The 144,179-nt window shown below is 39.5% G+C and overlaps 6 protein-coding genes and 1 non-coding gene across 12 annotated transcripts in view; 4 read left to right on the forward strand and 3 right to left on the reverse strand.

Moving 5' to 3' along the window:
• The window catches only part of LOC134221629 (uncharacterized), a 1,212-nt gene extending 810 nt beyond the window's left edge, over window positions 1-402 (reverse strand). Inside the window, exon 1 of the mRNA XM_062700818.1 lies at window positions 1-402. This exon is cut by the window's left edge and continues 188 nt beyond it. Coding sequence (XP_062556802.1) covers window positions 1-232 — 232 coding nt within the window. The 5' untranslated portion in view covers window positions 233-402.
• A 2,188-nt stretch (window positions 403-2,590) lies between these two features.
• LOC134223831 (uncharacterized) lies at window positions 2,591-4,244 on the forward strand. Of its 2 annotated transcripts, none has more exons than XM_062703053.1 (3): window positions 2,591-2,966; window positions 3,212-3,762; window positions 3,854-4,244. In XM_062703053.1, exons 1-3 carry the CDS (start codon window positions 2,636-2,638, stop codon window positions 4,214-4,216), a joined length of 1,245 nt encoding a protein of 414 aa, XP_062559037.1. In that variant the 5' UTR covers window positions 2,591-2,635; the 3' UTR covers window positions 4,217-4,244. The 2 variants fall into 2 exon arrangements, with proteins under 2 accessions (XP_062559037.1, XP_062559038.1); XM_062703054.1 differs by having other exon boundaries at window positions 3,617-3,762.
• A 9,928-nt stretch (window positions 4,245-14,172) lies between these two features.
• LOC134224719 (serine/arginine repetitive matrix protein 1-like) lies at window positions 14,173-58,376 on the forward strand. Of its 3 annotated transcripts, none has more exons than XM_062704246.1 (8): window positions 14,173-14,282; window positions 15,111-15,368; window positions 35,910-36,499; window positions 56,526-56,602; window positions 56,768-56,951; window positions 57,060-57,299; window positions 57,357-57,770; window positions 57,839-58,376. In XM_062704246.1, the coding sequence occupies exons 2-8, from the start codon at window positions 15,248-15,250 to the stop codon at window positions 57,971-57,973; spliced, it is 1,761 nt and encodes a 586-aa protein (XP_062560230.1). In that variant the 5' UTR covers window positions 14,173-14,282; window positions 15,111-15,247; the 3' UTR covers window positions 57,974-58,376. The 3 variants fall into 3 exon arrangements, with proteins under 3 accessions (XP_062560230.1, XP_062560232.1, XP_062560231.1); XM_062704248.1 differs by having other exon boundaries at window positions 14,174-14,282; window positions 15,248-15,368; XM_062704247.1 differs by having other exon boundaries at window positions 14,184-14,282; window positions 15,241-15,368.
• Window positions 58,377-58,466: 90 nt separating this feature from the next.
• Window positions 58,467-59,111, reverse strand: LOC134224721 (NADH dehydrogenase [ubiquinone] 1 alpha subcomplex subunit 2). Its single transcript, XM_062704249.1, has 3 exons — window positions 58,931-59,111; window positions 58,705-58,811; window positions 58,467-58,642 (listed from the first exon to the last, which is right to left on the reverse strand). Exons 1-3 carry the CDS (start codon window positions 59,026-59,028, stop codon window positions 58,560-58,562), a joined length of 288 nt encoding a protein of 95 aa, XP_062560233.1. The 5' UTR covers window positions 59,029-59,111; the 3' UTR covers window positions 58,467-58,559.
• A 3,368-nt stretch (window positions 59,112-62,479) lies between these two features.
• Window positions 62,480-85,841, forward strand: LOC134225620 (dual specificity mitogen-activated protein kinase kinase 4-like). Of its 3 annotated transcripts, none has more exons than XM_062705829.1 (6): window positions 62,480-62,966; window positions 63,606-64,327; window positions 64,394-64,534; window positions 83,280-83,365; window positions 83,430-83,649; window positions 84,370-85,841. In XM_062705829.1, exons 1-5 carry the CDS (start codon window positions 62,933-62,935, stop codon window positions 83,620-83,622), a joined length of 1,176 nt encoding a protein of 391 aa, XP_062561813.1. In that variant the 5' UTR covers window positions 62,480-62,932; the 3' UTR covers window positions 83,623-83,649; window positions 84,370-85,841. The 3 variants fall into 3 exon arrangements, 2 of the variants coding, with proteins under 2 accessions (XP_062561813.1, XP_062561812.1); XR_009983283.1 differs by having other exon boundaries at window positions 62,481-62,966; window positions 83,430-83,745; XM_062705828.1 differs by having other exon boundaries at window positions 62,481-62,966; window positions 83,430-85,841.
• Window positions 85,842-97,200: 11,359 nt separating this feature from the next.
• Window positions 97,201-97,287, reverse strand: Trnastop-uca (transfer RNA opal suppressor (anticodon UCA)). The gene has a single exon. It is a non-coding gene; the product is annotated as a tRNA-Sec (tRNA).
• Window positions 97,288-102,306: 5,019 nt separating this feature from the next.
• The window catches only part of LOC134227705 (uncharacterized), a 96,180-nt gene continuing 54,307 nt past the window's right edge, over window positions 102,307-144,179 (forward strand). The window contains exons 1-4 of the mRNA XM_062709357.1: window positions 102,307-103,059; window positions 114,257-114,429; window positions 124,097-124,201; window positions 125,387-125,527. Of these exons, the coding sequence (XP_062565341.1) occupies window positions 102,530-103,059; window positions 114,257-114,429; window positions 124,097-124,201; window positions 125,387-125,527 (949 nt within the window). The 5' untranslated portion in view covers window positions 102,307-102,529. The remainder of the gene's footprint in view (window positions 103,060-114,256; window positions 114,430-124,096; window positions 124,202-125,386; window positions 125,528-144,179) is intronic.

Here is a 144,179-nt window from a genome sequence, read left to right on the forward strand (position 1 = left end):
TGTTTATGGTGTGCCACCGGCTTTTGATGCCACTCGGTGCCCGTAGTTCCGAATTCGGTACGCCATCCATCGTACATATCTCGACGAATTTTTCAAATATACGGGCGTATAGTTTTTCTGTCTTTTGATACGTTCCGACGGCTGGATCCTGAGACACTTCTAGCCATGCTTTACATAGCACTTCATCCTCCAGCTGTGTCCAGTTTTTCCCTCTTGGCTTTGAGGCACTCATCTCGAGAACAACCGAAAAAACACGGATCCACACGCAAGCAAACAAAAGAGAATTCGAATTTATTTAATTAATTTCGCCACACTTGTCCTACCGTAGTCGCTGATGTTTTTGTTTACACGGCACTGACACTATCGATGCTTTCGTCAGGGCCAATTGAACATTCAAAACGGTTATATTATGTGTGCAGCTCGAAACCGAATTTTTGAACTGACGGCAATCATTTTTTTCCTATTAGTCGCAAGTTCAATTACTGCGCATCTGGTGCGCTGTATAGCGCATCTAGTTGCGAACAATGTACACTAGTTGCGCAATGATGCGCTATAAGTTGAACGCGAATAAAATTGATTTTCGCGAGTTCGAAATTCGATTTTCAACTCGAAGCATAATATTTTCGCACCGGTTGTTGCTGTTTTGATTTCAAGACAAAATTTTCAAAACGACTTATCTGCTTTTGTAAACAAAGATTCGAACGTCGATTTAACGAACCTGATAGCACTCCCGCGCAAACCAACGCTATCAATAGGTACACTGAAAACCAAAACTACCCAAAAGTGGGTTGTTTGCACTCAAAACCGTGCACACTTAAATAGATGTTATGAGTTCGGTAATTTTTTTCACGGATTTCTACGGTAATTAAAAAAATTACAGATTTTTCGGTAAAATCGGAGTGACGTATTTATATCTGTAATTTAAATTACCGATTTTCTGTGAATTAGTTCTGATTCACCGAGTTCAGCAAATATTTCTACCGAAAATTTTGTGAATCAGCTTCAGTACCGAAGTCGGTAACATATTTTGCTGGAGTTTCGGTAATTGGAGCTGCAGATCGTCGCACCAAAGCATCAAGTGTCAAAATGGCTGCTTCACACGATGTTCACAGTTATTTTTCAAGTGCCGCAAAGAATAATTATTTCATATTTAAACATGTCTCGAAAGTATTTAGAGGAGTTGGCGTTGGAAATCGGGTAGCTGGTTTGGTTTAGATACAGGTAAAATATAAATTTCGTTGTTTGGAGGCACTCTGAGTGAATGATTTCATTTGTTACAGCCCGAAGAAGACTCCCCGCAGGCTTTAGAAAGCAGCTCAATGATGGTTTGTTGTCAATTTCCCGGTGTGTCAGAAGGATGTGCGGATTGCTGTTGGATGTGGGATGTTGGAGAGGCAGATCATGTCGATGCTTCCTCGTATTCTCCAAGTTCCTAAACCTGCCGATAAGAACTTCCTCCTTTTCATGGATGGATAATCAACCGCTATCAAATTTCTGCATTGTTTTCAATGACTGATTATGAACGAACTTATTTATATAAATATTATTGTAAGGAAAACAAAATATAATAAATTGGTAAAATATCGCCATTATTTGAAATGCAAATAATAATTTTCCAGTAAATGCGATTTTTTTTACTATTTTTTTTTTTTGGCAAAATGTTCCGATCTGTCAGGCGACGGATTGCCGCCTGATGCAATTTACAGATCTGGTTCAGTTTTTCGGTAGACATTACCGAACAGTCAGTAAATTTGACAGCTTTCCTCTCAATGGCAACTTACAGATGTTTCGGTGGTTTTTTATTTTACCGAAACCATTACCGACCGTTCAGCTGTTGAGAATTCGGTAATCGAATTACCGAAGTCGGTAACTTTTTCTAAGTGTGTGGTTTGGGCCAATAACCCAAATTTGAGTAAAATGACTTTTCTGGCACTAGGTAGTTTGCCTTTAATCCCATGTAAATAATTTACCCAAAGCTGAGTTTAATTCATCCAAAGCGGACCTTAATCAACCCAAAATAGAGAATATTGAATTTACTCAAATTTGGGTTATTGGGCTGAGCAACCTCGGTGAGGTGTTTGCATCTTGCTCTAGTTTTGATAGCAATCATGGGAAAGAAAGGGAAAACTACCCAATTTTGAGTAAATTTTTTCTGCGATATTCTCATCAGTGCGTATATTGAACTCAAAGTTTGGGTTGATTTATCTGTCCGTGTAGGTGAAGGTTTTCGCTACCTGTTTATGGTGTTGGTTTGCGTGGGTGAGCTATCAGATTCGTCAAATCAAAAACAAATTTTCAAAACGACTTATCTGCTTTTGTAAACAAAGATTCAAACGTCGATTTGACGAATCTGATAGCACTCCCACGCAAATCAGCACCATCAACACGTAGGTGAAGGTTTCGACCTGTTGATGGTGTTGGTTTGCAAGGGAGTGCTATCAGATTCGTCAAATCGACGTTTGAATCTTTGTTTACAAAAGCAGATAAGTCGTTTTGAAAATTTGGTACTGAAATCGTCGTTTGAATCTTTGTTTACAAAAGAAGATAAGTAGTTTTGAAAATTTTGTCTTGATTTGTTACCGCACCGGAATGTTTATGAAATAAATACATGAAAGTTAAATATTGAGACCTAAACATGAATTTAGAAAATGTAGTGGAATATTTTGAATCTAGTGATGAAGAACTTGAACTCGTACATCAAGTGCTATCATATGCGCAGGCACTTGCAATGGATGAAGCTGAATCCACGCCGCGATTTGGAGGATCTCTTCCTGGGAAGCGCCCAAACATCGATCGAAAGGCAGAGGAAGGAGCTCAACGTTTGTACGACGATTATTTCTCGGAATCGCCTGTTTACACAGACGAGCAGTTCGAAAGGCGTTTTCGTATGTCCAGGCGCTTGTTTCTCAGAATTGCGAAGGCTTTGGAGCAAAACGAATATTTTCTTCAAAAACCTGATGCAACTGGTAAGCTAGGCTAAAAGATATTTTAGTTACTAGATAAAGATTGTCGCTGTCGTCGCTGTCCGGAACATCTTTTGCTGGTGAGGATAGGGGAGCTAAATGTCAAAGAAGGAAAATCCATACGATTTGACAGGTATGTACCACACATGTTTCGGACAGCAGAACAAAGGGAACCGAAGCGGCAATCTTTATCTAGTAACTAAAATATCTTTTGCTAGGCTTGACAAATATTCAAAAGTGTACAGCAGCTATCCGGCAATTAGCCTACGGGTCTCCTTCCGATGCAATCGATGAATATGTCCGGATGGGAGAGTCTACTGCACGTAAATGTTTGCAAGAATTCTGCAAGACTGTGAACCACTTGTTTGGAAAAACTTACTTGCGCTCCCCAACGCGTAGTGATTTACAGCGACTCTTGCAAATAGGTGCAAAACGAGGTTTTCCAGGAATGCTCGGTTCGTTGGACTGTACCCATTGGCAATGGAAAAATTGTCCTATGGCTTGGGCAGGCCAATATAAAGGCAAAGAAAAGAAACCTTCCATAATTCTTGAAGTTATAGCATCATACGATCTTTGGATTTGGCACGCATTTTTTGGAATGCCAGGATCCAATAACGACATAAACGTACTGGATAGATCTCCTCTTTTCTCAGATTTGTACAACGGAACTCTACCGGAAATCACGTATGTAATCAACAATCATACATACAATACCGGGTACTACCTCGCCGATGGTATTTACCCACCGCTGGCTACTTTAGTGCAAACGATTTCGTCACCCGTTGGCCAAAAACGTAAAGTAAGTTAAACCAGCTCGAAAAATGAGTTTGTATATGTCTGTATTCCTATAATGTATTTTATGTTAAAATCAATCTTTTTTATGTTTATAGCACTTCGCTACAATGCAAGAGTCCGCAAGAAAAGACGTGGAGCGTGCGTTCGGTGCTATGACTGAGAAATTTGCCATCATCAAACAACCCGCCAGGTTGTGGAACAATGAAGACCTCAACATGGTCATGCGCTGCTGCATAATACTTCACAATATGATAATAGAAGACCAACGTAATGAGCCTACACATTTTCCGCACAGTTCGTTTCATGGCAACATCTTTGAATCTCCCAAGAATAATTCAGAATTCGGAGAATTTCTGTCAAGATATGAAAAAGTGCACGATACTACGCTTCATTACCAAATTCAGAACGATTTAATTGAGCATTTGTGGCAAATCAAGGGAGAAACGGAAGAGGAATGATGGTACACAAATGCTAATGCGAAAACTTTATAAAATCAGTACTTTTTTAAATAACTGCTGTTTTCTGCTTTAAACGATAACCTACCGATTTTAATGGTAACTTTAACAATTTGAATATCTATTTTTCATTTAAACTCCAATGGAATTTTCAGTTTTGTATGTCTAAGTTAAGTATGTTTGATATTTAATGTAAATATTCTTATATGTTTTTAATATGTTTATATTCCAGTAAATATGTTTTTATTATAATCCTACAGTTTAACTTTTTTTCCATGCGGACTTTTTATAAGCAATTGACTTGATGAGAAAATTTTATGTTTTATTTTCTACTAGCAGACCCGACGAACTTTGTTTCGCCTAAAACTGATTAATTCTCGAGTTGTGAAGAAATTTATGTTTCATTTGTATGGGAGCACCCCTTTCCAAAGGGGTCTTGAACCATCTTCAGAACCTTCACCGGCCCCAAAAACCTCTGCATACAAATTTTCACGCCGATCGGTTCAGTAGTTTCGGAGTCTATAAGGTTCAGACAGACAGAAATTCATTTTTATGTATACAGATTTGAATTTACTCTCCGTTGAATGATATGGACTACTATGAATCAATAGGACCACAGCATCATCATGTGGTCCAGTCCTGGCTTGTAGAATAATGCTTATGAAACGCGTTTCCAAAAAGATACCCAATTCATATGGTACAATTTGATGTGAAGCAAACGTTGTCGCTGTCGAGCTTACACACTTTAGGTCCACACCAGAATTTGTAATCCTATTAACCAAGGCATGTAACAAGTCCTGTCTAGTAACAACATCCGTTGCAAAAATCCATGCGAAGTTTTGGGCTTTTGTACAGTAAAACGTATTCCATAAATTTCAGTTGGTATAAGAAAATTAAATAATGTATATAACAGCTAACAATACGCAATCTATGAAACAATTCCGTTACAAAGCAAGCATAGCGCATTTTCCAAATTTGTCAAACATAGAGGAAATATTCGTATTTAAGACACCTCGAGCTGATTAGAAATCCTAAATAAAGGAGTAGGTATACAAGTTCATTTTTTTTAAATTCGAGTGGTGCTGCATAAACGCATCACCATAAAATAAATTCATTTAAGACAAATTTGTGCCAAAACATTAAAATAAAACTTCAAACTAATGAAATCGTGTATTCGATTTTAGGCCGTCCAATCAGATTAATCTACCCTTGGTGTGCCTGGGTGTTCAAAATGCCCTTATTTCCCCTACCCAACAACAAGGGAATGATATCAAAAGGAACCACAGTAGCAATCTTTCACTTTAGTGCATTGTTTTCGATCATAATCTAGTTAAATAAAAGATATTTTAGTTACCAGATAAAGATTGTCGCTTCGGTTCCCTTTGTTCTGCTGTCCAAAACATGTGTGGTACCTAACTGTCAAATCGTATGTATTTTTCCTTCATTGACATGTAGATCCCCTATCCTCGCCGGACAGAGACGACAGCGACAATCTTTATCTGGTAGCTAAAATATCTTTTAGTTAAATCAATTAAAACAAATATTTTTTGTGGCCATTTCTCTCAATTAAATAATTTGCACGAAAAAAAACTGCGTGTTTTCAGGAACACATCCGGTGTTCTCTGGTCTCCAGAACCAATAGCAATAATCTATTAATTATTAATTTCTCGGTGAACCCGAACATTCATAGCTTTTTAAATACCTTAATCTTCGATTTTTTGTGATTTTTTTCGTGGAGTTTATTCATTGTTACATTAATGGTGAAGGTCTTAAACGACTAAAACCAAACCGTGTAAAAAACCTGGGTGTACTACGATCTGACGATCCCGGCGGATAGGAAAACATTCGTCTCAGGCATTCACTTTAACTAAACATCTTTATCAGCATTGTTATAAATAGACCGTCGACCGATCCGTAGCGCAGGTACCACTCGCCAGTTGGTCTGTAATAGAATATTTGACAACGGCGATCGTTCTGCATTCGGACATCGAACTTTCCATATATTCTTCATCGTAGTTTAACTGCTTCACTTCCTTTCCATTATGTTGCTTCTTGTAGTCATTGTCCAATCAAAAACACACATTCTTTTTAGATATACTTCGACAAATTTTACTAGCGAATTCGTTGCAAAATGTTCTGGTGATGTAAACCTTTTTCAAGATGAAAAAGAAATAAGATAGAAACGAATATTTTGAGATTATTGTTTAAATATATTTACCTACCTATCCAATGAGAATATTCTGTTATTTAAATTAATTAATTTTTAACACTTGCGTTTCGTTTAGAAAAACATTTTTTGTTCGCTGTTTTTGTTTTGACAGATTTGTTGTTGTTGTTTTATAGGCCAAACGCTGGGTGGTGCGAATAGAATCGATTTGGTTGTCAAACTGAAGCCAAACTTTTCTATTGTGCCGGAGCCAAACATTGAAGATTGTGGTTATGTTTGTTTCTGATCTTTTATTGAGAAGTATTGTTATTATTTGGGGAAAAAGTTAAAATAAACTTTGTTTGAGTTTTGTATTTTTAGTAACAAATATTTTCACATTATATTTCGAGTGGAAAATTAGTAGGAATGCAGATAAAAAGCACTCGTTACGAAATTTCACGAGATTCAGCAGCTGATTGGAGCAGGAATGTATGTAAACAATGGTAAAGTCATGTAGAGTCTAGAGCATTTGTGCGACCTCATGCAGCATGGAAAGAGAAATTCGAAAAGCGGGAAATGTTTGACAACCAAGAACTTGCAATATAATTTTGTTTATGGTAGTGATTTCAAAATATTCCTCTACTCGCTTGAGCGCAGAAAAACGGCTCTATCCGCAGCACCCAGGCCAAACGTATATGACCTTTGTTTATGTATTGGATACACTGAAAATCGAAACTATCCAAAATTGAGAGTGAAACTACTCAAAATTGAGTGTTTTCTCAACACTCCCATTTTGGATATATTTTTGTTTATGTAGATGGGTGATTTTTGCGTTGCTTTGAAGTCTAGTCCAAAGACTCACCTATGAGTTATCTAGTTTATATGAAACTATCCAAAGTTAAGTTATGGCATGCCACACAGTTTTGGATGAAAATTTACTTGTCGACATTTTGGTTGAACGCTATTTTTGCTGATAAGTTTAATTCAAGTCAATTTCAAATATAATATAAGATTTCTTGATGATCTCTATTGAAAATGATTCTCAACGGGTAAGTTATTGATTTAAAATAATTAAAAACATCTATAATTTGTATAAGTCAAATTTCAGGATGATACGTAGCGGAAACCCTGAAATCGAAAACGACTGAAACGCCGAGCTTACGGCGCAGGAGCAGCTGAAATCAGTGGGCCACGTTGAAGCCGGAACTTTTCCCGTTGTCAGGACAAAGATAGGACTCCATGTCAAGATCATGCATGAAAGTAAGCCATCAGTAGAGTGCAGTGAAGATCTCGGTGAAGATGGTATGCATTTTTTTATCTATATTGTAGATTCCTTTTGTGAATAACATTATTTAGAAATTAAAATAAAAACATGTGCGTGGACCTTGGCGTGGGCGTTTGAATTTTTGTACTATATTTAATTAAAACGAAAGTCACGGTTTAAAATCACCCAAAATCAACTCTTCTAGAAGAAGTAAAATTCATCCAAAACAAAGTGTTCTCAAATAACTCAAAATTAAGTATTATGCAAATAACTCAATTTTGAGTGGTTGCACTTTGCTGTCAAGTTGAGTGAAAACGACCTAATTTTGGATTGTTTCGGTTCTCCGTGTAGCAACGGTTGGATAGCGTTGCCAAATATACCAACCCAATGTTTGCGGAAGGGTGGGTTGTCGTTTTCCAACTCTGTTTGACAACGACCGGTGCGGTGAATAGCGGTGAATCATTATGATAGAGGTTGCCAATTTGCCTTTATTCACGCACTGGTGGGGATCGTCTTATAGAAAAATCAGATAATAATTGAATAAGATTATAAAGCAAAATCGACGGAGAACATCATTAGTTTATTTTTGAATATAAGTATCAATAACAATATAAATAACATAATATAATACAATGATGATTAAGAAAAATCCTGCAGGCCATCGGTTCAAACATGTTGGAGCAATCCGCGCCACAATCCGTGAATTCAGATCCGGGCTCGGATCCGGGGCTCGGCCAGTTTATGCTCGATACCAGTCGTATGTCTCATTAGCTTTCTATTGGTATTCTCGTTAAAGTTCAATCTGCGAAAAAGAAAATAATAATTTGAAATTAATTTTCCAAAAAAAATTAACGAAAAACTGAAAATATGTAAATTTAACTTACCTCAAAAGTAAAATGTTACCTCCCGATACTCGCCGGAGCCTACTTGTTGATTATTTGAAATTTTCTTGATTTAAATTAAACGAAGTCGTTTTGAAAATAAAATTTTCTTCTGCCGGTCTGAACTGAATTTAAAAAAAAAACTTATAAGGTACCCCGGGGCAAGTGGGACCTAAAAAAACGCTAGTTTAGCAAAATTGTTAACGCATACTTAGAAAACAATATATTTCAGGACATTAACCACGGATACATCATTATATGCTTCCGTTGTTGAAGTGTAGACGTGTTGTAAGCCATTTATTCAGTTACAAAAAATATTGGTAGTGACAGAAATTAATTTACCGGTAGGACCCACTTACCCCTTCAAACGGGGCAAGTGGGACCTATTCTGCTTTATACTGTCGAACGAAACTAATTTGAAGAATGTAGAAATAATGTTCATCTTATTTCTGAGTCATAGTACTTCAGATCAGCAGAAAGAAAGGGATTACAATGTTAGCAGATATAAAAACAAGACAACAGTCGGTTTACTGCTTAATTGGCTGTTACCTGGCTTTCCATTAGCTTACTTTCTTACCAAATGTGTTAGATGGAGAGGATAAGCAAATCTTTGTTCACTTTCCGAATGAATGTTTCTCTGTTTAGAACACAAATTATTACATAAATTAGAACTTCAAAAGGATTGTTTTTAAATATTCAGGCGATGCGCAGTGTTGTAAATTTGTAATAGAACGAAATGGTTAATTTAGGTCTTAAGCACATTATTTATCTGAAAATATGTAAATCTGATGTGAAGTTTGAAAATAACAAAACACAAGACAAAACCCGTTGATCTATTGTAGAATAAATAGATTTTTTGCACTGGAAACGGAAAGTTTCGCATAGTTATTGCCCGTTGCATAAATTGTTAGACTCTGGCGCAATTTCGTTTTGCTATAAATTTTCAGCGTGCACACTAATACATTCAAACTATCTTTGTAATTGTTTTTTTGTTGTTGTTATTGATTGGGCACACGTGTTTTTGTTTACTCAAACAAACAGCAAATAGTGTTAATTCACTTGTTTGTGTGACACGGGGAAAATATTCACGCAAATAATTTTCGCGCAGGAGTCTAATACGGCGCAATCTGCGCAATATAACCATTGCTATTTTCCATGCGGGAGATAATTCTCAGAAAGTAAAATACACATTTGCTAAATCAACTGTACACTACTTCTTAACAACGAAATTAACGATATCAAATGCATTTGATTCAGATCCATATGATATATAAGTGTCGAAGTTATTTTTCACTAGACAACCATCTAAAAACAGGTTAAATGGCTTTATCGAAAATGTTGTTCAAATATGCCCCACTTACCCCATGTATGTTAAAACTCAAGGGCAAGTGAAAACTGCAGATTTTGGCTTTATTCGAAATTTTTAAATCGTTTTCGATGTCACACAATGATTTAATTGCTCAATATATTCACTTTGCACATCAATGATGAATTTAGAAACGACTATTTTGTTGGAAATCCATTGAATTAAAATAAAAGTAATAGCTTTTGCCGATAGTTTAAAGTCATGACCAAGCAATATCAGTAGTATGGTGCCGCAAATGGTTTTGATTCCAAATATTTTTGTGTCAGGTGAATTCGTTGATAGTTCTGCTTCATCTTTCTAGAACATTGTTACCATTAAAAACGTTCACCAATTAATCGGCAGCCAAAGTACCCACTTACCCCGTATTTTCACTTGCCCCGGGGTACCTTAACTAAATTTTCATCCATAATGGAGTGAAAAATACCCACATTCATTACTACTGTTATCAATTTCAAGGTGGGTGATTTTAAAGCATTTTGCATAAATTCATACTACCCACCTTTTTGACAGCTCCATACTGCATCTCAAGGTGGGTGATTTTTATACATGAAATGTGTATTTTCAAATCTCCGTGTTGTCAAAATTATTTCAACATCAAGCATAATTTTTCATAACGACGTATGTAACAAAAGTAAACAAAACGGGGTTTTTAATACAACGTGACAATCACACGCGGCTTTATATAATACGCGTCGATTTTACTGATTTCAGATCTTAAAATTCTTTAATTCAATCTTTTTGCGAATCGACGTATGTGAAAATTTCTATTTTTGAAGTCTAACTGTTACATACGTCGCTTTAACATATGAGAACTAAGAGCGACCTATGTAACAAAAAAAGCAAAACAAAACAAAACTGCAGATGCGTCAATCGTGCACTATGGAAAACCGACCAATGTACACCGACGTATCGCATTTTCTCCCATTTCTGGCTGTCGCAACTGCATCGCGAGTAATGCGCATCTATGCCATAGCCGTGCGCCATTCTGCGCACCACCCGCGATGCAGTTGCGACACTTGAAAATGGGAGAAAATGCGATTGTCGCGAGAGCTCAGTTCGGTTTTCAACTGGATCTACAATATAATTTTATCGTTTTTCACAGTGAATTTGAATGAACTGAGCTTTGCTGTGAAGCACGCTTATTACGTGTCATGTAATGATGATGCCAGCGGAAAAAAGTATTGAAAAAAGATTTAGTTTTAAAACAGTTTTAGAAAAAGTTTTGCCAACTTTCTGCAAAGGATTTCTCAAATCCTCATAATTGTTACATACGTCGTTATGAAAAATTATGCTTGATTTTATTTCTGATGCATAAGCAGGGATGCCACACGGAGAAACACGTTTACTCATTAATGGGTACTTTTTCTTTGCTATCTCTGTCTCTCTGCTGAAAAATTTACCCATTTTGGGAGAATAAGTGGATCTACTCATTTAAATGAGTAAATCCACTTATTCTTCCAAAATGGGTGAATTTTTCAGCAGAGAGAAAGAGATAGCAGAGAAAAAGTACCCATTAATGAGTAAACGATTTTTACCGGGCAGAAGATATTTTCATATGTCTTCACAGTCGTTTAAAAATGTCTTCAAATGTCTTCAATATTAAAATAACGATTATTAGCGAGAAATTTCAAAATCCAATAGGTTTGTAAATTCTAATCTCCTTGTTTCAATGACAGTAATCCGGTGAAAATGGTTCTCGACAACGATCCGACGGAAACAAGAAGGCGAGGTGCACAGCGGGCAATGTGGATCGATCAGGTGGAGGACGATTTGCGGTAAATAATAAATAAATAAATTGTTTTACTGATGTGGAATAGTATTTATTTTTTTAACATACAAATTGTTAGAATTCAAGAGAACATTCTTTAAATTTTTTTAATTTTTTTATGACGAGTTTCCCCTGGATTTTGTACTGAGGCGGATTTTTAACTGAATTTTCACGTGAAATTCTTCCAAATTTCTTTTTATAAAATAGCTTGTTGGAATTCAAAATTTATTGTGAAATACTTGAAGAAACATCCAGAAAATTTTCTGAAGGAACTTCCGGTAAAATTTCTACACTGCCAAAAATATCTGTATAAGATATATGCGTCGCCGTTATAATTTTTTGCAATAGCTCCACCCTAATATAATCGATATAAACCACACATAAATTAAATAATTGCTAATTCGAGACCACACATAAAGTTTATTTGGATATATATTTTATTAGTAGTTCGCGTGGAGAATGGTTATGTGTGCGCTGATATACATCATGAGTTGAATCCATGGATTTTTGCCAATAAATATGTGTGGATTTTTAGTAGTGTAAATCAACTTCCGGATAAATTCCTGATGGAGCTTCGTATAACTTCTTTTGGATGGAGCTTCTAATTACTTCTGGAAGTCTCCTGAAGAAGTTTCCCGAGGAATTCCTGTTGGAACATCCAAAGGATTTACTGAAGAAACCTTCGGAAAAAGTTCAGAAGGAAGTTCCGGAGGAATTCTTGGAGGAACTTAAGAAGGAATTCCTGTAGAAACTTCAGGATGAATTCCAGATGTTTTTTTCTGGAGGAATTGCTGAAGGATTTTCCTGATTATCTTTTGAAGGATATTCCTGAGGAATTACTGAAGCAATTTCCGGTGGAATTCCTGAAGAAACTTCTGGAGAAATTCTTGGAGGTAGTTCTGGACGAATTCTTGGAGGAGCTTCCTGATGTATTGCTGCAGAAATTTCTGAAAGCAATTCTGGAGGAAATACCAGATAAATTTCATAGTATACTTCCGAAGGCATTCTTGGAGAGTCATTCGGCAACTTTCTTAAAAGATCTACCAGAGGAACAACTTCCGGAGGGATCCCTTGTGGAGCTTCCGCCGCAATCCCGGGAAAACTTTCGGAAAAAATCCTGGAAGAACTACTGGAGGAATTCGTTAAGGAGCTACTGAAGGAGTTCTGGAGAAACTTCTGGAACTTCTTCCAAATGAAGTCCTATAGGATTGAAACTTCCGGACAATTTCCTGGAGGGATTACAGAAAGAACACCAGGACGATTTTTTGAAGAAATTCATGAGAAATACCCATTTAACACCAGCATAATTTAAATTTCTTATTGACATTCGTAAGAATTTTTAATGAAAATTAATTGAGACAATTTTCTTGTGAAAATTAAAAGGGATTTATTGTTGGAATTGTGGGAATCAAGATGAATTTTCCGTTTAAATTTTAGAGAATTTCTCTATATCTTTTTTACGGAAATTATTAAATATAAATTTTGTACAGAATTTACAATTTCAATTCTCTTGAATATAAACAAGAAATTCCTCATAATATTCATCGGAAATTCTTTTAAAAATTCACAGTAAATTCAAGGTGTTTCCCGTCGAATATTTAGCCGAAAGTCACATGGGCATACCGAAAAGATCAAATGAATTCGTAAGGAATTTAGAAAAAGATCAGGTTCTAGCTTAACGATTGAATAGATTAAATCAAATCATAGAAGAGTTCAATATATTTTTGCCGTAAAATAAAACGGCAATTGTTTTCCAATGTAATGATCGATATTCCTTTTTACATACACGCCATCGGGAATTTGACTAACTTGGGATATTTAGTTCGCAAAAGACAAACGGAAAGTATTTCATGTTAAGTCATGGGTACATTTGTTGTAAGGGATCCTCAGCTATGGCGTAGAATGATGTCCGATGCGATTTTTGACCAAGCGAATCTATTACATGAAAACCTTGGCAATTGGCGCTTGGTGTGATTTGGCTGAACCCCGACCATATATAGAAGTCGCAGAATTTATAACTAAGAAATACAATTATATTTTCTCTCGCTGGCTTATTGATTGTCTTCAAGTGTCTTCAAATAAGTAGATAAGTCTTCAAAATGTCTTCACGAAATAAATGTCTTCACACACGGACAAAAATCCAATCATATCCATTATGTGTGGCACACATAAATTTTGACTATAGCATTTCCCACATAACGGCTATGTGAATTTGCATAGCATATATGTGGAAACACACATAGCCCTTATTAACTAATAACCTTCATATGGATTCTCCTATAGCGGGTGGTTATTAACGCACACATAAAATTTATTTGTAAATTTCTTTAGATTTTTGCCATTAAAAATGTGTGGATTTTTATTAGTGCAGAGATTCAAATGTCTTCAAATTGAAGACATGTCTTCAAATCTGGCATCTCTGTAGCATAAGTGCAGATTTTGAATCATCAATGATGGTTCATCATCAAAACGGTGGATGTCGACTTCGGTTATGTCGATTAGGTCAACAATACGTTAATGATTAAACTGGAAGGGACGACGGTCAAATTGAAAATGGCGACTGATTGAGCTGGAAGTGTTTACCGTTGCAATATTTTCGATCGGTTTTTGTTCTCAAAAAACGGTGATTTCCGCGTCCAAAAAGGTACACAATCGTTCATAACTGTTTTCCCCGTGTTCCGTGGATGTTGTTTTCCGGCTTCGAAGCGGATTCAGCTTGTGTCGCGAATGTTCGATCTTTGTTCCGTGGATCGCGAAAAAGGGGCTACGCAATGGCTGCTCTTGTCGAAATCGCCACAGCAAGTTTCGGTCAGTGGGGTGTTGCACTGCAGTCAGCTGGATGGCGTTCACCTCGAAGCGCTGGTTGGATACAACCTTGGTTGATGTGGCGAATCCGTTCCCTTCCCGACGACTGCAATTTTGAGGAAGGGACCGGATGTGGTGATCGAAAATTAAGCTAGAGAAAGGAAACAATTATCGATCCCAGGATGGAAGAATTGCAAAATTCGAAGTTTCTTTCTCTTTGCTTCGTGGTGCCGTGTTGCGTTCGGGGCTTCTGTGATCGGGGAAGCATCGCGAAAATCGAGGTCGGCATGATCGTCGTCGGAATGCTTCAGAGAATGGAAGTTTCTCGCGTCGCGGATCTATCGAGCGGAAACGTCGGTTTTTCGTAATCGAAGTAAAACCGCGTATGTCGGAATCGTCATGGATGGATTCGAATCCTTCGTCGGTTTCGGTAACGTGATTCTCCGGGTGGAATCATATTCGGTCGTTTTTCGCTGACACGTCGTCCTTTTCGTCTATTCGGCAGCGCGAGACAATCGCTTGAAGACGGTCGCTAACCGGCAGAAAAGAAACTTCCACCTCTTCGGTTTCGTTCGATGTTTATTCACAAGACAATTCAAATGGACATAATCATTTCAACAATCTGATGTTTTCGTATTCCGTTTCTCTCATTCCTCCGCTTTTGCAGAACGAGCATTGCGGACCCTTTGTTGGTTCCGTGCAATTGTGGTGCTTGTGCCCTGAACCAGCAATAATTTGATTTTCGTTTCATATCGGATCCTGATTCAAAACTGCTGCGGCACGTGAATTGTTCCAAGTGTTCAGATGAATCGTAATATGTCCGCCATTGGCAGGCTCAGGCGGAGTCCATCCCCGTCCAGGGGTGGACCAGGCGGTTCTAGCAAGCTGCGTATGGATCGGAATCCTACACATGCCAGGATTAATGGTAAGCCTTTTAGATAAGCTATGGTTTTACTTTGCTATTACAGTACCTAATTTTAAAATCTTGTAGGTATACTAGGTATAACTCGCAGAATATAAAAACGTAGTTGTAACGTTTAAATTAGGTTTTATTCGAAGATATATTTTATGCTTGATTGAGAATAAGACTATTATATAGGCCACGGTATACAGACAACAAAGTAGGCTCGTAAGAAAAATGACACTTCAAGATTGACGCATATTTTATCGCCACATGTTAGAGTACAAAAGTAAGCATGCTTAGACCGTAGAGCATCGTTTCGGTTCAGCTGGTTCAAAGATAGTATAAATATTGTGGTTCTCGAGATTTTTTAGCATTTTGCTCAGTCACCTCTGCCTCACTTAGTTGTGCGCTGCTAAGGTATTTAAGTATATTGTGGTACTTATACAATTTTCATCAATTTTCTATGTAAAATATTACATCGCACATAACACTGTTTACACTACCAAGATCCACCACAATAATATACAGACCTCAACACAGACTTAATGAAGTCAAAACCCGTTTAAAACTCAAACAATTCCACCAAAGAATATCTTTTGTAAAGGGACGACAAAATGCTGCATACCTTAGAAGCGAATGTGGAAAAGCTCACCGAAAGCTCACATTTTTATGACATTGGTTTATTTACTTTTTGCATGGCGCACAACTCGGCGCGTGGGACCCGGCGCGTAACTGGAAAGCCAGTATGCTAATTTTAGAAGAGAATCGCAATACTATATTGTCGATCCGGAACAACGTTAGAACGCTTTTTATACCCTAGGATAGGATGTGACAATTCAAATGTGACTGCCTTGTTGTTTTTCTTGTTGGTTGCTCTGACGAGGTGGTCGCCAGGGCTTCCAAATTTATTTGGTGAGAAATCTTCCAAATATTGTGTATCTAAACTTGATATTTTCTCCTCCGTTTATGCATTATTTATGATTCTTTTATCGAAACGCTAATAGAGATAAGTTTTTGCCAAACGAACCATGACATCTAGATCAAAAATTACCATAAAAAGATTAACCATGCTCACAATCAACAGTTATTAATATTCATAACTCTTGAACATAATTTATATGACGTCTTTAGTTCAATATAAATTGATTTTGTACCAATAAACTTGAATACGAACATTTAGATTTGTTGGAAAATATCAATTTATTAAACCAGCAACACGGCCAAACTACCAACAAACTGCCCTATGGAAAACGCGCCGCCGCCGATCGAAGTAATCGATTGTCATTTTCATCCAATCAGCAACCGGTACGATTGTGACAGAAAATCGGTACGATTTTTAATGACTACTTGTCACATCCTATCCTAGTTTATACCGAAGTTGGATTTTTCTCCAGATACAGGCAACTTTTCCAACTTCGGAAGTAGTGCCCTGGATTCGCCTAAAGATGCGCTAAACAACGCATCAGTTAGTTTGACAGATAAAACTTCGGAAGAAAGTTCGGTTCGGAAGTCCCAACTTCCGAATTCTAAGTTGGCGCTGCGCCGATAATACTGACGACACATGTTTACATTCAAAATGAGTATATAAGTACGTGCTGAGCCTGCCTTGTTTTTTGTATGTCGTGATAATAGGCTTTGGATAAAAAAGTCTAAAGTTTGTTTATCGGTAACCATGGATGTAGCGTCCACGATGACGGTTAGGGTGAATCGCTTTGGAATCCAATTTCAAAGCTACAAAGTGCATTCAGAAGCACATAACTCACTTGAGCTGCAGCTTACACGAAAAAATTGTTTTCAGATTTACATTTGTGCTAGCAAAAATGCGAGGTGAGGGCTAGCAGCCATTTTTGGACTCGGCCGTAATTCACTTAAACGACAAACATGACGGCTACGCGACTTTGCTATACTTTCACACCCCTCTTCAGCTCTTTATGAAACATTCCTAATGTTGTCGCTAGGTGTCAGGCAGATAAAGACGCAAACTTCTGGATATCTCGTTAAAAAAACTTTCAATTGGGCTCAATTGTTAATGGCTTCAATGTTCAATGTATTTGCTTGCTCAGACGAAGGTCGGGTTTACCTCTGTAGTACATAAAAGTTATCTCAATGCAGCTCGGTCCATGGCTGTTCGTCGACAATCACGTAGTCTACGTAGGGTCCGCATATCGTCTTCCACCTCGTCGATCAATTTTGCTCGCTGCGCTCCTCGTCTTCTTATGCTCGTCGACCATTTTCACTGAATTATTGTCCGACATTCTGACTACGAACCCGACCAACCACAATCGTCCAAGTTTCGTAATGTAAACGATGGAAGGTCAATATTACATGTATCTCTTTCGATTAGGTCTTGGATAAAGTGATGTTCGACATCAATATGTTTAGTCCTTTCGTTTTCCAGAAGCAACCTTTATCACTGCACTCAGGTGGTAAAATTTGACAATACCATTCCTATACAATGATCATGCCTCAGTGCCTTGATCTTCTGCGCCTGCATCCGGATAGAGGCGAATAACAAACAAAATAACATACCGACATGCGGGGCTTCTTTTGACAAATCAAGGGCTACTTTAGACATTTTAAAACAAGAATTACAACGGAAATTACTATAAGGTACACTGGGGGAAGTGGAAAAGGAAAAATCGATAGTGCATGTTTGAATTAGTGTAAAACCAGTTTAAATGATTTAAATGCGTTCAATCAAAATGGGCTATCAAAAACAGTCAATTTTGCATCAACTGTGCGGTAATTCATACCATTGTGGTCGCTTGAAATTTATGGAAATAGATTTTAAAATTAGGAGTTGTTTTTCCACTTTCCCTAGTGGGATGGGGTAAGTGGAAAACCCATGTTGCTTTGACCTTCAATAGTGATGAGTAGTTGCATATAACTAAAATCAATACGATAATTACTCTGAGTATCTTTTGTGGAATAATTTCATTACCTTAACGGAATAGATCCTCAAGGAATTCTCGTAATAGATAGGGAAGGGTTGGTTTTGCCTTCTCGGACACTAAGTGTACGTAAAGTCTATATGTTCGCCCCAAAGATGAACATTTCAAAGGAAAAATGGGACTTACAGGGTTATAAACTAATCAAATTAGTTTAACGAATTGAGATGATGTCTGTATGTGCGTATTTGTATGTATGTGTGTTCGCAAAGCACGTACAAAATTATCAGCTATTCTTAAGCACTTGTCCTTAACCGATTTGTTCGCAAAAAATTGCATTCAACGGCGAAACTTGTTAGGAATAAAAATTAATGTGACTTATACAATACATTTACCTACCAGTGCTATTTTTATCTTTCTTATATATTTTTTTCATATGGAAAACATGTGAAAGGCATCAGTACCGATAGGTGGATTAATCAAGCATTTTCTCATTTATATGAGTCCAATCACCACTGGAATCACCATGATGACAAAGAAGGAACATATTAAGATTCACAGCTATCGAAATAAACCCTGGAAGGAAGAAAAAAAATGCGTAATTAGAGCATTATCCACTTCCCCCGCAGTGTTTGATACCTGGGGTAAGTGTAAAATCTTTGAATTATTTGCTTTCTTGGTACAAACCACTACCAATTGAATGGGATTAGTTTAATTGTATTGTAATGGTCACCTGTGATATAAATTCACTTGAAAAAAGAACAATTGGTGCAAATAAGAATTATTTTAAGAATGCAATTATCAATTTTTCGCGAAATCTAAAATTACAGTTCAAGCGTTAACCGTGTTAGTGTATGTGTTATACAAATTTCAACATAGTATTAGTGTGAGCATCAAAGTATAACATTGCATGATGCTATGATGTGGTAAAAACTGTAAAGTATGTACAATTCCAATTTTTCGAGTCGATTTTTACACTTACCCCCTTTTTCCACTTCCCCCAGTGTACCTTAAAACTGTCATTATCACTAATTGGGTGTCTTGTTGATAGTTGAATGACAACTTTCTGTTTCAAATTTGGTATTTTTTCCGTTTAATTTTTGACGTAGGATTACGTCTTTCCGGAACATAGAAGGCTCATTCTGCAGTTTCAAATCTGAGACCGTCACAAAAAGTGGTCAGGAAGTATGCGTTGCGTTGTAACGGAGTATTTCGTAGATTGCATACTGATAGTTGTCATGTATATTCTTTACCTTTCTTACCCCAATTGCTTATGGATTTCCATTTGGGATTCAATGGAAATCCAATTGGGGGTCCAAAATGATAAAACATGAAAGCTATCATTGCCGGCCACGCCCATCTTCTCCGTTACTAGGAAAGGGAAGGAAGTGATGATATGACATCTACTTAACGAGAGGCCAGCGACTCACCGACGCCCTCATAGATGTCAAGGAATTGGATGGTGGGTAGGGTATGTGGTTTAGGAGTATCATTATAAGCAAATGATAGAATATTTCTAGACCAACATTTGAAAAGGGCGTAACAGACAAAATTTATTCCTGCTGATTCCTCGTCTACATATATAGCTATATATGTGGACAAAGAATCAGAAGGAATAATTTTTGGCTGTTACGCCCTTTTCAAATGTTGGTCTAGATTTGTGGAAATACGTTGGGAGTGACTTTGCTAAGAAATTTATGTCACTCCATTATCCTTGCCGATGATTTTCCTCGGATGGGGCGAAGGTATTAGCCTTGCCCTGGCTAATAGCCTAGGTTTAAGCGCCTTTGCTCGCTCTCTGAAACGAAAAAAGAGCAAAAAGAAATTAAATTCCCCTCCCCCCCCTGATATGATAATGATTTTGATCAACAAATGAATTCTAAGTGGATGAATACATGATCAAACGGCTGCAAACAAGCCTCTATTGTCGTAGCAGAAGCAAACCCGCCTCAATACGACAGGCAGAAGCACATGTTTGTGATTCAAACGAGATCGACTGTTGTTCAATTTCGATACACATAGTTGGGTGAAGTGATGAACTTTGTACCATCTTAAAAATCACTTTAATAAAGATTAAAAAAAAAAAAAAAAAGAAAAAACATAGTTGGGTAGAGAGAAACGATGTGTTTGTTAAAAAGGTCTATTGTTGACCAAAATCGAAGTTTTTCGTTCGGACAAGACTTCTTTCCTTGACTTTGAGCCAAAATGGAGAATCAACCGTAGTTAACATGTGTAGAAGGAATACGATAAATATAACAAATAGTTTATCCAAATTTCTTTCCAGCATTGTCAATCAGGAGTTTATGCGTCCGTTCTCAATATAGTCCAGGATATGTTCAGCTAACTGATAATACAAATATCATGAAGAGAAAGATAATAAAACTGCGTATGCATATACAAATGTCAAATCACGGTGAACACGAAGATAAATGATTTAAATGTAGAGGGAGGTCTCATTGCAGAATAATACAGATTTTCTTTGTATATTAAACAACAAACAACAAAAATATCGCTGATTGATTGACTGGCAGTGCAGTTCACACTGGAATAAATAAAAAAATCAACGAACAAATAAAGGGGGAATTTTGTATTATATTTAAATTTTTAGAATGAATAATCATGACTTAATTTACTTTATAGCTCCTGAGCGATCATACTATAAAATGGCTCACTGTATGAATCAATACAAGCTGTTCAGCACATATAGCTCAGTGATCTTACCTTGAATGGAGCCATACTTATCCTTTACCCGGGGCACTCACTCAGCGAGCATCTCTTGATCACTCCCTTACAATTGAAATCGCCAGAGCACTAGCTCCAGATTGAAGTCCAAATGAATAGTAGTTCCCGTAGTCCACTCTAGCTCGACCATGAATTTGACGTTAAGGGCGTTGGTGCCTTCACCTACGACGGATGCTTAATAAATTCTTGTTCCAACCACCGTTGAGCCTTTTTTGAGGAAATTGTCACTATAGAGATAATCTTATGGAACCGGAACGACAATAAAAAAATGGAAATCACAACTTGTGGAAAAAAAGCTGTAAAATTTTGACAAGAGGTGAAAAACGACCGTTCCAAAAAGTGGTCAGGAAGTATGGGCTAATAACTCAGCCGTCTTTCAACCGATTTTAAAGATTTTGGTATTAATCGATCGACAAACTCTTTAAGATTTTGCTCAACTATCGAAAAAATGCATTCAATGTGCTAAACTATTGAAAAATTGAATTTTACTAGGCAACCAACCAATCGCGTATGCGCATCGCAAGCACAGACATCAAAGTCGTGCAACTTACGGGCTCGACTCGAATCCTCAGTTCAATTAAATTTTCTCGGAGAGCGGGCACAACGATGACGCCTGTAGCAGCAGTCTTAGCAGAAAGCGAAACATCGAGAGGCCATCGCCAAAAGCAACAATCTTCGGACTATCGTTTAGTTACTTACTATGTCTGAAACTGGGGTCGTGGGATCAAACCCCACCGAAGGGGCGGTTACCCTCCAATACCTTTTCCGAACTAAATCTATCACATGTTGTACATATGCATAATCAAGTTTCAGACATAGTAATTAATTTCCACACCGGGTGGCTTAATACCCGGCATATAGGCAATTAACTTTGAATGTGCTGTTTAGTTACTGTTAGTGGCGCATTTTGGACAGAAAATCGGTTCTTCTCAGGACCAAAATTTTATGAGAAGAGTTGATTGCAAAAATGGCATCGATTACGGTCCCCGAATACCAGTGGCGCCATTGAATATGTTTTCTTAATAGTGGCTATTTAGCAGAAAAGTGAAATTTTTACGCAATATACGGACTATCGTTTGTTTGCTATGAATGATTAGAAAGGCGCATTGTGGATCAAAATCGATTCTTGTCAAATCTACTATTGTACACAAGAGAAGGTAGAGCCGAAATATTTTCTTCAAAGTGCACATCATAACCGCTTGGCGACGGTAGAAAGTTGGAATAGATAGCAGTAAAAGTGCGGGAAGTAAACAATGATGACGTCTCACATCATTGACTTGCGTTAGCAGTCAAATGAGATTTTCCCAAGATTCTGATTTTGGTATACTTGCTGTTTATTATTGTAAAGGCGCGTCATTGGTAACAAAATCACGATAGAAATTTGAGCCGAGACAAAAACCTGCAAAAAATGCAAATCATAATCACTTGGTGATGGACAAAATTCTTTGCTACTTCCTCGTTCATTCACTAGGAGCTTACTTACTTGGTGACGACTTTGGAACCCTCCGAAACGGCGGCCTTGGCCAGCTCGACACGCACGAGATGTCATTTACGATGCTGTTTATAATGCTCCACGCCTTCGATGAGACGTCCTTGATGATGTTTCTCTGAGCCTTGCTGCCGCCGCTCGTAGCAATTATCGTTGCTGCCACCGCCCGTAGCAACCATCATTGCTGTTGCCTTCTCCGCAGCCTTTCCACCGCCAGTGATGTCTGGTTGGCGCTGCGATGCAATTGTCCTGCCGATTTTCCGAGAAAACCAGACTTCGGCTGGTCAGAATACGTTTGCATGGAGTCCGAGGCCCCGCCCCTTTGGGAGCCGTATCATTGGCATCGGCTTGCTTGCTCCACCTTTCATTCGTTCGATGCCACTGCTTTCGTACATAACCAGGGCCTCTTCTTCTTCTTCTTCTTTTATTTCTTCAAAGGGCAAATTATAATCGCTTGGCATCGGCTTGCTTGCTCTGTCTTTCTTTTGTTCGATGCCAGTGCATTCGTATACATAACCAGGGACTCTTCTTCTTCTTCTTCTTCTTCTTCTTCTTGTTTTACTTCTTCAAAGGGTAAATTATAATCGCCTGGCGTCGGCAGCAGCGCAAGCGCTCTTCGGAGGGGGATGCTGCGAAAATTGATTCGCATGGATGGTGTCTATCGCGTTTTAGCGGTAACTTATCGAGTGACTGACATTGGGGTCAGTAGCAATGAAATGAAATTTTCTCTAGATTCTGCTTCGGGTTTGTCGCTGCTTGTGATTGGGAAGGTGCATTACTGGAATCAGATGGGTTCTTCTCAGAATCATAATTTCACACGAGAGAAGATTGAGCCGAGACAAATATTTTTCAAAGTACAAATCATAAGCTGTGTTCAGTGTTCGGATTTCTCACTCACTCACGCTACAACTGATCACTCCACCATGCATTTTATCCGGATAAATTACAGTGCGATAAACTCCGGCACAAGCGATGGTGCGAAAAATTGTTATCCTTCTTCCCATGTTTCGCGAAAATCAAATGCTGCTTACTTTGCCTCTCCAAATTGATTGAATCTGACGATGCGCCACGATAAGCAATAGGTTCAATAAAGCAGTTTTTCCCTTTGCTTTCAATCAATTCATGTGGTGGTGTGGTTTTAGTGGGCGTTCTAAACATTTTATAATTGTTTTGGGTTCGAATCCCGTTGCGGTCCTAAATTTTTGTAAATATGTTTGTAAAATTTAACTGATGAGGCGACGAGAAGGAAAATTTGTGGTTTAAAATTATCCGGCGATCCATCGCTCACGAATTTATCACCCGCCATTCTATCCGGATAAAAATGTTGTGTGAGAATACTTCCTCACAGGGAACATGAAAAATCACACTCCGCTTAATGGATTAATCGCAGGTTTTTATTCATATAAGTGAGAATTCCGAAGCCTGGCTGTGTTGCCGCTTGTGATTGGATATGCGTATTGTGGAAAACAAATTGGTTTTTATCATTTCATTTCATTTATTTAGTTAACATCTAAACAGATAACACTGAATCAACAATTTGACGCCACAATGCACGGTTAGAGGCCGCATCTCTCCATCCTCGGATACGCCCCACGCTCGCCAAGTCGTTCTGCACCTGGTCTGCCCATCTCGCTCGCTGCGCTCCACGCCGTCTCGTACCTGCCGGATCGGAAGCGAACACCATCTTTGCAGGGTTGCTGTCCGGCATTCTTGCAACATGTCCTGCCCATCGTACCCTTCCGGCTTTAGCTACCTTCTGGATACTGGGTTCGCCGTAGAGTTGGGCGAGCTCATGGTTCATTCTTCGCCGCCACACACCGTCTTCTTGCACACCGCCAAAGATGGTCCTAAGCACCCGTCTCTCGAATACTCCGAGTGCTTGCAAGTCCTCCTCGAGCATTGTCCATGTTTCATGTCCGTAGAGGACAACCGGTCGTATTAACGTCTTGTACATGACACATTTGGTGCGGTGGCGAATCTTTTTCGACCGCAGTTTCTTCTGGAGCCCGTAGTAGGCCCGACTTCCACAGATGATGCGCCTTCGTATTTCACGACTAACGTTGTTGTCAGCCGTTAGCAAGGATCCGAGGTAGACGAATTCCTCGACCACCTCGATGGTATCCCCGTCTATCGTAACACTGCTTCCCAGGCGGGCCCTGTCGCGCTCGGTTCCGCCCACAAGCATGTACTTTGTCTTTGACGCATTCACCACCAGTCCAACTTTTGTTGCTTCACGTTTCAGGCGGGTGTACAGTTCTGCCACCTTTGCAAATGTTCGGCCGACAATGTCCATGTCATCCGCGAAGCAAATAAATTGACTGGATCTGTTGAAAATCGTACCCCGGCTGTTACACCCGGCTCTCCGCATGACACCTTCTAGCGCAATGTTGAACAACAGGCACGAAAGTCCATCACCTTGTCTTAGTCCCCGGCGCGATTCGAACGAACTGGAGTGTTCGCCCGAAATCTTCACACAGTTTTGCACACCATCCACCGTTGCTTTGATCAGTCTGGTAAGCTTCCCAGGAAGCTGTTCTCGTCCATAATTTTCCATAGCTCTACGCGGTCTATACTGTCGTATGCCGCCTTGAAATCAACGAACAGATGGTGCGTTGGGACCTGGTATTCACGGCATTTTTGAAGGATTTGCCGTACAGTAAAGATCTGGTCCGTTGTCGAGCGGCCGTCAACGAAGCCGGCTTGATAACTTCCCACAAACTCGTTCACTAATGGTGACAGACGACGGAAGATGATCTGGGATATCACTTTGTAGGCGGCATTAAGGATGGTGATCGCTCGAAAGTTCTCACACTCCAGTTTGTCGCCTTTCTTGTAGATGGGGCATATAACCCCTTCCTTCCACTCCTCCGGTAGCTGTTCGGTTTCCCAGATTCTGACTATCAGTTTGTGCAGGCAAGTGGCCAGCTTTTCCGGGCCCATCTTGATGAGCTCAGCTCCGATACCATCCTTACCAGCGGCTTTGTTGGTCTTTAGCTGTTGGATGGCATCCTTAACTTCCCTCAAGGTGGGGGCTGGTTGGCTTCCATCGTTCGCTGAACTGACGTAGTCATCTCCTCCGCTGCCTTGACTTTCACTGCCTGTACTCTCAGCGCCATTCAGATGTTCCTCGTAGTGCTGCTTCCACCTTTCGATCACCCCACGTTCGTCCGTCAAGATGCTCCCATCCTTATCCCGGCACATTTCGGCTCGCGGCACGAAGCCTTTGCGGGATGCGTTGAGCTTCTGATAGAACTTGCGTGTTTCTTGAGAACAGCACAGCTGTTCCATCTCCTCGCACTCCGCTTCTTCCAGGCGGCGTTTCTTCTCCTGAAAAAGGCGGGTCTGCTGTCTCCGCTTCCGTCTATAACGTTCCACGTTCTGCCGGGTACCTTGCTGCAGCGCGACCGCCCGCGCTGCGTCCTTCTCCTCCAGAATCTGTCTGCACTCTTCGTCGAACCAATCGTTCCGTCGACCTCGACCCATAAACCCGACGTTGTTCTCCGCTGCGTCGTTAATGGCTGCTTTGACTGTATTCCAGCAGTCCTCAAGAGGGGCCCCATCGAGCTCACCCTCTTCCGGCAACGCTGCCTCGAGATGCTGCGCGTATGCAGTGGCGACATCAGGTTGCTTCAGTCGCTCTAGGTCGTACCGCGGCGGTCGTCGGTACCGAACATTGTTGATGACGGATAGTTTTGGGCGCAGTTTAACCATCACCAGATAGTGGTCAGAGTCGATGTTAGCGCCACGATATGTCCTGACGTCGATAATGTCGGAGAAGTGCCGTCCATCAATCATAACGTGGTCGATTTGTGATTCTGTCTGCAGTGGTGATCTCCAGGTGTACCGATACGGGAGGCTGTGTTGAAAGTAGGTGCTGCGAATGGCCATATTCTTGGAGGCGGCGAAATCAATTAGTCGTAGGCCGTTTTCGTTCGTCAGCCGGTGAGCGCTGAACTTTCCAATAGTCGGTCTAAACTCCTCCTCTTGGCCAACCTGAGCGTTCAAATCTCCTATGATGATTTTGACGTCGTGGCTTGGGCAGCTGTCGTACTCACGTTCCAGCTGCGCGTAGAATGCGTCCTTATCATCATCAGTGCTTCCGGAGTGTGGGCTATGGACGTTGATTATGCTGAAGTTGAAGAACCGGCCTTTGATCCTCAACCTGCACATTCTTTCATTGATCGGCCACCCAGTGTTACTGTGCACGTGCTTCAGTTGGTGGTGCATGAGATGCGTATTAGCTGTCTCGTATGAGCGAAGTAGGTGATGCGCTTCTAAATCGTGCGCCTCTTGCTAGTTGCTATGTACCTCATGGGCAGCACATGCGATCCGTCTCATGCGCTCGTCGCATGAGTTGATATCCTAGGAGCTGATTACCTAGTGACCCAAGTGACGAAGCGCTAAGAAAAATAAACAAAGGCAAGAAAAAATGCATAATGCGTTTTGACAACCACACAGGCATGGGATGGGATGAAGCTCCTAATAAATTATAGGATGATTGCAGCTGATTTAATGGCGAAATATCTTTAGCTGGCGAGGACAGACTAGACGCTGAATGTCAACGAAAAATTAATAATTAATTAATCGTTTTGACCGCAGCGAAATTTTTTCATTGATGAAATAGTCAAACTAGGTATATGCATGTGAAATAAGTGCACATATACTGTGAAGGTTTTATAGATAGAGTTGTGGGATTGTAGAAGTATTTTCTTTAAAAGTAGTTGTTTTAATCCTGATAATCCTTTAGCTGAATTGATATGTGACCGTGACGGTAATATATGCTTTCCAACGTTAAATTACTTGAATATCTTGCTAATTTTCTTGATCGCATTCCGTCTACTGTCAAACAAATGGTTGACTCCGAAATTATCGCGATTAAAAGATGAAACACCTGGAGCCTGAATATGCATGGATCACACCACAAATTCGCTTTGTTCCTGTTCCGCTTGCGCTCAGTCAAGCTCATTATATTTGTCGATTTGAGGATCCACGATATGGCCATCTAGAGAGCATGTGATTCTTCGTAAAAATTATTTTTCAGAAACTTATAAGAAACTTATAACTTGGCGTTCAAGCTATTAAAATTTGTTAGCTTGAGCCTCATTTGAAACAAGCATCATGCACTTTTTGTTGGTGGATGCATCAAAAAACCATGGATACGAACTAGCATTATCATCCAAAAACATTTCGTTATTTCGAGGGGGCGCATGGGACAGCGCCCGGCGACGAGCGCGGGGCACGCGCGCATGATTTTTCTAAGGTGTCACATTTCCTGCTGGCTCAAAATTTTTATTCATGCGTCCCTTTACTGCTCAGCACACTTTGATTCTAATGTTCTATGAGCTAAATTGGTAAGAGTCTCAGTAGCACATATTTGTACGCATGAGAAAAAAGTAACTCTGGCCACCACCCGATCACGCGCCTTTGCATATCGCCCATCACTATGAAAGCTGTTCCCAGCTCGTGTGTGTTGCCGCAGCTCTGGTAGATGGTATGATTACCTCTAAACGTTCGCACCATTGATCCCTTCCAACAAACCTCCTGCAGCGCTACGATGCCGAATCCACGGTCCTTGAGCACATCGGCGAGTATGCGTGTGCTCCCGATGAAGTTGAGAGATTTGCAGTTCCACGAACCGAGTTTCCAATCGCTAGTCCTTTTTCGTCGCAGTGGTCTTCGCCGATGGTTCCGGTCCGTACTCTCTTGTTGATTGTTCGTTGCTTATGATTTTTAAAGGCTGGCTTGCAGGGCCTGACACCGAACCCCCTAAATTTCCGGAGGACCATTCCTCCTTATTTCCGGTGGACCATGGTGCACTGTTTCATTTAGCGTCCCTCGCTGGCACGCGGACAATGATCGCCCGCCCCTAACATGGAGACCAGACGCTGTTGTGAGCCGTTCTTGACATGGAGAACAGACGCTCAATAAGATTTGCACCTCCTCCCCTTCCCTGTCAGCATACGACCATAGTTCCCACCGGGGTTGGTTACCCGATCTTCCCTAAGGTTGCTCGTATCCCGGCCAGCACCGCGGGGAGGTAGGGATAGGAGTTGCTGGGTAAGAGGCTAAGGACCGCGAGATGGGGTCTATTTTATTCCTTCAGGTACGCGAAGTACCAATGGTACGCTTTACCCAGCATTTGCCGTGCCATCATAAGCATCATATTACATGGGAGAAGTTTGAGCTGAGACTGAGATAGTGTGTTTTGTATGTGCTACTTGAATTTTATACTATTATGCTATTGTTGTTTATAGTACGATTGGCCATAATTTTTCATTTAATCATAATTTAATTTAATCAATTTTTCAACATTTAATTTATTTTTCATAATGCGAATGCATTTGTCAATTATGTATATCTGTCTGTCAATAAGGATTAATGTTCTCGTGTTACAATTTCTTCGAGTAGAATTCAACTTAATCCCACAAGAGCAGATGTCGATGATGAGCGTGGTGACGTTGAAGAAAACGTGTCTACTGTCGCTGATGATGGCGAACATATTTTCTTCACTTTTAACACAAGACAAACCCAATTTCGATCGGGCTGATCGAGAGTTCCAGAAACGATTCGTGGAAAACGATTTTGGTTGCGCATGTGATGTGTGTGCTAGAATCTGGTTCAGGAATGATTTGAAATCAATCTCCAACTCAAATGCTGCCGTGTTACTTACGAAAAATTATTTCGAAACGGTGGAAGGATTTTCGGCGTGTGCTACGTGTCGAACAAGCCTGAACCGCGGATCAATTCCCACATTGTCGCAATCAAATGGCTTTACATATCCCAAGTTTCCGTCAATTTGCCTCCGCTGGACTCACTCACCACAAGACTGGTGGTTTGTGGAAAAGTTATTTTACTTAAAAATTTATTACATCAAATAAATATATGATTTTCCTAATCTATTTTCATTTACATGCAACAGGTAATTTGGCAATTATCGGCCAAATTATCAACATTATAGTCGACGTGGCCCAGATGGTAGGCGTACTTCTCCGCCAACTGGATGACGACTATGCTATCAACGTGTGCATTCATATTACACAAATCAAGTTACTTGTCCGGCTACGTGAAGAAAGGTACCGTTAAAGCATGGCTGAACTATCTGGTTACTACACCGCTCTACAGGCGGAATGAAATTGTTTTCAATGAAAAAAACTTGGCTGCGATCGGACAAACAGAGCAGATGGATATTTCGGAGGACCGTAGGGCAGTATTCCTTAAAGTCGTCGACGAGATGAACGAGATAGAAATGATGGTTGGCCAACAACTTACACTCATGTGGAATGAAGACACCATTATCCACCATGATAAACGTTCTAACTTTGTTCCGGATAGACAATATTTATCTTGGACATCCGAGATGCTTCAACCGTGAAGTTATGCGGCTGCGGGAATCGGAAGGATTAAACAATACCTGAGGCATTCCACGGGGGCATGTCAGTCGATCCTGAGCGACCATTTCGAAAATATTTGAAACTCTGCACAGTTTTTCAATTTCATCTAAATCGTCATTTTTCGATATCAAATCTTCATATTGAGTCACGACTAACTTTTCAAAAGGGTGTATGTGAAAATGGTTCAAAAATATTTAAAAAGCTGCACAGCAAAAACGGAATGTTCGATTGTTATGATTTTTTCAGCAAAGTTAGACAACTAAATGGTGATTCTTAAGAAAATGTGCACAGTAAAAAAAAATTTTTTTTTGCCTTTGAAAATATCATTTTTGTCACAAAAACTCAAATATCTCAAAACCCTATCTTTTTTCGAACGTAATTTTTTTAGGGAAAACGGTCCATTATATTAGCTATCTACCATAAAAATTTGGTGATGGTAAACTAATAAACAAAAAAGTTATGACATTTCAAACATTTCACAATTTTCACATTTAGTAAAAAAAATTGATGATGAGTGTATCCAAAAGGTCAACATCGAACGCTTTAACGAGGGCATAGCTGGGATAAAAGTGACTCCGATTAAATGGAGTAAGATGGACTACGTTTATTACCCGGAGAAAAAATACCGTGAAATAAACGAAGCTGTACGAAGAAACCTCTTCAAATTAGGACCTGATGATGTGGAAAATACAGACTACGATGAGGTAATTATAAATATGAAGGAAAGGTTCTCGAATGCAGCCACGACAAGGAAAGAAAAATTATTGATTTTGTCGATGCTGCCAAGTTCGTGGTCTATTCAGGATGCCATTGATGAGTTCAAAACCAATAGAAATACAGTAAAAGAGGCAAAACAATTGAAGAATAACTGTCTTTCAACCAAAAATACTAGGTCTAGTACTGCATTAACAGATGAGACAAAAGAAATAGTAGTTCAATATTTTGAAGATGATGAAGTAAGTCGAGCTATGCCTGGTCAAAAGATTATGTATCAGTAAAAAAGATGGAAAGCGTCAAGCAATCCAAAACGATTAATGATGACGACTTTTAAAGAAGCGTACACACGCTTCAAGGAAATTCACGATAATATTAAAATAGGTTTTCCTCATTTGCAAGCCTTCGGCCAAGGCAATGTAAGCTTCTTTCCAATTCAGGAACACATAATGTGTGTGTGTGCACAACCCATGAGAATATTAATCTTATTTTACATAGTTTGAAAAGAATCAATTCAACAAAGGATATTAAAATGTTAACTGGTAGTCTTTTGTGTGAAAATACAACATCAAATTGCTATCTACGATCTTGTTCGGATTGTCCAGATTCTTCATCATTGGAAAATACTTTATTCGCTGAGTTTGATTTTTCTTTCTATTGATCAGTTATCATTTGAGCAATGGGTGACCACGGATAGGTGTGACATAGAAACTATTGTAAAACCTGTAGATGAGTTTGTGTCATATTTTTGCTTGAAATTAGAAAGTTTAATCCCTCATGATTTCATTAAAACAGAACAATCCAGCTTTTTAAAAAATACGAAAAATACATTACAAAATGGTGAATTTTTAGTCATTTGTGATTTTTCTGAAAATTACAGCTTTGTATTGCAAGATGAAGTGCAGTCCCATCACTGGAACGTACAACAAGCTACACATCATCCGTTCGTTATTTATTTTAATGGAAGTACGCAAATTGAACACTTAAGTTTTATTATAATTTCCGAAGATTTAAGACACGATTCAGTATCCGTAAACTTGTTCATTGAAAAATGATTAACTTTTTACGCGTTGATAAGCATAAAGAAGTCAAAAAGATATATTTCATGTCTGATGGAGCAGCGTCGCAGTACAAAAATCGTAAGAATTTTTCGAGCCTATGTCAATTTAAATCAATGTACGGAATTGATGCAGAATGGCATTTTTGCTACATCACATGGCAAAGGTCCTTGTGATGCTATTGGAGGAACAATAAAGCGCATGGCCACAAGAGCAAGTTTAGCCAAAGAACGTGAGCATCCAATTAAAACTGCGAAAGAACTTTTGATTGGGCAAATCGTAGAAAAAAAAAGATTTAACCAAATTATCATTTTGTTTTACTACTACTGAAGAGTACGAAATAAAGGCTTCAGAGTTCAGCGAGCAATTTAATAACGCGAAAACAATCCAAGGAACCCAAAAATTTCACTGTTTCATTCCATTGTCGGAAAATAAAATTAAAGCAAAACTATACTCAAACTGTGCTGATAATAATTCAAAAGTGTTCGATATTTTAAAAATTTGAATAAAAATAAATAAAAATAAGTATTAATAAACTGTTTTCATGATATCATAACCCATACCAAATTTCAAACCCAAAACTCTTAGAGTTTCTATAACAACATTGTGTAACTGCCACATTTAATTTAATACTTAGGATAATAATAATTCATTTTATTTATTTATACATATAATATTTATACATATAATATACATAATATCGATGAATACATAAATATGGAATATCATACAAACAACTTGTTTAACTCACGCAAGGCCCTTAACAATAAAATCAGCATCAAATCTGCGATTCTTGAAAAAAATACACGGAAATTTTTTTTGTTTACTATATGTGAAAATTGTGAAATGTTTGAAATGTCATAACTTTTTGTTTATTAGTTTATCATCACCAAATTTTTATGGTAGATAGCTAATATAATGGACCGTTTTCCTAAAAAATTACGTTCGAAAAAGATAGGGTTTTGAGATATTTGAGTTTTTGTGACAAAATGATATTTTTAAAGGCAAAAAAATTTTTTTACTGTGCACGTTTTCTTAAGAATCACCATTTAGTTGTCTAACTTTGCTGAAAAAATCATAACAATCGAACATTCCGTTTTTGCTGTGCAGCTTTTTAAATATTTTTGAACCATTTTCACATACACCCTTTTGAAAAGTTAGTCGTGACTCAATATGAAGATTTGATATCGAAAAATGACGATTTAGATGAAATTGAAAAACTGTGCAAAGTTTCAACTCAATAGAAAATCATGAATTAAAAATTTTCTTAAATTTTGATGCTGTAGCTTGGAATTGCTCACCTTTAAATGCATGGGCACTGACAACATAGCAAGGGCACAGTCCGCAATACCGCAATATAAACGCCAGGGAACATATTCAGAATTTCAAAATAAAATCTTACACTTCACGTAATCCTACGTCCAATTGGCGGTCGTGTCTCGGATACAACCTTCTACTTTTTCAAAAAAACAAAAATCCAAAGTAGCATTGGAGTCAAAAGAAGCCGCCCCGCACGAAGGTATTCACAAGTTTTGCTGTGATATCAGGTTTTGTTCTTATACTATGGAGCGCGGGACCATTTGGGCAGCACCAAAAGATATTTTAGTTACTAGATAAAGATTGTCGCGTCGGTTCCCTTTGTTCTGCTGTCCGGAACATGTTGGGTACCAAGCTGTCAAATCGTATGGATTTTCCTTCTTTGACATTTAGCTCCCCTATCCTCGCCAGCAAAAGATTTTCCGGACAGCGACGAGAGCGACAATCTTTATCTAGTAACTAAAATATCTTTTGCAGCACCCCCTATTCCCGTCCACAACGTTCATTACTCGACCGCGTTCCAACCAAATGATCACTAGATATCGACAGAAACTAACTATGTACTAAAAAACAAGTAATTCGATTGTAATGCGATCGAGTAATGAACGATGCGGACGGGAATAGGGGGTACTGCCCAAATGGTTCTCTACCCTATGTTGTAATTGTAATAACCGGAACAATAACCGGTTAGTTTACACTTATTATCGGCCGAGGAAGCAAACAAAAACTACTAAAACATTGGAAACAATAAATAAATTACGAAATAATCAAAACTAAAAAAGCTACATCAAAAACTAACAAATAGGTGGAATTAACAAGAACAAAAATGAAATTTAGAATGTACTCTAAACTAATCTTTTGACAGCGACCTTGAAGGACGTCAAAGTTGGTTTCGGCAAGGAGAGTACAGGAGCAAAACGGCGAAAAGTTCGCAGGGTATTGTAGGTTTTCTGTATTAAACCGTTCACTTGATTGTTCCACGATAGATTGTTATCAAGCTCCAGTCCCAAATTCGTTACTTTGTTCAAAACTGGTATGATGTCTCCACAGAAAACGATGTTGGTTTGTGGAATTATGACGCCAGTTCTGCTGAAGATGATTGCCTTCGTTTTTCTAGAATTTTACGACAAATAGTTCGCCTCAGCCCAGGTGGTGATTGACCGAAGATCAACGTTGATGGAGGTCACAAGTCGTCTGAAGATGGACCGAATACATAAACTTGCAAATCATCTGCATATAAGTGGTACCTACATTTCAATAATAACGGTAGGATGTTTATGTATAAGCTGAAAAGCAGTGCGCTTAGTGATGACCCTTGGGGAGTCCCATCTAGAACATCGCGCTCGGCTGATACAGCATTTCCCAAACGGACAGATTGTTTCCGTCGCGCTAGGAATAGGTACAAGATCACATGCTGTCTGGGAAAACCGAAACTCGTTTCGCAGCTTGGTATCGAGAATCCTGTGATTGACGCAATTAAATGCGAGAGAGAAATCGACAAATACCATCACAGTACAGTTACTGTAGTTGTCATCAAAATTACTGTATATGTCGTGCACAACTTTTGCCATAGCAGTCGTTGTACTATAACCCTTACGATATCCGGATTAATATTTAGCTTACAGCGGAGCGTTTGGGTTTTTTTTTTGTTCGAGATGAACTACTGCGTCCATTACATTGAACTTTTGTAGTACACCCGTATCATTTGTTTAGAGCAATGTTCTCATAGCTCTGTCAAAAATGAGGATTTGAGCAGTGCGGATTGTAGAAAGCTACAACACAGATGTTAATTTTATGATAGCTTGAACAGCAAGGAACTCAGTACTAATAAATGGTCGCAGTGATTAAAATACCCAACAAGGTAATGAAAAACCCAGTACGCGGTCCAATAGGGATTTTAGGATTGAGAGTTGATTTTACAATGGGTGAGGTGAACCGGTCAAGGGCCGAAAACCTCATTAATAAAGACAATAAAAAAAAAAATACAATGGGTGTGGTTTTAATTCCTTTTTGTAAGTAGAGTCCTACTCCATCACAGGTTTTGTTTCTGCGTTCTCTACCGGAAAGCAAGGAATGTCTTATGAGGTTGTATTCAGGGATAGGATGTGGCCAATGACGATTTTAGTTTTGTCTTTGTCACGGCAAAAAAAAAATGATATCGAGTTTTGTCCGGCAGAAGCTTGACGCCGTCGATGTTCGATTCGTAGGTTTGATAGATTGTTTGGGGGCATTTTGGATGCTCTAACGTCCGCGAAGTAGTGTGATTGTTGAATTAGCAATTTGTGGAGGTGGACAGATCCGCTGATAAAGCGTTGAAGAAGACAGAGGAAGAATCGTGGCTTGATTGTGTGACTTTTTGTTCGACCAGTTCGAGAAGTTGGGCAGTACAAGCAATTGGAGTATACCATTTCAGGTCAGGAAGCAGGACAGATACACTGTCATTTTGTACGAACGCTAATAGGACAGATTTTTTCTGTTTCATCCGAATGGCGAGATTGCGTATCCGGAAGGTTTGCGGGGACAATACTTCGTTCAGGGTGAACCGATACTCTAGTGCGGGGGCATGTTTCAGATGGCACATTTTTCCTTGTTGGTGTCTCTCGAAATACCTTTTGAGGACGGTGTTACGGGATCCCCGGTTGTCAAAGATGACAACGATGGTAAGGGTTATCGTTCTATCAGTCCATTTCGATGGTTTTATCTGCAGGCGGAAGCAATTAGCTTTGCTAGCTTTGCGCCTTCTTCGATGATTTGGAGATTTTCCTCGACGTTATGGACAAAAGATTCTGACATACCACGTTTACAATCCGTTCCAACTGCTTCTTACTGGCGCATCGTACACTGTCCACCTCTATCTACCTCTACCACTGAGCTTGCCACACAAGATTTATACTCGCGATGTACAGCTTGTCTAATTATCAAAAATTCTTCTAACATTTTCATTTCTTTCCCACCACTTCTAGATCCCAGTCACCCGGCTGGCAAACGCAAGGAAATCGACAACGTTATGCGAAAGGCCCGGGCCTTCCCCAACGAAACATGGGATAAAAAATTGCTCGAAGTTGAGGAAAAGGATCCCAACCGGTGGCGCCACACCGGTTTCAAGAAAATGTACATCGAAGAGGACCCCAGCAGTTCCGACAGCGAGCGCGGTCGGTATGGTAACGGGCCGCCTCCGCGTGGGCGCAGCCGTAGCCGCAGTCGAAGCCGCAGCCGTAGCCGATCGGTGCGATCGCCTCCACCGCTGCGCCATCGTCGCAGCCCGTCGCCGCCGATGAGGAAACGACGTCCACCCATTTCGCCATCGCCGCCGCCGATGCGTCGTCGGCCGGCATCAATCTCGCCGCCCCCTCCGGAACCGGTTATGAAGCGTAGGCCTCGTTCGCCACCACCGCGCATGTTACGTCGTCCGTCACCGCCGGCGGCATTCCACCGTGGAAAGTCGCCTCTTCGGTCGGTTTCGGGTTCACCCCGCCGTGGGGTCGGTCGTCGTATGTCGCCGATTCCGCCGCCCAGACCGCGAGTCAAGCGGCCACCGTCGCCCCCTCCCAAGGTAAGCTTAAAACATTGAAATATGATAACATGTTTAGTGGTGAGATCCCTGGCTCCTGTATCCGACTTAAGATAACTTTGCACAGAACCTTGAGGACATTGCATGATGTCTCACTGCACACAGTCAGATCCCCTTATTAAGGACCTAGTGATGAACTTAATGCGTATTAAAAATCGTTACTACATTGTATACATGTCTCGTATCCTTTTAATAGCCTAGTGGTACAAAATGCATTGAGTTTTAGAAATTGGATAAAAATAGGTTGGCGTTAGATCAAGCAAACCATAATAAATTACTCCATACCCCTTCATTGTATTTGTCAAAAGCTCACCAATTCTTGATTCTACTTCTGAGGTAATGGAAACCCAGTTTAGCGTTCACATTTTTACCTTCGCTTTTTCATACTAGTCAGATCCGCTTACAATGCAAAAGTTTACACACAAATAACTTTGAAGTATGCTCTCTTGAATATAAAGTATTCAAATATGACTTCAAAGTATGCTTTTTCGTGGGAGAATGGGACTACATACAAAAAGGAATATGATTAACTTTTATGCATAAAAACAGGAAAAATGTGTAAAACTTATACCTTTTATGCATCAAATTTTACTCCTTTCGTGGCTAGTCCCATTCTCCCGCAAAAGAGCATACTTTCAGTTTTGCATGTAGCTTCCTTTTTTAGTCTAAGGTTGCATCTACTCAAAGTTACGTGCCATAATATCAATGTCGTCGGCGGAACCAAATAGCTGAACGGACTTCAGCTATGCATGCAATTCTCGGGTACTTATTCAAAAGGACGTATGTGATTTTGTAAACAAAGATTCGAACGTCGATTTGTCCAATTTGAAGGCACTCCCACGCAAACCAACACCACCAACAGGTAGCCGAAGGCTTCCGCTACCAGTCTGTGGTGATGGTTTGCGTGGGAGTGCTATCAGATTGGACAAATCGACGTTTGAATATTTGTTTACAAAATCTCATACGTCCTTTTGAATAAGTACCCGAGAATTGATTCCACTCATATATATCTATATCGATCAGCTGTTGTAAATCCTCTCACAACTCTCACGTGTTTCAACTTCCCAAGTTGTAAAAATACTTTTTCGTTATCATATTACAGATGAATATATTTATAATAGATCAAAATTATGATGAACGTATTTGACTTGAAATTATTTACTTGTATTTGTATTTATTAATCTTTTCATCTGACTTTTATAGTCTTAATGAAGATGGTATATGATGGGGAAAAGCCTACTTGAACCAGCCACATTTTGCCGAGTTCGAGAAGGCGGAAAAACCCCCACTTGAAGTGATGTTAAAAGTTTATCTAATGAAATATATATGAAATATATATACTATGTATATGAGAAAGGTTCTAAGAAAAAAACCCGAATGTCACTACCCCGAACGCCAGTACCCCGAAAGCCCACTACCCCGAATACCCCACTACCCTGAAAGGCCAATAACCCGAAAATCATATAAATATATTACGCTCTAATTATAATTATTATCCCAATATTTTAACCGGGAGCGCTCGGGATAATGCGAAAGAGCAAATGCCAGAGTCGATGTTTATACCGTGACCTGCCCTAATTCCGCGCATCGCCTAATACCGTGGTTGGCTCCACCTCACTACCCCGAATGCCAGTACCCCGAACGCCATTACCCCGAAGGCCACTACCCCGAATGGGACAGTACCCCGAAAACCATCACCCCGAATGGGATACTACCCCGAAACCCATCACCCCGAAAACGTTTCGATCCTGTAGTATTCTATTATTTTGTTTAACACCAACAGATATCGATGAATCGCAAAATGGCAATCTTTCAAAAGAATAAAAACAAATAGAGATACTTAGATAAATTCTAATTAACTTTAACTGTCTGAAGTATTTTTCTTTCTGTCATTATGACCTGGAAAAGTATTATTCTACGAAATGGAGTAAGAGAACTTTTTTCTTTCAATATAACGCGTTTCCCGGTATAAGACGAACAGAGGAGATGATGCCTTCTTTAAATGAGGCACATAGAGGAAATAATACATTCTTTAAATGAACGCGTCTGCCCGGTATAAGGGGCACAGATAAGATGATGCCTTCTTTAAATGAACGCATTTGCCCGGTATAAGGCACATAGAGGAACTAATGCATTCTTTAAATGAACGCGTTTGCCCGGTATAAGGCACATGGAGGAAATAGTGCATTCTTTAAAAGAACGCGTTTGCCCGGTATAAGGCAAACAAAGAAGATGATGCATTCTTTAAATGCACGCGATTGCCCGGTATAAGGCACACAGAAGAAATAATGCATTCTCTGAATGAACGCGTTTGCTCGGTATAAGGCAGAGGAGATGAACGTGCTAAGTAACGCGTTTGCCCGACAGAAGGCTAACAGAGATGATGCCTTCTTTAAGCCAATACAACTTCCCGAAGACAAACAAGATCTCCCTCCCTCTCTCTCTCATTCACACACCTCCTCCGCTCACTTCCTCTACCTCACTGATTATTACTCACTCAACCACTCTTATTCATTCACTCACTCTTACTCACTCAACCACTCTTACTCAGTCATCCACTTTTACTCACTCATTTACTATCAATTTCTCGCTCAATCTTACTCACTCTTAATCACTCACTTTTACTCATGTAACCCCTGTTACACACTTACTCACTTTTACTAACTCACTTAATCTAACTCACTCCTTCCTCTTACTAACTCACTGATTCGTACTACTCACTCACTCACTCTTGCTCACTGGCTTACGCCTACGCTTATTCATACTACTCACTCACTCTTACTTGCTTATTCTATCTTACTTATCCACTCAATTTTACTCATGCATTCACTTTTACTCACTGACTCATTCACTCCTCTTACTCACTCACTCACTTTTACTCACTTACTTACTCATTCAAGCACCTTTATTTATTCACTCACTCACTTTTACTCACTCATACATTCTATTTTACTCATTCACTTACTCTTACTCACTCATTCATTTTTACTCTCTCACTCATTCACCCACTCGTCGATTTTGAGATTAACCACTTTTCATCCAGAATCCCTTGATTTTACTACAGCGGCCAAGGAACAACTTCAACCTTGTTGCCCTTGTAGCCATGCTGACGTGGACCTCCAACTCTCTGCATTGCATTGTGCATGAGAACGTGCTGCATAATCTTCCCCTACCTTTCAGGACTCTTGAAGGGTGCCATACAAAGTGGAACGGGATATAACGGAGTGAGAATACTTAGTTCTATACTGCATTGAAACAGTTTAGGTTCCAATTATTGTTCATTCATATGAATTATGAATAAACTTTTATTGAGTAACATTTTTTTCATTGAAATGAAGTATTATTTAAATAATGATCAATTCGGGGCACTGGCTCATTCGGGGTAGTGTCCCATTAGGGGTAATGGCATTCAAGGTTGTGGCGTTCGGGGTAGTGGCGTTCGGGGTAGTGGCCTTCGGGGTAATGGCATTATGGGTAATGGAATTATGGGAAGTGTCGTAGAGTCACCGTGGTTTTATGTTTGAACATTTCACCAAATAATGTGATGTCCATGATAGCCAGGTTCTGATTTTTGATGAAAACCACGGTATTAGGCGATGCCCGGAATAAGGGCAGGTCACGGTATAGAGACCAGCGGAGAAAATGGAAGCAAATTTGCCTTCACGAGAAATTTGTAAAAACGTGATGTGACTTTCAAGGTACATCTTGATACATGTCCTGTCTATGGAACTGATATATTGTAGGGTGCTGTCATTACGATACACCACACGGCTGTTATAATCTTTCCAAATGTGCATTAGTGCATTCGCACAAGATTCCACGCGGTGTTTCACATTCGAAAGGAACAACCGCACCCTGGGAAACGCCGCAATGTTTTCTCCTCATAAGAATCGAGCACAATCGAGTACACGAGCAGCAAAAAGCGCGGTGCGTCGTTTCTTGTGGAGAGCGCCGCGTGTACTAAATGCATTATTATCCTCAGCAACAAATCAAGACAAAATTTTCAAAACGACTTATCTGCTTTTGTAAACAAAGATTCAAACGATAATTTGACGAATCTGATAGCTCTCCCACGCAAACCAACACCATCAATAGGTAGGTGAAGGATTATGCTACCTGTTGATGGTGTTGGTTTGCGTGAGAGAGCTATCATATTCGTCAAATCGTCGTTTGAATCTTTGTTTACAAAAGTAGATAAGTCGTTTTGAAAATTTTGTCTTGAAATAATGTTAATGCGCTAAATACAATACACGCACTTGCCCAGGACAAGGCGAGACTTGGTCGGAAAAAGGTGGGAGAATCAATAGACCAATGCAAACTTTAACTTAGCCTCACTTATTTTGACAGTTCACAGAGCTTGTTTACAACTAGGATAGGATGCGACAAGTAGTCATTAAAAATCGTACCGATTTTCTGTCACAATCGTACCGGTTGCTGATTGGTTGGAAATGACATTCGATTACTTCGATTGGCGGCGGCGCGTTTTTCGTAGGGCAGCATGTTGTTAGTTTGGCCGTGTTGCTGGTTTGTAAAGTTGGTATTAAGCAATATACGTGAATGTTTGAGTTCGAGTTTTTTGGCACAAAATCAATTTATATTAAACTGCAAACGCCCTATAAATTATTCTCAAAGGTTGTACAGATTTAAAACTGTTGATTTTAGGCATTATCATTCACTTTTCTGTCATTTTAGATCTTAAACTTTTTTTTTAATTAGCAAAAAAACTTCTAACTGCTAGTATTTGCTTCTCTTACATAAATAATGGATGGAACGGAAAGAAAAACATCAAGTTTTGATACATGATATCTGGAAGATTTTGTACCAAATTAATTTGGCTGCACTGGCGACCACCTCGTCAGAGCAACCGACTAAAAAACAACAAGGCAGTCTCAATTGAATTGTCACATCCTATCCTAGGTTTACAAGGTGTTAGAAGAAAAATCGATGAGGAGAAAATTAAAATTCATATTAGGGTGGCTCAAATTAGTATGGAAAAACTTTTTTCAATTTTTTCATATTCTGTTCTATTTGATGCCCTGATGCTCTGGACATAATTTCAGCTAGATCGGTCAACGTTTGGTCGGTGCTAAACTCGTTGGAAGTTGGAAGACGGTACAATTAACGATGAAGAACTATGATACTCATTGAGATCTTGAAGAATTTAATACAGAATCTTATGTTGAAAACCGCGAAAAGATTAGTGTTTGCCCGGCGAAGTTATTAGCATTTCTCTGCAGTGGGGTTCGAGCAAATTCCGTTTCTTTTACCCTTTACCTTGAAAAGAAATAAATTCACCCATACAACACTCCAGTAAAATGCTAATATTTTTGCTTAATAAACTCTAATCTTCTCGCGGTTTTCAGCATAACATTCTGTATTTAATTATACGAGAACTGAATGAGTATCATAGTTCTTCATCGTGAATTGTGCCGTCTAACTGCAAATCACTGTTTTTCGATGTTTCTGCATACATTTTTCCATATAAACTTCCAACGAGTTTAGCACCGCCCAAACGTTGACCGATTTGGCTGAAATTTTGTCCATAGCATCAGGGCATCGAATAGAACAGAATATCGGCCCATCGAAAAAATTGAAAAAGTGTTTTTTGAGCCACCCTAATTCATATTTTTAGTTTAAAATTGCTGTGATCTGAATATTTCAGTGATATTCTTTGCATTCAGCATAAAATCAATCGCAAAAGACATCTAAATGCGTTATTTTGTTATTTTATTTGTTATTTTCGAATGATTAATTTCTATTTTCATCTTAATTATTGAAACGCAATCTAATAAAGTGAGCGAGAAAGTGAGCATATGTTTTTTTTTCATTTTTTGACAAATTCGGGGTTATGATAATTCGGGGTAGTGAACATTTGTGGTAAAGGGTTATTCGTGGCAATAGCCTTTCGGGGTACTGGCGTTTGGGCTAGTGACATTCGGGTCAGTGTCATAGAATCATGAGAAAATGTGTGTACGATTGGTACAAATACGAATGAAAATAGAGCTAAATATAAGGGGGAATATGATGTTCGTACGATTTTGACGTCCCGCAGTGGGCATCCATGGTATGTCTGCTCCAGCTGTGCGTAGAATGCTTATTTCTCGTCGTCGGGTCTCTATTCGTGTGGGCAGTGCACGTTGATGATGCTATAGTTGAAGAAACGGCCTTTTATCCTGAGCTTGCACATCCTTGCGTTGATTGGCTGCCACCCAGTCACACGTTGGTGCATCTTACCCAGCAATATGAAGCCGGTTCCCAGCTCGTTGGTGGTGCAACAGCTTTGGTAGACGGTCGTCCAGCACATTTCCTGCAGCGCTACGACGTCGAAGTGTCGGGGATGTAATTCATCGTAGATTACCCTGTCGCAGCCTGGGAAACCTAGTGACTTGCAGTTCTATGTTCCAAGCTTCCAATCGTGATCTTTTATTCGTCGCCTAGGTCGTTGCCGATTGTATCGAGTCGTGTTATCTCTTATGTTGTTCGTAATTATTTGTTTTACAGGCGACTTATTGGGCCTGAACAAACCTCTTATCTCGTCGGAGGGCCGTCATGTCAGATCTGTTTAGTGTCCCACCTAACACCAGGACTTGGGCTTGTGTGCGTTGAGCGGCACACGGTCGCTTTTGCGGACCCTGCTTGCGGATACATGCAGCTTTTTATAGAAATTTAACAGAGCCCACTATTAAACCCCACCACATCCTAGGCAGGCACCTAAACTCGCAGATGGCCTGGGAAGGGCTCGTCAAGCCCTTGGACATAGTCCGTGCTGTCCGCAATGAATCTATGGTCCCTTCAGTATCAACTCTTGGAGGTTTGACTGTACCCAGGTAACCAGTAATCATTAATAAAACATTTAAGTGGCATTATATGCGCCTTTACGGCAAAACATTAATTCATTTAATTCCAATAAGCCCTATAATGTCGACTGTAATGCTATTTTGATGCAGGTTTTGGCCCAATATATGGCTTCTTAAGAGCTTCATCGTACTTTATCGATAAAGTATAACTTTTGCTGAGTAGCATTTATTCAGCATCCGAAATTCTAAATAAATGCTTAATTTTAAAACCAGGAGAAAAAACCCAGATTAATCCACCTAGTGTTGGTGGTTCCTTTCTCGCATTTAGTTAAGACACCAACCTTATATGGGGTTTATATGGTCCGATGTACCATTTTCTTCGTAACTTTTAAATGCAATGACCGATCGTTATAAAATTCAATAGTGATCGACAAGGCGAATGATCGACCTGTCGAATGAAACTTGTTGCGAGAAAATCGGTTAAGGATTACTATACGAAAAGTTGTCTAATGTTTTTTTATAGCTTTTGTGCACACACATACACACATACATACACACGGACAGACAGACATGTGCTCAGCTCGTCGAGCTGAGTCGATTGGTATATAATACTGTGGGTCTCAGAGGCTTCTATAAAAAGTTCGTTTTCGGAGTGAAATGATAGCCTTTCGGAACAACTTAGTTGTACGAGAAAGGCAAAAAGGTTTTTTTCAATGGCATTTTTTTTCAAATTCTATTTGTAATGGTTTTTGCCTTTCTCGTACAACAAAGTTGTACCGAAAGGCTATCATTTCACTCCAGAATCGAACTTTTTATAGAAGTCTCGGAGACTCATGATGTTATATACCAATCGACTCAGCTCGTCAAACTGAACAAATGTCTGTCTGTCCGTGTGTATGTGTGGATGTGTGTGTGTGTAGATGTGTGTGTGCGTGCACACGAAAACCGAAAAACATTAGCCACTTTTTAATATAGTAATTCTTAACAGATTTTCTCGCAACAAGTTGCATTCGACGGGGTACAAACCCTAGTTGATCACTATTGAATTTCATAACGATTGCGCATTCCAAAAAAAAATCTAAATATTGAAATAGTTATGAAACATTGTAATTAAGTTATAGCATGCCATAAAATGCGTTGAAGTATCAACCCATGCAAGTTCTTCCATTCGATTTTGTACACGACTTTAGTACAACAATTGCAACGCAAGCTTTGATTGTATGCAAGTTACGACGCATAACGCCATATAACGTTTCTGCAGCTTTCTGGTATAAAAAATAAAGTAGCATAAAACGTGCACGCTAATAATACTTTACTTAGTGATTTAAAAATCAATATAACAAATTATTCAGCATTTCGACGAATTTCCCGATAATGCATTTGATTGTTTGATTGGGTTGTTTAATAATGCACGAGAAAGGCACAATCACTGCTAGGGGTATCAATCTGGGTTTTTCATATTACATCGTTATTGTATTATATTCAAATGGAACACAATTTTTTACTCTCTTAGAGCGGAATTCGAACTCGCGCTCTTGTCACCCGACGCTGTAAATGTCATCGCCCTTACCAGTTGGCCCATAAGAGATAGATAGTAGTGGGAATAATTTTGGCAAACATAAACATTATGCCCTTTCAGAAACATTGAAACTTTTATTAACTTATCTCAGAAAGCAATAATCACAAACATCATACCCAGGTGCAATAAAACAGCTACAGTAGTGCCGCTTTAAAGCGTCCATCGAACATAGTGCAATGGAATTAAAAATGTAGATAAACTATGTAATTAGTGATAGGGTTAGGTAATAACAAGTACTCCTGTCAGTGATCGGAATGGAAAAAAATTGTGCACGTACCGATTTCTATTCTCAACTGTCATTGGACAAATAGTCCCCGTTATATGGTTCTATATTGGAAAATTTTCAACTTATGAACACTACAGGCTTTAAAGTGGCACTAATGTAGCAGTTTCATTGCACTTCACGAAAAACAACATTATGCTTTCAAAAAGCTATTATAAGACTATGCCTCTCATTATTGCCTTGAGAATGCTTATTTAGAATAGCTGAAGCGGGCTTGGTAGTCATATGGCTACTGCTTCTGCCTCTTACGCAGGAGGTCGTGGGTTCAATCCCAGGTCCGTTCCATTGTCAAACCTTCCCCTCGGATATGTTACCTTGCCGCGGTGGGTCGGCTTACGCCATTAGCACTGATATGGCAACCAAAGGCATATCCTGTCGTGGTGGTATCACATGTTGACTATTTTTATTTGGTGCCGCGTTACATATCTGGCATTGACGCACTAATTTACGGCATTTACATGTGATCCAACGGATCTCGTGTCTTGGAGCCTTGAATGGTAGTGCAGTCATGCAGAGGCCTTTTTCATCAGTGATAATGATGTGAGTTCTCTTCTTTTCGGCAATACTTTTCTGATGCGTTCCATGTGACGATGACTCGTAGCCACGCTTACATTTAGCTAGCTAGGCATTTATTAAAAAAAAAACTAAGTATTCAAGACATTCGTAGGGAATCGACTGCTGGATTCACTGAGTAGAGGTTTTTTCAAAACTAGGAACGTGGTGCCAGTTTTATTTTGTTATGCCTCACTTCGAAGAGCAATAATAAAAAATACCGCAAATTATAATGATGGTATATGAACAATCTTATGCCGGCTTCATTCACGATAATGTTTACTAATAGTAGGGAATAGGCGTGATGAAGCTTTACTTTGCCACCGAAAAGTGAATCCTATAGCTGACTCATAACTGATCATTAGTACATGATAGATAATGACAGTTAGTTTGGAAACGATCAAGCTACTTATTAGAACATAATAATAGTAATACCTTGACAAAGGAATAACAAAAATAGACTAAATGCACGAGCAGTTTCCACTTTTTACAAGACATAACTTACATTGTGTTTGATAGTATTGACACAGGATGAACCAATAACTTAGGCAAACAAAGTAATTCAAGGAACGCATACTTCATACCTTCTGACCATAAAGACAAAAATGACATAGTACAGACCAATCTGTATGATTCGGCAATTGAGCCTCCAAAATAAACAAAAGATTTAAAAAAATTCTATATGATTAGGAATGAGATAATGGGAGAGAGTATCTATTAGAGTTGTAAATGTAATGTCTTTTGAGCTAGTTCAACAGTGTCTTAATGGACGACATGATCCTTGTACGGCTGAAAAACTGCTTCAAAAGTTATTAACTTGTCATTTTTTATAAATCGGGGATTGAACACTTTCTTATACTTGATAAAAAAAATTTCTGACTCAGTTTCTTCGATGAAGCATTGGGCAACATGTTCCATGTGAGTTGAAAAACTGCTTCGGTCGATTTCGAGCGCGTACAATGACAATAGACGTCTAAATAGCATAAAAACTGACAAAATAGTTTGACTCTGACAAGAAAATGACAAAAATTACTTTAAACTATAACGATGTTAGTTAGCATGAGACCTGTCTGACTATTTATGAACGTAATTCCCTCTGATTCAGTTGCAACAGCGTCTTCTTGGACGACATGTTCCGTGTACGGCTGGCAAACTGCTTCGAAAGGAATTATGCAACGGTATCATCAAAGGCCTGGTGCAGAGGTTTCTACTCTATTCAGAGTCCCGCCAGTAAACCTCCAAAAAAAAAAAAAAAAAGAGAATGCTTATTTAGAATAGCCAGGTTTTCAAAATGCTTATATACAGCATGGAGCATATGCAATGCAAGTATAATGCTGCTATGGTGCTTACTTTAATGCTTATTGGTTACCTGGGTATGTTTGAAACAGATTCTACGACCGTGATTGTAATGTTTGATTTAATTATCTGTCAGTCCTACTCAAAGTATGAGGGAGTAGATGATCAAAAGTTATTACATATTTTGAAAATCAACAGATTGAAAGCGAACAAGTATGAAGCGACCGATTGTTAAAGGGAGGCATAAAGACCATCTATTGAACAGCACACAACCAAAGCGTGAACTTACTTACTTATGGGTCCTGATCTCCATTCTGAGCGACGTCCAGCTATCGCTTTAACCTGTTTCCAGGTCGACTTTTCTTTTATTCCTTTATTGAGGCTTCGCCGCAATGAGAAGAAGAAGAAGAAGAAGCGCCATGAGCCTCTGGGTCTGCCTCTGCTGCGATGTCTCGCTTGGTTCATGTCTTGCTTGATAACAGATTTCGTGTCCGCTCTTATGTAGAGTGTGGCCGACCCAGCCCCGCTTCCGATTTCTATTGCTATCGGCCTCTGGTGACAACGACGATGGAGCTCGTTGTTTGAGATCTAGTTGTGAGTTGTCCCACCAAGTCCGAATTATATACCGCAGGCATCTGTTGACGAATACATCTTCTTCTTCTTCTTCTTCTTGGCCTGCTTTTCAACTTAGTATTCTATTAGCATTTCCTTAGTTATTAATTGATAGCTTTTTTATGCCCGCCATTGCATGAGTATGAATCTTGTGTGGCAAGTACAATGAATAGACTATGCCCAGGGTGTCGAGAATGTTTCCGAAAACCCGAAAACATCCTAGACCGGACCGAGAATCGAACTCGCCATCTCCGGATTGGCAATCTTTGCTTTTGCTCGCAAGACTACTGGAGATGAACACATGCAGCCGCTGAGTGTTCTCCACTGATACACACCATGTTTCGCTAGCGTATAACAGCACAGATTTCACGTTAGAGTTGAAAGTTCGTATTTTGGTGCGTTCATCTATCTGCCTGTTTTTCCAGATATTTCTTGACTCGCAAAGGCAGCTTTTGCTTTCTTGATCCGTGTGTCTATGTCGATCTTGGTACCGCCGTCTGACGCCATTTGGCTATCAAGATATTGGAAGCTTTCAACATTCTCCACTGATTGCCCGGTTACTGTGAAACTGGAAGCGGTCACCGTGTTTACATCCAACGATTTGACGTTGACGTTGATGACTAAACCTGCCCAAGAGGAGCGCTCGGCAAGGTCGTTGAGCTACTCTGCATATCAGTGTGCCGTTAAGGGAGGAGTGCAACGTCTGGCTGATGACGAAGTCGTTTAGGTGTATTACAATAAAAATTTTACAAACATACAAAAATAAACACTTAACAACTTCAACAAATTAAAATATCTGACGATCTCTCTGTGCCCCGAGAGAAACGTCCATTCTATTGCCCATTGCGAGATGTGACGAGGTTTCCTTATAAGATTTTTGTCCATCAGTCAAATCCCGCAAATGTGTTTTTATTGCGTTTTGCATTTTGTCTACAACAGCCAGGCCGTTATATACATAGCTCAATTTGGTGTAGGATTCAGATCCTATTTGGGCACCCTCAATTAATTTGTGCCATGTGGCACCAGCAATATCAAGTCTGTGTCTGGGAATTTATTTATAATTTTAATTGGCTATCTTCTGGCCCAAACACAGAACATTCAGATATGGAACATTCACAAATCCACTCATACATTTGTCACTTACAAGAAACATAAAATAAACCGTAACACAACCTTCAACCAACGGGAACGAAATTTTTTGTGGATGGTCTAGAAGCATCCACAAAAATTTCGTCAATTTGATTGGAGGAAAGGTGTTGAGGAGGACGATTACTTCTTAATCTAACTTAAATTACGCAATCTCAAACAAATACTCCATACAACGATGGAACTTCGAGCATTGCTAACGGTAACGATAAAGATAACGAAAACCAGAAAACAGGAAGAGAACACCAAACTTGGTGACAGAACTTAAAATTACTTAACTTACAACTAGGTAAGTGAGAATCTTGTCCTCAACACCTGAGTTACAAGGTTTTCGTCGGGGAGCCATATTACAATAAATTTTTTTACAAATATACAAAATAAACAATAAACACATTCAACAAATTAAAATGATTGACGATCTCTCTGTGCCCCGAGAGAAACGTCCAATGTGTTGCCCATTGCGAGATGTGACGAGGTTTCCTTATAATGTTTTTGCTCCATCAGTCAAATCCCGCAAATGTGTTTTCTTTGCGTTTTGCATTTATACTATCGACAGACATATGATTTCCACACAATGATTTTCGTATCACGCTGTAAGCGTACAGTGACAAGATGACACACATCTTTTCTTTTCACCGTTGTATCTATTTGACAGCTTGTTTTGAAACTGATTCTACCGCTATATCAAAACTATATTTTTATAAACTGTTACGATAGTTTTTATATTTATCCATATTTTTTTGAATAAATTGTGAATTCGCGTCAGCAGTTCATTCATCGATATGAAAACGTCAAAGTTTTCCAATTCTTCGTATACGTATTTTAGCAAAAATATGTGAGTTCTTGCAAATATTCCGCAGGAAAATTATTTCTACGGACATTAATCACTCTTTTCAATGGTTTGGGGTGATTGCAGTGCAAACGGCACTGATCGTTTAATTCATTTGGACATTTTGAAGGATACAGCCAGCACCGTTCAATTGGGTCATAGATCCTATAACAGGTTTATTCGAACACAAAATCCGGGGGTTTTAAACACTTAGAGTAGAGTGGGGTAAGAGTGCGCGTGGGGTAAGAGTACGTTTTCTATTTTATGAAGTAATTAAAAATGATAAACTAGCAGCACTGCATCAGTTTGACAGGTATTCTGGCCAACTATTATCATGTGTAATTGTAAACGATTTGAATTATCAACAAGGGAGATATGGAGTTAGATAACTTTTTGGTCATTTTGCTAAAAATAATTGGATTTCCGCAACTAGTATTTCATTACCATATATACGTTCAATCAGGTGAACATTATACCATTTCGATAACCTATTGTATAGAGTACTTTATGGTACAGAGCACCAATCCGGTTGGTTTTCCAAGAAGTCAAAACCATTACTTGAATATTTTTTGGGACTGTGGGGTAAAAGTACGCAGGAACCGGTGGGGCAAGAGTACGCATATGAATTTTAAAATTAGGATGTCAAACCCGTATCTCCGGTCGAAATAAGACTTCGTCCAAAGCGTAAAGATCCACAACTAAGAAAAAGGGACAGAATTCGAAATTATCACAAGTTTTTACGATAAGTTGAAGTAATTCGGTGTTAGAAAGGACTTAGCGAACAAAGCACTGAAGCGAAATAATGAAATTGTATTAGGAATTGTTGTACACCTAAACATAGTACGAAAACACAATTTCATCTAAATGATAATTTCATTTAATCAAAAGAAACATTCATAAGTTACGCAACGTTTAACTGGGAGGGGTGTGACGATCCATATAATTTTTAGAGGATTCATACAAATAGTGTAAGATAGGGGGGGGGGGGGGTAGGGTGATAGCCAAATTTTACGTTACGTGATTGGTGGACTTTCTTTTAGGAAAATGCCTTTGTATACGCCACGTGAAACCTGATATATATTTTTACCTCTGTAGTTTTTTTGTATATATATAAAAAACAATGGTTTTTCGAATGAAAGTGCACCCCCTCCCCCTTAAGAGTTACGTAATCTTTAAACATTCCCTAATATATGCTCATTAAACATCAATTAAATATTATTAACTCTTTTTTGTGTAAATATATACTTAAAGCACATGATTGGATAAATGCGCACTCTTACCCCACCCGATGCGCACTTTTACCCCACCGGTGGGGTAAGAGTGCGTTTTTCACTTGTCTTGCAATAAGGGTTCTATTAAAACGAATCTCAATAATTTCAATATTTTTTACACTGGGTAACATAAATGAAGAGTATATGAATCATCGACACAGATTTGATATGCAGAAGCTTGCTTCATAAGGGCCACATGATCGATTGAAAACTAAGTGCGTACTCTTGCCCCACTCTACTCTATTTACTTCGCGCTGACTACCGTTTATTTCTGCACTCCACTTTTACCTCCACGAGATCCTCCTCTCCTATCCTCCCTCCCTCACCAAACACTACAGATCCAATTTTGAATTTGTCCAAAAAACGGTGCAAACATTCTTCCCATCTGTCGCGGACGAAAGGACTAATGTACTTCTAATTTGGACACCACCGATGTAGCGTCCAAAAGAGTAATTGATGGTTAAAGACACGACTAACGTCGCGTTAAAACTTATTCGCGAAGGATGACCTTACGTACCGGGACTTTATAAAAAATGGAATTCGCGTAGAGAACTAGCGCCTTTACAAGCGACAAAATCCTTTCCTCTTAAGTTTTAGAAGCAAGTCTAAAACTTAATGAGATTATCTAATAAACAATAAACACTGGGAAGGGCCTGAGTACCGTCTATGGAGCGGTGTCAATTTATCAGATTTATTTGGATAGTGTAGTCAATCCTGCGTTTGACATAAGTACTGGAAAGGGCCTGTTTACCGACTATAGAGCGGTGCCAATATCACCTTTCAGAGTATTATGTCAAAGGCTAAGAAAGTGAGACTTGAAGAAATGAGACACGTTTAGATCCAACGCACTACAAAGTCTGGTAAAGTCTGTTTTATTCAACGAAATGATTTTCCTTATATACTAGATTGAGCCCCTACTGGGCTCCTCTTAACTCTAAGGCTAGAAAGAGATGTCATTTCTGACGTCTCAATTCCTAAAACTATCTCCCCTGGAATAGCTACCAGAATAGAACACGCGTTCCAATTTTATTACTTTCTTAAATCACGGAGTCTAATCGAACCTGAGAAATGCATACGCGGTACTTCATTTAAATTCTCAGTTGCACCCAACAGCAGTAAGGCATATTCTAGCTGCATTAGGAACGGCAGCGCTATCATTGTTCGATTATTTTTGGGAATTTTATTACCCTGCCGGGTGATCGTCCCTTGGACTGACGGTGCATTTTCTCGGGCCCCGTTACATGGAACGGTAGCACACAAGATCAGTTTGTCCCTTATAATAAACTTGCGGTGGCAGTTGTTTACTTTCCACCAAAAACGAGACGTACCATCGCCTCCGACGCAAGAGTCATTAGGGTTAAAAATGTATGACCCTTTTTTTCCTTTCCCATCTTCTTGTGCGCTAGCCGCCTAAGCAAAGCAGGCCCAATGCCTTGTATGCACTTATCAGCTGGGCGCAACCGCTCACGCCTAAGCTTGTGCGTGCTTGTTGTATTGCAAGAGCATTGCATTTCTCCTACGATCTCTCCCTATCGTATTCCACTCGAAGTGGTTTAAATGCCGTCACCCGGTAGCTATTTCGGGGAAGGATGAAATTGAACCTTTTTCCTTAGCAAATTCTAGCGCACTTGTTGCGCTCGTGTAAGATATGTCCCTTCTTTTGGGATGTGGAGATTTGGGTTGATGACCTTTTCGTTTGTAATAAATTAACCCATAGAATTTGCGAAAAAGAAAGCTGTGTCGATAACACCATCTAAGAAAATAGATGCTGACTAATGGCAAATCAAAGAGCCCGCATCCTTCCCAACCCCCAGACCTCATTCCAATTAAAACCCATGGAATCCTTGCACAAAATGTTCGATATTACACGATACAGAACTCAAACCATTGAATATCATGCAAAAGTGAAGGTAGATTTTTCCCGGAAACAACCCAAGAACTGGCAAAATCAATAGGAAGACATCTTCAGAACGTAATTGTAGCAAATAAAGGGCTTACGAATAGGCTAGGTGTACCTGTGCTATAGCACCAGTTGTCGCACTAGTGCTTTATATGCCAAATGGCCAATCAAATCACCGCAAACCAAGTTCAAATCGATAAAGCATATTCATATGATACGATAACACCTTTGATTTCCTCCCAAACAAGCAACGCATAATTGTAAAAATTGATTTTGCTTAATTTTTGACGTCCTTTGCACCAGTTGTGGCACTAGTGGTCCCTATTTGGCCAGTCCCATAAGAAAACAATGGGATTTGCCAAATAAGGAACAAAAATTAAGAATAGTGCCACAACTGGTGCATGCGTTCCTATTATGGATTAATCAATTTTGAGGATAATAACAAATTTTATTGTGGTTTTCACAGCTGTACTAAGGAGCAGGAAGTAAAATCTTTCGCTTGATATATAAAGTCCACCCACATGCCTTTTACTTATTTTTTAAAAATAGTTGTTCTTATGTATGGCGACAATTGGTACACCCACCCTAATTATGTTGCCAATGTTGTGAAAAATATCATCCGGAATTGCAGAAAAACGAATTTTACTCAGTCAGCTTGCAAATGTTTGTTTTTATTTCATATGTCAAACGGCGTATTTAACATTTCAAAACAACAAAATATGTTCTGTTTCGTACAATACAACGGTCGCAGGGCAGGGTACGGAAATCATCGTGCTATCCTGATACCAGCGTGATTCTGGGTGACAGACATATGATTTTATGCTGTACAGCGATATTGGTATCATATATGTGTCACAAGTATTAGTCTACAACAGCCAAGCCGTTGTATACATAGCTTGATTTGGTGTAGGATTCAGATCCTATTTGGGCACCTTGAATTAATTTGTGCCAAGTGGCACCAGCAATATAAAGTCTATGTTTGGGAATTCCTCTATTTATACTTTTAATTGCCTATCTTTTGGCCCAAACACAGAACATTCAGATATGGAACATTCACAAATCCACTCATACATTTGTCACTTACAAGAAAAATAAAATAAACCGTAACAGGTGCTCCAAGGTAATAGGCTGCCATAGCAGCCCGCGGATTGGTTCACAGTCAATCGCACCTACCAGAACCTCGACGATTACGATGAGAAACAGTAACGGTGATAGAATACATCCTTGCCTCACACCAGCTACGACCTGGATAGGGTCGGACAAGACCCTATTGTGCAGCACTCTACACGAGAAAGCCTCGTACTGTGCATCGATGAGGCCGATGATTTCCCCAGGAACCCCCTTGCATTTTAGGGCACCCCACATATTCTCGTGATTGAGACGATCGAAATCTTTTTCGTAGTCAATGAATACCAAGTAAAGGGACTCTTGGAATTCATTGACCTGCTCCAGAATGATACGGAGCGTGACAATTTGGTCCACACAAGATCTTCCGGCTTGCAGCCGCAGGAGAGTCGCATCGATCTTCTCCTGAATCCGGGCTAGGATAACTTTGCATAGAACTTTGAGAACGGTGCACAGCAACATAATGCCTCGCAAGTTATCGCATACAGTCAGGTCACCCTTTTTGGGCACCTTCACTAAGATACCTTGCATCCAGTCGACCGGGAAAGTTGTGGTGTCCCAGATAATACGAAATAAACGATGCAGTAGTTGAGCGGATGTCATGGGGTCAGCTTTGAGCATCTCGGCTGATATGCGATCGACCCTTCTTCTTCTTCTTCTTCTTCTTCTTCTTATTGGCATTACATCCTCACACTGGGGCAGAGCCGCCTCGCAGCTTAGTGTTCATTAGGCACTTCCACAGTTATTAACTGCGAGGTTTCTAAGCCAAGTTACCATTTTTGCATTCGTATATCATGAGGCTAACACGATGATACTTTTATGCCCAGGGAAGTCGAGACAATTTCCAATCCGAAAATTGCCTAGACCGGCACCGGGAATCGAACCCAGCCACCCTCAGCATGGTCTTGCTTTGTAACCGCGCGTCTTACCGCACGGCTAAGGAGGGCCCCTGCGGAGAGCATGGAGTGCTTAATTTATGGTGTAGCATGGAAAATTATACGATAAATCCATAAATAGGGGATAAACAAGCCGTTACCCACTTTACCCCGCCTGTTCACTTTACCCCCGCTACCCCTACTGCCATTGATTACACTTGATGTAAACAATGCTTTTAATAACGCTAGCTGGGCAGCTATTGCTGATTCCCTGCACCGATTGAGGGTTTCGGATTACCCGTGCAGGATACTGAGAAGTTATTTTCAGAATAGGGCGTTAATATGTATACGACACGAATGCTGGTCAAAAGTCGATCGAAGTATCAGCGGGTGTTCCACATGGATCTATCCTGGGACCGGTTTTGTTGATATATTATGTACGACGGAGTATTACGCTTAAGTCTCCCGGCCGGTGTGAGAATCGAAGGCTTCGCGGATGACGTAATGCTAGAGGTAACAGGAGACACACTCGGCGAAGTCGAACTGAAGGCTTCATACGTGATTGGCAGAGTAGAGGAATGGCTCAACTCGAGACGGCTGTCCCTTGCACATCACAAGACGGAAGTCGTGGTGGTGCATAACCGCCATGGGTTGCAGCAAGCGAGGATAAGAGTAGGGACCTGCACAGTTGACTCCGTGAGGTCTCTTAAGCATCTGGGCGTGATGATCGACGATAAGCTCAATTTCACAAGCCACGTCGATTATGTATGTCAGCGGGCTTCATTGGCGATAAAATCCTTATCACGAGTGATGTCCAACAGATCGGCGGTGCATAGTCAGGTGCGTAGGTTGATAACGGGTGTAGCATTGTCTATCATCCGATATGGCGTACCAGTATGAGCCGTGGTAGCACAAAATGCCGAGTACAATGTGAAGAAACTTATCAGAGTACACCGGATGATGTGCCTACGAGTCGCGAGCGCATATGGCACCACATTATATGAAACGGTGTACGTTCTAACTGGGATGGTGCCGATAGACATTCTCCTAGAGGAAGATGTGGAGGGACTTGAAAGGGACTCGGTGCAAGTGCGACGTGTCAAGAGAGCAGCTTTGCTGCTCAAATGGCAAAGAGTATGGGACACCGCAGTCAAAGGTCGTTGGACCCACAGACTAATTCCGGAAGTGTCAAACTGGTTTGGTAGAAAGCATGGACAGGTAAACTTCCACCTAACACAGGTGTTGTCTGAACATGGGTGGCTGCTTTCAAAAAATCCTACACAGGTTTGGCTTCGCAGACTTTGCCCGCGATTCGACGTAGAACGCAATGCTGCTTGTCAGCGGCATGGATATAACCCCGGACAACTTCGTTGAGAGGATACCCCGGGATGAAGTTATATGGAATGCGGTGAACACAGCATCTCAACAGATTATGTCGAAACTGCAGCGGTGGTGGCGTCTTGAACAAAACCAACGGCTACAGTAGGGGCATCTGTGGTGCAGTGAACACCTCGCTCACCCCGACAACTAACATGTCGCGGGTGGACTGCGGGGACCTCCGTATGTAGGGTGCTCGTCTTCAACGTGAATTTTTTTTTCTGAGTGCGCGTTACAATGTGTTGTATTATTATAAAGAGCAACAACAACACTTCATACAACTAGCACTTATGCAACATGCATAATAGAATTAGCATTGGGGTATTTGTATCGATTACTAATTGAGGTTGTTTCTGCCTTTTGCAGATGAGCCGCTCCCCATCAATGACAAGCTGTTCGGAAGATTCCTGCTCTGGTTGCTCCATGGATCACCACCGATCTAGGTAAGTTCTGACGCCGACCATTGAAGCTGGATCGTTAACCCATACGATCCTTCACCGTCGGATCGCAACGAGCATTCTTCAACAACAAATCTCTGTTAACTAACGTTGGCAATCTTTTTGTTCCTTCCTGCTATCGTATGTTGATAACCACTGCGCTCCGCTCAGATCTCGTTCGTTAAACGGTCCGGGTCCGGGTTCGCGTCCGCGTCTTCGGGCGGCTTCGCCGCCGCCGCCCGCGGTTCATATTTCGAAAAACCGTCGCGAAGGTGGCGCAATGCGTCCAATGAGTCCGCTACCAACGGATCCGCGCCGTAAGGAACCGATGCCAAAAGTGCATCGTGTCGACAAGGTAACCATGGAAAAATGTATCGCCCATTCTTCGCCAGAAGGTTGAAGGGTATTAGATTGTGAGTCTGAGCTAACTGTATTTTTTTTGTATGTGGTTCTAATCAAACAGGATCCGCGTGATCGTCCATCACGACCAATTCCTCCACCACCTCCAGCAGAACGAATCCGGCATCCGCAAACTCCCGAGTCAGAAAAGGCTCCCTCACCTAAACCTCGTGTCACAAAGCACAAAGGTATTCCAGAAGATCCCCGTCCTGTAAAAGTGCGCCAGCCGAAGCCACCAGCGCCGGAGGTGGCCGCTCCAGCACCCAGCAAGAAGCACAAGGAGAAGCATGCTGAAAAAGTCAAGGTTTGATGAATAAATTCATCGTTTATATAAAGATGTTAACAGTATCTTCCATCACAGCTTCGAGCACGTGTCAAAATTGAAGGTGAACCGAAACCACGTCGACCCCGATCCCCATCATCTGGGTCAGAGGAATCTTCTAGTAGTGAAAGCTCGCTGCCGAGATTCACGGCTACCACGCGCCTCACGCTATCAGAACGCTTCGGAAAAATGGCCCAGTGGAGCGTCGATCGGAGCAACATGGAGAACATGCGCATCACAAAGAACAGTTCGGGTGGGGATTTGAAGGTAATGATCGAAGAAGAAATGGAAGCTCCCCCGCCGGCTCGATACGCATATTCACCGGCGCCAGCCGGTCATTTCCCCGAGGAGCTGATGACCACCGGTCCTAGTGGATTGTCTTCTTGGGATGACGTACGAGTACGTTACGAATATTACAAAGGTCGCGGTTATCTGCGGGATCTTGATTTGCAGGTAAAATTGTGATACATTACACATTCAATTATGTTACACCTCTAACTCATATTTGTTTCCGTCAACAGGACTACATCAAGTGGGAAGAATGGTGGTACAAATACCAGGAATGGCTGAAGCAAGAACGCTACTACGAGCTATGGGAACGATCGCAAATGAACCGACGTCGCAAGAAAGTCCCTATTTCACAGAGATTGAATTAGCATGGGAGCAATTTCTCAGTTCGTTTCTGAAGCCTTCCTTTTCATTAACCAAGTCGGTTCTTGGGGATTACCCTCAAGGCAGAACTTCCATGTTTTAGAGAGCGAGATTAACAAAAATAATATAAAACATTATTTATGTAAATGTTTCTATGTGCATTATAAAAGGTAGACCATAGGGCGCTATGCATAGACGCTCCCATAGATCTGAATCGAGGCAGATTGGAGCTTCGTCCCTGAGGGGTACCACAATAAAAAAAAACATCCATAAGAAGATCTTGGAACAGTTTTACGAACTAGTATAGCATCAAAAATTGATCTTCAAGAATAGAACTCAACACATTTATCAAAATATAATGATAATAAACCAAGCAAGTATAAAATGAATAAATTCATTACCAAGTTACAGATTTTATTTATTATTATGAGATAAACAGTCCTTGGAATCTTCAAAACATTTTTATTATTGTGGACTTATTTGCTGCAATGTTATTGATTACATTTCCTCCGCACTCTGCAAGACACAATTTTATTTATTACTCCATTTCGGACAAACCAAATCAACTATTGGGATTTTAAGTCTCTAAATCTATTTTCCCAGATCGGCAATGTGCTTAGCAACATCCGCGGCTCCAGCATTTGTGAGAGTAACTGATTTCTCCTTGCCTAGTTCTGAAAGCACGAATCGAATAATTTACGTAAACAACACATCCTTCGCCATTTATTTCACTCACCAAAACGAACCCAAAGCCTTGGTTGAACACCGCTGCATTCTCGAACCAGAATCGGCAGTTTAGGATTCTCCCGTTTTAGCTGAGCATACCCGCTGCTGATGAAATCTCTGGAATCGGAACAGAAACCAATCCAAATAAATGAACGATGCGCGAACCAGTGATTGTGTAACCATTTTATCCGTAGTGTTCCGATCCTCCGAAATAAAAAACATATTCCGACACTTACCGCACTCCTTTAGATTCTTCGCCGGTCTGACACAGATGCAACCGTAGTTCTTTTACGGCGGGGTTCAAACGGGCAGCCCGCAGTAGTGATAGCCTCATTATTACGATTTAATCGAAGAAAAGTTCCTCCAGCTGCAGGCCACACAAAATAATGGAACGGTCTCGCGTTTGGAAATAAAATGTCAATAATTTGACAGTTTCTATCTTTCTATCATTCTGTCTTTCTATCATCATCATCATCATAACTATAATCATCAAGTGATGACAGAACCAGGGGTGCCAGTTATACTAATGACACACTGGTGGCACGGCATACAAAATACCGTGACTGATGTTGGTATAAGCCATTTTATGAGACAGATTCGAACAGCTGATCGAAATTTTGAGTGGACGGCTCGGTCTTTGTTTTGGAAAATTTACATGTAAACCATCATCATTTCGTCATCATCATCATCATTTCATTTCATTTTCGCAAATGTTCCTTGTAAAATGTAAATATTAGTGTTTGGTCTCCTGTCATTTGAGCTTTTTATAAAATGGCTTATAAGAGCATCATTAACAAGCGCGAGTATTTTGATCAGAGCTTTAAATCAATACCAAATTTTCAAAACGACTTATCTGCTTTTGTAAACAAAGATTCAAAAGTCGATTTGTCGAATCTGATAGCACTCCCACGCAAACCAACACCATCAACAGGTAGCCGAAGCTTTCACCTATGGGTTGATGGTGCTGGTTTGCGTGGGAGTGCTATCAGATTCGACAAATCGACGTTTGAATGTTTGTTTACGAAAGCAGATAAGTCGTTTTGAAAATTTGTTATTGAAATATTCGATTATTTTTTTATTAAGCTCATCGGCCTTCTTTGTCACTTCACTTCTAAGCATATTCATATTTGGCTCTGTACCGTCAATTTTCAGAATGAATATGGGTCAGTGAGTATTTATTTAAATATCACAAATTACTAAATAATCGTACAACTAAACACATGTTTTATGATTTAAATAAAGACACGCATAGATCTAATCCCGACGTTCAATTGAGGGGCATTTCTAGCGCCAAATGTCAATATAATCAAGGCAAATTTTGTTTTCGCGCGCAGTTACCATACTCAGTGGTAATCAATTGAATGAATTTATGAAGAAGTAAACTGAGTAAGTCATTCTATGTTTTGAATAATCAAAACACGAATGTCAAAAGTCGGAGTGAATGTGCTTCATGAAAGTGAATATTTTATGCTCTGTTTTTGATCACCCGCACTGAAAACCAAAACTACCCAAAAGTGGGTTGTTTGCACTCAAAACCGTGGTTTGGGCCAATAACCCAAATTTGAGTAGAATGACTTTTCTGGCACTAGGTAATTTGCCTTTAATCCCATGTAAACAATTTACCCAAAGCTGAGTTTAATTTATCCAAAGCGGACCTTAATCAACTCAAAATTGAGAATATTGAATTTACTCAAATTTGGGTTATTGGGCTGAGCAACCTCGGTGAGGTGTTTACATCTTGCTCTAGTTTTGGCAACGATCATGGGAAAAAAGGGAAAACTACCCAAATTTGGGTAAATTTTTTCTGCGATATTCTCAACAGTGCGTATAGTTTGGGTTGATTTATCTGTCCGTGCGCAATGTGCTGTCATTTAAGTTTAGTCACTCTTTTCAGTACCAGTCACTGTTTTCGCCTATCAATTTGGTTGCTGTGTTCCGCACCGGTGACGTTTGACAGTTTATTAAATGGCAGCGCTCGTACCGCGCTACCAAATTTGGTCACCTGTCAGTTGCGCTACTGCGCGTTTAGTAGCGACCGGTAAGGTGTCAAGTGATGATACTGCGCTGCAAAACGGCTTATATTCACCACCGGTAATCTTGCTCTATGTATACCATGGTACAAGAATCTTGAAATGAGTACCATGCCAATTATTGTCTTTATCATAGATAGTCTTGGAATAATTTTCTTGTCCTCTTGTACCATAGAGCTTGCTGACGTTTACTCATCCTTCTCTTTCAAGCGCATGGGGAGAATAGGATTTGTTTTTCCGAAGCGTTTCCCGATGAAAACAAGGCCTATCCTTTCTGTGCGCGTGCAAGAGAAGGATGACTAAACGTCAGCAAGCCTTATAAGCCATTTTATGAGACAGATTCGATCAGCTGATCAAAATTTTGAGTGAACGGCTCGGTCTTTGTTTTGCTAAATTCAAGGGTCTCATACGCCTGTCACTGGCGAACAAAGCTCGTATACTCTGCATCAAGGATGTTAACGATCATTCAGTAATTTGCGTTCGATCATTTAGAACACCTCCACGGGAGTCCTCATCGCTATTCTTATTATAGCGCTCCCTTCCGAGTGCTATTTTAGAATAGCACCCGATCTTCCCACCGGTGGTTTCTGTTTTAGGAATAGCGACTTTGTAAACATATTGAGTTTTCACCGGGCGTTGCTAAAAGTAGTCATCTTCTTCAATGGCTCTACATTCCAACTGGAACTTGGCTAGCTGCTTAACTTAGTGCTATTAGCATTTCCTCAGTTATTAATTGAAAGATTTTCCGTGCCCGCCATTGCAAAAGTATGTATTTTGTGTGACAAATATGCTCAAAGAGCCCACTCGAAAACACTCTTGACCGAATCGGGAATAGAACTCGCCATCTCCGGAGATTCAGTGCTCCGCCTTCTCCCCCTGGGTAAACTTGCATGCAAACCATCATCATTCCATTCCATTTTCGCGAATGTTCCTTCTAAAATGTAAATATTAGTGTTAGGTCTCCTGTCATTTGAGCTTTTTATAAAATGGCTTATAGTACAAGCACAGAGAAACAGACGTCTCACTCAACACATGTTACATCTTTCACCTTTTTAACGGTTGATTTAATTTTTTGTAGTTGGTCAATCGGCCATCGATGGCGCTTCCATCGATTTTGCTTGTGTTTGACGTTTGTGGACTACCGCCATCTGGTTGCCGCTTGACCACGCTATCAGAACGCTTCGGAAAAATGGCCCAGTGGAGCGTCGATCGGAGCAACATGGAGATTCTATAAAATGGCTTATCGATAAGCCATTTTATAGAAAGCTCAAATGACAGGAGACCTAACACTAATATTTACAATTTACAAGGAACATTTGCGAAAATGGAATGAAATGATGATGATGATGGCGAGTTGATGATGGTTTGCATGCAAATTTACCAAAACAAAGACCGAGCCGTCCACTCAAAATTTCGATCAGCTGTTCAAATCTGTCTCGTAAAATGGCTTATTCCTTATTTTATTTAAGGTCAATTTTCCTAAAGAACCCTTGATTCCCAGCCTGGTTCAACGCCGAGTAACGCTGCGGCAACGCTGCTTGAAAAACCGCTACATGGACATCGGCCTTTATTAGCCTTCTCTTCAGTCCTCTGGCATTTTCTCAAAGGCATCTCACATGTTATGCGAGAAATGGAAAAATGGTTTTCGTCGTTTTTGTTGATGACAAAATGATGATGGTTTGCCGCCCTGAACAATTATTAACGAGCAAAATTGATGATGACATAGAGGATAAAAAGACTATATGAAAGCAAAAAAAAAATGAAAGCAGCAAAAGAAAACCATCAACCAACCAAAAGGTGTTCAGTTTGTTCTCTTCGCTAATCTGATGGTGAAAACTGAAAAGAAAAAAGTGTTTTCCCTTTTTTGCCTCGGATTTGTGTGAATATTTTTCCTCAGAAACCTTTGAAAAACAATCAACGTATATATTTTTTCATGTTTCAAATGTTATCCCTGGAGGAATAGACAGTGAAACGGAGTTTTGTGAATTTCTAAGAGCCCTTCTGTAGTGAAACGAAATAATCACAAAACGGAAAGTCCGTGTCCGAGAAAGTGGCATATCGAAGCTGCTTTCACGCGATCTTGCCTAGTTCCTAGGTGACAATCCTTCCGCTGTACCAGGATTAATCTTTAGAAATACTGTGAAATAATCGGTGACCGAAACGATTTTGTGCAATCTCGATTTTTTTTCCTCTGCTTGTCACGCAAACATGGCGGATCAAACAAATCAGAACTCCACACAGGGTAAGTGTGTTGAACGGTCACTAATGTAAGAAGTCTTATCTCTGAGGGGTTTGTGGAATTTTCTATTTTTATCTCTCGAAAATGTTCCATCGTGGTACTATAGCCTACCGTTAAGTTACAAAATAAAATACTTCCGTTAAAGATCGATAAGCAAAAGATATCTGACCATGTTCTCAACATCGTCCTGCTTAACTGATTATAGTCAATTTGACCAAATTTATCTGCAGAAATATCAGGACATTGTCCATTTTTCGTATTTTATCACTTTTTATCTAAACGGATATGTTCGTAAACAATACTTGATGCTGAACAGTGTGCGAGTTAATAATATTTACGCAATGGTTAATTTATTGATAAACGACAGTCTTCAAATTTCAAAACACTTTTTATGTGAAAAAAGTATGACGTATACATAAAATAAATTCACAAATTTCTTTTCATTTGTCCGTAATCTCAAAAGCAGAACTGTATGGTAACTATTTCACAAATTTTCGGTTTCTTTTTCAAGTGTAAAAATAATCGAAAATGTTTGAAATTACTTATCAAACAGTTCGTTCTACTGTTGAGAAATTATTTTTATTAAAAACGCAAAATAAGCACAAGTAAGTTTCAACGTGATACTTTTGTACCTTTATTCAGAATCATTGCGAACGAGATTCTTACCGCTTGATATGAACAATGCCAACTGTGACCGGAAGAGACCCTCAAAGAAGCTTAGTTTTCAACCAAGCCCAGTCGTCACGGCACGAACCCCTCCGCTGTCGGACCGTACCAGAGACCGAATAAAGATGCAAGCGACTGGGAAACTACAAATAACACCAAATGCAATTTACGACTTCACTGCCGATGATCTGACGGATGAGGGCGAAATCGGTCGGGGTGCCTTCGGGGCTGTCAACCAGATGAAGTTCAACCGAACAGGGACGGTGATGGCCGTGAAGCGCATCCGCTCGACGGTCGACGAGAAGGAACAGAAGCAACTGCTGATGGATCTGGAAGTGGTGATGAAGTCCAACGACTGCAATACGATCGTCACGTTTTATGGGGCACTGTTCAAGGAAGGCGACTGCTGGATATGCATGGAGTTGATGGACACGTCGTTGGATAAGTTTTATAAATTCATCTGTGAATGCCGGCACTCTCGGATTCCGGAGCCGATTCTGGGCCAGATCACGTTGGCTACGGTGCGGGCGCTGAACTATTTGAAGGACGAGCTGAAGATCATTCACAGAGATGTCAAACCGAGTAATATTCTGCTTAAGCGAAACGGTGGCATAAAACTGTGCGATTTTGGTATCTCAGGCCAGCTGGTGGACTCGATTGCACGGACTAAAGACGCTGGTTGTCGACCCTATATGGCAGTAAGTGCTCTTGTCGAATGCAAAATTACGCCTTTTTTTAAAATCATTTCTGCCGTTATGTTTCAGCCCGAGCGAATCGATCCGCAGCGCGCCAAAGGATACGACGTGCGAAGTGACGTATGGTCGCTCGGTATTACTTTGATGGAGGTGGCTACTGGAAAGTTTCCTTATCCAAAGTGGGGATCCGTGTTTGAACAACTGGCACAGGTGAGTTGACAAAATGAACTTAAGAAGCGTCAAATAGGGTAAGGGAAGATCCATTAATTACGTAACGCAAAAATTTACCATTAAACGTTACTGCAAAATATGTTTGAGAACGTTGTATGGGGCCTCCACTTTAGCATCTCATATGACATCATATACGACCTTGTGTTGACTGGGCCCTCCTTAGCCGTGTGGTAAGATGCGCGACTACAAAGCAAGACCATGCTGAGGGCGGCTGGGTTCGATTCCCGGTGCCGGTCTAGACAATTTTCGGATTGGAAATTGTCTCGACTTCCCTGGGCATAAAAGTATCATCGTGTTAGCCTCATGATATACGAATGCAGAAATGGTAACTTGGCTTAGAAACTTCGCAATTAATAACTGTGGAAGTTTTTAATCAACACTAAGCTGTGAGGCGGCAATGTCCAAGTGAGGGGATGTAATGCCAATGAAGAAGTTGACTGGGAAGTTATTTCATGAAAATCATTGTTTGTGATATTATTTACAAAAATGAAAACGTCTAAACATTTTTTTTTTGGGTGACAAAATCGGGAGTAGACAAAATCGGGTCAATACCGTAATTATATTCCTTTAATCCATTGTGTTGAAAATGGTAATAAACACAATAATAAAGCAGATTCACACTTTCATGCCCTGTCACGGAATAAAAATTTGTGAGATTTTTGTAGCATGCCTTTCATCTTTCGCATTTCTATTCCATAGAGCAGCGGTTCTCAACATTTTTCTTGAGAGGTACCCCTCCGAGCTTTCGCATTAATTGAGGTACCCCCTATGTTTTTTATGCTGTAAATGAAAATAATCGAGGCCCTTAAGATACAGTAATATCCCGATTTTATCACCCCCCCTGGTGAATTTTGTGAAATTTCTTTTTTTTTAATTCATTCCACAAATATGAATCATTTTATGCCTTGAAAAGGCCAAATGCGTGAACGGTACCCGTTATTTCTTGTTGAAATTGCTTACAGAATATTTCCCAGGTACTCAGAAGTCTTTCGTAATAGCCTGCAGGCGGTGAAAGTTATTTCATAAAAATCAATGCTGTTTTTGGTATTATTTACGAAAATAAAAAGAATGTCAAAAATTTTTGGGGTGACAAAATCGGGTCGAAAACGTGACAAAATCAGGACGTGATAAAATCGGGTCGAAAACGTGATAAAATCGGGGTTAGACAAAATCGGGTCAACACTGTATATGAAAAGTGGACCTGAAAACTAACGAAATATTTGGCTCTCTATAAACTTTTCTAAAATTTTCATTTTCTTCGAAATTTCCTAATACAAATAAGGTTCATACATTGAGCTTCCTACAGAACTTTTTTGACTATTGGAGGCTTCCGAGCGTATTGAAAGTAGGATTCCGCGCCCCTTCCGAGAGAGCCTTTCGAGCCTCTTGAAGAAAGGCTTCCGAGTCTCTTGAAAGGCAGTTTTCGAGCCACTTAAAAGGACGCCTCTGAGCTGCCTAAAAAAATGCTTCCAAGCCTCTTGGAAAAAGAATTCCGAGCTCTTTGAAGAGAGGGTTCCGAGCCTCTTGAAAGATAGCTTCTAAACCCCTTCAAGGTAGGCTTTCGAGCCTCTTGAAAGACCTTACTAGCCATTTTATGGAAGGCTTCCGAGCCACTTGAAAGGAGGCTTCTGAGTACCTTGAAAGGACGCTTCTGAGCCTCTTGAAAACAATTCTTTGAAAAAGAATTCCGAGTATCTTGTTGGGAGCTTTTCGAGCTCTTGAAAAGAGGCTTCCAAGCTTCATGAAAAGAGTTTCCGAGCCTATTGAATGGCAGCTTTTGATGCCCTGAAAGGAGGCTCCGGAGTATCTTGAATAAACACTTTTGAGCCTTCCGAGCCTCTTGAATGGCGGCTTTTTAGCCACTTAAAAGTAGGCATTGGAGTATATTGAATGGACGCTTCCAAGCCTCTTGAACGAAAAAATCCGAGCCTCTCAAAGGGAGGCTTCAAGCCTTTTGAAATGAGGCTTCCGAACCACTCGAAAGTAGACTTCCGAACCTTTTAAAAAAAGGCTGGCAATCCATTTAAAAAGGGGCTTCGAAGTATCTTGAATGGATGCTTCAAAGCCTCTTGAAAAAAGAATTCCGAGCCTCTTGGAGGAAGCCTTCCGAGCCTTTTGGATAAAAGGATGCTTTCATGCCACTTTAAAAAAGGTCTCTGAGCCCCTTGAAAGAAGGCTTTCGAGCCACTTAAAATGAGGCTTCTGAGTATCTTGAAAGGACGCTTCTGAGGATTTCCAGAGTACGGTTCCAAACCTTTTGAAAGAAGAATTCCGAGCCTCTTTTAAGGAATGGCTTCCGAACCACTTCAAAGGAGCCTTCCGAGCCGATTGAAAAGAGCTTTCCGGGCCTTTTGAAAGAAGGGGAAAAGGAAAAAAAGAAAGTTTAAATATGGAAGCCTAAAATAATACTTCCGGGCCTCTGTAAAGGAGGGTTCCAAGTCTCTTGAGTAAGTAGAGTAGAGTGGGGCAAGAGTGCGCGTGGGGTAAGAGTACGTTTTCGATTTTTTGAAGTAATAAAAAAAGATAAACTAGCAGCACTGCATCAGTTTGACAGGTATTCTGGCGAACTATTATCATGTGTAATTGTAAACGATTTGAATAAACAACAAGGGAGATATGGAGTTAGATAACTTTTTGTTCATTTTGCTAAAAATAATTGGATTTCCGCAACTAGTATTTCATTACCAGATATACGTTCAATCAGGTGAACATTATACCATTTCGATAGACTATTATATAGAGTACTTTATGGTACAGAACACCAATCCAGTTGGTTTTCCAAGAAGTCAAAACCATTACTTGAATAATTTTTGGGATTGTGAGGTAAAAGTACGCAGGAACCGGTGGGGCAAGAGTACGCATATGAATCTTCAAGTTATGATGTCAAAACCGTATCTCCGGCCGAAATAAGACTTCTTCCAAAGCGTAAAGATCCACAACTAAGAAAAAAGGGACAGAATTCGAAATTATCACAAGTTTTTAGGATAAGTTGAAGTAATTCGGTGTTAGAAAGGACTTAGCGAACAAAGCACTGAAGCGAAATAATGAAATTGTATTAGGACTTGTACACCTAAACATAGTGCGAAAACACAATTTCATCTAAATGATAATTTCATTTAATCAAAAGAAACATTCATGAATTACGCAACGTTTAGCTAGGAGGGCTTGTGGGATGTGTAACGATCCATATAATTTTTAGAGGATTCATACAAATAGTGTAAGATAGGGGGGAGGGGTGATGAAATAGCCAAATTTTACGTTACGTGATTGGTAGACTTTCTTTAAGGAAAATGCCTTTGTATACGCGAAACCTGATATATATTTTTACCTCTGTAGTCTTTTGTATATATTAAAAACAATAGTTTTTCGTATGAAAGTGCACATTTTAGGACCCCCTCCCCCTTCAAGAGTTACGTTATCTTTAAACATTCCCTAATATATGCTCATTAAACATCAATTAAATGTTATCAACTCTTATTTGTGTTAATATATACTTAAAGCACATGATTGGATAAATGCGTACTCTTACCCCACCCGATGCGCACTTTTACCCCACCGGTGGGGTAAGAGTGCGTTTTTCACTTGTCTTGCAATAAGGGTTCTACTAGAACGAATCTCAATAATTTCAATATTTTTTCCACTAAGTAACATAAAGGAAGAGTATATGAATCATCGACACTGATTTGATATGCAGAAGCTTGCTTCATAAGGGCCACATGATCGATTGAAAACTAAGTGCGTACTCTTGCCCCACTCTACTCTAAGTAAGTAAGCTTCCGAGCCTTTTAAAAGGAGGTTTTCGAGCCTGTTGAAAAGTGCCTTTTTCCACTGCGACCAGCGACTATTGAAGCCTTCCCCGTATCCTTAGTGTAAAAGTGCATGTCGAATTACTCCATTACTGTTAAGAAGCAATGCAGTATTTTCGATTTTCGATACAGTTTTTGTTTTGTTTTTTTTTTTTCAAGTATCATGACAAGGTCCAGCTGTTTGGACCCTTCACAGAGAACAATCTCATTGAAGGCGCGCCCCTTATTAATCTTTCCTTGAGAAAACAGAACAGTAATACTGTTATTTGGCCGGAGTCCTAGCCACATCCTTGCCTTCTTTCCCGAATATCATTATTAAAGATACCACAACTTATTGTCCTAGCTCGAAAAATAGATTAATCTAGGGCTCAGTTTGGTTTGAAGAATGCCTTCCGAGCCCCTTGAAAAGATCCTTCCGAAGCTTTTAATAGAAGCAGAAAAAAAGAAAGTTAAAAAAAATCAAAAAGTTTAAAAAAGCTACAAAAAGGCTTCCAGATATCTTGGAAGATAGTTTCCGAGCCTCTTAAAATTAGGCTTCCGTGTTACTTGAAAGGAAGCTTTCGGGCATCTTGGAAGGAGGCTTACGAGAATCGTAGAAGAATGCTTCCAATTCTCTCGCAACCAAACAACTAAGCTTTTCGGGAAAAAAATCTTCATATTTCTCAAATGGAGGCTTCTGAATCTTCTAGATATTAGTTAAGAATCATATTCTTAACATATTATTCAACATTCTGTTTTGATCAGGTAGATTGCAGAGAAGATTTTTCAAATTTGTTCATTCGAGGTTTTGCCCTTTTGATCTTTTGTCTCACAGCCCTTCATCCATTGTACTGGTTGTAGAGGGCAGGATTCAATAGGCCATGATTTACTGATCGCCATGCATATTATGTACAAGACAATATTTTGAAACAAAAAAATACAAAATTATCAAAACTTTATCAATAAGTTTTAATTAAAATTGTAATTCATCCGCCATTATGCATTTTTGTCCGAGGTACCCCCTGGGCCCGGCGAAGGGTCCCCCAGGGGTACATGTATCCCAGGTTGAGAACCGCTGCTATAGAAAATGAGAGGGGCATATATTCTAGAGTGGGACGTCGTCATGGTCATTTTTTTTTCAAATTAATGGTTATGGTTACCACCGTGGATACCAAATAACTGTGCAAAATGTGGTCCCTTTTGGTTGCTTCTTCGCTTGCTGCATCGAGGTTTGAAGTTTGTATAAAATTAGTTTGGGAAAATGTATATTTTTGGATTTTTACTTCCAGAACATACTGAAGAACGTACGTTGCTGGAACGTCGACGAGAAAAGTTATAACGCTTCGAAGATTGATTGTTCCAACCATAGCGAAAAATCTTTAAAAAATCCGACAAGAAGGAAGATGGGCCAGGTAGTGCTGACGACAGAAGCATTGATTTATTGCATATGGTTTGAACAATCAATTTTCGAAGCGTAATAACATTTTATGTACACCCTACTAGACACATCTCACATTACATCGTGTACTTATACATCCTCTAGTTATACTTCATTCTGTGACTTAAAGGACTGTGAAAAGAATCAATCATAGATCTCCACTTAGATTGGCGACTAATTATCAAGTATCGGTTGCAGACTTTCCAATAGTTCGAGTAAATCGCCTTTTTTTTTGACAATTTCGTTCGCGACAGTCGAGGTGACAAACGCAAAACATAAACGAGTAAAACATAGACTAAAGCTAAGAAACAACTGGGGTAGGCAACAGGTGACGGTTTTCCTGCAAAACTATTGACTTGGTTCCGGCCCCACGGTATGACCCACCCATAGAGTACTGGGACAAAACACTTATCATGGCCGCCTCCGGAGGCATTTCCGGAGGTTCTACGGGACCACGTTACCCGCCGTATCTAGATCCCGGTAACGATTTCGGTGAACTGATCATTCTGCAAATTACTGCTGAATTTCCGTCTTCCCGAAAACCAATTTATCATCTGGAAAAGTGTAGAATCTGCGATCCGAGGTACAGTAGAATCAGCACGCAGCGAAGCAAAGGGATCATGTTACAGTTAGACTTGTTAGTTGTTAGCCATGGAAGAAAATGACACTTAACTAGCCCTGGAGTCTCAAGGAGTAAATCGTGTCCAACGGATAATGCGAATGGAGAACAAACAGAAAGTTAACACGCCAGGGATAATTATAACGTTTAACGGAACTACATAACCAAGGTACGTAAAGGTGGCATTACTACGTGTAGCCAGTCTCGGTAACAGTGACTTTCATTCACTGTCCGAGCCATCCCCAGAAAGGATGTACGGCAAAGACGGACGCTTCGATAATTTAATTATTCTCAAATGGCCCTCGCATACTTCAACACCTTTCAAACATTTTCACACTTGTCGCTGCCTAGCGATAACATTTGGACTCCGTTTCTTTCCCATCTGCTTTCACACACACGCTGCTCCCTTCCTCTATACGAGCAGCATCGAGACCGATATGCCAATAAAATTGAATTTAAACTGATTACGGTCGTACAGCTTCTGTCTAATAAGTTTATATTATAGTTTATATAGTTATAATAGCGGTAGCACCACGAATATGAAAATGCTACAACCCATATATAAGGCAGGAATTCGAGAAGCAAGTGGAGTCTACCGATCAAGTCCCGTCGAATCGATAATGGCAGAATCGGGATCAGGACAATTACCTTTTAACTATTTGGTTGTCCAAAAATCCGTATTCAAATCCATTCGTTTAATAGAAAGGGAGCATCTTCTCGGTGACAGACGAACAACAGCGCAACAAGAGGAAGTAAGCGACACAGCTAATTATCCCTCGGTGTATAGGACAATATTGGATTACGAAAACCTTACAGGTAAACTTTTCCCGAAAATCGAACGCTCAGTTAGTGCAAGAGGAAGACCCTGGAATACTACGAAACCAAGTATCGACTGGTCGGTAATTTTTTCCTATTCAGCCAGTGTATTAGAGGCTTTGGAAAATGGTCAGTCTACACATCCTTGGATCCAACGATTGCAGTCCAAACTAGAAACAACGCACGTGCTGTACTTTGTTGGATACCCGGCCATGTGGGTATAACGGGGAATGTAAAGGCAGACACTTTCGCTAAGCAAGGAACTAATGCATAAATAATGGATGTCCCAATACCAGGAGACGATGCCAAGCGATGTTCTGTAAAGATGTTCTTCGACTTCAATGGGAAAATGAGTGGCACCAAAACTCAAGTTTCCTCCGAACCATAAGAGCTTCTACACTTCCATGGCCAGATCGCCCTTCGTCACTTTAACAGAGAGCTCTAAGTAGACTAAGGATAGGACACACGAATATAACACACAAACATCTTTTTAATAAGGACTCAAATATCTGAGAAACATGTAATATTCAATTATCAGTATAACACATACTTGTAGATTTTAGGAAATACGAAGAAAAGCGAAGAGAGATAAATCTTAAGAATAATCCTTGTGAGATCCTTAGTTTTGAAAAATGGAAGATAAACTAATTAGATTACTAAAACAAACAGATTTGATAAGAAAGCTATGATATCAAAAATGTAGTAAATAATGATAGGATGAATAACTTCAAAGTTAAAATCTTTAAAAAAAAATTATGTACACGGTTAGAAAAATTATGTACATGGGTTTGCTCTTGCATTTCCCTCCCTCTTCCCTTTGTTGTCATAAAATGAAGAGCAAAACCACTCAACAAGGGCAGTAAAGTGTGGGAACCCAACGTTAAGTAATCTCATGTTAACAAAAGTTGAGTGAAATTTAGCTAACTTTTGATTAGTTTCTGTTTAAAATTAAGTATATTTTGCATAATATTGAGTGAATTTTACTTAATTTCAAGAAAAAATTACATAATTTTGGGTTCCCACACTCAATCCCCGATTTGAGTGAAAAGTGACTAATATTAGGTACTTTTTTGGTAACCGTATGTAGACCTTTCAGCGAGTCGTTCCGCAAACGTCAAATCACATGATGCACAGTAAAAAACGTTGGTTTATTTTTTCGGTGTGAATGTTGATTATTAGAGTAATGAATCTGAAACATTAATTTTTCCAGCATTCATTTTCAGCATTTATTTTTTATACCGGTAAAGAAGTTCGGAAGCCTTATTTCAAGAGGTTCAGAAACCTTCCTTGCAAAAGGTTCGGAAGCGTTTTTTCAAGAGGCTCGGAATTCTTTCAAAAAGCCTTCTTTTAACATGCAGAGAAGCGTCCTTTCAAGAGGTTCGGAAACCTCGTTTCAAAAGGCTCGAAAGCATCCTTTCAAGAAGCTCAAAATCATCCTTTCAAGAGTCTTGAAAGCCTCTGTTCCAGCCAGGGGCTTGAAAGCCGTCTTCAAGAAGCTCTGAATTCTTTTAACAGGCCTTCTTTCAAGATCTTGTCAAAATGCACCGAGCCTCCTCTCAAGATGTTCGGAAGCCTCCTTTCAAGAAGCTCGGAAGCGGACGTGTATTTTCGACTCCTCATTTGAACTTTGAACCTTTTAACAAATGATATAAATACAACATTCGAGCTGTCAAACTAATCGTGTTTACAAGCTAACGAAAGTCTCGCGTACTTTTTATGCAAAAAACTCTTTTTTTTTTTTTTTTTTTTAACTAATTTTATTTGCTAATTATCTAATACATGCATTCATCTCTTAGACTAGGTGTTCCGTGTTTTCTTAACACTATCATCCTTATTTGCTATGTTACGCTTTTAGTTATTATTAATACATTTCAATTGCCTCTGGCAGTTAGCATTTTTTCCTCTGGTTGAATTGAACCATGTAGGAATTACAATGTTTTCAACTTAAACTAAACTTAACCTATTTTATACTAAGGGTACAAGGAGTTAATCGTTGCAATAGAAGATTGCAACGATTTTTGTCTAAAATTGGAAATTATTTTGTTGGACATTTGTTGCAATGTCTCAATATTAGAAATTCTATGAAGTTCATTGGTACTATACCACGGAGGCAACTTAAGAATCATTTTCAAAATTTTATTTTGAATCCTCTGGAGTGCCTTCTTTCTGGTATTGCAGCAACTAGCCCATATTGGCACAGCATACAACATGGCAGGTCTAAAAATTTGTTTGTAAATTAAAAGTTTGTTCTTAAGACAAAGTTTTGATTTTCTGTTTATAAGTGGATATAGGCACTTAATATATTTGTTACATTTGGCTTGAAGGCCTTCAATGTGATTTTTAAAAGTTAATTTTTGATCTAGCAGAAGTCCTAAATATTTAGCTTCGCTAGACCAATTAATTGGAACCCCATTCATAGTGACAATATGTCTGCTAGAAGGTTTCAAATAAGAAGCTCTCGGCTTATGTGGGAAAATTATAAGCTGAGTTTTGGAAGCAGTCGAGGAAATTTTCCAGTTTTGCAAGTAAGTGGAGAAAATATCCAAACTTTTTTGCAATCTACTACAAATGACACGAAGGCTTCGCCCTTTGGCTGAAAGGCCCGTGTCATCTGCAAACAAAGATTTTTGACACCCTGGTGGTAAATCAGGTAAGTCAGAAGTAAAAATGTTATACAATATGGGCCCCAGTATGCTGCCTTGGGGGACACCAGCCCTTACAGGTAATCTATCAGATTTAGTATTCTGATAGTTTACCTGCAGTGAGCGATCTGATAAATAATTTTGGATCAGTTTAATGATGTACAGAGGAAAATTAAAATTCATCAATTTTACAATCAAACCTTCATGCCAAACACTGTCAAATGCTTTCTCTATATCAAGAAGAGCAACTCCAGTCGAATATCCTTCAGATTTGTTGAGCCGAATTAAGTTCGTAACTCTTAATAACTGATGAGTGGTTGAATGCCCATGGCGAAAACCAAATTGCTCATCAGCAAATATAGAATTGTCATTAATATGAACCATCATTCTATTTAAAATAATCTTTTCAAACAGTTTGCTTATTGAAGAAAGCAAACTGATTGGGCGATAACTAGAAGCCTCAGCTGGATTTTTGTCCGGCTTCAAAATCAAAATTTATCTGGAAAGTATGCCAATTGAAAACATTTGTTAAATAAATTAACCAAAAAGGATAAAGAGCTCTCAGGAAGTTTTTTGATAAGTATGTAGAAAATACCATCATCACCTGGGCTTTCATATTTTAAATTTTCTAGTAATAGATCTCACTTCATCCAAATTAGTTTCCAACGAAGGGTCAAAACATTATCTTGGTTGAGAATGTCTTCGAAGCTTCGTGTAACCTGATCCTCAATTGGACTAGTGAGACCTAGACTAAAATTATGGGCACTCTCGAACTGCTGAGCAAGTTTTTGAGCCTTTTCGCCATTTGTTAATAAAATTTTATTTCCCTCTTTAAGCGCTGGAATTGGCTTTTGAGGTTTTTAAGAATTTTGTTAATTTCCAAAAGGGTTTCGAACTGGGATCCAACTTTGAGACATTATTCTCAAAGTTGGTATTTCTCAGAATAGCGAAACGTTTTTTAATTTCATTTTGCAAATCTCGCCAAATAACTTTCAACGCGGGATCGCGAGTTCTTTGGTATTGCCTTCGCCTCACATTTTTAAGACGGATCAGTAGCTGAAGATCGTCGTCAATATTAATGGAGTTGAATGTAACTTCACATTTCGGAATTGCAATGCCTCTGGCTTCGACAATTAAATTTGTCAAAGATACGAGAGCATTATCAATATCACTTTTGGTATCGAGAGGAATATCAACATCAAAATTCCTATCGATATACGTTTTATATAAATCCCAATCAGCTCTATGATAATTAAAAGTAGAGCTGATTGGATTATAAATGGCTTCTTGTGAGATTTCAAATGTCACAGGAAGGTGATCAGAGTCAAAGTCAGCATGAGTTACCAATTGGCCACACAGCTGACTTGAATCCGTTAAAACTAAATCAATTGTAGAAGGATTTCGACTGGAAGAAAAACAAGTTGGTCCATTGGGATATTGAATAGTATAATATCCCGCAGAACAATCTTCAAATAAAATTTTACCATTGGAATTGCTTTGAGCATTATTCCATGAACGGTGTTTGGCATTGAAGTCACCAATTACGAAGAATTTTGATTTGTTGCGAGTCAGAATTTGAAGATCAGCTTTCAACAAATTCTTTTGCTGCCCATTGCATTGAAAAGGCAAGTAGGCTGCAATGAAGGAAAATTGTCCAAAATTTGTTTCAACAGAAACTCCCAAGGTTTCAAAAACTTTGGTTTCAAACGAAGAAAATAATTTATGTTTGATACGTCTATTAATGACAATGGCGACCCCACCACAGGCGCTGTCAAGACGATCATTTCTGTAGATAAAATAGTTTGGATCTCTTTTAATGGAGAGTCCTGGTTTTAAATACGTTTCAGTTATAATGGCAATATGCACATTATGAACTGAAAGGAAGTTGAATAATTCATCTTCCTTACCCTTTAGAGAGCGGGCATTCCAATTTAGAACTTTCACACAATTATTTGGATCCATTGAAACGGAGTCCGATAACAATTTTTGTGTGTACTTTATACCAACCTGAACAGCTTCAGGAATGGTATTTGCTTTGAACATTGCATCAATCATGTGATGCAATTGTTCAGTTAAAAATCAAAATCGGAAGCAGTCATGCTACCTGAATCGGCAACATGACCGTTATTTTCCGTTGGGACATGGGTATAAACCTCATTTTGAGAAGAGAAATTTTGTCTACCAGCAGCGATGTTTGCATACGTAGGTACATTCGAAAATTGGAATTTACTGAAGTGCTTGCTACCCGTTGACGAGCGGCAAAATTTGTTTGTGAATTGTGGTGGGTATGAATTGCTCGACCGGTAACCGGTTTCGAAATTTGAGCGTTTGAAAAATTTCTACCCGTCGGATCTGGGATCCGATTGGAATTTCCGTCATCAATTTTGCACGGGAATTCAAAACTTTTGCGTAAAGGGCATTCCCAGCAATTGGGTTTTTGATTGCCCCCCCAGGTTGCGCACTTAAATTTATTTGGATCTTCTCTCCCCGGACATGCGTCCTTGGCGTGAGAGGTTTCACCACAAATCATGCATTTAGCATCCATGTGACAATGTTTGGTTCCATGACCCCACTTTTGGCACTTACGGAACTGGGTAGGGTTTTGGAAATTTCCCCCAGGCCTGCGGAAATGTTCCCATGTAACACGGACATGTGACATAATACAGGCCTTTTCAAACTTTTCATATTATTTAGTTCACTTTTGTTAAAATGAACTAAATAAAATTCTTGAGAAATGCCCTCTGGGAAGTACCAGAGTGGGATTTCTTTTCATCTTAATTACTTGGACTGGTGAAAATCCAAGTAATTGAGAAATTTCAATTTAATCTCATCCAGTGATTTGTCATCACTGGGGAGACCTTCAAGACGACTTTGAACAATCGCTCAGTTTTGTCGTCGTATGTGAAGAATTTATGGCGCTTCTCAGTTAAATAGTGAAGAAGACGTTTGCGATCGTCAAAGGATCCCGGCAAAACGCGGCAGTCACCCTTCCTAGCAATCTGAAATGAAACTTTGATCCCCTGAAGGTTACTCAAGATTTCATCCGAAAGCCAGAAAACTCGGCAACAGATACCACAATTGGCGGAATCCGTTGTTTCTTCGCATGAATCGAATCACCTGGGCTAGAGGTAGATTAGATTTTCTCATATTCGTCATTGATCAAATCGAACTGATTGCTCAGTTCGATATGAGAAGAATTATTTCCGATATTAGAGTTAGAAGGAATATCTGAAGCTTCCTTCTATTTTTTCCGCGCTTGGGCTGGACGGTCTTGAAACCTTGTTTCTTTGAAGGAAGTGGAGAATTCAGAGACTCCCCCTTCCTCTTGTTTTTGTTAATACTCATTGCTGAGCGTGGAGACGTGACCTTCTAAGAGGTTTTTTCCCAGAACGGTGTCCCTGCAGGATTACCACCGCTTGTCGGAATTTTACTTCCGCAAACGGGTCCAACGTAAAACGAAGGCACGGGTCCTTGCAAAGATCGTAACGGGATCAGTGGGTACAAATAGCGCTAAGAAGCACCGTTGAAATTAAAATAGCTTCGGGTAGTATTAAAAACTTCCTTCCGCAAAGAGAGAAAGAACCGCACAGCACGAAAGCACGATACGGTCTCATGCAAAAAACTCTTTTTCCACTCATCTCTCACCGTCAATTTTCGCGAAAGTGGCATCCAGGGAACTGGAAAATGCCAGGGCACTTAAAGTTTGTCCACAAAGTGCTCCCTTCGTAATGATTCGCCGCGATTACAAAGGTTCCGTGCGGAAGATTCCCATTCCAGCCACAACGTAACGATACCAGCTACTGTTACTACTCACAATGGTTTCGGCCTCCTCGCGGATTCCGATGAATTTGATTCCCAAGTGCCACAACAGAACGACACACTTGTGCAGGAAAAAAAAGTCCGACTACCCCCAATCAACATTGTAAATAAAGGCACGAAGCAAATTCGTGAGTTGCTCAATGTTACTAATATCCCCCAGCAAGCATATCACCTGAAGGCAGTGAAAGCTGGCGTGCAACTTATGGTCCATGGCCACCAAGATGGACAACTTCAGCACCAAAACATTATCGCAGCACTGAATACAGCAAACATCGAGTACTTCTCGTACACTCCAGCCGAAAACCAACCATTGAAGATAATTCTCTCTGGCCTCCCGGACTACACCGTGCAGGAGCTAGCAGAGGAACTCGCGTTGCACAACGTTGTACCGAAGGAAATAAAAATCTTCTCACGGAAAAGATCAGGTGCTGAAGAAAGCATCCTTTATCTTCTTTTTTTGAGAAAGGTAAAGTGAAACTACTTGAACTACAGAAAATTAAAGCACTGTTCAGTATCGTGGTCAAATGGCGCTATTTTACTCGGAAGTCCTCCGATGCGGTACAATGTTTTCGTTGTCAACGCTTTGGACATGGTATGCAAAATTGCAAAATCACTCCACTCTGCGTCAAGTGTGGGGAAAAACATCTCTCGGCGGCATGCAGCCTCCCAGCGAAAGCGGATCTCGAAAAGTTAGATCCAGCTATTACCCGTTCAAAAGTGCGATGTGCAAACTGTAGTGGTAATCATACCGCTAACTACCAAGGATGTGTTGCCAGGAAAAACTATCTACAAAGCCGAGCTCTTGCCAGAGATCACCAGCAGCAACAGCGAAAATCCAAAAACTTCTCGAACAGAACAACGACAGCAAACTGGCCTTCACTGGGTGGTGATCAAATATGCACCCCAAAAGTTTCAGCTCCAAAAGCAGCTAGAGAGCCGCGCTTATATTCCGAAGTACTGATCAACCCTACTGAAGAGAATAGTACAACTGGTCTTTTCACTTTATCGGAATTTATGTGTCTGGCTAGGGACCTATTCGCACGCTTGAAAGGATGCCGCAATAAAGAGCAACAGTTCATGGCTCTATCCGAGCTTATGATAAAATATGTCTACAATGTCTAACCCACAAACTTTAAATGTGGTTAACTGGAACAGCAGATCTGTATCGAACAAAAAAATCGAGTTATTCGACTTCCTGCTTCGTTTTAAAATCGACGTGGGAATCGTCACTGAAACCTGGTTGCGCCCTGCATCTTCTTTCGTTCACCCCACGTACAACTGTATTCGATTCGATCGTTCCACTGGCGAAAACGAACGAGGGGGAGGAGTGTTAATCGCTGTCCGAAAAGGAATCAAATACGTCACACTAAATACCTCAACTACATCAATGGAAACTGTTGGCATCTCGATCCCAACAAGACGCGGAGTCAACGTTCACTTCATTGCGGCTTACTTTCCGGGAGTCAAATCATCACTATGTTGGAATAAGTACAAGGACGATCTCAAAAGTTTAATGCGTTATAACGGACCGGCGTTTGTTATCGGTGATTTGAACGCAAGGCATCGCCAGTGGAACTGTATGAAAGCAAACAAAGCAGGAACAACTCTCCAAAATATTGTTTCACACTACAATTTCCACGTACACCACCCAGACTCTTTAACCTTCCACCCCGTAGGCCGTGGAAGACCGTCGACACTAGACTTAGTTTTGTCCAATAATGTTATTGACATGACGAAACCAATAACTCACAACGAACTATCGTCCGATCACCTACCTGTAACTTTCACTGTGCACCTTGACGCTGAACCTACGATGCAAATGCGCTCCTTTCGCTGCTACAGCCGAGCTAACTGGAGAATGTTTCAACAAAAAATAGATACGAGCCTAAACCTGTTGGACCCTACTTTCGTTGCTCTAGAAAATGTAGCAGATATTAACAGAGCAGTTGAGTCCTTCACAAAGATGCTGCTAGAGGCTGAAAATGCTGCTGTTCCCCTAGTAACCAGTCGGCCATATGAACCAACGACAGTTCCTGAAAATACTCGATTGCTTATCGCGCTACGTAACCGACGTCGGCGTCAGTGGATTAGGACAAGGGATCCAACGTACAAGAACATCGTTCTGTCGCTGAACCGTAGAATTGTGGATGAATGCAATCAGGCACACTTCCGCAATTATGATAGGAGTTCGACTGATCAGGGTAATTATGATACGTTTCGGCTATGCAGTCTCAGTAATCAAACGATAATTTTGATTTTATCCCAACGTTTCGACCACTTTTCGGGTCTTCTTCAGGGGAAAGTCGGTGTTATCGTTTTTCGTTTGGTTTTGGTTGAACATAAAATTGTAAGTGTCAAGTTTGTGGTGTACATCACAGTTAAAGTGCTAAAACTATACGGTGCCCACAAAACAAAAATAACAAGTTTAATTTGGAGCCCTATGTACACCACAAACTTGACACTTACAATTTTATGTTCAACCAAAACCAAACGAAAAACGATAACACCGACTTTCCCCTGAAGAAGACCCGAAAAGTGGTCGAAACGTTGGGATAAAATCAAAATTATCGTTTGATTACTGAGACTGCATAGCCGAAACGTATCATAATCACTTCCGCAAATTTAGTGAAACACTACAATCGATAGACTACCGGAGCAATCAGCTCTGGAAAATATCGAAGGCGTTGCGGAAAAATTGTAAGTACAGCCCTCCTCTCCGCAGTAACACTATGCTGGTTTCTTCTCCTGCGACGAAGGCTCAAATATTAGCGGAAAACTTCGCAAAATCACACACTAACTCAATGGTAAGTGACTTTGCAACCACTGAAAGTGTCAATCGTACCCTGGATTATCTGGACAATGCCTGTCCAGAACCAGACAACTCATGGCTTGTTCGTCCAAAAGAAGTAAAAAAAACTTATTGGTTCTTTGAAAACTAAAAAGTCTCCAGGTAACGACCAGATACGGAACGTCTTGCTAAAAAATCTTCCTCGAAAGGGTATAGTTTTTCTTGCTAAAGTTTTTTCGGCATGTTTAAAAACCAGCTACTTCCCTACTCAATGGAAGCACGCCGTTATAATTTCAATCCCAAAACCAAAGAAAGATGCCACGCTCCCTTCAAACCATCGCCCGATTAGCCTTCTTCCAACAATCAGTAAGCTACTGGAACGATTGATTCTAACTCGGATCGAAGCTCACCTAGAAACTACACGAATCATTTCTGATCAACAATTTGGGTTCAAGAGAGGCCACTCAACCGAGGCCACATATCCGGAGTTTTCTTAACGATCGATCCTTCCATGTAGCCGTCGACGGCGAAAAATCAGAGAAGAAACTCATTCCATACGGCGTACCTCAAGGAGCAGTACTTTGTCCAATCCTCTACAACATATTCACTGCAGATATGATAATGATCGATGACGTTGAATACTACCTATTCGCTGATGACACGGGCTACCTAGCATCGCTTGGTAATGCCGCGGTTGTGCTGGAGAAACTACAACAAGCTCAGCAATCACTCGAATCGTACCACCAGAAATGGAAGATCAAGATCAACGCCAATAAAACTCAAGCCATCTTTTTCACCAGAAGAAGAAGTCCTCGAAACCTGCCACAAGGTGAGATCAGAGCCAATGGTCAACTAATTCCTTGGTCAGATGACGTTCAGTACCTCGGTGCTATCCTGGATCGGAAGCTGAACTTTTCGAAACATATATCCACGAATATAAAGAAATGCGACAAGCTAACCAAATCGTTATATCCACTGGTCAATCGTCGATCAAAACTAGATGTACGTTCAAAACTGCTTCTGTACAAATCAGTTTTCCGACCAACTTTGACTTACGCTTTCCAAGCGCGGCATACTTGCGCTCGTAGTTATCGGTTAAAAATCCAACGAAAGCAGAACCGTCTCCTCAAAAAGATGATGAATCTGGACTTCCTACATCCGACTGATGACCTCCATGAGCTTGCAGGTATTGAAAAAATCGACGACTGGTTTCAACGGCTTCTACCCAAATTCCATCTTTGATGCGAAACATCTGAAAACCCCTTGCTCCAACATTTGGTGCACAGAGATCAGAAGCATTCTCAGGTTATTAAAAGTCTTCGATGTAAGTTTCGAAGCATTCAGTACAAAAATCTTCTGTGAAAGACCAGAAGTACTCAAGTCTTCGACAGTTAGTTTGGAGCATTTTTGTAGTTTAAAAAGTCTTCTGCGAAAGAACAGATGCCTTAAAGACTTCGGCATTTGCTTGGAGCACCATTTCGTAGCATTAATTTTTCTGATTAGGTCTTCACTATTTTGATAATTTTATGTAACGGTTTATTCCGGTGGAGTCATCATAAAATTATCAAAACAGTGAAGACGAACAAATTCCGTATAAAACTTTTTCCTCGAAAGGAATTGCCAAGATTCATTTTAATTTGCCCAGCTTGCTAGTCGGCCACGTCGTGGTCCGAAAACCGTTATTGCGGAATCTGTTCTCTACACTTTCAATTTAACAATCGAGCCACAATCACTTTATTCATTCCTCAAAACTATTCCGATTCAAACTATCTCACCACATTTATACACAAAATTGAGTTGACTCAGCAACTCCAAATAACCGACCGCATTACACAATCTCACTTTATCTTACGTCGGTTCCAGTTGTGCGTATGATACCACTCGCCCCTCTCAGCCACACCACATGTTGCAAAGTTATTTAATTACTCTTAGAATTTCGGGCGTAGTGACAACTACGAGTCCCAACTCATGTTGATCGTTGGTGGTGGGCAGGTACACCGCACGACGGCTACAGCACAGCCAGCTGCGACTGCAAATCAGCCTCCCATGGTCGATCGTCCCGACGGCAAGCAGCAAGCGATGATGACCAGCGATCCAAACCCATCTTGGGCTTCTGCTGCTGCTGCTGCTACTGCTGCTAGTCGATGTTTGCCGATCGACGGGAACTTTCTGACCTCGATGTGACGAACGGCGGCTCTTTTATAGTGCATAGGTGGAGAAAATGCGCTCTACATTGCTCGGTGGCAACGTTTGAATCGAATGTATTTTTTTATTTACTTGATGGGCAAAATTGCACTGTGGCTTAAAATTGAAATTTCTTGAAACAAAACTGCTACAACCTGTGATATATAATTAGATTTTTTTTTAACATCCATTTCCTTAGACTATCCATTTTCTATTGTAATTACGAAGGTTTTTTTTTCTAGTAACATTTTTCCTTTTCGAGCTTCATGTTAAAAATGTTAAAACTATTCTTCTTAGAAGTATTACTGTTAAATTATCACTGATGTCAGGCATCGCCATCTCGGTCAAAAATTTATTGCAACAAATTGTAAATGAATGATCAAAATAGATAAATAAATTGAAATTGAAATTGATATAAATACAACATGTTCACTTTATCTCTAGCTGATTTCCCTGATTGCTCTAAGAATTCCCTGACAATTCCCCAATTTTTCCAGGCTGATAATATAATTCCATGATAATTCCATGTTTTCCAGGTAGTGAACACCCTGCTTTACCAGAGCCTTTATTTGTCAATTAAAAGATTTACGGTCTACTTCAGATATTGCACCAATGCTTTCTTTTTCATTATAGGTTGTCGAAGGAGATCCTCCAAGACTATCCCAGTCATACAATGATATGGAATTTTCGCAAGAATTTGTAAATTTTGTAAACACTTGGTAAGCACTATGAGTGAAGCTTCTCAAATACATATTTAACATAATTTCCATCCCTCCGATACAGCCTAATAAAGGACGAGAAGGATCGGCCGAAGTACGGAAAGCTGCTGCAGCACCCGTTTATTCAGCGTGCCGAGAAGAGCCACACCGACGCGTCGGTATATGTGAGCGCGATACTGGAATCGATGGCCAACAATGGCATCACACAGTTCACCACGAACCTGCCGGCAGAGGGTTGGAACGACAGTTTCAACTAGGAGAGCTTGATCGCCACCCAGCGATGGGTAGGTGCCGGTTATTTCTATTGAACTACTATGTACTAAAAACTGCTAGTGGAGGGTGCGCTGCGTTACAGGATTACAGGATGCAGTGGAATAGACGTTAGTTATTACATAATTTGAGGAAGAGTGTATGCGATTATGAGTGGTGCGAAGTGATGGTACCCTGATGTAGGGGTAGAAAGGCAAGATGGATGATGTTTATGATCTCCTGAGAAGTAATCGTTCAGCTGCATTTAGCAACAATCTTTATTTTCAAAATTGTTTTTTTTTTTAATTTCGTTTATGTACTTCAAAAAGCATTGGAGCCTACTATTTTTCATGTTTTTTTTTATATTTTTATTGATGTATTGTATGTTCAAAAATGTATTCCTCTACCTACAGTTCAAACGGACTGAAAACGAAAAAAATCAATTCATAAATCAATTCAATCAATTACGTCTTTCTCCCTAATGGAAATAAAAAAAATCCATCTCCATGTAATTTTTAGTCTCACATCGCAAACCAATGGGTTTAACGAGTGTTTAATTTTTTATTCTTCATGGATCTAACAATTCTAGCAGAAAAATGACATTGGGAATGGGAACAGTATAAATGACCTAGATATTGATTTTTTGATTTAGTGTTGAACGATGTTGGATATTGGTTTAATTAATCTTGCGTCAATGGATAGCATCTTGCCTTTCTACTCCTTAGTGATATCAAACTTGTTTTGTGATCTTTTAGGTTTTTAGTTTGGTATCGGCTACATAAAAGAATCCGATGGTTGAAAGTGATGATGGTGTGACGAAGACAATAAATTGTCTCCCAATGTTCTTTTGTTCTGGGTCGTTGTATAATTCGATTCGTTTGAAATGGGCGGAAATTACTGCGAAGTGTGGAGTGAATGTTATTATAATATGTGTGATTGTGCTATCCTTAACGTGATTGATCCGTAGAGATTTAATAATTTTTAAATAAAGTAATATATTATAATTAATCAGTGATTGAGAAGGAAAAGTGATTAAGATTAAAGAAAACCGAATTAAAAAGATGCATTGAGGTATACACGTTAGACGTGACAAGAGATGGAAAGTAACTAGTTGTTGTTAGTTGTTGAATAAATCAATTGATTTTGAATACTAATAGTCGCTTTTTAGAAACGAAACGTTTGTGAGAATAAAAATACCTTAAACTGCTGTAAAAGTTTATTGAGTCAGAGAAAGGATCTTTCTAAGTAGCATTGAACAAGTCCTTAAATAACATTTTTTTAATCTAATTCCTTGTAGAATCGATCATAGTATCCCAGGAACGAAAGTTCACATTAAATACAACTCGAAACTACTGCAGCTGGTTTTGTTCCTGCTTGAAATGCACTTCCGAATCGCTTAACAAATAAGTAAAAGTTGCTCACTCTATAATAATCGCTCGCTTGAACTTATACCCTCTTGCCTTAACAAATAAAAACAAAACTTCTGCTGCTAATACACTTTTATACAAAAATTTATGCAGTAGTTGTCATCAAACATGCTACCACTTTAAGTTCAAATTAGGCATAGAATCATCTGACTGATTTCCAGTTTTATTATTCCAACTTTTCTTCCTCGAGACAGAAAATAATGTCTTAGTAACGTGTAAGCACTGCTCTATTTCTATCAAACCTCAAATGTTAAGAAATTGGTTGCTTTGTGGCTACAGGGAATGTGCTCCCTTTCTCAATGAGCTTATCACCAAACAAAAACACACAAAACACACCCAAGAACACTACGATTAATAAATAATCTACTATTGAAAATGAAGGAAAAACTAACTGAAAAAAAGTTTTAAACTTGTGAAAAGGAATTGTCCGAGAGTATAAAAAACACATATATAGATTCGAAGGGAAAATAAGTCAGTCAGTCAGGATAGGGATACATGAAGTTAGAACACAACAATTTGTATTAGATGAAATGATTTTCTTTTCTGTTGATAGGGCATACCAAATTAACTTTACACAAACAAACACTCTCATACACTAGGTCAAAATATGTAGTAGTTCTTTCGGTCGGTGAACGTTCTAACTCTGAGAGGTACCATTGCACACCGTACCGTCAAGTCAATACCTAGCTCGAGTGAGGTGTTTGGAAACTTCAAGCCATCCTGTAGAAGAAAAGATAGAGGTTAACAGAAACCGAGACATACGGGGACATAAAAATAAACCACAATGCAATATTAGAGAATTTCCGATAATGCCTTACAAATGCTTCAATTATCGTTACTAATATCACAGCTTATTCTTGACTTGGGTCCAGGTCAGATTTCTTTATTGATGCTTTTGTGATATCCAAGACCCTTGTTGCTATCCTACATGACCTGTCCGGCCCGCAACTCAACGAGCGATAGGATTCCGGATTCTTCACCTGTATTTCACTTTCTCCCTTCGAGTCCATCTACCTGTCATGCATGTCATAGGGTTTCCAGTTAGCTTTGCGCACAAAAGCGTAGAATTGCCAATCCGGAGATGGTGAGTTCGATTCTCGGTCCGGTCCAGGATGTTTTCGGATGGGGAACATTCTCGACTCCCTAAGCAATGGCACGCATAGAAAACCTTTCAATTAATAACTGAGGAAATGCTAATAGAATACTAAGATGAAAAGTAGGCCAAGTTCCAGTAGGAATGTAGAGCCATAGAAGAAGAAGAAGACCTGTCAAAGCTTTCCGCATCCAGTCAGATTCACCGGATAAATCAGGTAACTCAACGAAGCTAAACTTTGTTCAGGTTACATGTCATTCAGGTCACTCTTACGTGAAAAGTATGGTGGATGAGGACCACATTTGTTTTCAGGTAAATATGACGTAAAGATTTTTCAGAGTGCAGGTCCGACTTGCACGTTCGTACACTTGTTTCAGTGAACATGAGCAATATTTTAAAGAAGCTGACTGGTAACGCGTGTAGACTTAAAGGCCTGGACTCCAGGAATTTATTGGATGATCAAGAGCAGGTTGTCTATAAAGAAAACTCTTAAAAGACCTTATAGCCGCACGAACGGAGTCGTTCGTGGTCGGCCGGAAATTCTTTAAAAATCGCCGCGGTGGATTTGCAAAAGATGAATTCAAACAGGAAGTTTAAACGCCACCTCGTTAGAGGACTTTCCGTTCATGTTAAATTGTTGCCTGGTTTAAGACTCCGAAGTTGGTCCAATGGAAGAAACCTTTGAAGAGAGGTTCCAAGAACAATTCCGCAAACTCCACTTTCCTAGAGTCCGACTTACTTAAATTTCATCAACTAGAGCGAACATTACTTACCCGACCCTAACGCAACGTTTCACAAACGAACTTTCCTAAAACTTAGATTTATCAACATCGGATGTTCCTCTACTAGTACCTAGAAGGCGAATCGTCTCGAAAGTGTCTGTCTCACAGGTGGGATCACTCACTCACGTGATCGTCGATACTGAACGTTGGGCGCGATATGGACGGCGCAGCTTCTTCGGCCACCTATGGATGTTGGCCGGCGGTTCACCTGGTAGAAGTTCACGATGGTTGTTTCACGAGGTGGCTATCCGAAACATAAAGCCGACGAACGGCTATTCGACAAATAAAGGGTTAAGCGAGCAGCGCATTTTCACTAAAAACGACTTCAATACCTTTTTTGTAGGGGAAACTGGACACACATGATCCCCGGGGACACATGATCCCCCCCTGTTTTCTCGAAAACTAATCACATTTTTATACCAGTGATATGTGCAAACGAATCCGCTAGATAGATTATTGAATCTGAGTAACATTTGATATTAGTTACTTTATGTATATGGGTTTTAGAGAGGTTTTATTATTTAAGCATTCTCAATCCTTTTTTTCTTCAAAGGAGGAAAGTTTAATAACTTTTAATATGTCCAACCAAAACTTACCAAATTTTTACTGGACAAAGTTTTATTATTGTAGAATTGAATAAATTCATTCAATTAACTATTGCTTAGTTTCCATTGAATACAAAAAACAAAACAAGATAAATACTCAACATGGACACAATTGATCCCCCACAGTTTGGACACACTTGATCCCGATATTGCATACATTAAGGCGTTTGTTGTATACCATCGCATATTATTGTATTGTACGCAGGGTAGAAATATTTCACAGTCAATGCAGTGAAAAACATGGATCTCAGTGTAATCTGCAGTCGCCTTCTTCGCCGCCATGGTGAGTGCGACTGGGTGCAGCCGAAAAATCATTTCCAACACCGACCTTTCAATTTCGCATTCAGCCACTCACAAGTCACTCTGACATGCTGCTCAGTTCGCTCCTTACCATATGACTGTGAGTGGCCCATTTAAACGCGTGGTGAATTTTTTCAATTTGCTGGGTGAATGTGTACATTTTGCTGTGGTAGATTTCATCTTCGCGGCGCAGTGGGTGATGTGAGTTCTGTTGTTTACTTTTCTGCCTCTCCGGGAATGTGAGGTTGATTTCAAAGCAGGAAGAAAATAAAATCATGATATAAAAAAACATCACCTTCATCCAGTGCTGCCGAAAATTTACAACCCTGATTGTACGTAAATAAATTGATCTGTTAAAATTCTTTTCTAATTAAATAGTATAAATAATTTTATTTCTCTTTAATTATGTCAATCAGACAATACACGCGCAATTTGAATTTCTCAATAGCCTTATTTCATTAACTAGAACAAAGTGTAGTTGAACATACTTAGTTTTGATTAGTTTTCTTAAATGCATTTTAACATTATTTTCAATGAAAAAGAATCTATATTAAGCAAGGAATGTAATTGTCGCTGAAAAATGCAAAAAACAAGCGACAAAAGAGAATAGCGATAACTCTTTGTCCCCATCTGCAGAGGATAAAGACATTGTTGCGTTCCATTTTATTTGCAACAAACATGGAGAGGTAATTGTTGTGAACTTTTCAAACTGCGATAACTTGTTTATTTTAGAAGTAAAACGCAACTCATGTCAACAGATGGTTAAGTTTATGTCTAATCTATGATAACTGATACTAATTTAACCAAAAACATCATCGGAAACCGACTACTTCTCAAAATGCGTGGCAGGCGATAATTGTCCTATTCTGTTGCAGTTTGGGACAAACGCTTATTGCGAGTTGAGTTTGTCCCAACATTTACAAGAGAGGATAATGTCGTTGTCATTGGCAATGTTGTTATTTTACATTCCTTGATATTAAGCTTTGAAAATACTCAACAAATCACAGGGCTTAAAATCAGTATTGTTCGATCTGGTATTAAATTGTTTTTCCGTTTGAACTAGGAGAAGTTTGCTTACAATCACCATTTATTTGTAAATCTTCTTAAAGAATTTTCAATAATAGGCTCATTCAACATCTTTTGATCAGTCGTTTAAGAGAAATCGCATTTGTATAATAATAACACGCACTACAAAAATGATGATGCGTGATAGTACCATATTGATGTATGAAATCATCATCCTGGTATGATCACGGTTGTGTTATTGGTAGTAGTCTGGCGATCTCGATGTACCGTCGTCGGGGGAGGCAATGGGTAAAATAGGGGTGAGAATGGGTCACTGTTTCAGCTACTTAGAATGCTTGTAGAATAGATTGAATGCATCTGAGGGCAAGAAGACCAGAATATAAGAGACCATTTTGAACAATTTTGCTCTACTACCTCTAGACTGCCGGTGAGAACGATGACCCATTCTCACCCCCAGACCCATTGTCACCCCCGATGGCGGTATCACAGTCTTTTTTTATTGGTCCCAAAACAGGGATCGTCATGGCATTTGCAGTGTGGCTAATTTTCAGATATTTAGTAGAATAATTAGGTTCTAAAATTACAAAGATATATTTATGTATTGATCAACCATTTTTGGTATCATAACTGTATCAATCACAAAGAGAGATCCTCTTGGGAACATCATGGTTGTCGTGATATGACCACTGTCTTTTAGTGAAGTGAATGGTTAGAAAGAAAAGTGGAGTTAGTGGAGAAAATGGCCAATTTTGTTGCTATAGCAGACATTCTATCTGTCACTATTACTCTATTCGAGAACTAAAATACTTGCCTCGCTTGATACCAACAATATTTAATTTTCGCACGACTGATATTACGGCAGACTATGAAGAATTATTAGGATTTGAGGCTAGACCAATTTAACCTTTCATTAGACTTGGAAGAACCTAAACATGTTCAGCTTATAAAGGGATCAATTTCCCCCTATATGGGGATCAAGTCTCCCACAAGTTTTAAAAATGCCAAATTTTCTATCTTTCGGCAAAATCGATTTTTTGGTAACTTTCATGAACAAATAATTGCTTCCAATGACGTTTTTGAATAGCTTATTAAATTATTTATCAAGTCCATCAAGAAGCGTGAAAATCTGTGCATGTTACATCGAGAAATATCCTAAACAAAAAGTGGGGATCATGTGTGTCCAGTTTCCCCTACTTGATTGGCGCACAGTATATCGAACAATTGACACTGGGAACTAACTAATCCTGTTAGCATTAGCATTCTTACGATGTAATTCGTAGATTGGACACTAGTGATACTCATGTTTTACTTTTGAGATCCTTATCTAGAATGCTATAAGAAATCAAGAAGGGGAGTGGTCCTTGATTCCAGTCTTAAACAAAAATAACAAAAGCATGAGGATTACTAATCCTGGCCACGCCCATCTTCACCGTAACTAGGGAGAGAAAGGAAGTGTTGATGTGGTACTTAGATAACGAGAGGCCACCGACTTAGCGACACCCTCATAAATACCACGGAGTTGGATAATGAGGAAGGTATTCGTTGGGTCAGGATTTGCCTGTAGCTGGCAATGTAACCGTGGTAGATCTTACCCCGTAACACACCACGTAAAGGTATCTACCCAGCGTTACGGGTTACTGGATACTAACTAATCCTGTAAAACTGAAACTATTATTCACTGAGCTACCTCCTTTTATTAAACTATCTCACTTTGGGCAATTTGCGGATCACGGGGAATACTTTGGAAACGGTTCAACTAACCAGGCAAAAGTGAAATAGGAAGCTTGGAGCCCTCAGAATAAATAGTCAGGGCACAAGTCATCTTTTCGTAAAGAGTTCCTGAATGGATTTCGTGTTCGCGCTCTAGTTTCCGACTTCTCGCTCCCACCAGTAGTCAGGAAGTTACGCTTCTTAATTCCTTTTCCCAGTCCACAAAGGTTCTCCAGCAAACTCAACCGCGATCAAGGGCAATCAATTAATTCTCGCGAGAGACTTAGCGAATCTTATAGAGTCTCAGGTGTTGTGTCTACCGGTTGCATGGATGTAGGCGATTACTTTTTTTTTTAAATCTTTATTATCGTGATAACTTAGGCGATTACTTTAATAACTGTTCTTGGGTCGTTCCATGCGATGTGGTGCAAAAAAGATTACCTAAAGTCTAATAACAATTCGAAATATTATTTACAAGATAATAGAACCCCGTCAAAGGTGGCATTTTTAAGAGATGTCGCCACTACATTTAAAGTAAAATCATTTTTTTAGTATGGAGGAATCGCTGGTTCTCGCCAACTACACATCGCTGAAATGTGAAATTTGGGATAAAGGCAGCAAATAAATAGTATTCTGTTTACTTACTTTGATTTTCACAGAACGACAGCGTAAAATTTATTTTATTCATGTTTCATACTGGGATTGGGTCGTTTACTTTAAATTTGTCAGCGCCATTTTGCTCAAGATGAACATGATAAGAGTTTCCGAACAATCATATACAGTTGTCGTTGCTGTATATGCATCTACACAAAAGATATTTTAGTTACAAGATAAAGATTGTCGCTTCGGTTCCCTTTGTTCTGCTGTCCAAAACACGTTGGGTACCTAACTGTCAAATCGTATGTATTTTTTCTTCATGGACATTTAGCACCCTATGCTCGCCAGCAAAAGATGTTCCGGACGATGTTGCTTGCAATATCGTTGCTTACACATGCGCCACGTACCAGGAATCTTGAGCAGATTCAACTGCCGATGTCCTATTGAAATCCGTTTCGTGTAACGGACTACTGTTACAACCTTGCCGCGACATTCAAGTGATTCCAAAAATAGACCTGTGCGCCGATTGAAAAATTTAACGGCGGAGGCTTGATAGGTCATTTTTTTTCAACGGTGGCGGCGTCACGCCGTCTGTAATCGGCATAAACTAATTTCATGCATTAAAAATTCTTCCGAATTTCTTCGGACGCTCCTCAATGGAACAATTCTTCAAGACTTCTTTGAGACATTTGATACAATGATAGATCCATGATTTGTTCGTACAATCTGTTCAGAAAGTTGCCCGACAACATCTAGAGAATAAAATGCACTATTGTGTTAGAATGAGGTACTTACTTGATACTTGATGGGCTACAGCTCTTCAATGAACCTACGCCGAATGGAGTATCCTTCTCCACTGGACTCGATCTTTGGCCAATCGCTTCCAGTCGCCCTGAACATTGAGCGCCCTCAGGTCCTCTTCAACTGCAAAAAGTCATCATGTTCACGGCCCTCCACGAAGCCTGCCTCTTCCGGGTTCTCTACCAAATATTATCTTCGCTTGACGTTCTTCCGGCATACGAACAACTTGACCAGTCCACCGTAGTCTGCTCAATAATATCCAGCCCTTTATACACCTGGTACAATTCGTGATTCATGCGTCGACGGGGCCCTCCTTAGCCGTGCGGTAAGACACGCGGCTACAAAGCAAGACCATGCTGAGGGTGGCTGGGTTCGATTCCCGGTGCCGGTCTAGGCAATTTTCGGATTGGAAATTGTTTCGACTCCCCTGGGCATAAAAGAATCATCGTGTTAGCCTCATGATTTACGAATGCAAAAATGGTAACTTGGCTTAGAAACCTCGCAGTAAATAACTGTGGAAGTGCTTAATGAACACTAACCTGCGAGACGGCTCTGTCCCAGTGTGGGGATGTAATGCCAATAAGAAGAAGAAGAAGAAGAAGCGACGCCGCCAGATACCGTTCTCCTGTTTACCGCCGAGTATTGTCCGCAGCACCTTACGCTCAAACACTCCGAGAGCTCTCCGATCAGTCTCCTTTAACGTCCATGTTTCATGGCCGTATAAAGCCACCGGAGGAATCAGAGTAGTATACAGCGCAAATTTTGTTTTCGTTTGCAGACTACGGGACTAAAGCTGGTTTCGTAATAAGCTCTATCCAGCTTTCCACGTTCGGTAATGGCGGCTTATCGGTGTTCGGCTTCGTTCTTCTTTCTTCATTCTCCCTTCTTCCTTCTACCTTCTTCCTTCCTCTTTCTTCCTTCTTCCTTCTCTTTTCTTCCTTCTACCTTCTTCCTTCCTCTTTCTTCCTTCTTCCTTCCTCTTTCTTCCTTCTTCCTTCCTCTTTCTTCCTTCTTCCTTCTTTCTTCTTCCTTATCCCTTCTTTCTTCTTCCTTCTTTCTTCTTCCTTCTTTCTTCTTCCTTCTTTCTTCTTCCTCCTTCCTTCTTCCTTCTTCCTTTTTCCTTCTTCCTTCTTATTTCTTTCTTCTTCCTTCGTTCTTCTTTCCTTCTTTTCTTCTTCCTTCTTCTTTCTTTCTTCTTAATTCTTCTTTCTTTCTTCATCCTTCTTCTTTCTTTGTTCTTCCTTCTTCTTTCTTCTTTTTTCTTCTATCTTTCTCCCGTCTTCCTTCTTCATTCTTCCTTCTCTTTTCTCCCTTCTTACTTATTCCTTATTCCTTCTTCTTCCTTCTTCTTTCTTACTTCTTCCTTCTTCCTTCTTTTCTTCTTCCTTCTTCCTGCTTCTTTTTTTTTCTTCCTTGTTACTTCTTTTTCCTTTTTTCTTCTTCCTTCTTCCTTCTGACTTCTCCCTCCTTTTTCATTTTTTGTTCTTCCGTTCTACTTCTTCCTCACTTCGCACTAGCCACTTCTCACTCCCCAGTGCTCATTCGGCCTAATGATTATTCGGCCTAATGACCATTCGTCCTAATGACCCAGCATCTGTTCCAATTGGTTTCTTAAGGTACACAAATTTTTCTACCACTTCAAATTTTTCAACATCCAGCACCATTTCGTTACCACCACCACTAATGAACCTACGTTGATTGCCAGCGACCATGCACTTCGTTTTGCTGATATTGATCGTGAGTCCAATCCTCGCTGTCTCCCTCTTAAAAGGCACAAAAACCTCTTCCACGGCACAACGATTAATCCCGATGAGCATACGCGATCTTGTGATAATGGTATCGCTCTCCTAATCGCTCCCTCGAGCGCTATATTGAACAGTAGATTCGAGAGTGTATAACCCTGTTTTAATCCATCTAAGGTAACAAATGACGTCGATATTTCATCCGCAACCCTTACACTTTATTTCGATCCGTCCAACGTTATGCAAATCAGCCCAATCAGTTTCGCCGGAAAACCATGTTCAAGCATAATTTGCCATAATTCATTCCGTTTCACTGAATCGTACGCCGCATTGAAATCAATGATCCGTCGTTGATCGGCCGTCACGAAAACCTGCTTGGTATTCGCCGACGAAGGACTCTTCAAGCGTTCTCAATCTGTTGAACAGAATACGGGACATAATTTTGTACGCCGAATTAAGGAGGGTTATTCCTCGGTAATTGACGCACTCCAGTCTGTGCCCTTTCTTAAAGAGAGGGCAAATGAGGCCGTCCAACCAGCTAGCAGGCATTTCCTCGTCTTCACATATTTTCGACATAATATGGTGCAGAACTTGTTTGAGAAGTTCAGCCGGGAGCTGGTCCTTCCCGGCAGCCTTATTGTTTTCAGCTCTTTAACAGCTTTGTTGCTTCCACCTGGCAGCCACTTCGATTTTATCTGTCAGCAAATTCCCTTGTTGGTCGTTGCACATGACGGGAGATGGCGCTGTATTTCTCCGCACGCCATTGACAGACTCATAGAACCTCCGCATATCGTTCTGCTCCATTTTTTCCTGCGCCTCGCTGATCACTTGTTCTTCATATTTGTGTGGCCCTAAATGGCCGGAACGAAGTTATGACAGCGACTCTCCGTGGATGCGTGTGCACGCCGCGGAGGTCTGACTAGAAGAGGAAAAGTCATGGCTTGCTGCTCGCCGATTGACACACTGATGTGTGAATCTATTAGCACACTCAAACCCCACATTTCCCTTCTTCTCTCATTAAAAACGCAAAAAAAAAATCTTCCGGCATGGGATGCAATACTTATTTTTCTCCTAGGCTTTTTAAATGAAATGAAGGTGAACATTGGTTGCATTTGAGAAACCGGTTAACTAAATTGAAAACTGTACACCAAAATAAACTTGACTCAACACCTCAACATCATGGTTTTAATATCAGAAAAATGATTCAGAGTGTGGGTTCCCAAACCGTGAGTCGCGAAAGATAAAACGTGATTCAGGGGTTCCATTCCCGGAAACGTTTTCCCGGGAAATCAATTTTCCCGGGATTCCCGATTCCCGGGATGCGCACTTTAGTTTCCCGAATTTCCCGGGAAATTATTATGTTAAAGTATTTACCAATTTTTGGAGACGACTGTAATCAGTTAAAGTATTTGGAAATCCTTTTCTTATTTTGCAAATTTGATGAGGGAGTATCAATTATATTTTTGACTAACACCTTCTCACTGTTCCCATAATGAAATGTCTATTAAATAGTATATTTCATAAATCAAGTATTTGATGAAATTTCTCAATAGCAAAAATAAAGTTATTTAATTGTGCAGGACGACAAATTTTCTCCAGATCGCAGATATTTAGGGTAGTGACGGCTTTGGTAGGTTTATTGTCAGATGCTTATTTTTAAGACTTTCAATACTTTTTGAATCAAACCCCGATACGTGTTCCAAACATGCTCATGTTCCGAACAATCGTTTTTCTTTCTTTTGCTAAATTATAATAAACTATTGAGAATTTACTGTCTGGATATGTTAGAGTACAAATGTTAACATATTTTAGGTCTTTACTATAAGAACATTACAACAGTCTAATAACAAAAGCTCGCCAAACTTATGTAATTTAATGCGTTTCTGGTGCTGCTCGAAATTTCAAACAAAGTTTGACAGAAAGATTCATTTAATATTGATAGTTATGATTTGTAAGGTACGACCATAAAACGCTCGTCTGAACGTATTTTTTCGCTTTTGAAAAAAAAACATTTATTGCTTACATACTTCAAATGCAAAGGCCAAAATCTGGTCAAGTGCTCGTATCATGGTTCTTATTATATATCAAATTTGACCAGAATATTGTTTGCATTAATAAAATATACGGACGAGTACCAGAATGGTTGATGTTAGAAATCTTCCGGCAATAACAGAACAAATCCTGTCAAAGCCGTCTTCTCCTCCATATCAAGGAAGAATCAAGGAATCATCTGGACACAGCATATCTTACTCTCTAACGAGAGTAGATGCTGAAACTTCCCCATCTGATGCTTATGATATAGCGAGCGTTTTGCAGACATAGACCTAGGTAACGCTCTCGAACTAAAAAGAGACAAATTTTCAGACTTTTCAACAACTCTTTAATCATTTTTTCACAATGTATCAAGTATCAATCCATTCAGGTCGAAAGTATATTATCCCAGTTATTATTTCACGTTACGATTTTAAGTTTCGCATAATTGTTTTATTTCCCGGAAACCCGGGAAATCCCGGGAAGTTCACATTTTATTTCCCGTTTCCCGGGAAAAATGGAACCCCTTTCATACTTTCGTTGGATGATTAGAGTACAAAAAATTTACGAAGCCAATGGTCTTCTTTTGTTTGTTAAATACAATGACAATTTTTTCCAAAAACTTTCCAAATCTTACCCAAATGCAATCCAAAACTAAGCGGTGTTGAACTTCATTACTAAGAAGATTTAAGAACAACATAATAAAGATGAGAAAATCCAAATCCAACGCAAATTCAATCCAAATCTAATCCAAATCCAATCCAAATCCAATCCAATCCAAATCCAATCCAAATCCACATCCAATCCAAAACCAATCCAAATCCAATCCAAATCCAATCTAAATCCAATCCACATCCTAATCTAAATCCAATCCAATGCTAATGCAAATCCAATTCAATTCTAATGCAAATCCAATCCAATTCTAATGCAAATCCAAACCAAAATACGATCCAATACAAATCCAATTCAAAGCCAATCCAAATCTAATCAAATCCATTCCAAATCCAATCCAAATCTAATATAAATCCAATCCAAAAATCCAATCCAATCCAAATCCTAATATAAATACAATCAAATTCTAATGCAAATCCAATTTTATTCTAATGCAAATCCAAACCAAAATCCGATCCAATACAAATCCAATTCAAAGCCAATCGAAATCCGTACATTTAATCGAATTTTTAGTTTCGCAGCACATTATTGATCATTTGGCATCAAGTATTACTGCTAGCCAATAACTCCAAACTAATCTTACGCATAATAAATTCACAATTACGCACAATAAAAAACCAGCAACCATATTATTTTTTTCAATTTCCAAGATATCTGCTCCTTCAGGTAAACCCGCTATGGCTACTAAGTCAGTACATTCCAAGATAAATTTCTAGATAATATATGTATTTGGCTTTCCGAACAACTTCGAACAATACAGCATTGAATATTTCTCCATTTCTCTCAGATTTCGTTATTGGCGCCCAGTAGGTGGAATCGAACCATTTCGACGCTAATCGACTACAGGTTTGAAGCCTGCACCCCGGACCACTGAGGCTCGACTGGGCTTTGAAATTTTCTAGATCGTAAACCATTTTCCGTTAAACTTCCATACGCACCTTGTAGTTTCACAAACTACAAAACATTATTTTCGGCCACCTTTCAGACACGTCTTATAGTTTTCCAAACCACAAACCATTTCCACCGATCTTCCATTTGCGCATTGAAATTTTCCACGGTGAGGCTTTGATGTTCTTCAAACCACAAACTATTTTTCCAGCGGTCTTCCAGATGCGGCACCACAAACCATTTTTCGACGGTCTTCGAGACGTGTCTTGTGATTTTGTAAACCACAAACTATGTTTCGACGGTCTTCGAGACGCGTCTTGTGATTTAGCAAACCAAACAAATACTAAAGACTAAATTCTAATGAATGTTTCAGTTTAACAAACGGTCTAATATCGTGGCAATCCGTACGATCCCTACTGCTAAGTGGAAGAAGCACTTTGAGTTATTGTTGAATGGACAATCGGACAGAGAGGGCACAAACAGAATCAGGATTGAAGATGATGGCCAAGCAGTGGAACCACCAACGCTAGACGAAGTGCGAAAAGCTGTTCGAGAGCTGAAGAACGGCAAGACCGCTGGGAAGGACGGAAGCTTCTAAAGTTGTGAGTGATCAGCTGAACGAAAACATCCAGCAAGTGATTGAAATAATTTGGGAGGGAGAAGAAATGCCTTCGAGCTGGCTTGATGGCCTCATATGTCCTATCTACAAGAAAGGGCACAGACTAGAGTGTGTTAATTATCGAGGTATAACACTCCTCAATACCGCATACAAGGTAATTTCCAGGATTCTGTTAAGCAGACTGTGTTCGTTGGCGGAGACTTTTGTCGGCGAATATCTAAGCGGTTTTTGAGAAAGACGATCAACAACGGACCAGATGTTTACTCTGCGACAAATCCTTGATAAATTCCGGGAATACAACTTGCGGACTCATATCTGTTGGCGTACGACTCAGTCAAATTGAACGAACTTGGCGTATATAATATCATACACGTAAAAAAATAACCTTATATGTTATGGCAAAAAACCATTCGAAAATACTTATACTCTTTATTATGCCACCTAATGAATGAGCCCGTATCAAAAAGCTAATAACATTCATAAGTTAATGAAAAGTAGTTTTAGTAAAAGTTTCCGAATGTATGTGACTAATGCGATGTATAAGTTTTTTCTTATACATGTCATTAAGCGCCTGCTTTGGCAAAAAAGTATTAGAAATAATAATAATAAACAACATTAAATTTTTTACGTGTAGCATAGTTACGGTGTACTTCGTAGATTGGACACTAGTGATACTAATGTTTTTCTTTTGAAATCCTTATTCAGATTGCTATCAGAAATCAAGGTGGGTATGCTCCTTGATTTCAATCTAGGATAAAAATCACAAAAGCATGAAGATTGCTACTCCTGGCCACGCCCATCTTCACCGTAACTTGGGAGGAAGGAAGGAAGTGTTGATGTAGTACTTACTTAATGAGAGGCCCCCGACTCAGCGACACCCTCACAAGTACCACGGAATTGGATATAGGGAAGTTATTCGCTGGGTCAGGATTTGCCTGTAGCTGACAATGCAATGTGACCGTGGTCAGTGGCGCAGCCAGAAAATTGGTGTGGGGGGGAGGGGGGTTTCTGAAATTTTTTTTTTTGAAAAAAAATTGTTCTAAAAATGTTGTTTCTGTGGGAGGGTTATGTCCAAAACCACCCCCGTGGCTACGCCACTGACCGTGGTAGATCTTACACCGTAACACACCACGCAAAGGTGTCTACCCAGCGTTACGGGGGTCAAATGGAACGAACTTGGCATATAATGCTAGAACATGGCTTTCCGGCAGAGCTTATTGGACTGATTCGTGCAACGCTGAATAGATTTAGAAAATCTGGTGAGACAGATTCGTTCGTGGCGTTAGATGGATTGAAGCAGAGGGAAGCGCTATCTAATATGCTATTCAACATAGCTCTGGAAGGTGCAATTCGAAGATCTGGTGTGCAAAGATATGGAACCATCATCAACAAGTCTTACATGCTCCTTGACTTGTGGTCATAGGCTGACCAGATCATTTCGGTGAAAAAACGGGACAAACGCTCTCGAAAAACGGGACTTGTCAAAAAACCATGTGACAAAATTCAACAGCTGTGAAAATTTCAAAACTGTTGGTGATTAAAATTTATGAGCTTAATTTTCATTTTCCGTGTAAGAAGTTGGAGAAAATCTCGCTTAACTTTTCTAAAGGACCTAAGTAACATTTTTTTCATGAATTAATTTGAATACTGCAATTAATAGCTTTCATGTTGTTCTGTTGATTGCGCTATTCAAATAAATTCATGAAGAAAATGTTACTTAGGTCCTTTTGAAAAGTTAAGCGAGAAATGTTTGGAGTGAATCATTGTTGTGGAAAAATGCTGAGCTACTAATATTTCACTCCTCAAAGGGGCGCGGACAAAAACACAAAAGAACAAAAAATCACGCATTTTTCAAAATATTTTAAAAAAAGGTGGAATTTTTGAAATTTTATTCTTATCTAATATTACACATTTTTTATTCGCTCAATCGATTCTTCATTTTATTTGAGGTCAACTTACCAAAGAACCCATATTTTTTAACGCCTCAAAGTATTTTTAAAATCTGTTTTTAAAGATTAGCCTATCATTTGTTTAATTCCGAACGAACATCGGGTGAATTTTTCAGGCCGGTTCACACGTGTAGCACTTTTTGGCTTTTGTTCTCGATTTTTAAAATAGTTAGGGGCTTCAAAAAATGTTAGTTCTTTGCGTAAGTTAACCTTAAATAAGCCAAAAAATCGATTCAGACAATAAAACGAGATGCAATTTATGACGGAAAGAATCAATTGAAAATAACAAAAATTATTCAAAGTACCCTGTCTAAAGCCTGTATGTGCATTAGAATAAGAAAAAAAAATAAGGAAAACAAAGTCAAAAGACAAATACGAAAAGAGCAATATAGGGTGGGATTAATGACGTTCCGTGCTAAAACCCTTTTTCATGAATATAAGTGAGGGAAAATCTGCGTATAAGAATAACAAAAATCTCAACAAGGAAAGAACATGAATAAGATGTAGTTTTAATTATTTCCATTAATATACTTGGCGCATTAGAATAAATGCCAAATCTAATCAATTTACAGTCCTTTTTGATCGAAATTGATTTAAATGACGCTAAAAGTAGCCTCACGCCTCGGGAATCTCATCCATTGATTTTGTACCCATGTGCTTCCATAAAGGCGGGACTCAAGCAAATTCGTCGCGAAAAGTAAAACAAATCCTGTCTAATTTATGGGCTGGTTTACAGTTCGCTCGGACAATTCCCGCCTGATTGTGCAAATTAGAATGTCTGTCCCTGCGCTTCATTTTATTCTCAGGATATACATGCCTACTAAGTTAACTATTCCGATAGGAATAAGCAAAAAAAAAAAGTAATTGAAATGAAACTTTACGAAAAAATCTCCCTTTGTCACCTGTTGTCATTAACTGTTAAAAATCTTAAGAAGAGTCGTTTCACGCAAAATACATAACGGCATCGATAGCATTCTTTTGAAAGCAACACTAATAACATAACATCTTACACTTTTTTGATGAGTTTCGTTCACTATCTTTGTATTTGGTTTTAGATTCCTGCCTAAAATATTGAATTTGTTTGAATAATATTTTGGAGCTCTATGGGGGAATCAGTGAAAAAACGGGACAAATTGAGGTTTTTCTAGATTACGACGGGACAGCACAATAAGGTCTAAAAAACGGGACTGTCCCGTTAAATACGGTACGTATGGTCAGCCTACTTGCGGATGACATCGACACTATTGGCATTTTTATCGCAGAGCAGTGCCTTGAAACGGGAGACTGAAACAGTAGGACTGATCATAAACTCTGTCAAAACTAAGTACTTGGTGGCTGGCAGAAAACGTGGCAGTTCAAACGGTGTTGGTCCCTAGGTGGAAATGGGTGGGATGCGATTTGAGCTTGTCGACGAATCCATACTGTGTACCTAGTGTACAAAAATGCAGACATCGGCAGGCAGATAAAATACGGCATATTGCAGTGGACTGGACATGTAGTGAGTATGCAGTCGAGGGAGATGCGCGTGCGGCCGGCGTGCAGGGAGACTGGCGGTCCAAGAGCGAGTGACCTGGAACAAGACATTACATTCGGTTTTGCTTCGGACAACACGAAGTTTACGACCAGGTAGGTAGGTAGCTTTACAGATACATATCTCGAGCACATAAGTAAGGCCTTAAGTGTACCGCAGCTTTTACTTATTTATACACTCAGATTTCTACGTAAAAATAACAAGCATTCTCAAATTTATTCAAAAGCGGAAACATTTCTTATTGATGTGTATATATATATATATAATGAAAAATGCTTCTGATTCGATATTGTGCTGCTTCATGTTATTTCTTGTTCAGAAACGAGCATTGTCCAAAAGTATGCTATAGCAAAATTTAAACTCTAGTTCGTAATACGTTTTTAGCACATAGATGCCACTAAATTCGATAAACTCAATTTGTGAATGAATAAAGCTGAACGCACAATTTACTCTTGTTTCATATGCTAACTATGGTGCTTTTGTGATGGGTTATTACTATGATGAAGTCAGGCGCACATAATAGTTCTTCCCTCGTACTTTCGATTACACACCAACAGGCGTGTTAAACACGTTCTAAGTCACTAACTAAATCCGTCTCCATCAAATCTGGATTCCATGATGGAGTGTTTAGTACGTTTAGATCACAGGCACAAGGAGCCTCATCAATCGTACCAACGTTCAACGACTGCAAATGACGCGAAGTCAACATAAATTACACTACTGGCAGAGAACATTCTCTTCCTCAAATTGTTCATCTATGGCACCTCTCCCACGATAGTCACTCATAAACAGCGAGGGCAGCATCCAGAACAGGACCAGGGCACAGAACAGATGATTCTCTCTCAACTCTCCTCTACCGCATGTGCTACAAAAGGGGTTCTCGATCTGCGCTCCGTGATTATTTCGATTAGAACTCCGTCATCTGCAGGACATTACCAACACGTTCCGTCGCAATCAATCTGGAAAACATTGAAGCGCACTGCAATGGGTAGATTCATCGATGGAAGAAAGGATCTTCTACGGCAGTTGTAAATCAACTGTTGATGCGTTCGGATCAGTCTTGCCAAGTGCACCCTTTAATCAAATTCAAGCACAACGATGTGTGCCATCTATCATAAGAACTGAACCGCCCAAAAACAAATATGATGCCACCGACAACCGCAAGCAGACAACCGCGGATCCCTTCGATGCTTTCGCTGACGGGCGGAACAGGTGGCATCGGCGGTGGTTTGCCATCATCGTGTGCGGTCCGACGCCAATCATGTGTTGCGAATTTGCCCTCGCCTTCGGTTCACGTGCCGTCGATTTCAGCTCGACTGAACACCGGGTTCGGTCCGTCGCGTACGGAAGGAATGGGTCGTTACGGAAACCGCGTGGTGGCGATGCAGCAAAACGGTGGCTCCGGCGTACGGCACTGCGAGTTGGAAGCGGACGTTTGTGATGTTTTGGCGCCATCGGTGGATAACTTGAATGGGGCCGCTAACGAGGTGAGAAATAACGACGATGGTGACCGTGACGGTGTGAAAACGACACTTAAAGCTGCAGGGCCTTTGGGTTTGGTTAAAAGGATTTGTTCCGATGGAGTGCTTTCGATGACGTCATTTGGATCGGGATCTAGCGAAGGAGCCTCTGAGAACTACTGGATGCTGATGATTACACCAGTTGTAAGCAGGTAAGGTAATGTGTGGCTTATTTGGCAATAGTTGGCCTAGTTTCTGTTATGACTATTATGACGATTGTGACAATAGTGTAATGTTTAAATTATCAATTTAAAGTTAAATATTTCAAAAAAGTGATACAATAATTACTGGACTATTTCACTTTGTATGTATGTTTAGCATAACATAGGGCCGATTTTCGTTCTACTATTGTTCTACTATCTTGCGCATAGTGAAAACCAGAATAAAGAAAATATTTATTAAGAAACTAATTTTAATTGCTAATGATCTATTACATGCATTCATCTTTTAGACTAGTGTTCCGTGTTTGATTAACACTATCATCCTTATTTGCTATGATACATTTTTGCCTTTCTCGGACAACAAAGTTGTACCGAAAGGCTATCATTGCACTCCAAAATCGAACTTTGTATAGAAGTCTCGGAGACCCATGATGTTATATACCAATCGACTCAGCTCGTCGAGCTGAACAAATGTCTGTCAGACCGTGTGTATGTGTGTGTGTGCACACGAAACCCGAAAAACATTAGCCACTTTTTCATATAGTAATTCTTAACCGATTTTCTTACAACAAGTTGCATTCGAACAAACCCTAATTTACAATGTTATGAAACTCATATGTGAATATGTACGTTATGTGGAAGATATTAATTTGGAAAATGTATTGGAGGTAACCACTTTCCCTTCGATGGGACTCGAACCCAGGCCCCTACAGTACGCTAGACTGGTGCTTTAACCAACTAAGCTACGAAGGACCTCCGTCGGCCTTCGCAACACGGATACAAATTTCATCCATTTGCTTCAAAAATATACATGTTTATTTCCAAAATGGTAATATGTTTGAATCAAACATATTTATTTTTAAAACCAAATTGAATTCCTGTTTGCTTTATACATACACTAGTGGACAGCCCCTCGCTCGCTCTTGCAAAAATAAACAAAACCTCAAGTTCGGATCGGATCCGATCGGAAGACAGCAGCGGAGCAGGAGCAAAAATAGAAGCATATGTGTTCTTGCTTCCAAATTGAGGATAGGGATGTTTTTTAGGTACAGAAAGGTAAGTAAATGAAATATGAACGTTTGGAATTGTAAAATCTGGTAGTCAAATGCTACCAGAATATGAAAATTGGTAGAATTGATAAGAAAATATTATGAGGGGTCGTACCAAAACAATAATATCCATGTTTGCTTCAAACATTTAGCTGGTTAAAACAACTTGAAACGCACATTTGATTCAATAAAAAGTTTTTGTTCGTTTCAAATGCAACAATATGTTTGTTCCAAACAGATTTATTTTTGATGCCAGAACAAACTGAATTTATGTTTGGATTTACCTAGAATATGTTTGTTTTTAACGTAGTTTTTTCTGCGTGAACCTAGCGGCTACTGAACGAGCTCGAGATTCCCAAATTGGACGCATAGTCAAATCACTCGCAATCCATTTCTCAAACCAATACTTCCACATGTGTATTGTACACGTCCACATTAGAGGAGCGTGAGTATTTAGAATGTCTGGCGGCTATACACATTCTTCATCAGCAACGGTACTGATCAAGTGAGGTTGTGTAAGCTATTTGCCAGTCGGTCGTCAAGCTCAGACCCGACCGCATTGCGTAGGCAAGAGCACGCAACTCAAGTTCAGTTCAATCAAAGGTAATTGCCTATTTCCGGGGATTAAACCACCCGACTTGGACGTTAATTTACAATGTTATGAAACTCATATGTGAATATGTACGTTATGTGGAAGATATTAATTTGGAAAATGTATTGGAGGTAACCACGTCCAAGTCGGGTGGTTTAATCCCCGGAAATAGGCAATTACCTTTGAAACCCTAATTGATCATATATAACCACGATCAGTCAATGCGTTCAAAAGTTATGAAGAAAATGGTTTGTTGAGCCATATACGGTTGGTTGGTTGTTTTCCATACAGCGTTTGCAGGGGCCGTATTACAATGCTTTAAACTTAAACTAAACTTAACCTAGGATACAAGGAGCTGATCGTTGCAATAGAAAATTGCAAGATTTTTTGCTTAATATGGAAATTATTTTATTGGAGTAAGCCGGGGTACGTTTTTCAACAGATCCAGTCAATTTATTTGTTTCTGGGGTGATATGGACGTGACGGAAAATTGTCTGATTTTAATTTTGATTTTACGTAAATTGAGGAAATTATTTGAGCATGACTTTATTTCGTTTTCTGTTTGCGTGTTGTGCTTTTCAAATGCTACATCAATTGCTAGTTTTAATTGATCGCATATGTCTAAAATTTTTTCTCCAAATTTTCATTCGTATTGTCTAGCCTAGCTTGTAAGTTTTATGTAATTTTTGTTAGTGATTCTTTAATTTTTTTATCTGCCTATTGTACCAAATTGGATATTTTGAATTCCCGCTCCGTCGTTTTCTTCTTTTTGGAACCTCGTTAATAATAGTATTAAAAATCATGTTATAGAAGACATCAACGGAAGATTCAATATTACCTTCAATCTCCAAAATTTGCTTCCAGTTAAATCTATTTAGCTTATGTCTTATGTTGTCATAGTTTGCTTTATGGTATTCAAGGACTTCTTCAAAGTTACCGTTGGATGGTTTTTGATACTCATGAACTCCATAAGGGAGATTCAATTATTCAGATACACAGAAATCTTCTTAAATATTCGTTAGCAAGTCAAGGTAAAGGTTCTGTTGATTTTTAATGTGATTGATTTGGTTAAGTTCTAGGCTAGCAGTTCTATAAAATATAAACATTAATTTTTTTCCCAGCCACTGGAAGTAGAATTTGTTCGTTTTCTGAATCGGGAATAAAACAAACGGTGCGTTGATGAAAGTCTCCGTAAATATGTACTTTGACTTCAGGTTCCGATTCTTCTAAAGTTTTATACACACTTTCATGAGATGTTGTTTGTGAATGTTCCGGTGGAAAATACGCAGAGGAGAAAACATGGGTTTCTCCTGCAATGTTAGATTTCACCCAAACATGCTCAAAGTTTTTATAATTTTTGCTAGTTATTATTTCTGAATCAAAATTTGAAGACATTTCAATTAGAACTCCACCGCCAGGTTTTTTTACACGCTAACCTGAACCTACCCAGAATTATGTCAAAGTGACCCAGATTCAGCAAAACCGTGGTTACTCTAATTTGGGTTCGGGTACCTTAACTCAGATCTGGGTAGCAGTACAAGCGAAAAAATCTGGGTAACCGGTACCCAGCTTTTTTCGCTCTAGAAAATTATTATTGTGTAAAAAATGTTAAATAAAACAATTTCCCCAACGCGAAACATTTGTCGGCTGCACCGACAATGCTCCGCCATGATAAATTCAACTATTCTTACCTGTTTCTTGGTTGCATTCCGCTAAAAACCCCAACATTAATTCCAACATGCGACTTTGACGCTGGTCGTCGCCATGTTGATATATCCGAAAATGTTTAAGTCCTCGTTTACCCAGATTTCGGGTTCGGCTGACTCATATCCATTTTGTTGACATACCCAGATTTTGACAACTGCTAACATCGAAAAAATCCGGGTACAAATGACCCGGCCACTGGGTTGTTTCAGATTAGCGTGTAGATTCTGAGAAATCGCGGTTTCTTAGTTATGCGAAATACAGTACAGACCAATTCATTTTTTTATATAACAAGAAGAAGAAGAAAAAGATGTTCATACGGCACTTATGTCAAGCTATGTCACATATATGTTGCAATGCAACCATTAGAGCATAAGTTATACTTTCAATTACCTAAATAAAATTCTGCCCCATTTTGCCCCTACATGTATGCAGTTAATGTCAAAATGCTCATTTTTGAACCGAAAATCGTCAATAACTTCGTCAATATTGAAAATAAGAAGAAACTGTCTTCGAAAGGTTCATGTTTTTTATCGCGACGGACATCTTTGTAGAACATTTGAAAAATCTAAAAAATATATTGACGAAAGTATCGTGAAAAACCTGTTTTCTGATGGTCGTTCATAAATAACGACTTATATCCCGACTTCTATAGCAGATAGAAATAAAATTAATATAGCAAAATTTTTCCTAGAAACTTTTTCTACAACTTTCTCTAAGACACCAATGATGTATCTTCATAATTGGAGGAAAGAGAATTTCCATCTCACTTTTAGGGGGATTAGTCAAAAAAATTTTTTTTACAGAATATGGAGCTTAACATACTGAAACTTTTCTCCGAAGTCACTGAGACTCTAAAATCAACTTTTCATGGTCAAAACATTTTCGATCACGAATTCCTGGGTTAGAAAACACTGTGCCATGTCTTAAAAATGGAGAAGTTGATCTTATAGAATCCAAATGATGATTTCTTGTATCCTGAGTTACCAGTTTCGCAGAAAATTCGAGGATTATGACTTCCCAACGTATTAGGACCACGTGATCATATGGACTCGGAACGGCTATCCCGGAAAAGGTTCCCGTGGGCCCTATAGTGGCCGCAAAATCATTCTTGACAATATGGGCATCAAAATTCTTGAAATTGTTTCGGGAACATGTTATTCATATACTTGAAACCATAGGATGGATATGAACTGGAACGGTCATTCTGGAACAGGTTCCCGGAGGGCCCGTAGTAGCCAAAAACTCATTTAGGTTAAACCCTAGCAATATGGGTATCAAAATTCTTGGAATTGTTCCGGAAACATAATTTCCATGTAGTTGAGACCATAGAATAGATATCAACCGGAACGGTCATTCTGGAACAGGTTCCCGTAGGGGCCAAAAACTCATTTAGAATAAACCCTAGCTATATGGGCATCAAAATTCTTGGAATTGTTCCGGAAACATATTTTCCATGTAGTTGAGACCATAGGATGGATATGAACCGGAACGGTCATTCTGGAACAGGTTCCCGGAGGGCCCGTAATGGCCAAAAACTCATTTAGAATAAACCCTAGCAATATGGGTATCAAAATTCTTGGAATTGTTCTGGAAACATATTTTCCATGTAGTTAAGACCATAGGATGGATATCAACCGGAACGGTCATTCTGGAATAGGTTCCCGGAGGGTCTGTAGGGGCCAAACACTCATTTAGAATAAACCCTGGCAATATGGGTATCAAAATTTTTGGAATTCTTCCGGAAACATGTTTTCCATGTAGTTGAGAGCATAGATTGGATATGACCCGGAAGGGTCATTCTGGAACAGGTTCCCGGAGGGCCCGTAGTGGCCAAAAACTCATTTAGAATAAACCCTAGCTATATGGGTATCAAAATTCTTGGAATTGTTCCGGAAACATATTTTCCATGTAGTTGAGACCATAGGATGGATATGAACCGGAACGGTCATTCTGGAACAGGTTCCCGGAGGGCCCGTAATGGCCAAAAACTCATTTAGAATAAACCCTAGCAATATGGGTATCAAAATTCTTGGAATTGTTCTGGAAACATATTTTCCATGTAGTTAAGACCATAGGATGGATATCAACCGGAATGGTCATTCTGGAATAGGTTCCCCGATGGTCCGTAGGGGCCAAACACTCATTTAGAATAAACCCTGGCAATATGGTATCAAAATTTTTAGAATTGTTCCGGAAACATGTTTTCCATAGATTGGATATGACCCGGAACAGTCATTCTGGAACAGGTTCCCGGAGGGCCTAAAGTGACCATTAATTCATTTGGCAGAAACCCTGGCAATATGGGTATCAATAATCTTGGAATTGTTCTGGAAACATGTTTTCCATGTAGTTGAGACCATAGGATGAATATCAACCGGAATGGTCATTCTGGAACAGGTTCCCGGAGGGCCTACAGTGACCATAAATTCATTTGGGAGAATCCCTGGCAATATGGATATCAAAATTCTTGGAATTGTTCCGGAAACATGTTTTTAATCTAGTTGAGACCAACACACTTCAATTTTTTCACCAATCTCACCAATCTGTGCGATTCTCGGTTTAAGTTCATTTGCTGAAATATCAGCTAAATGGACGTGTGATTACGGCGGCTTCTTCGAGTGCTGCAGTAAACAAATGACTTTTTCAGCTGAGATATCAGCAAAAAGTCAGGAACCGAGCGGTCGGCTGTGCGGATCTCGGCAAAAGAATCAAAAAATGCCGAGCTAGCTGAACTGAGTGTGTAGGATGAATATCAACCTGAATGGTCACCCTGGCAATATGGGTATCAAAACTCTTGGAATTGTTTCGGAAATATGTTATCCATAAAGTTGAAACCATAGGATGGATATCAACCAGAACAGTCATCCTAGAACAAGTTCCCGAAAGGCCTTTAGTGGCCACAAACTCATTTAGAAGACACCCTGGCATCAAAATTCTTGGAATATTTTCGGAAACATGTTTTTCCAAGAAGATGGGACTGATGTTGGGTCATCAGGCTGAATGGCTGTTAGGCCGAATGGTTATTGGGTCGAATGAGAAGTGAGGAGTGAGCAGTGAGAAGTGGAAAGTAAAAAGTGAAATGAGAGAAATGAGAAGAGAGAAGTTACAGAAAGAAAGTTACAGAAAGAAAGTTACACAGTGTTGACCCGATTTTGTCACTCTCCGATTTTATCTACCTCCGACTTTATCACATTTTCGACCCGATTTTATCACGTTTTTGTCACGTTTTTGACTCATTTTGTTACCACAAAAATTTCGAAAATTTTAGTCATTCTTTTTATTTTTGTAAATTATTCAGCAAACACCAATGATACTTACAGCGCCTGTGGTTCATTATAAATCATTTCTGAGTACCTGTCAAGAATTTTTAAGTCTTTTTGACAAGAAATAACGGAAAAAGAAGATAGCAAGTGTTTCTTCTAAATGAGGGTCCCCTCGGAAACCTGTTTGGAAATGACCGGTCCATTGTCAAACCATCTTATGGCCTAATAACCCAAAAGATCATGCTTCCGATACAATTTCATGAATTTTGATACCCATATTGCCAGGGTTTCTTGTCAAACCATCCAATGGTCCAATTACTTATCAGATCATGTTTCCGAAACAATTTCATGAATTTTGATACCCATATTGCCAGGGTTTCTCAGAATAAGTTTGTGGCCACTTTAGGCCCGACGGGAACCTGTTTCCGGAATAATCGTTCCGGGATTAATTCATAAGATGGTCCTGTAACGTAGTTAAGTTATATTCTTTAAATTTCCAACGAAGTTTATTAGTCATGACGCAAGAAATCTTCATTTGGTTGAATATATATCTTCAATTTACACATACTTTGGGACTTGGCTCAGTTAATCCGGAATTCCGGTTACCAGGTAATCCGAATCGGTTCTCTGTAACATGTATCGAATAGCGGGTAAGTTCCTGCATCCGTAGCAACCAAAATCGTCAAAATCGGTGAAAAACTGACAATGTTATGATCATTTTAAGTCCGTGGGTAATAACTGACGTTTGCTTTCGATACAGTGTTGCTATAAAGGATATATCGCTTATACTCCTCCTTCATATCTTCTTTATCCTCCATCTTCACTTAGTCTACCACCACTAAGCCAATAGCCTCTGAAAACTTCTGCAGCTCAACGCCTCCAACTGGTTTCGTTAACATGTCAGCCTTCATATCTTCCGAACTGAAATACTGGTGTTCTATAACATCTTTCTCCGCTAGATCCTTTGCAAAATGCATTCGTGTATCAATATGCTTCGATCGGCGTGACACATGGTTAAGTTGCACGAAGTCGATGCAACTCCTGTTGTCTTCGTAGAGCGTAGTCGCTTCAGGTTGATATTCATTGAAATCTTCCAATAGACGGAACCAAATACTTCCTTACATGCCTTCGACAATACGTTGTACTCCGCCTCCATACTTGAGAGAACCACACTGGTCTGTTTGCGGCTTACCCAACACACTGTAGCATCTCCTAGCTGGAACAAATACCCTGAAGTTGATTTCCTGTCTACCGTATCACCACTCCAATATGAGTCACAATATCCTTGTAGTACTATCGGTTCCTTCCTGTTACATGTCAGCTTTAGCTTGTAGTTGCTTCTTCTTCTTCTTCTTCTTCTTATTGGCATTACATCCCCACCTCGCAGTTTAGTGTTGAGCCGCCTCGCAGATTAGTGTTCATTAAGCACTTCCACAGATATTAACTGCAAGGTTTCTAAGCCAAGTTACCATTTTTGCATTCGTATATCATGAGGCTAACACGATGATACTTTTATGCCCAGGGAAGTCGAGACAATTTCCAATCCGAAAATTGCCTAGACCGGCACCGGGAATCGAACCCAGCCACCCTCAGCATGGTCTTGCTTTGTAGCCACGCGTCTTACCGCACGGCTAAGGAGGGTTGCTTGTCTTTGCCAAATATCGTACAACTCATTTGAGCTTAGTCCAGTCCATTTCTGTTGGCTCACTAGTTTGTCTACTCAATATAGTCACACTTGCTGTTACATCCGGACGAGTGTTGAGTCCTATATACTTACAGCAATGCCTCAATGAGGCTCCGGTAGCGATTGTTATTCGGCAGCTTTTTGCTATCTTCGCGATTCTTGTAGTACCCAACGTCAAACGGATACTTTGAGCCCTTAAGGACTCAATAACCCGTGAATCGTTTCATTCCACACACGCGCACTTTGCTTTAAACCGTACAAACTGCGCTCTTGTTTACAGACTTTCTTCTCGCTTTCTCGTTGTACAAACCCAGGCGGTTGCTGCATGTATATCTCTTTAGCCAGCTTGCCATGTAGATACGCACACTTCACATCCAAATAATACACCGACGACAGTAACACTCTTAATGTCGTTTGACTAGCCACTGGTGAGAATACCGCATTATATTCGACCCCACACAGTTGCGAATGCGTAACAAGGCGTGCCTTGAAACGGGTAATGTTTCCATCGCTATCGTCTTTTCGGTGGTAAACCCATTTACAGCTGATTGGTTTACGCCCGGCCGGCAAGTTCACTATTTTCCAGGTCCTATTTTTGATCAGCGACTCGAGCTCTTCACGAATAGCTTCTGTAGGAGGCCTAGTCGTAACCAGCTGGTTCTGCTTCAACCGCCTTCACTATATCCACAACATAATCGTTATTCCGAGTTGGCAAGGTTCCTCTTGTGCGATATGCGATCCCCAGCGATCTGCTCACATTCTGTTTTAGTGTTGTCTTCTTCGCAGCTGTGAAGTTCCTTCTCGGATTCTGCCTGCTCCTCCTGAATTTCGCAGCTCTTCATCTTGCCTCCTGAATCTTGTCCTCCACACTCATCAATCCAGGCCAGTCCAATTCTTCCACGCTTGATTTATCGGTAACTGCTTGTAACGTTCGACAACGAACTGTTCTTCTGCTCGATGAATCTAACATCGCGATTGATGATCACATTGTCGTTTGTCGGATCTAGGAATCGATAGGCCTCGCAATAGCCAACAAAAATTAGTTTCCGACCCTTCGCATCAAGCTTTACACGCTTTACCTCCGGAACATGTACGTAAGCCTTTGAACCGAATACCCGAAGATGCTTTAGATTCGGTTTGACACCAAACCACTTCTCGTATGGTGTACGATCCACGGACGTGACGGCAGACGGTTCTGTAAGAAAGTCGCCGTCATGACAGCTTCCCCCCCCCAATATTTCTTTTCGCGACACGCGTCCACCAGCATACATGATGCCATCTCCTGCAAGGTTCGATTCTTGCGTTCTGCGACTCCGTTTTGTTGGGGAGAGTACGGTGCTGTTACCTGCGACTGAACCCTTTCGTTGGCGTAAAACTCCTTCAATTCTCGGTTGATAAACTGCCCTCCTCCATCTGACCGTACCACGCAAGGGGTTCTCCCAAAACGAGTTTTTCCATGGGCTACATACCGCTTGATACACCCAGCTACGTCAGACTTTTGCCGGAGGAAAAACACTAAACAATAGCGGCTGTAATCGTCGGTTAACGTCAGAATGTACCGACATCCTCCGGGAGTAACATTCGCCATCAACACGTCTGTGTGTACCAGCTCTAGGACACGGCTTGACCTATGTGCTGTTGCTTTGGGAAAAGAATTACGTGGTAATTTACTTTGTAGGCACGGTTCACAAACCGGCTGGATACCGCAGTCCTGTATGTCAACTCCTTCCGAAAGCTCCTTGGCACGTTCCAGTACGGCAGGGTCTCGGTGCCCCATCCGCCGATGCCAGATATGCTGGCAGTTTTTAAGGTTCTGCATCACTTTTCCCAGCTTTGCATGCTTTGCCGTATTCAGCACGTACAAATTCTTAGTGGTTTCACCTGTAGCCACTACTGATCCAGCGTCGTTCACGATTTTGCATTGTGTCGCACCAAACTTCACTTCGAAACCTTTCTACGTCAGTTTACGTACCGAGTCCGACCGAGTCCGCTGATCAATGCGGGAATATACAGCACATCACTTATGGTGATATCTTTCGCCTTACCACCGCCGGCCGTCGACGCAACGCACAGTTCCTTCACCGATACCGCACGCTTTCGTTACCGAACCGTCAGCCAACACGACCTGTTCTAACGTTTCTGTCCAACTTCCCGAAAAACGATTTTTCGTTTGTCATGTGACTGGAACAATCACTGTCTATGTACCAACAGCCACCTCTTGGATTACCACCGACGGTAAAACACACCGGAAGTTCTTTTTCAGTAGCCTGCTTGGCTCTGGACTCGCGCTTCGCATTCTTTGGATCACTGCCACTCTTTTTGTACTGCTGTTGTTGCTTCAGCAAACGACACTGTGTCTTAAGACATACTTATAATGACCCGGCTTCTGACAAACAAACAAACTTTGTTCTTCTTATCAATATTTCATCATCACTTTTTGACCCTTCCTTCGGAAGTGTCTATAATTTCACTTTGTATGCGTTACGCAGGTGTGTTACGTATTAATCTATCAAGAAATCTCGTGAATTATTAAATAAAATGTATGGTACACTTTGACATTGAAAATATAATTATAACAAATGATATGATATGGAATTGTGCCTATTTTTCTGATTTGTTTCAAAGAAACAAATGATATTTTAATTGAGGAACATATAGAAGCATGTACAAAAAAATCTTCTCAGAAAAGTAAAAACGTAAAAATTGAAAGGGATTTCAAAAATCTTTATATAATGTAGTAATATGGAATTTGATCGACTATCACAAACGAACATGTTTGACCTATGCCGAAAATCAGCTCATTTTGTCGTAGAATTTTTTCGACTTCGAATTATTTTTCCTCGTTATCCAGCCAAACCACGTTCTAATCGACTTCACCCTTCTCCACTGATAGCTTTTCGGTCGCACTGGTGATTGCAGCAGTGGCTGGACCACAGTGGCTGTTCACCGAGGAAAAGCTCAGCAACCGTGGCTACAATGGCACCATGAACTATAATGTTAAAGATGACGGAATCTATCTAACCAAGTACACCAAAGCTTCCCTGTGGACGCTATGCAGTAAGATGGGTAAGTTGACATCTAGTTGTACATTTAAGGAAAGAGAATCAGCATCAATCAAGAGCCAATAAAGCTGACGAATGGAAAGGAGAGCAATGTAAGAAAGAGGGGGCAATTGGGGGAAATATTCATCTAACCAAATGTGTGTACTGTTATAGATAATAACCGTTCTGATTTTTTTATTGATATTTCATACAAAGCTAGTTAATGTTCAAAATGTTAATGTTACAAAAAATAGTAATAAACATATTTTAGCAATTCCAAATGCTCATAGAAGCCCGACGTTTGCTAGCTGGTATTTCTAAGAGAACAACACACAACGCGCCCGCATATCTATGGATAGACATAGAGTAGAGTTGTGGGGCCTCTTTGCCTATCACGTTAGCGGATTTTATCAACGAAAACCTGCGAGGAGTGTATCTCAAGAATCTTGAAGAATCATGTAGAGTGGGAAAATTGAATGAAGAAAACCCGATAATCGGAGAGGAAATTACTGCAAACGGAAGTGTCGCAATGGTTTATGTCGCCGCCTACTCAATATTCGTTGCGGCGGGTTAACCCATCATGAACCAGCAGTGCGATCAATTGTTTGTTTTCTCCTGCTGTTAAAGTGAAGATAGTAAATCATTGTTTGGAATTCAATGTTTCATGCTTATATGCATTAAATTTATAGAAAATAAGTAATAACTGCGGAAAAATGCACGAAAATTGGAAATCTGTCTGTTATAAATTCGCAAAACTGTCAATATCAACACTTATATCCTTCTATAGACACGGATTCATATATTCGTCGTGTGGAACTTGAATTTCGGACTATTCTAATGAACAATCGTTAAAACAGCCTTTTGTACGAGCCCATTTAAATATGTTCAATGCAAGGGGCCCTCCTTAGCCGTGCGGTAAGACGCGCGGCTACAAAGCAAGACCATGCTGAGGGTGGCTGGGTTCGATTCCCGGTGCCGGTCTAGGCAATTTTCGGATTGGAAATTGTCTCGACTTCTCTGGGCATAAAAGTATCATCGTGTTAGCCTCATGATATACGAATGTTAAAATGATAACTTGGCTTAGAAACCAAGCAGTTAATAACTGTGGTAGTGCTTAATGAACAGCGATGCGGTAATGTCCTAGTAGGGAGATGTAATGCCAACAAAGAAGAAGAAGAATGCAATATTTTCTAAAGCCTCCCTTCCAAAATCAGGTGTCCTAAGTTTGTATGCATTTAAAATGAGTTTACCGTTAGACATTTGACTCGATACCTATTTCTGTGGACATCAAAATTTACTTTTCGAGTAATACATTTTCCATGGGATATACTTACTAAGAATCATATATTTTAGATAAGAATTCAAAAACTCTATAATAATTCTAAACAATCCCATGAACAAAATAATCAAAAGGAATAGAAATATTATAAATTAGCAGAGAATCAATTTTTCTTAGATGCGCATGCGAAACAAGCGACAAAAGAGAACCAACGACAAAGCTTTGTTTTTATCGGAGATAATAATGACAAAGATCCGAAAAAATTTGTCAGCAACCAAAAAGAAGACAATTTTGTTGCTAATTTTTCATCCCGTTATTTTTCATTTCTCTACAGAAAATTTCGGATTTAAGCTATCATAGTTTCTTGATTCTTTTTATTGATTTTTTGGAGAATTTTCATTTAAGCATGAAATTATTCAATTAGGCCAAAACAGATATAAATTTCTTTCAATAATGAGGGGATGGAAAATGAAAAATAAATTTCATAAATTGGAAAAATATATTAAGCTCGTTTAGTGGAATGTATTAAACCGTCTAAGACGAATTAAGTACTGTCCATTTAATTCCACCAGTTAATTTTCGTTATCTTTGCAGATACGTATTTCGACCACAACTGTGTGGTCAAAATACGTATCTGCAAAGATAACGAAAATTAACTGGTGGAATTAAATGGACAGTACTTAATTCGTCTTAGACGGTTTCATAAATTGATTTAAAGAAATAAAAAAAAACTTATAAGATTTCTTAAAGAACTTTCAATGAAAGTTAAAAATTTTATTATTTTTCAGGTAAAACTTTGAAATCTCCCCTCAAATAAGTAAATTGGCCACGAAATTTTCCCGCCTTGTTTAAGGTAATTTTATATTTAGTAAAATTGCTTCCACCTTGATTGCTTTAATGATAATTCACTTTTTTACTTTCCTTCGATCTCTAAATATGTATAAGTACTTTTTTTTATTTTTGTTTTAAAACAAAATTTTATTTGGTTTGGTTGTTTTTTTTTTTAATTTACCTAGAGAATGCTTCTGAGTGAAATACAGGTAAATTTCGATATAATGTACATTTTGATTTCAAAGTTGTACCTTATATAGAATTGTATGTTATATCGAAGCATGAATAATCGTCCTTATTTTTCACTACTTAAATGCTTTTCTTCTATGTACTTTATGTACGATTTTTTTTTTTCAAATAAAGTTCAGCTGGCAGTGTGCAACAGCTTTTCTTGTGAACAATTCCTACAAACTTGTTAGTTATTAAGAAAAATTACTCAAATTTAATTCCTTTTTTATTATCTGTAAAAATGGGGATGGACGTTGGCATGGACTAAACTGTGAAAACAGAGTTTGCTTTTCATGACACTGATGATTAAACCAGTTAAATAAACAAAAAATAAAACATAAAATTTAATGGCACTGTTTGTACGAAAATTTATAAATAGTGTATCTGTGATCACTAACGAAGTTAAACGATGGGGCACGTGACTCACCAAATTGATTAATTTCACTGATATCTAATTATATACAACATTTTTCTAAAAAACTAATATCCCGCCTAATATTTAAACTAATATTTAAAAAAAAACCTGGAGAAACTTCTGAAGGAATTCCTGGAAAAAATTTCTAAAGGAGTTTCTGGAGAAATGAAGGATTTTTTTCAGAAATTAATTTAAAATTTCTTCGAAATTCCCTTCGGGTTTTTCTTCGGAGATTCCTTTCAGATAGAATTATTTTGTATGGTTTTAACAAATAAATTCTATCTGAAATTTAGTTGGGAGAGTTTTGCTGTACTAAAAAATGGAATAGTTTCTGATGGGATTTCTGGACGAATTTCCGAAGAAATTTCCGAGGGAATTCCTGAGGGGATATCGGAAAGGGCTTATGAAGGCTGTTTCGTCCAGGGTGGGACGACCCTACGTTGTGTTTAACTTCTGATGGATTCTCCGGGCGACGATGATGAAGGCAAACTACTGATTAACGGTTTACTATTGATTTATTACCTCCGAGAGGCAGCGTGCCAGCTCGGAGGTTACGATAACGATACTGTACAGAACATTGATATTGGAGTCGCCTTTTATAGGCGACTGTTAGTACGGCAAAGGCAATTACATAATATTATAACTATTGGGGACGTGTGCACAAACATTCAAATTTAAATTCTAATTGGACTTACACAGCGCGCCAACTGCTATGCACATAACGCAAGCAGTTGGCGCGAGAACAGTGAATAACAAAAGTGACACAAAATAAAAGGCGCACACACGCTGCACTGTTAGGCTTCAACAGCAGCTACGACGATGCAAGGAGCTAGACTTTACAAAGGTGGCGCAGATCAGCACAGCGTGTCACTAGTTGTCTCCTTCTCTCCCCCGTTGTTCTTATGCAACGCAAATAGTGACGTCACTATTTGCGTTGCATAAGAACAACGGGGGAGAGAAAGAGACATCTAGTGACACGCTGCGCTGATCTGCGCCACCTTTGTAAAGTCTAGCTCCTTGACGACGATGAGCACAGTTCGCGATCGAACAAAGGCATTTACAACCATATGTTTGAAGGAATTTTCGATGGAATAGTAAAATATTTCTTGAAGGAATTTATCAATATAAAACGGTTTTTTTATGGAACCTCTAAAGGAATTCTCGAAGGTTTTTCTAAAAGAATTTCCAAATTAGTTAATTTCCGAAGAATTTTCCGATGGTGTTCCCGAAAAAAAAGTAGGGGAATTCCCTATGAAATTGTTAAAGAAATGTCCGGAGGAATTTCTGAAGGAATTTCTTGAGGAATTACCAAAAAAAAATCTGGAAAAGTTTCTGAAAAAATAATGAATTTGCTGGGAAATATTCTTTAAGAATTCTCATCGGATTTTTTTCAGGAATTCCTGAAATAATTTCTAAAGAAATTCCTTAGAGTATTTCTGGGGGAGTTCCTATAGGAATTCGCGGTGGAATTTCCTAAGAAACTCCCGAATGAATTCCTAAAAAAATCCAAACATATTTCTAAAACAATTTCTGAAGAAATTACTATGTGTGAAACTCGATTATGCATATGCACAACATGTGATAGATTTAGTTCGGAAAAAGGAATTGGAGGGTAACCGCCCCTTCGGTGGGCTTTGAACCCACGACCCCAGTATGCTAGACAGATGCTTTCCCTACTAAGCTACAAAGCACCTACGTCGTCCTCCGCAGCTTAGCGGGTACTGATAAAACCAAATTCAAAGCACCGGACCACCAGCCAAACTCTCGCAATACGTTTGCAGAACTAAAGCCCCAAACACAATGTCAGCGGAACGGCGACGGCAACGGCAAATTTGACAGTTAGCCCATATATTTTCTGTCAAATTTGCCGTTTCCGTTGCCGTTCCGCTAACATTGTGTTTGGGGCTTAACTCTCTCATATGTATTTTTGTACACATGCCAACCAAGTAGGATGAGTATTAAGTACACACGGTTCCTACACACTTGCTTCATCAGCAACGGCGCTCAATGAAGTAGGGTTGTGTGAGGTTGTGCCAGTTGGTCGTCAGATCCCGACCCGGCCACATAAGCGAAGTAAGATCGCCACTCGAGTTCAGTACATTCAAAGTTAATTGCCTATATGCCAGGTATTAAGCCACCCGGAGTGGAAATTAATTACTATGTCTGAGCTCGATTATGCATATGCACAACATGTGATAGATTTAGTTCGGAAAAGGTATTGGACGGTAACCGCCCCTTCGGTGGGCTTTGATCACACGACCCCAGTACGCTAGACAGGTGCTTTCCCTACTAAGCTACGAAGGACCTCTGTCGTCCTCCGCAGCTTAGAAATTCCTACGCAAATTTTCCAAACCAAAAGAAATTTCCGAACGAATTCTCGAAGAAATTTTCGATGGAATTTCCGAAGGAGTTTCCAAAATATTTTCCGTAGGTAATTCTGAAGGAATTACGGAATGTGCTTACTGCTTGTGGGGAATTTTCAACAGAATTCGTAAATGGATTTCTAAATAAATGATTTATAGAGTTTCCGAAAGAATTCCAAGATGAAGTTCTGAATTCTGAAGTAATTCTTAAAATTTCCTCTTTTAATTTTTGAAAGAACACCCAGAAGAATTTAAAAATAAATTTTTAGATTCATATCTGAAGTAACTTCCGGAGGATTTTTTGCAGGAATCTCTAAAAGAGTTTTTGAAGGAAGTCTTGAAAGAATGTCCAAAGGAATTCTTGGAGTAATCTAAGAGATTGTTGTTGGTCCTAAGGTCTTCCTAAGGAAATGGTTGGGAAAGTTTTGAACATATTTCTGAGTGAAGTTCCGGGGATGTGGAGGGTTTTTCTAAAGAATAACTGGATTCGTATCATGGAGATGTTTTAAAGAATTCCTCTAGGAATTTCTGAAGGAATTCCTGGATTTTTCTTCAGGGGAATTTTTTGAGGAGTTTTAGAATGATTTACTGGTTAAATTCAAGAAGGAATTCCTGGACAATTCCAGAAGGAGATTTCGAAGAAGTTCTCGAATGAATTCCTGGAGAAATCTAGGAATTGTGTAGGAAACTCCAATAAGTATTTCTAAGGAAATTCTATTTGGAATTTCTTCCTAAAATCATTTAGAAACGCTTTCAAACATGCGTTCAGGAGCTCCTTCAAAAATTCTTTTAGGAATTCTTTTTGAAATTCCATTAAAAATTTCGATGGAAATCTTTGAGGAATTCCTTCGAATATTCAGTTGAAAATTTATTCAGGAATTGATTCGGTAATTCCTACCTTAATGACATTAACAGATTCCTGCAGGAACTCGTCCGTAAATTCTTTCTTCAGAGGTTTCCTCTGGGATTAATTAAAAAAAAAAGATTTACATATCAATGTGATAAAATTAGATTTCATAAGATGATGTGATCCCTACTTGAATGCTCATGACCGTTCACTATTTTTTATAATTACTTGATTGGGGGGGTTACGGTACGTTATATCGAAGATAACCTGTAGCACCACAATGTTTTTTTTACCAATATTTTCTGAAATTTTCAACAAATTTTTTTTCTGGTCATTTTGAACAGATGGTGGTATTTTCCGTTCAGAATATTAACGAGGACCATTTAGATCTAAGCTGAAAAATTTATAGAAAAATATGCGAAATAAAAATAGCACCACTTTGGAACTTTGGACCTATTTAGTTCGAATTTGAGTCAGTTGCTTACAACTAACAAAGAAAGTGAAGTTGTATGCAAAAACTGATGAAACAGAATTTTGTTATCGGTAATTTAGCAGAAATGGGTCGAGTGCAGCATAGTCCTTCGAAATAGATTGTAAACATGAAATGCTACGATGATGCAGGTCTCTTTTTCAGTGCAATCGGTCCTAAAGGCTTCCGATTCATACCGTAGATTATAGGAAAATTCCAATAATAGGCACAGTTGATAGGATGCATTTCTTAATGTAGAAGTAATAAAATCTTTATGTATTTATTGTACGGTCCCATAATTGATTCAGATGTCTGTTCAGAAATTGTTTGATCCATTTTTATTTCAATTTGACGTTATACATTATGCGAAATAAAAATAGCACAACCATGTTTTTCACTAATATTTTATGAAATTATGAGCAGATGACGGAAATTTCAGTTCAGAGTGTAAGCATTACATTGATATTAATGCGGACCATTCACGTTTAAGCTGAAAAATTCATGAGAAAAGGTACGACATAAAAATAGCACCAATTAAGTTTTTCATCAATGTTTGCTAATATTTTAGCAAAATACATGATAAAGTACTTTGTGATGCCAGTACGCGTCATTCTTTTGAATAACTTCAAAATTTCACTTGTCATAAGACGAGTTTGTACAATCCCATTGAATTCCACCACTTAATTGTATCTTGACAGATACGTATTTCGACCTCAACATTAAGGCCGTCTTCAGTGTCTCGTACTTGACTCGACTAAGTCGAGTATCTGTCAAGATCAGGGCTTGGATGAATGAAGCAATGAAGATGATGACCGATGTTTCAGCACCAAATATACTCCCGAGGAAGGTAGCTTCATGAGAGAACAGTTTCAAAGTGCTTCGTGAAGAATGCTTCCTCGCTCCATATAACACTGCTTTACGAACCAGCTGGAGGTGAAACCAAACACCCGCTAGTGCAGAGAATATTTAACTCTCTTGCCTCACTTATACTGAGTTGCATTTCAGTTGGAATGAATGTGTGAAAGAGAGGTATATAATACAGGCTTTCTCTTTCTCGGTAATATGGTTTTGTATTTACACAACACTCACTGGCATATCTGAAACACTGTCGATGAACGAAGGAAGCATCCTCATTTCACGCTGCCCCACTGAACGATGCCTCCTCGGCAGTACCCGGCTTGTGAAGATGCCACGTTCAAAACTCTTCACTTTCAATGTATAAAACGAATGCTTTGTATTTGCCTCTTCCCTTGTTCGTACAACAAGCAGCTCGTCATCGAGCGAACATCAATCGGTGCACCGAATTTAAAACCTCACTGCGGGCTAAAAACGAAGCATTCGTTCGTTTTTGAACGAATTTTCCAAGGCCTGCTCAAGATACAATTAAGTGGTGGAATTCAATGGGATTGTACAAACTCGTCTTATGACAAGTGAAGACATTCCACTAAAAAGCTCAAAATAATTTTCTTTTCAAAAATTCGTTATTTTATGGAGAGAACAATTTCTCTCTGCTCCCAGCATTCACAAAAACAAAATATTATCATATTAATGTTGTCAAAACGTTTGCCTCTTTTAATAAAATAAACGAGTAAGAATAAACCAAAGATTTTCTAAGGAATTAGGTCTGGAGAACAGGCTAATCTCTCACAACTCTCTATATTTTTCTCTAAAAACCTTGTTTTAGTCAATTTAAAGTGGTGAGTCGTTGCATCATCAAGCTGATCTCTAGTGAATGTTGTGATGTGATCCTCAGCCTTAATCCTCGTCGATACTCACACCAATAAAAGATTTACCCAAAATATAAAAACCCTCATAATCACAAAGGTTTTGGATAATTTTTACAATCAGTTCTTGGTGCAGATCCTTATGAATAATATGGTCAACCATCAAGACCATCAAGCTTGAACTTTAAGACCGAAAGAAGTACATTCATCAATTTATTTGTGCAGGCATTGTACTGCCGTGAATCGCATGTTAGTCCAACATGAATGCGATTCACAGCAGTGTACATCTAATCAAAATTGAAGCTATTATGTTTTTGTCGCCATATAAAATAGGGTTTGCAGAGCATTCCTCGTCACTTCAAGTTTTTGTTGTATGACAGAATTTGGCTCACATATATTTTTGCCATTCAATATTACAATTTCGCACGACTAGATTTACTCTTTTAGTTCACTGTTTCCTTAAAATTTCTTCGCTCATATTCTGTCGTAGGCTGGCTTTTTTTACTCGTTTGTCTTTGGGATAACCATTATGTTTTCATTTAGGGGTGATCGGGGCAATATGGGCCGCCTAAGGAAATCGTTCCAAAAAGCGCAGAAAAGCTCTAAAAACTATCATTCAAATGCAGTTGACTTATATACTAGGGAGTGTTACCTTTCATATTACGTCGATGAATGATGAAAAATGTGTTTGGAAATTGTTGGAATGCACTTTAGAAAATGTATTGATTTTAATGTGTGTTTCCGACTATACGGGGCAATATGGGCCACCATCTGGGGCAGAATGGGCCACCTATCCATAATTTGTTTTTGGGAGAGAAAAGTGTCGTAATATAGATGAATATGATATTCCAACCACAGCTTATAGTATTACATACAAAATAAGATTAATAAGCCGCACAACAGCGGACCAAACCGATTTGCTACTCTTCACCGCTTGCACAGACACATTTCAATTGATCTATGATCATTTTTTCTGTTCCGATCGCAGTAATGCGGTGTTGTAATTTATCCGTAATGAACCTAACATACTTGATAATATTCTTATATTCGGCAACTGAAATTTGAACTTGTTCGCATATTAAGGCCTAATATCTTGCTCTGTGCAGGTATGCCCATATTGCCCTATAGAGACTGGTTTTGTAAAAAAAAGTTTTAGGATTAATTTAGATTTGTATCAGTACAAAGAAGCGTGAACAATATTCAATTATAATAGATGTTTTGGTTTAGATGCATTTTTGACCTGTATTTCAATCAGTTTTGTGTCAAAACCTTATTTATAAACTTTAAAATCTTATAATAATTCTGCCTATGCAGCAAAAATTTACATTTTCAAGCTTGAATTGAATTTTGATGCGGTTTTCACATTGATGCATATGTGGAGCATTCTCTTAAAGATCATATAACTTTTACATGATAAAACTGGTCAATAAGCTCAAATTTAGGGTGGCTCATATTACCCCGTAGGTTCATATTGCCCCTACTACCCCTATTCCATGCGTATAAATTGAAAGCCAAGTATAATATTTTCTCCCGCAGGAGGCGCCACTTTGGGTCAGACCGAGTTCCAGTGCACCAACATCGACTACTTTCCCCAGGAAGATTACAATCCGGATCCGCTGGATTCTACGAATGCCATTCCATGTAAGTCCCATGCAACAAAATCTTGATGAAATTTAACTTTACCCACATTACATTAGGACTGCGTCGTGGTCAATCGAGGAAAGAATGAATGCCTGCAGGGTGTCTTTTCCATTATGAATAATAAACTCTTATAATCCTGCCCATAAAAGAAAAACTGTTCAATATGAATATGCCAAGGAAATTTGAAGAGGTGGGCTTTATACTAGATGCATTTGCAAACTAAAGATTGGGGTTGGATACAATTTGATTTGTATCTTTTTGTTATTATGGTTGATTACTAGTTTGTTGCACTAGAAAATAAGAAACGTAATATTTGGTATTCCAACTCTTTGTTTTCTAGTAGATACATGAGCTTAAACCCAGTAACAGTAACCCTAAACTGCTACTCTTTTAGCTGAATCCGCAAAGGATATCGTAATATAATTATTAAAGATATCGCCCCGATCGACAGCGACCGATAACAAACTGAAACTGATAGCCACCGTCCTTTTTTGTTTCCACCATTGGCCGTTCCCATGTCCAGTTGCAGCCAGCGGTAATCCTGTGTCTTTGATGTGTGCCCCAAGTCATATCATTCAGTTATCTATAAGTGGCTATATATAGTAAGGTATACTCCAACTCCATCCATGTCATCACCGTAGCCGTCGTGGATACCGTTGTGCAAATTCCACATTGATGACCTTTTTCAAAATTACCCCACGTGGTGCTGATGCACGTATGACCGAGGTGGCCGTTCGCTTGAGTACCGATACAGAGAACCGGAAGGATTAAACAGGGACTTTGATTTCAGAGAGTTTATTGAGTGGAAGGTGTTGTATGTGATTGCGAGGAGAGTCAGATAATAGGAAAGGCATCAGTAATATCAAGTGCAGAAGGAGGGCAAAAATTGATCCCATTATAAGTGAGGCATGCATTTTGGGTCATTAGGAGGTAGCCGTCTGGAGAAGTTTCCCACTTTACATTCATCACATGCCACGACTGGTTCGCAGGCGGATGCTTTAAAAGGATGTAGGATGTTGCTTCAACGAAACTAGGTTAAACAGAGATTGGAAATTTGTTACGCACCGTAGATACAAATCTATTTTAGCGTAGTTTCATCCATCTTATTAAGTGGTAGCGAATCATAGTTTCACACGTTTTAAAAATACATTTCCTGGCTCAATTTTGATCTGCTCTAATTCACAGATACCGTTACTCATTCGTCGCCTTTCTTCCTGGTATCGAACGTGGTTCTGGTCATCAGCTATGTGTTGTTCCTGCTAGCCATGTGCTCATCCGGTCATAAAATTTGTTACTTCGTATCCGGAGTGCTATTTATAATATCAGGTAATTGCTACAAAATACAGGTCATTTACTTCAAACAGAAAAAAAAAATAAAGTGATCCCAAAAGAAGAATGGTTGAAAAAAAAAACGCACAATAGATAAAAGTGGCCATATTCATTGGCAAAATTATTATAAGGGCCTGAATGGAACCTAACATTATAGTGTAAACGAATAACGTCTGAAATACAATTGGAGACAGTAATTAGTACTGTTTAATGAAAGTTTTATTCATACAAAGTTATAGAGTCATAATAACAATGGACATCAATTTTGAAGAGTCCTCAGGCACTTGTGCTTATTCAATGTCTCATATGAGGTGAAGCATCTTGAGTGTAATCTCTCGAATGTTTTTTTTTCAGGTCTTTATTTATGTAAGTTTTGATGAAAGTTCAGTTCGTCACTACTCGAGGAATGAGTGATGAACTCTAGCCATTGAAAAAAATCACTTAAATAAATTTAAAAAAAATTGTCACGAAATGGTAGTCTGCAGCACCTTCTTTCCCAGCAGAAATAATGCTCAGCGAAACCGCACCAAGCGCCTTTTTGGCTGACTTGTGATATTTTGTTCGTATAATGAAAACGGAAATTATTCCACATCAATTATTTCGTAAATTTCTTATTGGATATCCTCAGTTATAGTTTTGAGGAATTTCCGGTACGATTTATGATGAATTGAATCTGCTACATGAAAACTTGTACGAGAAAATGGGTGATTTGTAATTGACACTTGGTGCGATTTGGCGGAACCTTGACCGCATGTTTGTTGATCCATAGAGTCATAGACAATAAACTCGATTACGTTCTAATCAACAGTATATTCTTCTCCGACATCACGAACGTCCGCACTAATCGCAGTGCGAATATTTAATCCGACACCTACCCGATTACCTAGCAGCGAAACGACTAGTCATCAACACGTCGTAGATGGGTTTGTATCGCTGGTGACGAAATCATTGGAGAAATTCGGAGGCGCCACGCATCACGTCTTGTCGGACGCATCGTGGTGGTAAATCGACTTTGGATTTCGATCCGATCAGATAGAGTTCGCCGCCGTACCAAACTGACTATCTACGAAACGCTCATTAGACCGGTAGTCCTCTACGGACACGCGACCTGTAAGATGCTCGTGGAGGACTAACGCGTACTTCGAGGAAAGTGCTGCGTACCATCTATGGTGGGGTGCAGAATGTTAAGATGGCGGACGGTACATTTAAGAGGCGGGACCAAGACTTTTTATAAAGAGGTAGCGTAGATGAGCGAAAGGCTTAAGGAGAGTTAAAGCTTCAGGCCGCATCGTGCTTTCGTGCTGTGCGGTTCTTTCTCTCTTTGCGGAAGGAAGTTTTTAATACTACCCGAAGCTATTTTTATTTCAACGGTGCTTCTTAGCGTTATTTGTACCCACTGATCCCGTTACGATCTTTGCAAGGACCCGTGCCTTCGTTTACGTTGGACCCGTTTGCGGAAGTAAAAATTCCGACAAGCGGTGGTAATCCTACAGGGACACCGTTCTGGGAAAAAACCTCTTAGAAGGTCACGTCTCCAAGCTCAGCAATGAGCGTTAATAAAAAAAGAAGAGGAAGGGAAGTCTCTGAATTCTCCACTTCCTTCAAAGAAACAAGGTTTCAAGACCGTCCTGCCAAAGCGCGGAAAAAATAGAAGGAAGCTGGAGAATTCAGATATTCCTTCTAACTCTAATATCGGAAATAATTCTTCTCCAATCGAACTGAGCAATCAGTTCGATTTGATTAATGATGAAATTGAGCAAATCGAATATACCTCTAGCCCAGATGATTCGATTCATGCGAAAAAGCAAAGGATTCCGCCAATTGTGGTATCTGTTGCCGAATTTTCTGGCTTCCGGAATGAGATTTTGAGTAACCTTCAGGGGTTTTATTTCAGATTGCTAAGAAGGGTGGCTACCGCGTTTTGCCGGGATCCTTTGACGATCGCAAACGTCTTCTTCAGTATTTAACTGAGAAGCGGCATAAATTCTTCACATACGACGACAAAACTGAGCGATTGTTCAAAGTCGTTTTGAAAGGTGATGATAAATCACCGGATGAGATTAAAATTGAAATTTCTCAATCACTTGGTTTTCACCAGTCCAAGTAATTAAGATGAAAAGAAATCCCACTCTGGTACTTCCCAGAGGGCATTTCTCAAGAATTTTATTTAGTTCATTTTAACAAAAGTGAACTAAATAATATGAAAAGTTTGGAAAGGCCTGTATTATGTCTCATGTCCGTGTTACATGGGAACATTTCCGCAGGCCTGAGGAAATTCAAAACCCCACCCCACCCAGTGCCGTAAGTGCCAAAAGTGGGTCATGGAACCAAACATTGTCACATGGATGCTAAATGCATGATTTGTGGTGGAACCTCTCACGCCAAGGACGCATGTCCTGTGAGAGAAGATTCAATAAATTTAAGTGCGCAAATTGTGAGGAGCAATCATAAATCCAATTTCTGGGAATGCCCTTCACGCAAAAAGTTTTGAATTCCGTGCAAAATTGAGGACAGGAAATTCCAATCGGATCCCAGATTCGATGGGTAGAAATTTTCAAACGCTCAAATTTCGAAACCAGTTACCGGTCGAGCAATTCATACCCACCACAATTCACAAACAAATTTTGCCGCTCGTCAACGGGTAGCAAGCACTTCAGTAAATTCCAATTTTTCCAATGTACCTACGTATGCAAACGCTGCTGGTAGACAAAATTTCTCTTCTCAAAATGAGGTTTATACCCATGTCCCAACGGAAAATAACGGTCATGTTGCCGATTCAGGTAGCATGACTGCTTCCGATTTTGATTTTTTAACTGAACAATTGCATCACATGATTGATGCAATGTTCAAAGCAAATACCATACCAGAAGCTGTTCAGGTTGGTATAAAGTACACACAAAAAATTGTTATCGGACTCCGTTTTAATGGATTTAAATAATTGTGTGAAAGTTCTAAATTGGAATGCCCGCTCTCTAAAGGGTAAGGAAGATGAATTATTCAACTTCCTAACAGTTCATAATGTGCATATTGCCATTATAACTGAAACCTATTTAAAACCAGGACTCTCCATTAAACGAGATTATTTTATCTACAGAAATGATCGTCTTGACAGCGCCTGTGGTGGAGTCGCCATTGTCATTAATAGACGTATCAAACGTAAATTATTTTCTTCGTTTGAAACCAAAGTTTTTGAAACCTTGGGAGTTTCTGTTGAAACAAATTTTGGTCAATTTTCCTTCATTGCAGCCTACTTGCTTTTCAATGCAATGGGCAGCAAAAGAATTTGCTGAAAGCTGATCTTCAAATTCTAACTCGCAACAAATCAAAATTCTTCGTAATTGCTGACTTTAATGACAAACACCGTTCATGGAATAATGCTCAAAGCTATTCTAACGGCAACATTTTATTTGAAGATTGTTCTGCGCGATATTATACTATTCAATATCCCAATGGCGCAACTTGTTTTTCGTCCACTCGAAATCCTTCGACAATTGATTTGGTTTTAACGGTTTCAAGTCAGCTGTGTGGCCAATTGGTAACTCATGCTGACTTTGACTCTGATCACCTTCCTGTGACATTTGAAATCTCACAAGAAGCCATCAACAATCCAATCAGCTCTACTTTTAATTATCATAGAGCTGATTGGGATTTACTCTAAAACGATATATCGATAGGAATTTTGATGTTGATATTCCTCTCGATACCAAAAGTGATATTGATAATGCTCTCGTATCTTTGACAAATTTAATTGTCGAAGCCAGAGGCATTGCAATTCCTAAATGTGAAATTAAATTGAACTCCATCATTATTGACGACGATCTTCAGCTACTGATCCGTCTTAAAAATGTGAAGGCGAAGGCAATATCAAAGAACTCGCGATCCCGCGTTGAAAGTTATTTGGCGAGATTTGCAAAATGAAATTAAAAACGTTTCGCTATTCTGAGAAATACCAACTTTGAGAATAATGTCTCGAAGTTGGATCCCAGTTCGAAACCCTTTTGAAATTAACGAAAATTAACTTAAAAACCTCAAAAGCCAATTCCAGCGCTTAAAGAGGAAATAAATTTTATTAACAAATGGCGAAAAGGCTCAAAAACTTGCTCAGCAGTTCGAGAGTGCCCATAATTTTAGTCTAGGTCTCACTAGTCAATTGAGGATCAGGTTACACGAAGCTTCGAGACACTCTCAACCAAGAGAATATTTTTGACCATTCGTTGGGAACTAATTTGGATGAAGTGAGATCTATTACTAGAAAATTAAAAAAATATGAAAGCCCCGGGTGATGATGGTATTTTCTACATACTTATCAAAAAACTTCCTGAGAGCTCTTTATCCTTTCTGGTTAATTTATTTAACCTTAGTAAGATGTTAGGGTCAATATGACCCAAAACGTAAACTCAAAGTAGAATAACTTTTTACCTGATAATCCGATCGTTCTCTGAAATTTGCTTGACTTTAATATTTTGTGGAAATGAAGCATCTGACATGAAAAAAGTATTTTAAGGTGCAACAGGAACGACCCCACAAAAAAGTTACAGAATAAGATGTTAGGGTCATATTGACCCAAAAATGTATAATGCTTATAAAACAGTCAAATTATAAAAGCCGAATTACTAAAGTTTATATACCATTCGAACGATAAACTCTCATCAATTTTGTGGCTTATTTTATGTGGTGATATGTTAGTCTTCTGGAGACAATGGCCAGCCCCGGGAGAATCTACTTCCACGAGGACCTTTGCAACATCAGTCATATTGAGGGGAGCACTAAAATCTGCTCCATATATGCCATTCGATCGCCTAATTCTTCATATATTCTATTAAAACAGTAAATGTATGGTCCATGAGAGGGCTTCCGACGAAAGTGGCCACTCCCTGGGTACATGCAAGGTGCCCCCAGGGAACCTGCCAGAGAGGGACATTTCCGTTTTAGCACTTTTCAAAATATGCCGTTGCGGCGGCTCTTTCGTCATGATTTTCTCCACCAAACCAGATGGTTATGCGCCTTAGAAATCGATAAAAGTGACCACATTGGCCACTCCCTGGTACATGCATAAGAGGTGCTCCCCGGAGAATCCGCTGGGTAGGAAGGGGACATTTCCGTTTTAGCGCCAAAATATGTCGTGCGGCGGCTCTTTTACCCATCATGATTTTCCACGAGAACAGAATGGTTATGCCCTTGAGTTGAAATCGATAAGTGACTCATATTGGCCATTCCACTGGTACATGCAAGAGTGCCCCAGGGAATCCTGCAGGAGGGAAAGTTCACGTTTAACACCTAAAATATACCGTGCTTGCGGCGGCTCTGCTCGTCATGATTTGCCACAAAATAGGATGATAATGCGCTTGAAATCCGATAAAAAAGAGACTACATTGGCCACTATGTTACATACACAGGTGCCCAGGGAACCCTGAAGGAGGGGACATTTCCATTTTAGCACCAAAATATGCCGTGCGTAAACGGCTCTTTTGTCATGATTTTCACCAAACCAGATGGTTCATGCTTTGCTTGAAATCGCTAAATGACCACATTGGCCACGCCATGGTACATGCAAGGTGCCCCAGCAGAAGCATGTAAGCAAATTATTGGTCTGGGGAAAGGTTTTCTGAACATATTTTTTTTTGAAAAAAATTTCTTCTAAAGAATTTTGTCTTTGAGGGGGGTTTACTATGCCCAAAACCACCCCCTCGCTACGCCACACTGTGCCCCAGAAGAACCCCATGTATGAGAGGACATTTCCGTTTTAGCACGAAAGAAATGCCGTTGCAGCGTCTCTTTCATCATGATTTTTCCCCTGCAAGAAAAAGGTGATTATGCCGCAGAAATCGATAAGTGACCACACATTGAAACGCCTGGAACCTATGAGGGTCCCCCAAGGGGAACCCGTGAGGAAAGAGGACATTGCATTTTACACCAATATAAGCCGTTAGCGACGCTCTTTGGTGTTTTCTCACAATCAAACAGATGGACGATGCGCTCAAAAAATCGATAAGTGACCACATTGGCTACATTTTAGAATCCTATGTGAGCTTCCTCCGAGAGAACTTACGGAGAACACATTTCCATTTTACACCAACATATGCAATCAGTGCGGCGGCTCTTTCAAATCGTGATTTTCGTCCAAATAAAATGCCCTCAGAGAATCGATTATTGACATAATGTCTATATTCGACATATTAGCGGGTGCCCCGAGGAGCCCGTGAAGAAGTGCATTTCCATTTAACACCAAAATATGCCGTGCGATGGCTCAACTTTGTTATTTTTTACATTGGTCGTGTGCTTTGAGTTGATTAGTGATATTGTCTACTTTCTTGGAATCTTTGAGATGCCCTACTGCGAACCCGTAGGAGAGGACATTTTCCATGGTTTTATCCAAATGTACTGACCGCTTACGGCAGCTGTATCTTCCACAAGTCTTCAAAAGTTGGTTATGCACTTGAAATTGTTCTTCATTTGAAATTGAGTACTGAAGGTCAAAATTTAAAAAAGAAATAGTTTCTGGGCTACTTCTTGTTGATTCCTTGAACTGAACAGCTCTATAAGGATTTTCTATTCGCATCTAGATATTACCATCGTGAGAGTCGATGGTCCCTTCAATATCGACTCATAGAAGTTTGAGGTTTTCACCGATCACAATGAACAATGATAATGAAAACGCAACATTTGATATAAAAAAATATCTCCTTCTGAGAGACTCCTGCAGGTGCCTTGTGGGTTTTCAGATATTAAGATTCAGAATGAATGACCTATTTGATGAGAAAAAAAAAGCAAAGATTAAACTATGGTACCGCTTTATCGCTCGTTCAAAAGGGTTGAGAAATATATAAGAGAAAAGTCTAATATAGCAGTAATAGGTGAGTAGTAGTTCTTATTTTTCATATTTGTTTATTTGCATTCTAAAACTTTGAGCGCATAAGTGCCAGAAAAGTAGATTTTTCCCCATGCAGCTGCTGATATTAGTATGTTTGGCATTAACTTGGAAGCCATAGTCCACGATCTGGACAATTTTCAATAGAGAAACAACTGAATTAAGGTGAAAATTACTGCGTCGAATGCTATTTACTGCAGAAGGCTAATTCGGTTGAGAAAAGTTCCTAAAAAAGTGAGAGGTGAGGTTTTGTGTGCACAGACACTACTTTCAATGCGATTCTTCACGGCACTCCACAATTTACCAGAAACTGGGTCTAGGGGTATGAATTACTGTGCGCCTGCCGCGCCGCCGCCGCTGCCATTGGTTTTACTCCACTTGCCGCCGCCGCCGACAATTTTTGGGTCGGCGCGCCGCCAATCATAATTTTGCCACGCCGTATTTAATCGCAATAAAAAAATCAATTAACTTAAGTCGAGTCGAGAGTAAAAGTACTAAACTGAAGGTATGGCCTTACGGTTGAAGACAGAAAATACTACGTATCTGTAAAGCAAAACAACTTGTGATGGAGTTTATTGGAATAAGTACTAAACTCGTCTTACTGATAGTTCATAAATAATGGGTAAGAAAGGGTGGAAATCTGACAGAATTCAATTTCAAATCTACCTTCTATGATGATGTCTCTAAGTCAGTGTGGTGAAAATACATTGTCTGGATTAATAAATATATGTTGGTTGGATTAGTTTATGAGTTTGCGTGAAAGGGAAAACTTCATATAGTGGATTTCCATTCTACCAAATAGAATAACTCATACAATATTTAACTGATCTTAGGAATTCACGTCGTATTGAAACCTTTGGCATTCAATCAGGCACCTAAACCTGCTATAGCGGTTGACTTTCGAAATTCTTTTTCTCCGAAAATTCAACTAAGGTTACATTACGAAATTCTTCAGAACATCATTTTACAGAATTTCTTTAGGAGAAATTCCTTATGGAATGTATACAAAAAAAATATTTCAGAATTCGTACAGAATATATAAGCTAGGAAATTCTTCGTTTAAGACTCCTTAAGGAATTCCTCTAGGAATTCTTATACACAGTCAAATACCTCCATGAGTCGATATTAGAAGGGACTTCATCCCGACTCATGGAAATATCGAGATCGAGGAATAGCAAATCTTTAGAGAGAAAACCGTTTAGAAGGGACCATCACAGTAACCCAGAAAATATTTTTTTGATATGGCATAATTTTCTTCCATGAGTCGATATGAGGTCATAGAACATCGACTCACGGAGGAGTTTGACTAATCAGAATTTCTTACAGGAAATTGTTTTATCAACACTTTTTTAACCAATGCAACTTTGGAAATTTCTCCTATGATTTTTTTCGGAAATTATTCACATGGTTTTCCTTAAAATAATTCTTCCAGATATTACATAAAAGATTTCTGCAGGAGAACTTTTCAAAGGAACTTCTTTGGAACTTCTGCACCAGCAATTCCTTTAAAACATTCTTCAGGAATCCTTCGAGAACTTCCTGCAGGAATTCCATCCAAAAATGCTTTCACGAGATCATTCCGAAAGTTCTTTAGTAAACTTGGCCAACTAACCTTTATTTTAACATTGTTAGTGAATTTTTCAGTGTTTTAATGTTTATTTTTTGTTTCCTACTCTTTTCGAAAATTTCAATTAAGAAATCAACTCCATCGAAAACTATTTCATTCTCTAATTATTTTTCAAAGGATTTCCAGAGAAAGAAATTCCGGAAAAATTTCTTAACACTCCTCCGACCGTGCACTCCCAAACAGTCGGAACGCTATTTTCAAATCGCTTTATATCTCAGCCGTTAGTGAACCGATTTGAACAATTTAAAGGGACTCACAAATTTTCCATCCATCTAAAAGATTTGTCTGAGATATTGAGGACCTCCACGATCGGACCAAAATGCCAAACCTCTGTGGACCACTCCAAACGTCGAACCAAGTCATGATTTTCACCTTACAAATTGCATGGTGGTTGGTGCTCACCACCTTGATGATTCCGTGCTAATATTAGTAAGATATTTTCTGAAATCCGTATTGAGATTCAGAAGAGATTGCCGTCTTCTACAATTTTGTTCAGGGAGGTGAAACCCATACTGTCGCTGATTATATTGTTCTGGACTCGTCCGCTTGGCAGCGCTAGTGTATGTAAGGAATGCCCGTTGGGTCAAATATTTCAGATCTGTGCAGGAGTTTGAGGAAGCTGCCGTGATTTCTACCAATCTTGTTTCAGGAGTGCATAACCATACTGTCCGCAGATCCATATTATTTCGAACTCGTCCGCTTGGCGGCGCTAGTGTATATGACAAAGTCATCGCTGGGTCCAAATATTTCGGAGTCTGTAAAGTTTTGAGAAGCACACCTGCCGTCTTCTACAATCTTGTTCAGGAGTGTAACCAAGCATACTTTGTCGCATATCATATTATTTTGCAGAACTCGTCCGTTGGCGGCGCTAGTGTATATGGGAATGCCCGTTGGGTCAAATATTTCAGGAAACTGTAAGATTTGGAAAGCTACCGTCTTCTGAATTTTTTTCCAGGAGGCGGAACTCGTCCGCCTGGCGGCAATAGTGTATATAGAGAAAGCTCCTGATCGGTCAAATTTTTCAGAATCCGAAAGATTTAAGCTGACGTCTTCTACAATTTTGTTCAGGAGGTGTAAAACCATACTGTCAATGATAATATAATTTCAAAACTCTTCCGCTTAAGCATGGCACTAGTGTATGCAGGAATGCCCGTTAGGTCAAATATTTCGGAATCTGCTTAGGATTTAAGAAAGTTGCCGTATTCTACAATTTTTGTTCAGGAGGCCAAAAGCCATACTGTCACTGATTATATACAGTTATATTCCGGAACTCGTCCGACTTCAGCACAACGCGCTAGTGTATATGAGAAAGATCGCTTTGGGTCAAATATTTTGAAATCTGTAAGATTTAGAAAGCTGCCGTCTTCTACAATCTTGTTCAGGAAGTGTAAAACCATACTGCAATCGCTGATTATATTACATTTCGGAACTCGTCCGCTTGGCACGGCTGCTAGATTGGTATATGGGAATTGCCCGTTGGGTCAAATATTTCAGAGTCTGTAGGAGTTTGAAAGGAAAGCTGCCGTGTTCTACAATCTTGTTCAGGAGTGTAAAACCATACCATGTCACACGATCATCGCATGTTCGGAACTTTCGTCCGCTTGGCAGCGCTTTAGATGTATATGCCAATGCTCGTTGGGTCAAATATTTCCGGAGTCTGTACGATTTTGGGGAAGCACCGTGTTCTACAATCTTGTTCAGGGAAGTGCATAACCATACTGTCGCAGATCATATTATTTCGGAACTCGTCCGCTTGGCAGCGCTAGTGTATACGGGAATGCCCGTTGGGTCAAATATTTCGGAATCTGTAGGATTTGAAAAGTGCCGCCTTCTACAATTTTGTTCAGGAGACCAAAAGCCATACTGTCGCTGATTATGTTCATTTCAGAACTCGTCCGCCTTTGCACGACACTTGATATATGAGAAAGATCGCTGGGTCAAATATTTCAGAAATCTGTTAAGATTTAGAAAGCTGCCGTCAAATCTACAATCTTGTTCCAAGAAGTGTAAAAGCATACTGTCGCTGATTATATTATTTTCGGAACTCGTCCGCTTGGCGACATACTAGTGTATATCGAATGCCCGTTGGGTCAAATATTACCCAGCGATCTTTCTCATATACACTAGCGCCGCCAAACGGACGAGTTCGAAATAATATAATCAGCGACAGTATGGCTTTGGTCTCCAACAAAATTGGAAGGCGGCAACTTTCTAAATCCTACAGATTCCGAAATATTTGACCCAACGGGCATTCCCGTATACACTAGCGCCGCCAAGCGGACGAGTTCGAAATAATATGATCTGCGACGGTATGTTATGCACTCCTGAACAAGATTGTAGAACACGCAGCTTCCCAAATCGTACAGACTCGAAATATTTGACCCAACGAGCATTGGCTATACACTAGCGCCGCCAAGCGGACGAGTTCAAAATAATATGATCTGTGACAGTATGGTTTTACACTCCTGAACAAGATTGTAGAACCGGCAGCTTCCCAAATCCTACAGACTCCGAAATTTGACCACGGCATTCCCATCTAGCGCGCCGCCAAGCGGACGAGTTCCGAAATAATATAATCAGCGACAGTATGGTTTTACACTTCTGAACAAGATTGTAGAAGACGGCAGCTTTCTAAATCTTACAGATTTCGAAATATTTGACCCACGATCTTTCTCATATACACTAGCGCCGCCAACGGACGAGTTCGAAATAATATAATCAGCGACAGTATGGCTTTGGCCTCCTGAACAAAATTGAGAATACGCAACTTTCTAAATCCTACAGATTCCGAAATATTTGACTCAACGGGCATTCCCGTATACACTAGCGCCGCTAAGCGGAAGAGTTTCAATATATTATCTTGACAGTATGGTTTTACACTCCTGAACAAAATTGGAAGACGTCAGCTTTCTAAATCTTTCGGATTCCGAAAATTTGACCCATCGAGCTTTCTCATATACACTATTGCCGCCAGGCGACGAGTTCCGCCTCCTGAAAAAATTGTAGAAGACGGTAGCTTTCCAAATCCTACAGTTTCCGAAATTGACCCAACGGCATTCCCATATACACTAGCGCCGCCAACGGACGAGTTCCAAAATAATATGATATGACAGTATGGTTTTACACTCCTGAACAAGATTGTAGAAGACGGCAGCTTCCCAAATCCTACAGACTCGAAATATTTGACCCAGCGATCTTTGTCATATACACTAGCGCCGCCAACGGACGAGTTCGAAATAATATGATCTGCGACAGTATGGTTATGCACTCTGAACAAGATTGTAGAACACGGCAGCTTCCCAAATCCTACAGACTCGAAATATTTGACCCAACGGCATTCCTCTACTAAGCGCCGCCAAGCGAACGAGTTCCGAAATAATATAATCAGCGACAGTATGGCTTTGGCCTCCTGAACAAAATTGTAGAAGACAGCACTTTCTGAATCTCACGGATTTGAAATATCTTACTAATAGCATGAACATCAAGGTGGTGAGCACCAACCACGCAATTTGTATAAAATCACGACTTGCTCCGACGTTTGGAGGTCCACAGAGGTCATTTTGGTCCGATCGGAGGTCTCAACATCTCAGACAAATCTTGATGGACAGAATTGTGAGTCCCAAATTGTTCAAATCGTTCACTAACGGCTGAGAATATAGCGATTTGAAATAGCGTTCCGACTGTTTGGGAGGCACGGTCGGAGGAGTGTTAAATTCTTCTGGAATTTCTTTAAAATCCTTTGAAAATAATTAGAGAATGAAATAGTTTTCGATGGAGTTACTAATTGAATTTTCGAAAGAGTAAAACAAAAAAATAAACATTAAACACTGAAAAATTACCAATGTCACTAAAGGTTAGTTACCAAGTTTACTAAAAGAATTTCGGAATGATCTCGTGAAAGCATTTTTGGAGGAATTCCTGCAGGAAGTTCTGGAAGGATTCCGAAGAATGTTTTAAAGGAATTGCTGGTAGAAGTTCGAAGTTCTGAGTTCTAAGAAATCTTTTATTAATATCTGGAAGAATTATTTTAAGGAAACCATGGAATAATTTCCGAAAAAAATCATAGGAGAAATTTCAAGGCTGCTTAAAAAAGTGTTGATAAACAATTTCCGAAGAATTCTACAGTCAAACCTCCATGAGTCGATGTTCTATGACTCGATATCGACTCATGGAAGCAAATTATGCCATATCAAAAAATATTTTCTGGGTTACTGTGATGGCTCCATCAAATAGCTTTCTAAAGATTTGCTATTCCTCATCTCGATATTTCCATGAGACGGTGGTCCCTTCAATACCGACTCATGGAGGTTGACTATATAAAATTCTAGAAATTCCTTAAGAGTCTTGAACGAATTTCTAGCTTATATTTCGTACGAATTCCTGAAATATTTTTTTGTATACATTCCATAAAGATTTCCTAAAGAAATTCGTAAATGATGTTCTGAAGAAATTCGTATTGTAAGTCCTGAAGGAATTTTCGGAGAAAAAATTTCGAAAGTCAACTACAGGTTTAGGTGCCGACTGAATGCCAAAGGCTTGGCTTGACGAATTCCAAAGATCAGTTAAACATTGTATGAGTTATTCTACTTGGTAGAAGAAATCCACTATGAAACCTCACGCAAACTCATAAACTAATCACCAACATATTTATTAATCCAGAATGTATTTCACCACACTGACTTAGAGACATCATCGCGTAAGGTAGATTTGAAATTGAATTCTGTCGATTCCACCTTTCACCATTTATGAACTATCAGAAGAGTTTAGTACTATTCAATAAACTCCATCACGTTGTTTTGCTTTACAGATACGTATTTCGTCTTCAACTGTAAGGCCATCTTCAGTTTGTACTTTACTCGACTCGACTTAATTAATTGATTTTTTATTGCGATTAGTCATCGGCGTGGCAAAATTATGATCGGCGCGCGCACCAAAAGTGTCGGCCGGCGGCGTGAGTAGCCGGCGGCGCAACCGCACAGGTCTACCAGACCCAGTTTCGGTAATTGTGGATGCCGTGAAGAATCCATTGAAAGTGTCTGTGCACAAAACCTCACTCACTTTTAGGAACTTTTCCTCAACCGAATTACTCGGTAAATAGCATTCGACGAAATTTTACCCTATTGTTTCCTAGAAATTGTCCAGATCGGACTATGGGCTCAAGTTATGGCCAAAATACTAATATCAGCAGCTGCATGGGAAAATCACTTTTCTGGCACTTATGCTCAAAGTTTTAGAATGCAAATAAACAAATATGAAAATAAGAACTATCTACCTATACTGCTATATTAGACTTTTCTTATATATTTCTCAACCCTTTTGAAGAGCGATAAAGGCACCATGGTTTAATCTTGTTTTTTTTCTATCAAATGGGTCATTCATTCTGAACTTAATATCTGAAACCTACAAGGTACCCGCAGGAGTCTCGCAGAAGGAGATATTTTTTATATCAAAATGTTGCGTTTTCATCATTGTCCACGTGATCGGTGAAAACCTCAAACTTCTATGAGTCGATATTGAAGGACCATCGACTAATGGTAATATCTAGATGCGGAATAGAAAATCCTTATAGAGCTGTTCGAAGGAATCATCAAGCCCAGAAACTATTTTTTAATTTGACTCAGTACTCAATTTCAAATGAAGAACAATTTCAAGTGCATAAAACTTTTGAAGACTTGTGGAAGATACAGCTCCAAGCAGCAATTACATTGATAAAACCATGAAAATGTCCTCTCCTACGGTTCGCGGGCATCTCAAAGATTCCAAGAGTGAACAATATCACTAATCAACTCAAAGCACATGACCAATGGTAAAAATAACAAAAGCCACCGCACGGCATATTTTGTGTTAAAATGGAAATGTACTCTTCTACGGGCTCCAGGGGCACCACAATATGTCAATATGTGGACAATATGTCAATAACGATTTCGAGGGCACCTATTTGGACGAAAATCACGACGAAAGAGCCGCCGCATGACATATGTTGGTGTAAAAATGGAAATGTGTTCTCCGTGTTCTCCGAGGAAGCCACATAGATTTCAAATGCCAATATGTGGTCACTTATCGATTTCAGCGCACGTCCATCTGTGATGAGAAAACACCAAGAGCCGCCGCACTGCTTATATTGGTGTAAAAATGCAAATGTCCCTTCTACGGGTTCCTGGGACCCTCATAGGTTCAGGCGTTTCCAATGTGGTCACTTATCGATTTCAAGGGCATAATCACCTTTTCTTGTGGAAAATCATGACGAAAGAGACGCTGCACGGCATATTTTCGTGCTAAAACGAAATGTCCTCTCATACGGGTTCTCCGGGGCACAGTGGCAGTGAGGGTGGTTTTGGGCATAAACCCCCCAAAGACAATAAGAAGAAATTTTTTTTCAAAAAAATATGTTCAGAAAACCCTCCCCAGACCAATTTTCTGGCTACGCCCTGCCGCACCTTGCATGTACCATGAGTGGCCAATGTGGTCATTTAGCGATTTCAAGCGCATAACCATCTGTTTGGTGGAAAATCATGACAAAAGAGCCGCCGCACTATATTTTGGTGCTAAATGGAAATGTCCCCTCCTGCGGGTTCCCGGCACCTTGTATGTAACGAGGTGGCCAATGTAGTCTTTATCGATTTCAAGCGCATTATCATCTATTTTGGCAAATCATGACGACAGAGCCGCCGCACGGTATATTTTGTGTTAAAACGGAAATTTCCCCTCCTGAGTTCCCGGGCACCTTGCATGTCAGGAATGGCCAATATGGTCACTTATCGATTTCAACCGCATAACCATCTGTTTCGTGGAAAATCATGACAAAAGAGCCGCCGCACATATTTTGCGCTAAAACGGAAATGTCCCCTCACGGATTCTCCGGGGCACCTTGCATGTACCAGGAGTGGCCAATGTGGTCACTTATCGATTTCAAGCGCATAACCATCTGTGGTGGAAAATCATGACGAAAGAGCCGCCGCATCATATTTTGTGCTAAAACGGAAATGTCCCTCCTGCAGGTTCCCGGGGCACCTTCTGTACCAGGAGTGGCCACTTTCGTCGGAAGCCCTCTCATGGACCATACATTACCGTTTTAATAGAATATATGAAGAATTAGCGATCGAATGGCATATATGGGCGATTTTTATGCTCCCTAATAACCGACAATCCTGGAAGTATTTCCGTGGCCATTGTCTCCAGAACTACATATCACCACATAGCCACAAAATTGATAGGTTTATCGTTCGAATGGTATATAAACTTTGTAATTCGTTATAATTTGACTGTTTTATAAGCATTTACATTTTTGGGTCAATATGACCTAACATCTTATTCGTAACTTTTTTGTGGGGTCGTTCCTGTTGCACCTTAAAATACTTTTTCATGTCAGATGCTTCATTTCCACAAAATATTAAAAGTCAAGAAATTTCAGAACGATCGGATTATCGGTAAAAAGTTATTCTACTTTGAAGTTTCGTTTTGGGTCATATTGACCCTAACATCTTACTAAGGTTAAATAAATTAACCAGAAAGGATAAAGAGCTCTCAGGAAGTTTTTGATAAGTATGTAGAAGAAAAATACCATCATCACCGGGGCTTTCATATTTTTAAATTTTCTAGTAATAGATCTCACTTCATCCAAATTAGTTCCCAACGAAGGGTCAAAAACATTATCTTGGTTGAGAATGTCTTGAAGCTTCGTGTAACCTGATCCTCAATTGGACTAGTGAGACCTGAGCTAAAATTATGGGCACTCTCGAACTGCTGAGCAAGTTTTGAGCCTTTTCGCCATTTGTTAATAAAATTTTATTTCCCTCTTTAAGCGCTGGAATTGGCTTTTGAGGTTTTTAAAATTTTCGTTAATTTCAAAAGGGTTTCGAACTGGGATCCAACTTCGAGACATTATTCTCAAAGTTGGTATTTCTCAGAATAGCGAAACTTTTTAATTTCATTTGCAAATCTCGCAAATAATAACTTTCAACGCGGGATCGCGAGTTCTTTGATATTGCCTTCGCCTCACATTTTTAAGACGGATCAGTAGCTGAAGATCGTCGTCAATAATGGAGTTCAATTTAATTTCACATTTAGGAATTGCAATGCCTCTGGCTTCGACAATTAAATTTGTCAAAGATACGAGAGCATTATCAATATCCTTTTGGTATCGAGAGGAATATCAACATCAAAATTCCTATCGATATACGTTTTATAAATCCCAATCAGCCCTATGATAATTGAAAGTAGGCTGATTGGATTAAAAATGACTTCTTGTGAGATTTCAAATGTCACAGGAAGGTGATCAGAGTCAAATGCAGCATGAGTTACCAATTGGCCACACAGCTGACTTGAACGTTAAAACCAAATCAATTGTCGAAGGATTTCGAGTGGATGAAAACAAGTTGGGCCATTGGGATATTGAATAGTATAATATCCGCAGAACAATCTTCAAATAAAATGTTGCCGTTAGAATTGCTTTGAGCATTATTCCATGAACGGTGTTTGGCATTGAAGTCACCAATTACGAAGAATTTTGATTTGTTGCGAGTCAGAATTTGAAGATCAGCTTTCAACAAATTCTTTTGCTGCCCATTGCATTGAAAAGGCAAATAGGCTGCAATGAAGGAAAATTGACCAAAATTTGTTTCAACAGAAACTCCCAAGGTTTCAAAACTTTGGTTTCAAACGAAGAAATAATTTATGTTTGATACGTCTATTAATGACAATGAGCGCCACAGGCGCTGTCAAGACGATCATTTCTGTAGATAAATAATTTGGATCTCGTTTAATGGAGAGTCCTGGTTTTAAATAGGTTTCAGTTATAATGGTGCACATTATGAACTGTTAGGAAGTTGAATAATTCATCTTCCTTACCCTTTAGAACGGGCATTCCAATTTAGAACTTTCACACAATTATTTAAATCCATTAAAACGGAGTCCGATAACAATTTTTGTGTTACTTTATACCAACCTGAACAGCTTCTGGTATGGTATTTGCTTTGAACGTGCATCAATCATGTGATGCAATTGTTCAGTTAAAAATCAAAATCGGAAGCAGTCATGCTACCTGAATCAGCAACATGACCGTTATTTTCCGTTGGGACATGGGTATAAACCTCATTTTGAGAAGAGAAATTTTGTCTACCAGCAGCGTTTGCATACGTAGGTACATTGGAAAAATTGAATTTACTGAAGTGCTTGCTACCCGTTGACGAGCAAAATTTGTTTGTGAATTGTGGTGGGTATGAATTGCTCGACCGGTAACTGGTTTCGAAATTTGAGCGTTTGAAAAATTTCTACCCATCGAATCTGGGATCGATTGAATTTCCGTCCTCAATTTTGCACGAGAATTCAAAACTTTTTGCGTGAAGGGCATTCCAGAAATTGGTTATGATTGCCCCACAATTTGCCTTAAATTTATTGGAATCTTCTCTCACAGGACATGCGTCCTTGGCGTGAGAGTTCCACCACAAATCATGCATTTAGCATCCATGTGACAATGTTTGGTTCCATGCACGCACTTACGGCACTGGGTGGGGTGGGGTTTTGGAAATTTCCCCAGGCCTGCGAAATGTTCCCATGTAACACGGACATGAGACATAATACAGGCCTTTTCCAAACTTTTCATATTATTTAGTTCACTTTTGTTAAATATGAACTAAATAAAATTCTTAAATGCCCCTCTGGAAGTACCAGAGTGGGATTTCTTTTCATCTTAATTACTTGGACTGGTGAAAAACCAAGTGATTGAGAAATTTCAATTTTAATCTCATCCGTGATTTATCATCACTGGGGAGACCTTTCAAGACGACTTTGAACAATCGCTCAGTTTTGTCGTCGTATGTGAAGAATTTATGCCTCAGTTAAATATTGAAGAAGACATTTGCGATCGTCAAAAGATCGGCAAAACGCGCAGTCACCCTTCCTAGCAATCTGAAATGAAACCTTGATCCCCTGAAGGTTACTCAAAATCTCATTCCGGAAGCCAGAAAATTCGGCAACAGATACCACAATTGCGGAATCCTTTGCTTTTCGCATGAATCGAATCATCTGGGCTAGAGGTATATTCGATTTGCTCAATTTCATCATTAATCAAATCGAACTGATTGCTCAGTTCGATTGGAGAAGAATTATTTCCGATATTAGAGTTAGAAGGAATATCTGAATTCTCCAGCTTCCTT

This window comes from Armigeres subalbatus, chromosome 3, assembly GCF_024139115.2.
Source record: "Armigeres subalbatus isolate Guangzhou_Male chromosome 3, GZ_Asu_2, whole genome shotgun sequence".
In the NCBI taxonomy this organism is placed as follows: Eukaryota; Metazoa; Arthropoda; class Insecta; order Diptera; family Culicidae; genus Armigeres; species Armigeres subalbatus.

Bases quoted from the DNA above. Each gene is read 5' to 3' on its own strand.
- LOC134224719 (XM_062704246.1), top strand. From the start codon at position 15,248: ATGAATCGTAATATGTCCGCCATTGGCAGGCTCAGGCGGAGTCCATCC. The intron at 36,500-56,525 runs GTAAGCTTAAAA...TGCCTTTTGCAG, and splicing joins CACCGTCGCCCCCTCCCAAG to ATGAGCCGCTCCCCATCAAT. The intron at 56,603-56,767 runs GTAAGTTCTGAC...CGCTCCGCTCAG, and splicing joins ATGGATCACCACCGATCTAG to ATCTCGTTCGTTAAACGGTC.
- LOC134224721 (XM_062704249.1), bottom strand. From the start codon at position 59,028: ATGAGGCTATCACTACTGCGGGCTGCCCGTTTGAACCCCGCCGTAAAA. The intron at 58,812-58,930 runs GTAAGTGTCGGA...TTCCGATTCCAG, and splicing joins GAAGAATCTAAAGGAGTGCG to AGATTTCATCAGCAGCGGGT. The intron at 58,643-58,704 runs GTGAGTGAAATA...TCGTGCTTTCAG, and splicing joins AAGGCTTTGGGTTCGTTTTG to AACTAGGCAAGGAGAAATCA.
- LOC134225620 (XM_062705829.1), top strand. From the start codon at position 62,933: ATGGCGGATCAAACAAATCAGAACTCCACACAGG. The intron at 64,328-64,393 runs GTAAGTGCTCTT...GTTATGTTTCAG, and splicing joins GTTGTCGACCCTATATGGCA to CCCGAGCGAATCGATCCGCA. The intron at 83,366-83,429 runs GTAAGCACTATG...CCTCCGATACAG, and splicing joins GTAAATTTTGTAAACACTTG to CCTAATAAAGGACGAGAAGG.
- LOC134223831 (XM_062703053.1), top strand. From the start codon at position 2,636: ATGAATTTAGAAAATGTAGTGGAATATTTTGAATCTAGTGATGAAGAA. The intron at 2,967-3,211 runs GTAAGCTAGGCT...AGTGTACAGCAG, and splicing joins TCAAAAACCTGATGCAACTG to CTATCCGGCAATTAGCCTAC. The intron at 3,763-3,853 runs GTAAGTTAAACC...TTATGTTTATAG, and splicing joins CCGTTGGCCAAAAACGTAAA to CACTTCGCTACAATGCAAGA.